Here is a 114,125-nt window from a genome sequence, read left to right as displayed (position 1 = left end):
AACTTGCAAACTAGATTCGTCTTGCAAGTACACTTCGCAGACGCTGCTGTGCAAAAAAAACTGTGTACGGTTTCAATAAGATGGGAGTGTACACTTTAAAGTTTGCAAAAAGCGACCGAATGTATAATAGCAGAAAAGGATGTGTTGAGGCACAACAGTGTGATTATAAAATATTAAACCTGCATTCTCAGAATAAAATAATGTAATACCTTAGATTCTTTTCACGATTATAAACACTTTGAAAAATAAATCATCTGTTTCGGCGCTAAACTTCCACGGCGTGTGTAAACTCGAGGCATGTGTCTCCAGCCCCCCTTCCCGGCCTCCTCCTGCGTGAGAGATGGTGGTCGCTTGGCTTGGCGAGCGCTCGTTTTTCCTGGCTCACGGTCAGCGCACGGTCGGCGCACGCAAGTTCGGGTCGATGCGCCGCTCGCTCCGCGTCCTGGGCAAGTCCTTCCCGTTCATCGCAATGCTTGCCAGAGAGCCCTCCCCCCGGCGTCTCCTTGAACGGGTTTTGCCGACGAGCTTTCACCTGGCGGACGATCCGTCGACGGTGGAGATTGCGTCGAGTTGCGGAAGCGTTTGCGGGGTTCCTCTTCTGGAGTGTAAAAAAAAAAAAATCGAAATTCGTGGGCCGTGGTCGTGAGGAGCGGCCGTGGTCGTGAGGAGCGCCCGTGCCGGGAACCGATTGGCCGGTCCCCGCTCGTCGCCTGCACCGCAGCGCGTTTTTTTTGTTTCTCGCCGTGAATGGTGGGGGGGGAAAAAACAGAGCCGATCCTCCCCGACACCGGGGGGAGGAGAGAGGGTGGGGGGGGGGCTCACCCCTCGCTTCCGTTTGTAGCCGCACCGCCTGGGTCACTGTGCTGCTGGGAAAGATCACGAGGGGGGGGGGGGGGGCGGGAAACAACAGCAAGATGAGTGACCGCGACGCTAGAAACTGACGTTTGGCACAAATGTAGTTGAGGCTATGGTTATAGCTAGAAAAAAACTTAAAAATGATTTTATTCAAAGTTAGATCGCTCGTAATATTTCATTCAGAGGTTCACTGGTTGGTGTTTTACTCGTATGTCAGGGAGACAAGCCTCAAGTTCGAAATTGCTGTAGATCTCATGGCACGTGTGCAAGAACAATCATCTCTGTCAGTCGTGAGCCCAACAATTTGGCTCCCGTGGGATGCGATACTAATGCCAAAAGAAAATCCCACAACCAGTTGCTGGAATATATACTCGGAAAGTCTGTCGATGCGCAAGCGGTGTGCGTAGAGGTTCCTTCTCCAAGAAAAGTCGTATCGGCTGGGTCATGTAAGCCCGCATGCCTAATCACCTTCTGTTTGGCTGGATAAAAAGTGGGACAAAATAGGCATGACATTGGCTGTGGAAGAGATGGGCTGTAGAGGTAAAGTAGACTCCCTCCACCCCCCACCCCCCAATTGAGTGGTGCAAGTGGTGTAAAGATTGGCTTCTTTGCCAAGGACTTTGTCAAAGACCCAACGGAGCAGTTTGGTGGTAGCCGCCCTCCAACAATGGAAGTCAGCGGAGCGCAAGGCAACGTGCCAAAGTGCCAGGTAGCGAAAACGCGGCAAGCGGCCAGTGCCGGCGGTGCGCATCTTGCCTAGCCACCTAAATCGATTTCCGGATATGCTCGTTGTGTAATGAGGTGTCAACGTGCAACGTGAAGGATTTTGAAGGCAAGGTGACGCGCCGAAGGTCTATGTCTTTGCTACGTATGCTGGGTAAGCACACACGCACACGAACGCGCATTTTGCAATGCAAACGATGTTGAAAGGAGATCGTACCGAAAGGGCACGCTTTAAACTCTGCGGTAAGCGGAACTCGCCATTCTTTATCTGAAAAATAAAAGACGAAACGCGCAATTACAAACATTGCCCCGACAATTGCACAAAGATGAACCACCTTTTACAGAGCTCAACCCACAGAGGGGTACGCGGACAAGAGACTGAAGCGATGACAAGTGGCTGTGTTAGGGAGTCCATCGTCAGGATTTGACCGTGTTCGACTGCGAGTTGGGCACTCTGCCAATCCTCCACCGTCAAAGTCCACAGTTCACCTCCAAAACCGAGCTTCAAAGCCACTGAACCCAAGTGGGAAGGAGGCACGTGGTGGCATCAGGAGACGTGGGTGGGGAGGTGCGAGGAATTTTCTTGGTTTTCTTGGGGAGGTGGTATTGGGTGCCATAGGGTGGTGCCGGGAGGTGTGGGATGGTGAGGGGGGGCATCGGGGCCGCGTTAAGACACGGGTTGGACGTGGGGAGATGTGGTATGGCGAGGGGGTTCGTGTGGCATGATGGAGTGGCTGTGGGAGGCACTGGAAGAGATTGGGATGCGTAAAGTCACAAGGGGATGCACGGGGCAGCATGGGGAGGAAGAGGGATGGTGTGGAGAGATGTAGAGAGAGATCAGTTTAAACATGTAGGCTTTCGCAACCAATATCATCCATAAGAGGTTTTTTGGGTTAAATCACCCAACACAGCCAACTAAGTAAGGGTTGTCACGTAAACAATATTACAATTCATCACTAGTCCAACACACCGGTGTGCTGTACTAGTGACTAAATGGCACGTTCTGTTTACGTGACAACCCTTACTAGTTGGCTGTGTCGGGTGGTGGCGGGTTTTAACGACACTTTTATATATTTACGCGATCTAACCCAAAATAAACCCTTATGGATGTAGAAAGATGTCGAATTAAGTAGGGGGGAGGGGGGATATCTGTGGGAGGCGTGGCGAGGTGGAGAAAGGTGTGTGCAGCGGCCTACCCGCCGGGTGTTCTCCAGCACGCGGGGATCGGGGGAGCCGTAGTTGGGGGGGTTGGCGTACGGGTCGTAGCCCAGGCGGCTCAGCATGGGCGCGACGTGCGCCATGTCCCGCACCACATCCTCGGGGATGCGTCCCACCCACTGCGTGAGCGCCTCCAGGTTCACCGGCTTCACCACTTGGTCTGTGGACCTCTCCACCCTGACGCACGCACGCACGCACACACACACGCACGCACGTGAATCGTCAACGACTTTGCGGCAGAGGAGCGTCGCGGCCCCGTGCCGGGCGTTCCGTGCCGTGCGCGCCCTCACTTGGAGAGGGAGATGCCGCCGGCCTTGCCGACCATGTCCTCGTGCCGCAGCACCACGTCGTCCCACGGCACGTCCAGGAAGCGCAGCACGCGGCGCAGCACCGACTCGGGCTGCAGCACCAGCTGCTCGTAGTAGACGGGGAGGCAGCGCAGGGAGCCCACGGCCACGCACTGCGTGTACATGATCTGCACGCACGCGCACAAAACGCGTCCGCGCACGTGAACGCATGCCCATGCGAGCGAGCGTACCGCACATGTGCGCCATAGGGCTGAGATGATTGGTCGATGACGTCAATTCATCGAACGGGAATCGTGAGCGGGCTATGTTTTTTGCGGTCGATTACTCGGGTTCTCTTTAGAAATGGCAACCAGCCCGAAGACTTCTCAGATGCAGGAAACCCCCTAAAAAAAAAACCAGGGTTATGACATCACAAAGTCCTGCCCATAACCCCTCGTCCAGCGGCACACGTGGTAATGGAGGCGAGAGGTTTCGTTCCGGCAAACTGAGCAAACCGATTAGTCGAGCAATCAAACCGACAACGAGTAGCGCGATCCGCTGCTTACCAGCGGTCAATTACGATTGCTCCAAATCAATCGGACGGCCCAGCCGCGACGTGCATGCCGGAGTGTGCAGCACGCACACAATCGCACACAATCGCGCGCTCGCACACAAAAACAAGTGCACAGACGAGCAACGCGCACACGTGCGAACACCGCCCAAGTACGCAATGGACCAACGCACATGCACGAACATCTTCGTCATCGTCAAACCCAGTATCGAAACTCACGCTTATGGTGAACGCAAAGTGGGGGGGGGGGGGGGGGCGGAAGGGGCACTCCAGTGGGAAATTCACTCTTGACAGGCATTTGTGGGTTTAGCCACCCCATCAAACGGTCAGACGCTGCGATTGATCTGGAGTTCGCCGGAGGGCTATATCTCCTTAATTAAGCACCATCCTTCATCAGATCACAGGTTTTTTTTAATCCTTTATATTAAGTTCACTTGCTTGCTTGCGTGCTTGCTTGCTTGCTTACGACCGTGCAAATTTTTCAGTCGTTTTTTAACCCACTTCCCGTGATCCATTCGAGCTGACATTTTGCACACAGACTCGTTGTGCGTGACAATTAATTTTCGTGAAAAAAATTCCAAAATTTTACACTGTTTAGGGAAATTTTTTTAAATATTTAATTACCAATTGCTTAATGGTGGCAGACAATCATCTGACCCATAGGTGGCAGCCATCTCAAGCCAGAGAACGAGAGGACTCTAGCCGCCACGCATATAAAGGATTTATAGTGAAAAACTTTGTTTTTACGGGTTAACTTTTTTTACACCAAGTTTTCAGCCTACACAAACAACACAAACAACAATGTGCCTCGTCCCATACGTCTGATGGCCAGCTCTGTGTCAGTGCATTGCTTTATGGGACAACAACAACAAAACCTTTGTAAGAACAAACGAAAAAATTTAAACGGCCACCTCGTCACCTGTAATTGAGCACAGGCTCAAGGCGGTCATCACGGCTGAAATAGCTTAACAATGGACAATTGCCTGCAAGGTGGGTGCGTGCGCGCACGCGTGCGTGCGTGCGTGCGGGATTCACAAGACATTGATTTTAAATCAGGGCCAGGCCAGCAGGTAGGGGGGGGGGTCACTCTCTCTACACAGACACACAAGGGCACGGGCACACGAGAACATTAGGCATTCCGCACGCTCGCCCCGGCCACAGCGACACGGGCGATGCGGTGGGTGGGGTGGTGGGTGGGTGGGGGGGAAGGCTGCCGTTTAAAGACTATTTGGCTGCTATTAAATTTCCACGCAACGGCGGGCCACATCGTTGAGTTATCGTTTGTGGCCAGGTTCGCTTCTGAAAAAGAGGACCGTAGCTCAGTTGGGCCTTACACCTCCTAAATTAACATTTTATGTAAAATGTGGATGGCCAGGCGGTGAGCGAACGTTCTCCGGGGACACATTACATCTCCCCGCTCTTAATCAGCTCGAGCCAGCCCTGGCTTTTACACACGGGGGGGGGGGGGGGGGGGGGGGGAGCCGTTACACTCAGAGAGAGCCCAATGTCGTCGTCACAGCCGCGATGCTGAGATGCGGTGTGGGTGGTGTCCCTCTGTGAATGCCACGGAAGTGGAGCACGGGGGGGGCGGGGAAGTGGATGAGGCAGGACAGCAAGTAGGTTTCCTCACGTGGCCTCTCACACGCCGCGCCTCTGTGGGATTTTGAACGCCTCCCCCTCCTGAACGCCTCCTCATTCAGTATGCTGAATGAGGAATTGGCCATACATAGCAATGGGAGTTTAACACGTAGGCTTTCGCGACCAATATTATCCATAAGAGAGGTTTTTTTGGGTTAGATCGTGTAGATATAAATGTGTCGTTAAACCCGCACCCACCCGGCACAGGCAATTAGTAAGGTTCGTCACACACCGGTGTACTAGTTCAGCACACCGTGACATTTTGCCGCCAATAATCTTATCTTATACAACCAGCCTCATCGGGCGACAGCCAGAATTGTTTCGCTCTTAAATGCCATCTTCAGACTTCCGGAGTGCCATTCCTGGGACACATGAGGCGCGACCGCCACCGCGATCGGTGGACAGAGCGAGAGCCCGCGCGTTGTGTGCGTGCCGAGCACTCGCAAGGCGTCGCCGGGTACACATTTCTAGCGGCCAAGGAGGGCGCGACACGGACCTTTTGTATTCGTAGCGGCCCGTGGGCAAGGCGAGCGCGAAATCGTGTCCGAGCGGAGGTTCGCGCAGGCAGCTGTGAGCGTGCGGCTGCTGCGGCGGCCTCCCCACAACAAGCTCGCAGCCATAAAAAGCGTGCCACCCAGCGATGCCGTCGGGTCCGTTTTGCAGCATTGCTTGTAAACGCGATCGCCAAGGCTCACCTCGACACCGTGAGACAGCGGTGATACTTCGGCGTAACGCTGCCAAATTTGTCAAAATGGTGACCTTGACGAGTGCCCTACCTACCACGGGTGGGCAGGTGGGCGAGGCACGGGGATCGCGCTGTCGACGCGAAGCAATGCGAGGAATGTCGCAATTTTATAGCGCATCTACGTGCGACCTCAACACGTGGCCGAGAGAGGTTATGGCCAGAAGACAAAGGAGGAGAATGAGACCTTGTCATGAAGGTGGGAATGGAGATTAAATTGAATGGAGATCATTTAAAAATCGCCCATGCCTTTACTTCCAATGCGCAAACCGCAGAGCACGTCCCCGACGCGCAGCTTCAAGGGACAGTGCAGCCGAGTGCATGTGACGGAGCCAGCGATACGTTCAAGTGCTGATCCCTCAAGGGAGCCCTTGGAATTGAGCGGAGAGGCGGAGGCAGCCACGCAGACACCTGCCCCGCCACGATCGCACGCACGCCTCGCACGCACGCACGCACGCACGCACGCACGCACGCACGCACGCACGCGGCGTTTTAACGGGCAAGCTCTGTGCCGGGGTGGGGTTGGGTTGCGGTGGAGCGGCGGTTGGAACAGGGCGCTAAGAAACCTGGCAACTTCCAATTTGACGCCCGATTTCCTGTATGTGAACAATATTCGTTGCAAGTTGATATCGTAACCAATTCTGGGGCCTCCACAAGTCAACTCCGGCTTAAAAAAAAAAAAAGTACTTTGCGATGCGCGTACGCATCAGCACTGGGGAAACAAATGTGGTCGTGCGCGGTGCTGAACCAACCACCCGCTGCCAGGCGCTTGCTAAGAGCGCTTGCCCCAACAGTCCATACAGGGGTTCTTCGTCATTGTGTGTTGTGGGGGGGAGGGTGGGGCAGGGTGGGGCGGCACGGGGCGGCACACACCTCGATGGCGCGGCTCCACTTGGAGAGGCAGTCGCGGTAGCTGGAGAGGTCGAAGCCGGCGATGGTGACCTTGCGCGAGATCATCGAGTGCACGGAGGCCCGGCCGTCCCGCAGCATGAGCAGGAAGCGTGCGCGCGGGAACAGGCGCCCCAGGTAGACGAGCGACTTGAGCGCAAATGGGTCCTTGTTGCAGAGACGCTGCGCCGGCTCGCCGTGACCCGCGATTATCTGCGCGACACCACAGCAGCGATCGCACCGTCACCCCGCGGGGAGCATTTACCGCCGTTCCTTCATTCACCTCGGTCATCTCGCTTGTGCTTTGGGAAAGTGATTTAAATGAGGCCACGAAACAGAGGCGGATCTCGAAACTTACCATTGGGGGGTTTTGCGTGTGGTGCGGTGCCAGAAGTTCAAGCTTTTTAAAACGGGCCCAACAGGAATAGAAAAAAAACCACATTCACTGCATGTGTCTGTCCCTTAATTCAGCAGCATGCACGTGAACGAACGACATGCGAAGGTTTTGTGCTGTGATTCAGCTTGAAAAGGGGAAATTCACTTCTGAGCTGTCTCTCATCGGATAAAAATAAATTGCAGGTACCAATGGACTCAGAGCAATCCATGGGCTTTTTTTTCTTATTCAGAACAGGAGGAAGTTCAATCGGATCACGGTAGGAAAACACTGCTGGTGAATTCACAATTAAAAAAACGGCAATTACCAGTAAGAGCTAATAGACTGAGTGATTGATTTCTCTATCGATCGCTCGTTAGGGTAAATGCGGGGGAACAGCTGGCTGCTCTGACATTAAACGCAACATAAAGAGGCAAGAGGGGCCACACGAACGGGGTGGGGAGAGGGCTCCTGGCCCCCGTTTCGCTTACAGACTCGGCAGCTCCAAAAACCTGGGTTCAAGCCCCCCGGTTGGGCCACAGATAATTGGCTTTCGACACTCCAGCACAGTCCCCCACCCTCCCGACCCCTCTCGGCGGGGCTTGCCGCAGTGCAGCTGTCAATGTTTACAGGGGGGGCGACTCGTGCTACGCCGCTCCACATTCCGTAGGACACGGAGTGGTGCTCGTTCTCGTATCCATCTTTAAAGAGGAATGGCGAGAGGAGGACGGCGGACGGGCCAACGTTCGAACCAGGAGCTTGAACGCAAACGCCTCGCGAGGGTGAAACCGAGTTGCCCCCCACGGGCTCAAGGCTGTCACGCCGTCAAAAAAACAGAAGTAATGAATGCACTGAAGAAATACGGTGGCAGTTAATCAGGACCGACCGTTCCCGGGGTGGTGGGGGGGCCGGGCGGTGGGGTGGCGATGGGCTAACGTTGCCGTGAAATGGAGCAAAAGGGATGAGCAGTAGGGCATTTCAAAAATGCATCGGTTAAAATTGATCATTTCGCTTTGGGGTCTCGTTGCTCGGAATTTCTCTCCCCGTGTGCTTCTACTCTGCTCCTCTTCTCAAATCACATTCACTCGGCAGTACAGGTAGTCCTCGATTTACGAACGAACGCACTTACGAAAGCCTGCATTCACGAACCAGCTTCCATGAAATTGTTTTTTTTTTCACATTACCTTAAAACGCAAACTCTCGTTTGCAAATTGAACCGCGTCACTATTTTGTTTGGCCTCGTGCCGGGAGCGAGTGTTTGTGTGTGTGGGCATTTAAATTACACAGTAGATCACCGTGTTCTGACTTACGAACCCGTTCGGCTTACGAACGGGTCTCGGAAACTAATTGTGTCCGTAAGTCGAGGACTGCCTGTACTCAGATCTCGTTCCACTACTCCATCTGCCCTGCACCGGCAGCTCCACAGCTAAAGTTATAATTGCCCAAAACATCGAAGTCTCAGAAATCCCCACCGAAACTCTCAACTTGTGCATTCCCCCTCCTTTCCCTTAGAGCGTTTATTTCGGCCTTCCCATCTCTGCTCTTCAAGCCTCTATCTTCCTTCATCGGTCTTTCTTTCTTAATTGTCCACACCACTGCACCATATAACAGCACTGCTGATTGGCTGCAGCATTTATGTTTATTTCTCATGGCAGCGGCGTGAAGGTGGTGGTGAGTTGGGGGGGAGGTGGGGTGGTTAGGAGTTTGGGTGAGCGCTGCCGATTTTCGCGACAGTGCCGTGATGGAGGTGGCCATGGCAGTGGTGGCGTGCGGTTCGCTGGTCGTATTTCTTTGTAACGGTCTTGTGAAGGTATCGGTGCATCTCGCAACGGTGCTGCAGTGGTCGTGACGATGCGTACGTAAAACTTATTTCGCACCGCACGTAGCCAACCGCGCCAAAAAAAATCGGGAGGTGCGGCTCCTCCTCACCTGCAGGATGAACGCGCGCACCGCGTCGTCGAGCACCCGCTCCGTGACGCCGGCCTCGTCGAGCCGCACGCGCTCCCGCTCCGAGCGCGCCCACGCCTCGCGCATGGCCAGCAGGCGCGGAACGACGCGGGTCTCCTCCCCGCAGCGCACCGCCGGGTGCGCGTCCAGCATGGCGCGCATCAGCGTCGTGCCGCTGCGCGGGACGCCGCCCACAAACACCAGCTCCGCCTGCTCGTCCAGCTCCAGCAAAGGGCCGCCACCTAGCACGCGGCACGCGACATGCAGCACGTGGCACATGGCATGCGGCACGCGGCACGCGACACACGGACAACGGCGTCAACAGCAGTAACAACAGCGGCCATCACCGCGGCGTTCGCGCCAGCCTCGGAACGCTTTGATGACGCGTTTATAACAAGGGGTGCTAAGGGTCACACGGGTTAACCCGACCGAGATGATGGGCAGATGCACCACCTGTGCTCCCCACCACCTGTGCCAAGAGTGGCACTGTTGGCACAGAGACATCCCGACGTACGGATATGCAGCTAGACACAGACGCATGACACGCTCGCACAGATATGTACAAGAAAGGAAAAGAGCCACTGCTGAGGCTTATTAGCCATGAGGACAAGCGCTGCAACAGAGCATCTATGAAGGGCGGTGCGAGGCACGAGTGGGTGGTGTGGCCAGGATCACACCCGCCCACCTTTGTTTCCCCAGTGCTGATGTAAACACACCACACGAAGCCCAGGACCGGTTTCGACTCCAAGCTGGCCCGTCAGCGGGAATCGAACTCGGGTGAGTTGGGTTTGTAGTGCAGTGCGCTGACAACTACACTTACCGCTATCCACGCGAGTTCAATAAAAATTGGACACATTTCAACGTACAGTATAAATAATTTCAAGAACGTGTTCAAATTGGAAAAAATATATATATAAATGTATGCGTGTTGTGAGCGTGATCCGAGACATCTCTGGCTGATTCAGTTGGCTGCTATGATGAGGAAGTTCACGTGGGAGTCTAAATTCCTGCACTCAACATCGATTCATCTCGCGGGCTCCCTCGCGCCCTGTCGGTTCACTTTGCTTTGAGTAAGAGTCACGTGCTCGCTGTGCCCTGGGAGGAGAGTCTCTGTACTCATTAATTAGGCCCCAAATGTCACCGCACTTTCTTTTCCACAACTTTTAGCAATGATCGCAGAGCGGCACAGAAGCAAGGCCCGATGGCGCAGGGAAGCGAGCGAGTGTTCGAGGCGATGCGCGTTTCCTGCTAACGTGGCCAGAAATGAATTATAAAAAATACATTTTTTATTTTTATAATTCATTTATCAGGCAAAGCCCACCGATCTATTAGCGCTTTGTCATAGGCGCCCTGGCCACGCACGACAGCTTATTAAAGTGGCTTATCATGTGGGAATTTATAGGAATAGCCGAATAATCTAAGCGCACGTTTCTAAGTGGAGGGCAAATAAAAACCCAGAGGACCCCGATCAAAATCCACGCAACCATGGGGAGAACACGCAACCTCCAGATATGCCTGCGTCGTCAGGGTTGGGATGGAACCCTCGTGCTCCTACATAGCACGCGAGAAATAAGACCATCATCCAAGTGAGACGTTCTCATCTCCGTCAACCCATGGCACCTGGGTCTGTCCCGTGAACTCCTGAGGCCACTTCACGTGGCCTCAAAGTGCACCTAGCCTGGCACACCGAGTTATTCGCTCTTTTTCAGAGGCGACCTGGCCACGCATATGACAGCTCATTTAAGTGGCTTACCATCACGTGGGCATTTATATTCGCAGCCAAATAATCTAAAACGTGGTTTTTATAAATTGAGGAGGGAAAAACCGGAGAACAATCCTCGCGACCATGGGAGAGAGAACACGCAAATTCCAAATATACGGTTGATGTCAGGGTTTGGATTGAACCCACGATCTTCTGCGTGACAGGCGAGGGAGATAACATCTTGCCGTCACATCTGAGCAACGAGCCTTTCATCCTAGTGATCGAAACGAGTATGCACTGGGGGATCGTAACTTTGTACCCCTGACTTCCGATAACTCGGTGACACAAAACTAAGCATCAGCTGGAGTTTCAACAGAACTGCTTGTGCACATGGGTGTTGTTGAATGCATGTGTGCATGTATGTACCTGTTAGTGTATGTATCGGGAGCGGTAGTGTAGTGGTTAGCACGCTGCGCTACGAATCCGGTGAACCAAGTTCCATTCCTGCTCAGGGCCAACACCAGTGAAGATTATCTGAACTCGGTCCTGGGCCTCCCCTAGGTCGACTCAGCCTCAAATGAGTACCTGATACGGTGTGTTAACATCGCCACTGGGGAGACAAAGGCGGTCGGGCGTGGTGCTGGCCACCCACTCCCTCGTGTGCCGTTCCGGCCTTCATAGGTGCTCGATAACAGCCCTTACCCCAACAGTCTGTTGCAGGCTATACAGGGATCATCGTCTTTGTTAGTGTATGTACCTATTAACCTTTGTATATGTGTGCGTGCGTGCGTGCGTGCATTAAATTGTCCAAGGTTATAAAAACTTGGGGAAAGAGACGAGGAAAGGGGAATTCTAAAGTAGAGCAGTGCAAGACAGGAACAGGAAAGAGAAATGAGGTGAAGCAGTCTGGCAGACCGAGTCCTCATCACGAGTGGAAGAATCAACGAGTGAAGTTCGTGGCAACAGTAACCGTGGTGATAGCGAGAGAAGAGTGAGGAGGAGGTGACCGACCGCCACTGAAGCGAATCAGCGAGCACTGGATCATCAATCAACGTGGAGGGCTTTACATTGACTTCCACCAAGTACAGAGTGCAGTTATGACAACAGGTTCCGAGTCTGTGCTTTGTACAGCGTTAAAGAAGGTTTTGGCAACGCTTCCGGTAACCCAATGTCACAGGCGTGAGCGATCACGTGTCCGTTGCGTGGCAGTGGTTCCCAGCCAGAGGTCCGCAGACTGCCCATCGTTCGAAAGGCCTTGGGAGAAATTGTTCAACTCCTGCAGATATTACTCCGAAACTCCACCGTTTGTTTGCACAACCCGGCAGCATCGGCCAACTTGCTCGTGCGAGCCATTAACCTGCAAAAGTAATTTTTTTATGGATTTTGAATGAATAATTGACAGCACTTTAAGTAGTTTTGCATGTTTTTAAATGTTTTATCAGGGCACGGCGATACCATTTGTCTGCGGGTCTAGAAAAGGGAGAACACCAATGCTGTAGCGGCTTAGTGCAGGGAATGGCTCGTGTCAAACACCACAGAGGTTGCACAGGGATACAAGGCCGATTCAGGGCACCTCCAATTAGCACGGTCGGCTACGTACGGCGCGAAAGAAGTTCAACACACAGGGCACGGTCACCGAGAGCCAGCGGCGAAGAAGGGACCGCACACAACCACGCGTCCGTACCATTCGCGGACGCGGAGCGGTTGTGGGAGAGGCCTGGGGAGAGACGCACGGAGACGCGGGCCCGTGACCCCGAGTGGCACTCCAGCGACTGCTGCCCCACGTAGAGCACGGCGAACAGGCACGCCAGGCCCGACAGCACCAGCGCGGCCCGGCGGCCCGGCCACCGCATGGCGGCGCTCGCCACGCTCCGCGGGCCGCACGCCTCGCCGTGGGGTGGGGGCCCTCCACAGACCGCGAAGGCCTCACGGGCCGCACGAGACCCGTGCCATCGCGAGGCGGCTCCGGGTCACGGCGACGGCGGCCGGGGTCACTCGACAGCCAGGGGGACAGACCAAGCGGACCTGGGAAACAAAATCAACGTCGTCATCACCTTTAACTCCCACGGCCACACAAACGATACCTTTGGCACCTCCCATGACGTCCCATGCAAAATATTTCAGTTTGACGTTTTAACGTCTTAACACCCCCTGGTTTATTGGCAGAAAGGGTAAAACCTATTCTTATTTTTTGATACTGGCAAGGGAGGTCCCCATGATGATGTCGCTGCTCACCGAGCACTCAATGTCCTGATAGTGGCATTGTGTCTTTGTGCTTATTCTTTGGGTCTTTCGGTAAAGCCACGTCGATAGAAAAATAATACAAAAATATTATTAAAAAGAATAAAAATATTATTATTACAAATAATACAAATATTATTATTAAAAAGAATAAAATATTATTATTTAAAATATTATTTTTCTATCCACGAGGCTTTACCAAAAGACCCAAAGAATATGAATTCCTGCAGTCACGAAAGCTTTAAGTCAAGATATGTCTTTGTGCTGTTTGCCTTTTAGCGTCCTCTGTTGAGACGAGGCTCTAAAAAATGCCGTCTCTGGCGTGGACCAATCAGTTTCAAAGACAATGCATCATATACTGTCAGAAGCATGTCTTTTTTTGTTTGCATGTTCACCACGAGTATATGTGGTTGATGCATCAAGTACATGATTCCTTGCAAAAGGTTTCAGTTTGGTGCTTTAATATCTTTACACCTCCTGGTTTATTGCCATTCTTATATTTTGATACCTTTACCTTCTCGATGCTGTAGTTGTGGGCCCCCCACTGCATCCCCTAATAAAGACCCCTTCTCCGATGCCCCTCCCCCCCTCCACCCCCCACATTAGCAGCGTATCCCTCTTTATTGTACAGCATGTGGAACGTACACAGTGAAGTGACTAAATGCGACCCCATATCGAGCTGTATTGTATTTATAATGCACAACCCTCCGGTAAGCACGGTTGGCTACGTACGGTGCGAGAAATAAATTTAACATACGTACACACAACGCACGGCACGGCAACCTCAGAGGAACACGTTTGCAGAGTTACGTGCCAAGAAACCGGAAAACGCAATTTGCAAGCAACAAAACCGTGCCAAGTTACAAAACGTTAGTTGAAGCAATTATTAGAGATGACTGTAAAGCCGAAAGAACAAGAAAACGTTGTCCTATCAAAAACAGTTAAATTGGGTAAACCATTGCAATGTCCTCCCCCTGGCCAGGGCGACCCCATGAGCCAGAGGTCAAGTTCTGTGGGGTCGGCAAAACGAGCCAGAGGTCAAGTTCTGTGGGGTCGGCAAAACGAGCCAGAGGTCAAGTTCTGTGGGGTCGGCAAAACGAGCAAGAGGTCAAGTTCTGTCGGGTCGGCAAAACGAGCAAGAGGTCAAGTTCTGTGGGGTCAGCAAAACGAGCCAGAGGTCAAGTTCTGTGGGGTCGGCAAAACGAGCCAGAGGTCAAGTTCTGTGGGGTCGGCAAAACGAGCAAGAGGTCAAGTTCTGTGGGGTCAGCAAAACAAGCCAGAGGTCAAGTTCTGTGGGGTCAGCAAAACGAGCCAGAGGTCAAGTTCTGTGGGGTCAGCAAAACGAGCCAGAGGTCAAGTTCTGTGGGGTCGGCAAAACGAGCCAGAGGTCAAGTTCTGTGGGGTCAGCAAAATGAGTCAGAGGTCAAGTTCTGTCGGGTCAGCGAAACGAGTCAGAGGTCAAGTTCTGTCGGGTCAACGAAACAAGCCAGAGGTCAAGTTCTGTGGGGTCAGAGAAACCCATTTGAGGCAGCGAGGGAGTCCATCGTTTCCTTCTAAAGGGCTCCTGAGGCAACATTCGTGCTCGTTTCCAGATCTCGTCCAATACAAAGTCGCAAAAACTCACTGGGGAAATATTTCCACCGAATGAATGTGCCAAGCACCGTAATAGAATTAGAGAGTCAACAACTGCAGAATTGCATTTACGCGGGCACTTAATTTTAATCCATCGCAGCAGCGGTGAGGTTTACTCGCCGCGTAAAGCGATGATGCCCATTTGCGCCTCACCCCGACGGCTTTGGGAATTCAATGCGCATCGTCTATTGAGAGAGGAATTTACACAAAGCCTGCAGAGCCTCACTTTTGTTGGATCAAGGGCCCCTTTTACCATTGCTATCACACCGCATCATGCAGTGCTGCAGTCGTACCTTTTTGAAGCGACGGAATGCATCCATACTCTTTGGTTCTTCCGAAAGAACCAAGAGTATGGATCCCTTGCAGTCACGAAAACTTCAAATCTAGAAGGAATGCATCTACACCCCCCCCCCCCCCCGAGGTGTTTCACAGGCCCCTGCAGGCCGCAGTCTTTTGAGGACCCCCTAAATGATGGCCGCAGCAGTGTCTAAGAGTTCCAAAACCTTGGTTGGAGTCATGTTTAATTGCAGCGTAGGGCTACAAAGTGACCAGGAGATGGCAGTACGGCAAGTGGATACCCGACCCATCTGTAGAGACCTTTAAGTGTTATCCCCCACATATGCGTGGGTTTTCTCCGAGTGCTACCATTGCCTCCTACATGCATTGCCTTCTCCCCGACACCTCCAATAAGCAGGGTTGGCTACGTACGAAAGAAGTTCAACACACGTGCGTACAAGTGTGCTCCTTCAAAATAAGTGGCGAGCGGTTTCGATAATGCAGGCGCCGCCCGAGAGCCGTGAGGCTACGCGAAACCTCCCGGGACACATACAAGGCAGCGTAAAGCGTAGGCCTGGCCATAGTTGGAGGTCGACGCGTTACCTCGACACGAACGGTGGCAAAAACGGTCGGGGGACGGATTGAATCCCGTCCCGTCTCCCCCCAGCTCCGCCGCGTCTAGACGGTGCCATCGCGGGGGACACGCTCCACCGCCTGCTGCAATGCAGACGACGTTAAAACACCGACCGATATTTTAACTGCAAGAGCGTGCGCTCGCGAGGGTCGCGTCGCGCCTTTCATTTTGGGAGGTGGGGGGCGGTTGGGGTGGGGAAAGGTATGCGCACAAACAGCGCTCCGTTTACTAAACGTGAACACTAAATGTGCCCTTACTTGTACGCCTGGGTCGGTTACGAACCGCTGCTCAGGTTTAGCCGGCAAGAAAGGGTCGCAAGCCCCCCTAGCCCCCCCGTCGCACTCTCCCCCGCGCATGCGCTGCCATCGAGCGGCGATTAGTGCGGGACGAACGGCTGATTTTTAAAAAGCCAGCAGGCTTGGCAGGCACTGAAGCGGCAATTTGATGGTAGGATGGGGATGATTTCGTTTTGTTTGTATGCGTTTGGGCGATTTGTTTACCTTTCTTGTACTTTGCACTCCCATCATGTTTTTGCACTGTTTGTTGTTGTAACGTTTTTACCCGCCCCTAGCGAATAATCTGTGAGAAAGAGCTTTATAGCTCGTGGGATTCCTCCAGTGTAAATACATCTTCTGATTCTGAATTGGAGAACCTTCTATGCCCCGCGTAGCACCACTTCGCTGTCTCTAGAGCGCCGCGTCGGCACGCCGATGGCACCGTCTCCTGGCGCCTCTCCGTCGCCCGTAGGGAGGCACGGCCACAGGTGCAGTCAGCCACGTCTCACGATTCACGCCCCGCACCTGGACACAGGTATGCACACACGTACCCTTCCCCTCCTTGCTCACGTAACTACCCACTGGTCCAACCACCTACAAACAACCTACCTCTGTATGTATGATGTGGAACTTCTTTCGCATCGTACGTAGGTCAACCGTGTTAATATCGGAGACAACATATAGCTGCCCATCGACCAGCTTCTTATCTACAGAGCTAACTAGCGGTCTGCCTACCTATCTATCTCCAAATGCATCTCCCCATCCACATAGGTGCGTGCATACCCACCCACTCGCACATCACAATCCAACCACATTTACCTCGAAGCTCCCTCTGCAAATACCTGCCCCGCTCTCGTTGCTGCAATGTTTGATTCTTTTTCAACTCCAAAGCGACGTTATCAAAATAAACTGGTTAACCAAAGTACAAACGTTCATGTCTATCCCATCGCAGCAAAATCCATTTCGCCACTGCACAACGCCCAATTCAAAACTAATAAAACTCTCAATGTGATTGAAAAACAATTCTGATTTTAAACGGTTTAATTATTATAAATTGACTAAAATAGTGTTTGTACGCCTGCGTAGTCGGCCGCCTCCCTACAGTCATCTCCATTATTTAACGTTTCATTAAACACATAATGGGACGGAACAAAAGCAATTAGCGTGGAGGTGTCAGACGGCGGCGACGCTCTTGCCAGTGACGTGTTCACGTGGCTGCGATCAACGGAGCACAACAGGCTCCCCCCGTGTGAGGAGGCGCACCGAGGAATCACAACAACGAGTCCCACCGGAGAATAATACCAAAAAGTCACATGGAGGGCTGATCACACTGCGGCGTTGCATCCAGGAGTCGCACGGAGAGAGTCACGTGCAGGAGCCACGAGCAGCATCGTCCGGCACGCACACGCGCATCTCGTATTGTGTACGAGCTGCACACCTGGGCAAACCATTATATTTAGAATGCAGGCGATGCTCACCTCTATTGTAAAACACAAAGACGGGAGAAAGACAAAATAAGTAGAGCGCACGAATTGCTTATGAATATATTTATCTCCACACAGAGGAACCTACGGACACGCTTCTTCCACTCTTGTTTTGCCTCAATAGCGTATGAGCAAGCGGCGAAAGCTCACAAGCCGTCCGTCTCTCTTGCAACTCGTTCTCACCTCCCCTTGGCCCGGAGGGTTACCACCTGGTCCTGGTTTTCTCAGGATACCCTCCCTCTTTACGGGGTAGTTGTGTTTGTGGGAAATCCGCGAGTCTTCCCAATGGCGCTGGAAGTCCCGTCTTCTGTCGGTGGCGTAACTAACGTCTTCTCAAGACCGTGTCGGTTTCTCGCGCCGTAACGATCTCATCGTCGGATATTGGTCAGATAATATTCTTCCGAAGAAACGTCCCGGGATTTTTGTACCTCAGGGGTGGCAAACCCTGAACACGCGGAGCGAGCGTTGCACAAGGAGGAATCGATTCTCGGCGCATACGCTTGGAAGAATTGTCGTGTATTGGCGTGCGATTTTACGTTTAATTATTTTCAGGTCATCTCGGTGGCTTACTCACACTGGTTTTGGGAGGTATTACTACTGTAACAACATTTGTATAATGTTTCTCATGCACACACGAGTTGTATAGAGATGTGTACTATCGTTTCCTCCCACATGCAAAGATTTGCATCAAGGAAGCAGTTGAATATTTTGAAGCAGAAACCTCCTGCAAAGGAGTATTGAGACTCATTTCAGATGTTTCCATCTCAATAAAGAATCACCGTTGCAGAAATAATGTTTGGGTATCACATGGTAATACCGAACCACTTAGTTGATGAAAGTAGTTTTGATAAAGAATATATTTTTCCCCATTACCGGTAACTTCATAAAAAAAGATACAGTTACCACACATGTACAAATGTCTAGAGTAATAACCATGTCTACACTTTTAAACTGAAAAATGAAAAAAAAACTCCCAGGGTCACTCAAGCGGGTAGTACACCGGACTCAAGAGGGGCGTGCCGGTCTCAACGCAACCTCCCGGTGCGGCAGTTTTAAACAACCTGCGCAAGTTTCTCAAAGTACGGCTACGACCCGCCTCTCCAAAGACATCTGTCGATACAGCGTGGAAGAGTAGACCAAATACCCCTTTAGGAAGCTTTCCTCTAGCTCAGGGGTGGGGAACGTCCGGCCCGCGGGCCGTATAAGACCCCGCGAAATCATTTGGTGTGGCTCTGCCAAGGCAACCGCAGGCGGGACTCGAAATTCAATAAATCTAGGAACAAACCTGGAAAAGCAGTTGCGAGTAGCAACATCATCAATACCAGCTAACATCACACGCCTCGCCAAAGAGAAGCAGTTCCAGCCATCACATTAGGGGTGAGTTAATGAAATGTTTGACCAAATATACCAGGCAAATTTTTAAGTTGATAATTTTGTATGGCTCACGAATGATGTTATAAATATCCAAATGGCCCTTGGCAGAAATAAGTAATATTTAAAAGACTTCTTTAAAAACACGCTTTAATGAAATGTACTAGTAATGGCAGAACTCCACGACTCCATGAAGTGGCCCCGAGGCTTGCGATAGCGTAAGGGACCGTGGTCATTTACAGCCAACGTCAGTTGAGCGTGGACAATTAGACCCAAGTCGAAACATAACATATAAAAATGATTGCTTTAAAAATGATTTTATGATAGAATGTGGTATTGTCATCAGTATGACATAAGTATACCAAGTTTGCAGTCGATACCACATTGGGAAGTAGGGTTAAAATTGAGTTTACAAGATTTGAGGACTACAACAACGACAACAACAGAGTGAGTTAATAAAAAAGCGTGAAATAATAATAATTTAAAAAGTTGCCCGCCCTCTGCGTCTAGCTGATGCCCTTTCCTGCCAGCAGTGGCGTGACACGCGAGCGAGCGCAGCACTTGCAGGGCTGCACCTCTATCTGTCAACCGACACTTTGAGTCTTCTGCGCGTGCCAAATCAGCTGCATCCGTTGCCCACGAGTGTGGAGTAGTGTGGAGAAAGGGTCCAGGATCTGGTGATCTCGTATTGTATCGCTCGCTGCTCTCTGGAGAAATTTGGTCATGGTCGTGATGTCGCCCCACCACTACCCACTGTCCCCACCCACCACTGCACCATTACTGTGAACCCCCCACCACTACCACATCCGTAGTTCAAGCCTCGAGGAGAACCGGTGAGACTCACGGTTTTGTCTCAATGTTGAGTGCTTCACGGCCATCTAATGGAATTTCACGTTCCTTGCCGTTTCCCCGTTGGAAATATAATAAGACACGCACTCAGCCCTGTTCATTGCAGTGCTGGAGAGAACCTCGCAAACTCACGGCGACTTGTTCAAAACAAAAATACCCAATTACGCATATCGAGCAGAGCTTCAACCATGAACTTCCCTGTTGATTTAAGGAAATGAAAACATAGAATTAAATATGTACAGCAGCCAGCAAAAAATGTAATGCTGTAGATGTGGCCAGTCAGGCAATTCTCAAAACGGTTACTGGTTAAACCGGCTATTTGTTCAACAACTCGAAGTTAAAATTCAACAGGGGGTTGTGATAAGGACAGAAATATTCCGAATCCGTTCCCATCGTTATTGTGGTGCAAAAGTGTTTTTTTAGACGTGTGCGCATAAAATTGTTCGTACATTTATTGCAAAACTCGTGTATAAATCGTACGCAGTTAATTTTCGTCGATTCATCGAAGCAAGAATCAACCACCAGAGGGGTGATTGGAGCAGCCGATAGTCTGAGAGTGGTTTCGCTGCTCGCATGCAACCGGGGTTCCAGATAACAGCTTCTGAAGAACCACAAAACACACAACTATATACAGCTTCCTTCAAATACGCACGCAAGCGAAAGCCTGGGCATGTGGGCACAATGCAACCGCTAAACGTTCCGTACAGTTTTCGTTTTACGTGCACGAATACAGTGCAAATTACGCAGGTAAAATGTGATTAGGATTATTACACGGTTTCTTTTAACTCACTCCGTCTGTTGTCGTATCCTCAAAAAATCTTCTAACTCAATTTTTACCCACTTCCCAATGTGCTATCGACTGTAAACTTGGTATACTTATGTCATACTGATGACAAGACTATATTCTATCATAAAAAATAAAAGATATATTTGTAAAACATTTTACACGCTTTTTTATTTAACTCACTGTCTGTTGTATCCTCAAATCTTGTAACTCAATTTCAACCGTCTTCCCAATGTCGTATCGACTGCAAACTTGGTATGCTTATGTCATACTGATGACAATACTATACTCTATCATTGAAAATAAAAAATATTTATTTTAAAACAATCTTTTTTACGGCTCTAATTGTCGACGCTCAACTCACGTTGGCTGTAAATCACCACGGTCCCTGACGTTACGACAAGCCTCGGGGAGCCACGCCGAGGGGCGGGGGATGTGGAAGGAGGGGAGGGGCGATGGGGGAAGGGGGCAGGAGAAGGGGCAGCTCGGACAGTACATTTCATTAAAGCTTGTTTTTAAAAAAGTATTTTTAAATATTTTTTTGTCGTTGTTGTCGTATCCTCAAATCTTGTAACTACATTTGTACCCACTTCCCAATGTCGTATCGACTGCAAACTTGGTATGCTTATGTCATACTGATGACAATACTATATTCTATCATAAAAATGTAAATATATATTTTTTAACAATCTTTTGTTATATGTTATGTTTCGGGCTTGGGTCCAATTGTCCACGCTCAACTCACGTTGGCTGTAACTGGCCACGGTCCATGACGTTATGGCAAGCCTAGGGGCCACTTCCTGGAGTCGTGGAGTTCTTCCATTACTAGTACATTTCATAAAAGCGTGTTTTTAAAAAAGTTTTTTTTTAAACATTACTTATTCTTTTACTGAAATTGCCGACACCGGCGTGACTCGAGATGCGTGCGACTATGATGACAGCCGCAGGCGATAGGGCGATAACAATGCACATGCCGCACCCGTCACAGCGACGCAGTGCTAGTAACGCCACGGGGGCAGCAGTGGGGCAGCGACATCCTTTCTAGATTTGAAGCTTTCGTGACTGCAAGGATTCATACTCTCAGGTTTTTTCGGTAAAGTCACGTAGGTAAAAAAAATGAAATTAAAATTAATAAAAAAAAGGTAATAAAATGTTTTTTTCTCATTTCATTTTTTTACCTACGTGACTTTACCGAAAAAACTAAGAGCGACATCCTCCTCGTTGCACGCCCTCACACACATTCCTCTCTCTCACGACGGCGGCGAGCTTGCAAGGGTCGAGATGTCTCCCAACTGGGAAGCCATCGATCTCTCTGCCCCCCCCCCCCCCCCGAACTCATCACCTACAACCTCCCATCCTTCCCGGAGCCCTCCTGCCACCATCGGGGGGGTCTCCTGGTGCTTGAGAGGGCTCGCGTTTGGTGGCGGGGTGGTGGGGGGGGGAGGTCGACCTCGGCCTCAAATAAGAAACCTGGCGAGGTTTAAAGAAAACATCGCCACTGGGCGAGACAAAAGGCGGACGGACGGGCGTGGTCCCCCCCCCCTGCACCCCCTCGCGTGTCCTTGCCGGACTTCATGAGGGTGGCGACTCGCTAACGGCACGTGCCCCAAGCCCGTCTGTTAAGGGGCCGTCCATAAATGACGTCACGCGATTTTGGAAGATTTTTGACCCCCCCCCCTCGTCACAAAAAGTCAGACCCCCCCCCCTCAAATATGACGTTACAAAGCTCTGCCCCCCCCCCCCCCCGCAAAAAAAAAAAAATGCTTCAAATCGCTTTAAACTATTGTCATTGTAGTGCGTATTTAATGTGGCGCTGCATTCTGATGTTGGAGAAAACATTTACCAAAAAGTATAATTACTTAAGTAGAACGTGTTGTCTATATTCATTTAAAGTTGCGCATTTTGATGTGACGTCACATTTCTCACACCCCCCCCCCCCTCGTCACACATTGTCACAAATGTCTGACACCCCCCCCCCCCTAGGTGCGTGACGTCATTTATGGACGGCCCCTATGGCTACACGGGGGATCTTTGTCTTGGGGTCCTCACACAGGTTGAGCACGCGCTCAACGCTTAAGACTTCACATTAACCTACCTACTACTCTACCGTCTCAACAAAAATGGTTTGCGCCATTTACTTTGCAGGTTGGCACCACCACTATACCACAATGCTAGGGTAAAGGTGTCGCTATGCTGTATAGCGTTTAAAGTTTTTTGGGGATTTCTTGTTGTTGTAATATTTAGAAATGGATCAGCTTATCGATGCGCTGCTAAGCAATTATTGGGGCACGGTGATTAGCACCGCACTGCACCATGAAGCCGGCGGCTTTCACTTTGATTCCCGGACACCGCTATAACATCGGTGTGCATAGGGCTCCCCGCCATGTTGTAAAATAAAAGTTAAGTTTTTTTATCGGTGTATATGTTTAGTGATATGATCTTAATTTGAAGCTTTCTTGACTGCAGGAATCCATACGCATTGGTCATTTTGGTAAAGTCACGTGGGTAGAAAAATTAATTTCTACCTACGTGCCTTTAGTGATGTGCTGATGTTTCCTATACTTTGCACTCCCTGTCGCATCCTTTGTATTGTTGTTGTAACCATTCAGACCCCCCGTGCCCCTATCGGACATCTCCAGTAGAAATGCAGTATTCCGATCATGTTACTACTAGTCCAGCAACGCCGCCACCTTCAACTCGGTGTGCTCATCAAATGCTGCCACCGGAACACACGCCAAGAACCTGGGACATGTGGTGACCAAAGCGGTGAATAACATCTGACATCAGAGACACGTGATGGTGGGGGGGAGGGCGGGTGCCATTCACCCCCCCCCCCCCAACTCACTGCCACTCCGGGTGATTCGATAAAGCATCGTAAATTCTAGGTCACGGTTTCGTTGAAAACATTTTTTTACGGTTCACTACCGCAGTGACTTAGAAACCTTTAGAGGCTGAAGGGAGTCATATGAAGCTAGGATTTCCAGTGAGAGACCCAATACAGAAGATCCCCCCCGAGTTTGATCTTCCACGAAGTTCATGGTCCACCCTAAACCGCATCCCACAAACCATGGCAGTAAATGTGGATACCCGACGCACAAATGGCGAATAAAAAAAAAAACCTCTCCAGTCGTGCGCCAGAGGTCGCAATCGGGTACCCGATACCCGTACCCTACCCGATACCCGGCTACCAGCCGGGTACGGGTACCCGTTTGCGACCCTGGTGCGGCTGGGTACGGGTACGGGTAAGCCGTGAGTTACTGGTGAGTAACCATTTGTCACTCATTTCCCAACATCTTGTCTCTTCTCACAATTCAAGTTCCTAGAATCAACCCACCCGCGCCTGCAACATGGCTTCATCCCAGAGGTCGCAATCGGGTACCCGATACCCGTGCCCTACCCGATACCCGGCCGGGTACGGGTACGGCCGGGTACGGGTATCGGGTACCCGATTGCGACCCTGGTGCGGCCGGGTACGGGTACGGGTAAGAAATCAAAACCCGTTTGCGACCTCTGTCCTGCGCGCCTGTGGCCGTCCAGAACAGACCGCACAAACGTACAACGACGCAATGCCCCAGATCCACAAATCCGAAGGAGACACTACGGCGATGATACGCTCCCCGCTGTGCCGGACGCGGTTGTCTGGCTTGATAACCGCCTGAATGTGACATTGTAGTTGTTGCTCTGCATCTACAACAAGCAGCCATACGAAAGTAAGAAGTGAGGACTTAACTATAATCCTGGTTTTAACCAAATACAGTACTGTAGTATTGCCCTGGTCCCCGGTAAACTCGTCCGACTGTGGAAGCACAGAACCCAGAAGGCACTCTCACTCATCTTCCTTAACTTTCAACGCTTACAGGAGGAAGGCATTTTCCCTTCATGTGACCTTTTACACAGCGATTGTTTCGCGCACGATGCGATGCAGCGAGGTTATGGTTCCACCCCTAGAAGCCAGTGCCGGATTATCCTAGTAGCAAAAGTAGCTACATATGTAGTAGCTACATGTGTAGTAGCTACAAAGGTAGTAGCTACGGGCCCCGCACTTTCAAGGGCACCGCGCTAAATGCTTTCAAGCTATCAATTCCAGTTCAGTGATTCTGAACTTGCTCTATTACTATAGTACTATACCACCTTCAACTTTTATGAACTGGGTGTTTAAGGTTAGCGATTTGTCATATTATCTGACTGTATAGCAAACGAAAAAATACAATTGCTTTACTATGCAAGTAAAAAACGTGTGTTTTAATATTTGTGTGTTTTTTGTTTAATGTAGGACCCCTTTATAAACATATGCTACAGGGCCCGCACTAGCTTAATCCCGCACCGCTAGAAGCCATCGCCACGTGCCATGGGGTGCCCCTTCCCGCCGATGGCGCGCCTCCGATTAGCGCGGTTGGCTACGTGCGGAGCCAAAAGAAGTTCATCGTGCATACGTGCACACGGAGAGCAATGTTACCAGCTTTACAACTCATTCTTTGTGCAAGCACACGCTGTTCAGTGAGTAAACACCATTTGTGAAAAACCAATAGAACGCGTAAAAAAAAAATACACACGTCCGTTTAACAAAAATAAAACATATCCTGCTCATGGCCTTTCTTTAGTAATCTTATTTTAGTCTCATGCATTCGTAGATGCGGCGAACGAGATGGGAGGGAAAAAAGCTTACTCTCATCCAACCGCAGGCGGATGTGGCGAGCAGGACCACTGCTGCTGCCTACTGCTGCTGCAGAGCAACGCACACATCACAGTACACCCGGACCCCTCGCTCCGAGAAGTTTAAGTTGGTAATTGTTCCACGGATGATGGATCCTGTTCTTTTGCCAGCTGCCCGGCTATATTAGACGGCAGATCCGTGGCGCTGCGTACGCACGATGGTCCACAACCAAAAAGCGTCCGATATTGCAGAGAACGAGAACACCACGAGGCGATTAAGGTTAAAAATGCAGCGCAGCGTGAACTCCGTTTTACAGAATACAAGGTGGGTTACGTTCGAGACGCCCCCCCAGACCCAGTATACACACTCCTGTCGTAGTAATGTACCGTGGCGTGCAGACCTCAAACGAGGAATGAAATTATGTACGATTGTGCAACTTGGCACGATACACGAGTACTGTTCTCACCGATACAAGGCTTGTAGTGATGGACGCAAAGACGACGGTGTGTAGAGGCGAGTGCAGGTTTGTTACGTTGGGACGTTTCGGGTTTGCCTTATGCGCGCGTTCACGTCACTTAAATACGGGCCAAATAGCAAAACGGATTGTACCAGCGGCGGAGGGGGCACACGCTGGACTACAAATCCTGTTGAGGCAGATCCTTTGGGAAAAACCGAGGCATCATTTGAGATAAAGTGGCGAGAGGTGAAGCAAACCCTCTGCGGTCCATCGTTGGGTAACCGGAGCGAACGTGCCGTTGCTGGTGTAGGTCACTAAGTTTCCAAGACAATACGTATATTGTCAGTGCATGTTCACCACAAGTACGTGTGGTTAATGCAGACTTGATTCCTTGCAAAAGGTTTCTACTTGGTGTTAAGAGTACCGGCTCGGTTATTGTATGGGCAGTGGTGAATGCTACGATGGGCCGTGCATCTCGTACCGTTCAATCGCTGCCGTATGGGCTCTGGTAGGGCATGCCTCCTCTGCCGGGGATGAGCTCACGGTGGCTCCGTGTCAGGTCTACACAAGGAAAGGCGAGGGCACAGGGAGACACAAGAGTGAGCATAACAACGGTGCCATTAGCTCACCGCCTTTTATCAATGCAACGAACTTAGTTTCAACATCTCAAAATATGCAATGTCCTCGCTGGACCACCCAGGACTGCAAATCGGCCAAAACAAGAAAGAAACAAAAACACAGTCTTGGTGCCGGTGATACGCGTGTCAAAATTACGAGCTGGAAGTAACCCGTCGCGATCAAGCTGTCAACTTCTTGGTTCTTTCGGTAAAGTCACATAGAAGGGAAATAATAAAAATAAAACATAATAAAATAATTCTCACGACGTTTCGGCCACAACGCAAGCAGCCGTCGTGAGAATGATTTTATCATGTTTTATTTTTATTATTGTATTATTTCCCTTCTACGTGACTTTACCGAAAGAACCAAGAAGATGAATCCCTGCAGTCACGAAAGCTCTGTCAAGTTTGTTTAAACCGTCAAATCAAGCGCCACACGTTAGCGAGCAGCCGCAGCGACGGGGCCCATCGAAGAATCTCCCAGCGTGCCCGGTGATGACACGCGCAGCGAGCGGGGTCAGAGAGACCGGCGCAAGCGGCTCTCTCGCTCGGTCGGACAAAGAGGAGCGTGCTTGCCAGATGCCTCCGAAGATGCGTCCGGCGCGGCTGCTGCTGCTGCGCACGCGCCCCTGACGCCCGAGCGTGTGTGGACTTAAGAGAAGGGGAGAACAAATCAATCTCTCTCTGGCTTTGCCGCTTGCCAGGCTCTTCAACATTTCAGGGACGCCCTCGAAAACAAACACGGCGAGCCGCGGAGGACGCGGATGTTTACCCGTTACGTTCGGGCGCAGGTGGTGGCAGTAACCAAGACGTTTCGTGGCGGAGCACGGCACACAACAGGACCGGTGGAGAGGGCGGGGGGGGGGGAAGAGTAACTATGAGGAGAAGCGCCCGGACGTGAGCAGGACGCACGCCGCTGTGGCGAGTGAATGGAAACAGCGGCGAAGATGCAACAAGTATAACCCGTAAAAACAAAGTTTTTCACTCTAAATCCTTTATGTGCGTGGCGGCTAGAGTCCTCTCGTCCTCTGGCTTGAGATGGCTGCAATCTATGGGTCAGATGATTGTCTGCCAGTATTAAGCAATTGGTAATTAAATATTTAATTTGTTTTCCCTAAACAGTGTAACATTTTGGGAAAAAAATTTCACGAAAATTAATTGTCACACACAACGAGTCTGTGTGGAAAATGTCAGCTCGATTGGATCACGGGAAGTGGGTTAAAAAACGAGCGAAAGATTTGCACGGTCCTAAGCAAGCAAGCAAGCACGCGAACTTAATATAAAGGATTTAAAAAAGATCGCAGTCTGCATATAAATCACGTGGTAAACCTAGCCCGGCATACACCACGATATCCCACCACACTCACCTACATCACACTTTAACCTAGCCCAGCATACACCACACGCGTGTTTTCGGTTTAGTTTTGTTGTCCTTCCCGCCCGCACCTCCGATTAGCACGGCCGGTTACAAGCGGTGCGAAAGAAGTTCAACATACATCGGCACACACACACACGGCTACCGCGCCGGTCCCTTCTCTCGTGCCGTGACCCACACCTGCCCTTGGGCCCCACAGCTGCTCCGAAGCAGTCACTCGGCGGGGAGGCTGCGGTGCCGGACCGCAGGCTCTCGCCGCTGTTTGCCAACGTAAGCCGAGAACACGCACACACGCACGCACGCCGCCACGGTGCCGCTTTATCGCTGCCGTGTTTGCGGAAGAAGATTGAGCGGTGCTGCGGTCACTAAATCAGCGCCAGGTCAACCTGCAGAGGAAATTACAGGTGCGCAGGTGTGCAAGTAACCAGGGAACAGGCGCGTAGAATAACCGATTGGAGCGCTTCCCTTTTCTCCCTGTACGCATTAAATGGCTCCGTTTTCATGGAAGCATTGTCATGCCAAAGTGAAATTCGAAACAATTCATGCCATTGCTTTTTACGCGCAGAAATCTTTTTTTTTTCCTATACGGTAAAGTCTGCTCCAACGCGGATACTCTCACAACAGCAACGTTGATGAGAAACAAGGCTGTTTTGCAATGCGCTCGTCATACTTTTTCTACATTTACGTTTACCGGATATACATTTACAATCAAAACAAAGCCAACGTCAACTCGGAGACTTTTTACTTATCTACACGTGCTGACACATCAAATTTTGACTGATAAAGCTACCCCTCACCTGGCAGCTAGAAGACTTTTCACGAACGAATTCAACGTCAACGTACGACGGCGTTTCGCCCGAACTGCTCCGAGCTTGCGCCGGGTAGCGAACGCGGGGAAATAGTGCACCAGATTCCCAAAACCATACATGGATCTTCGTGTTGGCTGCAAAAAATCTACGCGTTAAATGATATGCACAGTACATCTTCTTCTGTTGTACGGATGACATTTTGCGTAGCAACCGTAATTCGATGTCGACATTTTAAATCCGGCCGATGGCTTCACAAGACGGCGAATTTGTTCAACGCGGTCCTCCCGACGACGAGTTGGCCAAATGGCTTATTGTGTTGGTGCCTCCCGCAGACACATGTTGGAGATTATTCTATCTTGCATGTACGGAGTAGGTGGCCGCACCTTTGGTGAGCTGTGCGGATGCAGTTCACAGCGGAGCCTCGTTTGCGTGGCAGGATAGGGCCCTAGGTGGTAGTTGAGAGGAATGGTCTTGGATCCGGTGTTTGTTAGATCGCAAGGCAGATTTCCCAGGTATTTTTCCACTGTAGTTCGATGTTTTCTGAGGTTCGATGAAGAGTGGCAGTGACGGTCTAAAAATACTTTCTTAATCTATTACTGCATTGTTACACAGGCAGTAATAATTTAGTAATTCAGTCAGGAATAATGTAATACATTCTGCCAAGTAAATGCCTGCCTCGGTATCAAAATACATTTGAAGGTTGGGAATGTTTAGCCGAACAGTGTTTGGAAGAAAAATAATGCAGTGGGAAGAAACCAGCATGCCCAGAGAAAACCTTTCCATGAAGAGATAACAAGTTCTGGTGCACAGCAGGTAACACACTTCCTGCAACAAATGTGACCATGTGTTCTGGCGTATTAGCGAAGCAGTTAACAACAACAAATCATCACAAAACAAACCTCGCCAAAACTATACGCACATTCACGAACAGAGTGTGAATGGCTGCATTTCAACACCAAACCTTGGCACCGCGTCCGAGTTATATTTGCCCATTCGGGGCTCCAAGTTTCCACGGCCCCCCCCCCACCACCACTTCATAAAACATCGTCCAGCCATGCTACGTCCCACATCCTTCCCTTTTTGTAACACCTGCATTATTCTCAGTGGCCTCGTTCTCCATCTCGTTCCAGCAGTGGTGAGATGTTAAACTACGTTGCCTGGTATGGCAGGAGGTCGTGGGTTCGATTCCGACCCTGACGTCTTTATATTCTGAGTTTGCATGTTCTCCCCGTAGTCGCATGAATTTTTCCCTGGGTCCACCAGTTCTTCCCTCCTGCGTTCAGAATCAACATCACGCGTTTAGAGTATTTGGTGTGCGATAAATTGCCACGTGAGAACTTTGTTGAGCTATCATTTGTGGCCAGGTTGCTTCTGAAAGGGAGTTATGTGGCTCAGGTGGGTCTTACCCTGTTAAAATAAAAACATCGGTTTATTTTTTTACATTTATTTTATTATTCGAAAACCCAAAAGCACAACGCAGACATCCGAGGGAGAAACACAGGCCACGAATTGTATAACAGTCCGGAGCAATAACCTGAGAGAGAGAGTCGTCACCGCACGCCGACAACAAAGATACGGTGAACGGAGACTGCTAACGAGGCAGCAATGATGCGGCCGGCAGCAGCAGTTGTTTCGTCTGAACAACATTTTTTCTAAACTTCACATTCACAGCCAACTCAAAAAAAAACCACGAGGACTCATTAAGAGCGGAGCTTGAAGGCCGGCTTTCAAGTTCACACGAAAGAAACGGAGATCTAACAGGAGAAACAAAGTGATGGCTGGCGTGGTGGTATTGACCGCGTGACGTCCTCTTGACCTTGATTACTGTACAGCGATAGTAAACAAACCGCCAACGCCATAAAAGCTGTGCCGACAGCCAGGGCATTGACTGCAGAGACGTCCAAACTAAAACATCAGCAACAAGGATTTCCTGGATAAAGTGAAGTAATATAAATAATAGTGTTATGCAAACATTAAAGCCTCGCTGGAGTTTCAAGACGTTTCCCCGGAGGATCCTGCGTAGGCACTACTCCATTCATGGGCATCTGGGTTCGTGTGGGAGCAAACTGGAGAATCCTGGGAAAACAGACTCCACAAAGGAGGGTGCGAAACTCAAGGATGCTGTCTACTGACCACCTCACAATCCCACACCTACGATGCCTGGCAAGTCAACGTGGTCACCCATTCAATCACTAAGTAAGCCGAACCCACGTTAGCTTCTGAGATCCGATGAAGTCAGGGCACAATTAGGGGTGATTGTGAGATTATTATTTTTTTTAAGCATAAAATAAATACGAAGAAAGCCTCGCGCGGAGTTGCGAATGCAGCATTGCGCCACAGTTGGCTGTCATGAGGCGACTTCCTTTTTCTGGTTTCTCTACTTCCCAATGGCAGGATGGCCGTGTCGTGCGAGGGCGAGCTTTACGCGAGCGAGCATGGGATAGCGTGGGCGAGATGTGCAAGTAAAGGCCCCAGCTTCGGGACATCCTGCGCTGGAGACAATGCTGTTGCGCAAGCTGGCGACCGAGAAGCGAAAGGCCAACTGCTGTGTCGGGAAGGAAGCTGCTGCGACCGGCACGTCCATCACTACTACGTCCACAACGAGACGCTCACCACCGCACCGATGGTGGCTTTTCGAGCCAAATGCCGGATCGGGGGCGGAGGGGGGAAACGGGAAAGCGTGCAACATGCACGCCAATTATATTCTGAAAAAAACGACTCGTTACATAATTATCAGAGTTATGTTCAGTCGTGGCGACGGCACGAAGGTGCACATTGTTGTCCGTCAGTCGAGTCGCCCTTGAAAAAGATTCCCAACTGGACATTGCTCAGCTTCGCGTATACCTCTATTAGTTGTTTGGGAAATGGTTCCCTTGACAGAGAGCAGTAAGCCAACACCGCAAGGACTCACAGACAAGACCGCACTTAATAAGCCCCATTACTGCTTCATACCCATGCCCCAGCACGCTTGCCACACCGCATCCATGCGAAATCTTTTTTGGGCTGCCATCGGCCGCGCCGTGTGGCGGCGGTGGCAAAGGGGCCTCCCGTGTCACCCATAATGCACCGCAGAGTTGCCGGTTACCATCACACGGGCACAAAATTAATGTACAAATAAAGAAACCCACGGAAGCTGCGCATGCAAAACTATCATTTAAAACGTTTTTGATTTTTCCCTCAACCTCTTTCCATCGGAAAGCGACGTCGGGGAAAGGAGCCTGGGGTTTTAAAACTGCAGCCATTAATTCTCGTCATTATACCGCCACAAAGTCCAAGTGCTCATTTCCTGCTCGTACAGCACCGAGCCAATGGAGAAACAGGATATTTACCGGGAGGATGCTGCTCTGGGGATGTTTGATGGATTCCCTGTGATGATTGTGCGCGTGGGGGTGAAAGGAGGTCGGAAAGGGAGAGTCCAGTGTCCCTGGCTAATCCAGGGTGGTCGCGATGTAGCCCACAGGCCGGAGCAGAGCCATCTCTCTCCCCCTGCCTTCCACAGTCTGCACCCAGTTTCCCCTACTCTGGTTTATGCCACAATCTTAGAACGTCCATAATATTAGGTTTTTTGGGTTAGATCGCGTAAATATAAACGTGTCGTCAGAACGGTTCCCTCCACTGCCGTGACCTCGAGACAACGCAACTGTTATTTGTTTTCTCCCGTTGCCTGCAAGCAGAGATGTGCACTGGAAACTATAACACTTGATCGTAAGTACATCGGGGTGCCATGGTGGCACAGTACTTGCGCGATGAATCCGGGGACCAGAGTTCGATTCCCGGACAAGGTCAACATCAGTGACGAGTGATATTCGAACCGGTCCGTGTGCTCTCCCTTCACAAACCCACATTGAACAGCGCGCTAAGGTATGGTCACAAAACCCCCATGCCTGACAAGGAGTCCATCCACCAGATGGACTGACAAAGGAGGTGAAAAACATTATTTTATTTTATATTCAACCCTGTTTTTGGCATTCAGCTCTTCGGTCGTTTAGCTGTCGTTCATTTCTATTGGTTATTACGACGCGAGCAAAGCAAACGTCGCGCACAACGAGAGCTCTGAATAATTCAAGATATCTATTTGAGGGGAGACCTTTTGGAAAACACGGCCGATTATTTATATCCTGGGCAGCTGTCAAAGCCGGACCGGAAATCAAAAATGGATTAAATAAAGGAGACGGGCGAGAGAGCGGGTTGGGACTGCTTTTGGAGAAGCCAAATTTGTGTTTGCAGATCAACTTCCCCGACACAGAATAGTTGCCAATCACAGCACAACAACAACAAGGACAACAACCGCCATTCACCACGAAGACAAAGATCCCCCCCCCGTGTAGCCTTAACAGACTGTTGGGGAAAGTGCTGTTAGCGAGCACCTATGAAGGCCGGCATGGCACACGAGGGAGTGGGTGGCCAGCACCACGCCCGGCCGCCTTGGTCTCCCCAGTGGCGATGTTTACCCACCGCACCAGGTACTCATTTGAGGCTTAGTCGACCTAGGGGAGGCTCAGGACCTGATTCAGATGTTCGTCACCGGTGTTGACCGTGAGCGGGAATTGAACCCAGGTCGCCGGGTTCGTAGTGCAGAGCACTAATCGCTGCACTACCACTGCCCACTCTATATGCTCGCACACACACACACCGCATGCACACATCTGTCCAGGTATCAGGTACACGTTCACCCCCTTCAAGAAACCCCCGGGGCGTGCGTTGTAGTTCATCAAGGAGCACATAAACCATCACGCATACGCCGGTCATCCTCGCAGCGGCTTTGTCTAGCCATCGGCCGTCTGGAATGCTCTTCCTTCCAATATTAGGAAGCCACTGGAGGCTATGCACTTTTAAAACTAGATTGAAAACGCAGTGCTTGAGAACTGCTTTTTGTGTTTAGTTAGTTGTCCTTCCGCCGCAACCTCCCGATTAGCACGGTTGGCTACGTACGGTATGAGAAAAGTTCAACGTACATGCCTACAGTTCATTGCGGGCACAATGGAAAAACAATCTTGCAGCCTAAACCCCAGCGCTTTAATAAAGCAGAAGGCCAAGTCGTCACGTCTCATCGCACTCTGCTGACAAACACTGCGCTTGCCAAGGAAGAGTAAAGTAGCTGTGAGCAGGTTTCTGGGGCTCTTACCCAACTGGAATCCTTAAACCGTGACGGCGGGAAAATAAAACTGTCCTTCAGCTGCCAAAGTGTGCGCACACTGGCCTTTGACATGAACTTTACGGACGCCACTCTTAGATATCGTCCACTCCACCTTTGTATGGACAGTTGGCACGAGTTTGCAGCAGCAGCAGACATTTATTCAGCCATGGAAGCATCGCCGAATACCGGGACTCATTCCGGGGCGGTCCCTGCATCGCCGAGACGGTTTGGCCAATTCCGTTCACGCACGTTTTCGCACGGGGGTCCACACTGGAGCACTCAGAGAGTGTACGCTTGCGGTTAAAACAGCAAAGTCTACACCAGGAATGGGGAACATTTTTTCTGCCAAGGGCCATTTGGATATTTATAACATCATTCGCGGGCCATACAAAATTATCAACTTAAAAATTAGCCTGTTATATTTGGTCAAACATTTAATTAACTCACCCCTAATGCGATGGCTGGAACTGCTTCTCTCTTTGGATGTGGCGTGCGGTGTTAGCCGATATTGATGATGCTGTTACTCGCAACAGCTTTTCCAGGTTTGCTCCTGGATTTATTGAATTTCAAGTCCCGCCTGCGGTTGCCTTGGCAGGGTCAGACCAAATGACTTCGCGGGCCTCATACGGCCCGCGGGACGGACATTCCCCACCCCTGGTCTACACGGACGCAGTGCACAACCCACTTGCTGCACTGCCATCACAGAGCCACACAATCCCACGGCTTTTTGGAGTATCACGAAAACCACTCGATTCACCCATCCCCTTCCCCTCCCTCCTTGCGCTGGATGACAGGTGTGCGCCACCAATGACAAAGATCCCCCATATAGCCATAACAGACTATTGGGGCAAGTGCTGCCAGCGAGCACCTATGAAGGCCGGCACAGCACACGAGGGGATGGGTGGCAAACACCACGCCCGGCCGCCTTTGGCCTCCCCAGTGGTGATGTTTTACGCACCACACCAGGTACTCATTTGAGGCCGAGTCGACCTAGGGGAAGCCCACGACCCGTTCAGATAATTGTCACTGGTGTTGGCCGTGAGCGGGGAATCCAACTCGTGTCGCCGGGTTCATAGCACAGCTCCCGTGTGCGCCACCACTCGTACACACACACGCCTGCCTAATCGCCAAACCCCAGCCGCGTGCTGCATGAATAACGAGCTGATGATGCACAATCAGCGGCGCTTTCAAGGCCTCAATTTACCGCGGCGGAAGAGCTGACGCTGCACCCAGCGGGGCGTCAAGGCGACGCAGGGATAACGGGAAGCTGTCCATGCAGTCACTGCCGACGACGACACGCCTGGACACTGGCCAGTCACAACAACGCGTGCGTCCTTCCACGCCGTGGTCCCTACTCATGAAGCAGAAAGAATTTGTGTGCGCCCCTTGTATGCGTGTATGTATGTTGAACTTCGTTCGCACTGTACGTAGCCAACCGTGCTAATCTGAGGTGCGGGGGAAGGACAAACTAAAAACGCATTAAGGAGTTCTAAAAGAAATGAGTTTTCAATCGAGATGATTTTAAAGTGCACAGAGGAAGGAAGAGCGTTCCAGGCGGCCGCAGAAGTGCATCTGAAAGCGCCGCGCGATGTGGTGACCGCCTTTGTTCGATGGGTTGGCCAAAAGCCGCTGCTTAAATTGGGCAGTTGAAAATCGCGTAGGGACAAGAAGCGAGCGGCAGATGAAAGTCGCAATGGGGCGCCGAAACGGAAACGCGCTCCCCCTCCACGAGGCCCTGAACTCCGCGCCCAGAACGGCGAGACGGAGGGAGAGGCCCCGGTGTGAATTTCGTCGGTGGAAGATCGTCCCCCCTCTGCACGCAGCTGGCCCTCTCGAACATACCGGGTTCACGTCTTTAATTAAAAAAACTGTTTATTAGTTAAGATTTCTAATCGGAACTCGAGAGACTAGGTTGGCACTGGCTGCTCCAAACAAGAGCTACAGCCAACATATTATCCCGCAACACACACACACACACACTAGCTTTCTAGGCTGTGTTAGCGAGAATGGTGATGGAATTTGAGCTGGACTACTCGAATTATATTTGCCCATAAGTATTTATAGAAACATGAAGAACGAGCAGAGAGGACATTAAAGTATCTTTGTTTCCAGCGCAGGTATTTGTGCGCAGACCGAAGCCACCGGGCTTACTACCCGTGAGAGCAAGGCGTTATTATCATCTTGGGCAGAAGACCAGGTTTTGAACTTGGGGGTTTTATCGGTGCCGGCTCGGTGCTGTCACAGGGAGTGGGGAACAGCACCCACCTGGCGAGCTCCAGGGTCACCGCACGCCGATCTTCTGCGGGAGTGTCCGCTTTAATGACCATCTTGACGGATAAAACTAAATTCTGAACAACGTTGTCCTGAAATGGCGCGAAGACTTGCGGCTGACAGTGGAACGCCAGCAGCTGTTAAGGCCAGGCCGAAAGGCAGAATTAAATTAAAAGCAACGTGATTACAGCGCTGGTGAGTAGTTTGAGGGATGAGGGCGATCGCGCCACCGACACCGCTGACAGATCAACCAGGGCACGTGGCGTTCCAGATATCTCCAAGCAGCTCGTTAGCATTTTGCTGCGCGCGTGTGTGTATGCACGCGTGTGTGCTTGGGAGCGGTAGCATAGCGGTTAGGGCGCTGTGCTACGAACACTCACGGCCAACACCCCTGACAATTATCTGAACCGGTCTGGACCACCCTTAGGTCGACTCGGCCTCAAATGAGTACCTGGTGCGGTGCGTAAACATCGCCACTGGGGAGACAAAGGTGGCCGGGCGTAGTGATGGCCACCCACCCCCCTCCGTGTACCGTGTCGGCCTTCATTTTAGGTGCTCGCTCACAGCACTTGCCCCAACAATCTGTTAAGGCTATACGGGGGATCTTTGTCTTTGTGCTCGTGGCAATCGAGGGAGAGGCTCGCATACAGAGGAAGAGGAAACTGTGGCCAACAAACGAGCGCTTCGGGGTAAACCAATTTACTGCCGCAATGCACACGGGCCAATGGGCACGGATTTAAATTAGAAATATTTTCCCCTTCCACTTTGTGCACCGGGACAATTTTTGCGACTGCCCAGCTTCCCGGCGGAGGAGAGAAACAGGGGGAGCCAGAGGGAGAGGAGATAACGACTGGGCTCGAAGGCCTTGACGACAGGAATCAATCCACTCGCCACCCCATTCACGCTGCCACGTGCCAGAGGCACGCAATTAGAAACGCGGGCATTAAGAGACAAGGGCGAGACCTTTCCGCCCATTACACACACTCTTGCCTTGGGACACGAGCAGAGATCCGTGTGGCGGGCACGCTGATAGCAAAGACATCAAGTAGATGGAGTCGAATTATCACGTAAATGGGCCGTGTAGAAACTGAACCCACAACAACGGTAACCTCAAAAACCCTTTACACTATCTCTCGTGTAAAACTGCCATATCCAGACAGCGTATACCCATACGCGATAATCTGAACGGACATGCAATTCGCAAATCCATTGCTGTTATCCCCAGCAGCTATGCAGTGTGTCCAGCTGTGGGTTTTAAACTTCCACAGCCCCATGTGACTATTGAGTACAACCAAGCGTAAATAATTAAAATTATTTTTTTGCCAGCATGAGCAATTATTCTGCTTTTTTTTTAAATACTAAAACAAAAGCATAGGAACTATCAAACAAGCCCCCAACATAACTGGGGTTTTTTTTTCAAAGACATTTAAATTACCACGATAATCTCAATGAATAATAATATTGTCATTGGTGCCATGTTATGAGCTGGAACTCGCACGGCGAGCAAGGCACCACCGCTATGTGCGAGATGAGTCCCGGTGTAAACGTGAGATCACAGAACGAGTTGTGAAGAGTCTCGGACCGATTCTCCTCCTTAGGAGGCCTCTGTAGGCATTTGCATAGCCATCAGAAATGCGCGCATTGTGAAATATGCAATTGTAGCAAATTTTTATACCGACTCACGATTCTTCAGTGGGTCGTAAATTCGACTAAACTCAATGAAAAAATGGGGCACACTGTATTTGCGGCAATAAAAAAAATCATAGGCCAAGTTAAAGGCGGCGATATTTATTACCCAGTCTCATGTGTTTAGACAAGAAACGGCTTCATACTTTACAGGGTTGTTATCAGCAAGTCCTGACCCTCACATACCCCGAAAACACCAAATTCGCGAATTGTTACGGAGGAAAAAAAGCCAGCCATGAACAGCGATGGCAGCGGTGCACAGCATCGATGCTGGGCATCAATATTGTGGAGACAGTTTGTGTATAAAATGTGTGTATAAAAAGTGTATAAATATTGTGTAATAACTTACGTCCGAATGCATTTTGTTTATACCGTTTAAGAACGGCGCAGCAGCCGCACGCACTGCTCAGGAGAAAATTTGGTTGTGCGCGCGCCGTGTGCAATAAAATAGCACACACACATGCATGTGTGTGTGCGCGTACATGCGCGTGCGGTAGTGTAGCGGGTAGTGTAGCGATTAGCGTGCCGCGCTGCAAACCCGGCGACCCGAGTTCCGATTCCCGCTCACGGCCAATACCGGTGACGATTATCTGAACAGGGTATGGTCGACTCAGCCTCAAATGAGTACCCAGTGTGGTGTGTAAACGTCGCCGCTAGGGAGACAAAGGCGACCAGGTGTGGCTTTGGCCACCCACCTCCCTCGTGAGCCGTGCCGGCCTTCATTAGGTGCTCGCTAACAGCACTTGCCCCAACAGTCTGTTAAGGCTATAGGGTGAATCTTTGTCTTTGAGGCTGGGGTGGGGCGGGAGAGCGTCACAGCAGTGCAGGATGCTCCCTTGACAGGCCGCCTTGCCCGCTTGTTTTGCCTGTGATGTGCTTTAACAATCGCCGTGGCTCTCACCTCGCACCGCTAAGCTCACTGCGCGCACTGGCAGCCTTTCCCGTCCGGAACGAATTCTGCGCACGTACAAAAAGCGAGTGAAAAATGGGGCATTTTTTTGGCGGAGGGAGATAAACACGATTTAAAATTCCACTCAAATTTCAAATGAGGAAAGGAACATTTAAAAAAAAAATGTATGTCGTAACTGAAAGGCGATTTTAATACATTAGGGGCCGTCCATAAATTACGTCATGCGATTTTGGACGATTTTTGACCCCCTCCCCCCCTAGTCACACGGCGTCACAAAAAGTCAGACCTCCCCCCCTCAAATATGACGTCACAAACCTCTGCCCCCCCCCCCCAAAACAAAATAAAACACGCTTCAAATCGCTTTAAACTGTCATTGTAGTGCGTATTTAATGTGGTGCTGCACTTTGATGTTGTAGAAAACATTTATCAAAAAGTCTAATTAAGTAGAACGTGTTGTCTATATTTTTTTAAAGTTGCGAGTTTTGATGTGACGTCACATTTCTCAAACTCCCCCCCCACCTTCATCACACCTCGTCACAAATGTCTGACCCCCCCCCCCCCCAAGGTGCGTGACGTCATTTATGGACGGCCCCTTATGTGCCTCGAAATGCGGTGGCCATGGAAACCGTGGCAACAAGTGAGCAGTTGGCATTGTGCAAAGTGCCCATTTGAGCCGCCTTTTGAAACTGGACTCTGAACCCTGCCCTTTGACCCCACCTCGTTTGACCCCACCCACAAAATTGAATTTTGCTAAACGTCACTTAATGCTAAACGTCACTCACGTAGAAGGGAAATAATAAAAGAATAAAAATAAAACATAAAAAATAAACATGTTTTATTGTTCTTATAAAAAGAAAACATAAAAAATAAACAAGTTTTATTGTTCTTATAAAAATAAAACATAAAAAAGGAAATTTTTATTATTATTTTATTATTTATCTTCTACGTGACTTTACCGAAAGAACCAAGAATATGAATCCCTGCAGTCACGAAAGCTTTAAATCGAAATTACGCCACACACACTCAGCGGTTTAATGCAAACGGCGAACGTGCAAAGTCTGCGGATTTTTTCAGAACGTCCTTTCTATAATCGAGTCACTGTTGTGCAAACAAAATAACACCGCATCCACCACCACAGGGCGAATTTTCGTTTATCCCCAACAAATTTCACGATAGCGGCGCATCGACGATTGTAACATTTCCCGCCGAGGGCACGGGGACCGGTGTTTTAATGACTGCAACAGAGATGTTCCAAATGTTCACGAGCGACGGCTCTCGATCATTCGGACGCGGTGGCTCTTTTGTTTGTACCGAGGAGGAGACAGAGAAAAGAAAAAACAATCCACTGTCGTGTTCTGAACAGCACAGATGACCCAAGATTTGTTTTCTGCATAAACAATGCACGCTCGTTGAACCTAAAACTTTTTAAAGCAGCGCTCAGAATGCAGTAATTTTAGCTGTGACGGTCCCACCTGATGACGGAGACTTGTGTTGCCTCCGAAACGTCGTGACTTATTATTTTATTTCTATTATTACTTTTAGTAATTTTATTTTTTACCTACGTGACTTTACCGAAAAAACCTAAGAGTATAGCGCTCAGAAACACCGAGCGCTGTTCTCGCGCACCGCCGCTGCTGCCCGTTGGTCTTCAGACGACGGGGAACCATCCCTTACCTGGGCTGATTCTGCAGGGTTTAAGACCAGGTCATCGGGAGGCGGCGGAGAAGGAATGAGGAATAAGGAATAAAGAAGTAGAAGGAAGAAGGAATGAGGGAGAAGAAGGGAGAAGAAGGAAAAGGAAAGAATGAAGAAGAACAACAACAACGGACTGTTGTGTTCTGAGCGCACAGTTGACGCGAGATGCGTCTGCTGCACACACTGCGCGCGCGTTGAACTGGATCGGTGTCCCAACGTCGGCCCACGTGAACCCGGCAGGAGGCGATGGTTCAGTGCCGTCTGACACGGCCATTAGCCTCCTTGGACTCGAGTGGCTCCATCCTCCCGGCCTGGGGCCGTGAACCCGGGGGGGGGGGTTTCACGGCATCGCTCATTAGGGGCCGTCCATAAATGACGTCACGCGATTTTGGACGATTTTTGACCCCCCCCCCCCGCTCGTCACACGGCGTCACAAAAAGTCAGACCCCCCCCCCCTCAAATATGACGTCACAAAGCTCTGCCCCCCTCCCCCCCCCAAAACCATATTTCCATTTTGAAAATAAAACATGCTTCAAATCGCTTTAAACTATTGTCATTGTCGTGCGTATTTAATGTGGCGCTGCACTCTGATGTTGTAGAAGTGTTGTTACAACAATTAGTGTTGTTATAACAATTCTATATTTATTTAAAGTTGCGCATTTTGACGTGACGTCACATTTGATCCCCCGTTGCGTGTACGTGCAACACGACGAAGGATTCTATTCTGCAAAAAAAAATCTAAATTGTTCTTCAAATAAATCAGAAATAGTGTTCGGTGGAAACGAAATACGTATATTTTCCAGTATTTCAACGGTCTCCCTTAAGTGGATTAGACTGGCTCTAATTGTTGATTATGGCAGAGGCACAGAGTGAGCCACTTACTCCCTCGCAGATCAACGACCGCGCTGGGTGAGCTGGACCCTTTGTGGGACGTTGGGCACGTGCCGGCGGTGGTGCTGCCGCTGACGGGAGAGCCAAGAAACAACGCAACCTCTCTGTGCATGTGGCAGCAGCGGGCACAGCTGCAACATCGCAGCTTGGTACAGAATTTGCTTTTAAATAATGGAGGTGGCCAGCTTGCGCCAAGGATCTGACACCGTTTCAGAGCACTCACCCGATACCAGGTGAGGTCCTAGATTTTGAGTCCAGGCAGCTGTTTTTCTCAAGCGCAGTGATTCAAATTGTACCAGCCTGGTCACCAAAGAACCCCAACAAAAGCCCCATCGTATTGAATTGAATTTTTCACTTAATTCAGCTCGATCCTACTCTGAAAATCAAACAACTTGACTTTGATCCACGTGTGATGAACACTCTTTACAGGGCACGGTGCCCTACTGCGTGGCGAATGACACCTGTTGCAGTGACGTCAGAAGTGGTTTTGTGACGTCATCTTCCAGGTCATTTTCTCTTGACACGAGGAGGTGCACCGCTCTCTCTCTCTCTCGCAGCCAGAGTTCCAAATGGAAAGTTGTCTCATGACATAAACGCAAACAGGGAAATGTTTGTGTACCGAGGCGAGATATTAAAAAAAAACTATCGTACATTTAATATAAGCAGCAAATGGCAAAGCTACTCAAGTAAACTATTTTTTATTTTACCAGGTAAGGCCCACTGAGCCATATAGCTCTTATTCAGAAGCGACCTGGCCACAAATGATAGCCCAATAAAGTGACTTATCATGCGGAAATGTATAGCAGCCAAATACTCAAAATGTACAAATGGGACCTTTTTGCCAGTATCATAGTTGTCTTTCCGACAGACCTGTTCTTCCCCTGAGGACGGCTGCTTGCGTTGTGGCCGAAACGTCGTGAGAATTGTATTTTATTATGTTTTATTTTTATTATTTTATTATTTCCCTTCTACGTGACTTTACCGAAAGAACCAAGAAGAAGAATAATAGGTTTTACCCATTCTGGAAATAAAACTGGTGTGTTAAGATGTTCAAACACCAAACAGAAACCTTTCGCAAGGAATCATGTCTGCATTAACTACACGTACTTGCGGTGAATATGCAAACAAAACATGCTCCGATAATATATGCATTGTCCTTGAAACTGATTGGCCTACACCAGAGACAACCTTCTTTAAGGGCCTAGTCCAGGGGTCGGCAACCAAAATAACAAGAAGAGCCATTTCTTTCCAATTCGGTACAAAATTCAGTATTTCAAGAGCCGCAATGCATCTGAGTACATACGTACTCATCGTCAAGAAGCAGCCCGTAAAGAGCCGCATGCGGCTCCGGAGCCGTAGGTTGCCGACCCCTGGCCTAGTCTCACCAGTGTCAGACGAGAGACCAACAGAGGCAACGCGACCCAAGCATTCAAAAGGAACAACCCCTCTTGAAAATAAGCATATTTAACTCATCCGAGGAAGGGCAGTAATTCAGGAGTGTATATACACACCCCTTGGGTAATACACTGTTGAGTGAAGGCCTCTCTGTGTCACAAGCCATGGGGAGCTGTTTGAACATACTTTCACCATTCTGGTCAGTGCAGTTGATGAAGTTGGGGGTGGGGGGGAAGGGGAGAGGGACCCAGGACCAATTCGGATATCACTCACCACTGATGTGAGCTGTGTCTGGTAGGTTGGCGATGGTTTAGTTTTATTTGTGTTGGGGTGATCTGTTTAACTCTTGGACTTTTGCACTCCTATTGTGTTTTTGTATTGTTTGTTGTTGTGACGTTCTTACCCGCCCCGACTGGACATCTGTGAAGAAAGAGCTTCATAGCTCATCGGATTCCTCCGATACAAGTACATATTCTGAATCGACGTGACCAGATTCATAGTGCAGTGGGTAAACGACGGTACCACCACCACTCTACCACCACCCTATCACCACCCTACCACCACCCCCCTACCACCACCCCCCTACCACCACCCCCCTACCACCACCACTCTACCACCACCGTTATCTTGACCATCGTTTCTTATCCACAACAACAATGCCACCGCACTCTCTTCTTATCTTGGTTAACCTCGCCAAGGTGACCCCGAGACTTATCCAATGTTCTTGAGTAGACGACATCTCCTCTATATCAGTCTGCCACCCCCCTCCCCCCCTTGTCTGCTGTGCTGACTAATCCCTGACCTGAGAGACCGCACTCTTAAGCATTACGCATTCCAGGAGGCACCACCGACACTATTTATAGTCCATCCAACTAAGTGGGTGTCCTGCTCTGATCTATCACGTGGCTACTTGGTCCAAAAATGCCGCCGTCCCGTTTGCTCCGAAGATCCCACAGCAAAGCGGGATGGAACCTCAGAGCGACGTCCGGCGATTTGCCCTCCGAATCCCAACAAATTTCCCCGAGTCCCTACACTCCCGCCGCCTGAGACCGACCGACAGGAGCAATAAATTGTGGGCCCTTAACCTAACCCACGTAGACATTTTACTTTTTACAGATATTGAATTGTCCATTAAATGTGGCCAATAAGCCTCGCGCGCGCTCGTTTAGCTCATGCGTCGCCGTTATTTGCGGCTTCAATCCGAAATATCGAAATGTCAACTTTCACCCCAGCTCCCGCTCCCCCCCCCGCCCCACACGCGATCACCATTCGTCTCAAGCGAGCGCAGTGCTCGGACGACCTTTATTTTATTTATTTCATTTCCTCCCCCTCGTGCATTTTTGCAGGGCGGAAGTCTCTCCCACATCCAACGCAGACACTTCCATTTCGCGCGCGCACTCGCGCTCCCTCCGCTGCTCAGGAGCAGGCTTCCAAAACCTTCCTTTCATCTTCTGCCCATCCCTGACCGTCTTCTTCGCTCTGAAGTGTCTTCAAATGCACAGCTCTGTACTTCATCTCCATTCTCTGCCCCATGGCCTCTTGCCCCCCCCCCCACCTCCCATAAAATTAAACCTCTATTTTTCCCCCACTGGGCCCCCATGATGCAGATGTCATACACTTTATACAGATTCTTCATGCACTGCGGCATTTCGATGCTGCACAAAGCCACGCTGTATTGCACTGCGTGCATGTCGTACACGTGCCACCACTTGCCAAGGCCGCAGAAGATAAATCCTGGGGGAAAGACTGGGGGAACCAGGCGGAGCGTGACAACAACAATCAGGCCGAGGAACAAGATAACTTAGGGTGCTCAAGAGGATGGGCCTTGCTGCCGTCCGTGTTGGAGGCTAACCGCCGGTGACCCCAGGGCCCAGAGTTCATGAACCCGGCCGGACTACTGTGATGTAGTCGTGGGAAAGGCAGCACGGGGTTCTCTTTCCACTATGTCCACTGCATCAGCTTGGAGTCTCAGATAAGGCACGTTTGGTGCGAATGCAATTGCATAGCGTAGCGGCATGGAGGCCACGTCAAACATCAACTGTGTTGGGGGAATCGGCCAGTTGTTCCGCGAACACCCGCAATTCCTAGAATTCCACCAAGCCAAATTTAATGAGGCAAATCCTGTCAGTACAGTTATGGGATAGCGATGGGGAGGCAGGGGGGAACCGAGTACATGGAATTTCACAAACTTCCGTCCAAGTCCAAACACCACTTGTTTTACATCAAACTTCCAGCCTGAATGAATTAATGGAAGTATTATTGTCTGCGCTCGTTTATAATTTAACATCTGAGGCTGTTTAGAGGTCTATGCCCTTAAAATTTTCCGTCAAAATAACTGCCAAAACCGAATATAGTTCGGCTCTGAGGAGCGCGAGCCTCCGCCGTGGCAAAACAATGTCCACGCCGCCGGGTGCGCGCGTTTCTCACCGCGGCAATTACCACCGAAGCCGCACGAGATCCCCAACCGAGCCCATCAACGCCCTCGCCCAGGGGACAGCTGGGATCCACGCAAGACGAACACACGTGCGTGCACGGCCGTGGCTTACAGAGGCGTTTGCAAGCGTACACATTTTTTAAATAAGGCCAGTCAAAAAAACTTCCACTTAACGAAATCGGGATGAGGGCTGTTAAAAATACATTCACGGTTGCATCTTCAATTAAAAGCCGTCGTCATTTACAACGCCCTTTAAACATCAAGGTCGGTAATACCGTAGAACCTGTTTTAATCTTGTTGTGGTGTTTACCTAATTATCTTCAGTTTATTTTCGTCCGCAATTTCCCCATGGGCAATTGACAAAAATCAAATTCGCCGAGAAAGAGAGAACGCCTTGCTTAGGCGGTGCGAAGCCTCTCCCAACTTCAATTGTTGCCACCACGAATAAAATTTCGATAATCTAAGCGGCCCCCCCTACCACTGCACGACACAGACCGGCTTCTTCGCGACTCGATACACCCCGCGCCGAACGTTGGATCGGCACGAAAGCTAAAGTACGCAACTCACACGGGCAAAACGTCGGCGACTACAAGCACGTGCTTCGCCTCCAAATCGCCGACAACATGAATCGTTGCGCTCAACTCTGAACCGAAGGCGATCTCGGCGACGTGGAGGAGCGATGCTCCGTCCGCTGCCAAGTCCTCGACTTCGCAGCGCGTAAAACGACAGCCGCACAGCCGGGCCACCGTGCGTGTCGAGCATCAGGTTGCGAAAGGTTTCTCACGGAACGGTCCACCCCACCCCCCCGCCCGCCCGCGCGTGTGGTCACAAGTGCTGGGCCCAGTGTCCCAACAGTGACAATGACGAGCCCCTGAAGGACAAGCTCAGCATCAGGGCCAGAGGTCGCAACCGGGTACCCAATACCCGGACCCCTACCCGATACCCGGCTACCCGTACCCGGCCAGATATGGGTACGGGTAGCCGTTTGCGACCCTGTTGCGGCCGGGTACGGGTAGGCCGTGAGTCACCGGTGAGTAACCGTTTGTCACTCATTTCGGGTAGGGTACGGGTACGGGTAGGGAACGGGTACCCGTACCCGGCCAGGTACGGCTACGGGTAACCATTTGCGACCCTGGTGCGGCCGGGTACGGGTATGGGTAAGGAATCAAAACCCGTTTGCGACCTCTGATCAGGGCTTGGACCCAGGCCCCTGGAGGTGCTGGCTCGGCGCCCTAGTCCAGAAGCCAGCTTCAAGAAGACACATTCCATTAGTGCCCATTTAGAGCACCTCCCTTCTAGCATAGTTCATTGTGCCCTGGCTCCTATCTGATATTGCCCGATGATGCTGGATGCAATTACCAGCGAAACGTCGTACTCAAATTGTAAATGTTGTGGCTTCAACACACCGGTGGGCTAAAGCAGTGAACTATTTGTCTTTTGTCAACGTGACACTTTTTTACGGATTGGCCGTGTCGGGTGGTGGAGGGTTACGACACATTTATAAATAACGCGATCTAAACCCAAAAACGTTGATTATGAATAACATTGGTCGCGAAAGCCTACGTGTTAAACTAACTTTTTATCGATTACATACCTTATTTTGACATCAGCTATCCTTTACCCACTGTTGGATGAAGGTATTTCCTATAAATATAAAACATGCGACCCAAAAAGAGTGACCAACGTGGAAGTTCAGAAAAAGGTTGCACTTAAAAGACCTGATGATCATGATGCAGGCAGGCGGCGGTGAGAGGGAAACCGGCACTATTTGGACACATTTAGGATGGACAACAACAGGAACATTAAAAGTGTTGTCGTCGATCAGGGAGATGGAAGGAACCGGAAAGAGAGGAAGAGCGAACAGAGAATGGCTTAATGACGACATCAGGGGCCGTCCACAAATGACTTCACGCGATTTTGGACGATTTTTTACCCCCCCCCCCCTCCCTCGGCACACGGCGTCACAAAGTCAGACCCCCCCTCAAATATGACGTCACAAAGCTCTGCCCCCTCCCCCCCCAAAACCATATTTCCATTTTGAAAATAAAACATGCTTCAAATCGCTTTAAACTATTGTCATTGTAGTACGTATTTAATGTGGCGCTGCACTCTGATGTTGTAGGAGTGTTGTTTTAACAATTAGTGTTGTTATAACAATTCTATATTTATTTAAAGTTGCGCATTTTGATGTGACGTCACATTTCTCAAACTCCCCCTCCCCTCTCGTCACACATCGTCACAAATGTCTGACCCCCCCCCCCCCAGGTGCGTGACGTCATTTATGGAGGGCCCCTCATCAGATTAGTGCCAGAAAGATGTAGCACCGCTTGAGCACATTGGCAAAAGACAGAGGAAAGTTAAAACAAATGACGAAATGTGGAGTGGACACCTAACGGAATATCTGCCCATAGATCATGATGATGATAAATATGAGACCGCATTTACATAGCGATTATTGTACCGTCAAGAAATGTTTAGGTGGCCAAAACCCCATTTAAATGAGGCCATGACACCACAAAGCACAACGGTCTAATTAAATTAGCGGCCGCCAATGGCTCAGCGTTCAGCAGACCGTGTCCCCTTCTGGGGCTCCCTAGAGCAGCGATGTGGCCTTGTGCGCTACGCCACAAAACACGGCGACCCGAGTTCGATTCCCGTTCAAGGCCAACGCCAGTGACGATTATATCTGAACCGGTCCCGGGCCTCTCCTAGATCAACTCGGCATCAAAAAGAGTACCTGATGCGGTGTGTAAACGTCGGCACTTGGGAGACAAAGGGCGTGATGCTGGTCCACCCACCCCCTTTGTGTGCAGTGCTGGCCTTCGTAGGTGCTCGCGAACAGCACTTTCTGCAAAAGTCTGTTAAGGCTATACGGGGAAGATCATTGTCTTTGCGCGTGTGCAATGGGGCTTGTGTGATCGGGCTTGTGCGTGGGCTTGTGCATGCGCTATGGGGGCTTCTGAGTGTGCGAAGGGGTTTGGACGCCGATAGCTATGCCGAGATGTTAACTACCTCTCCTCATATACAGGAGGTCGTGGGTTCGATACAGACCACTGACGCCTGTATATTTGGAGTTTGCTAATCTCTCTCCACGTGGTCACGTGGATTTTTTCCTCTGGTACCTCTGGTTTTTCCCCTCACACTTAGAAATGTGCATTTAGATTGAGCTGCTATAAATATCCACGTGATAAAGCCACTTCGTTGAGCTATAATTTGTGGCCAGGTCGCTTCTGAAAACTAATTATACCGCTCAGTGGGCCTTTACCTGGTAAAATAAAGAGAAAAAAAATTGGGATTTGTTGACCTTTCTTATACTTTGCACTCCTATCATGTTTTTGTATTGTTTTTATTATTTGGATCTTTGGGTAAAGTCACGTAGATAGGTTCAAAGAAAATAACAAAAAACTACGACGTTTCGATCGCAATACAAGCGATTCAAAGCTCAATCAAATTGTTATTTTCTTTGAACATATCTAAGACCCAAAGAATATGAATTCCTGCAGTCACGAAAGCTTCAAGTCAAGATTTGTATTGTTTGTTGTCGTCACTTTCTGACCCCGTGCTCCTACTACTGGACATCTGTGAAAAAAAAGAGATTCCAAGCTCAATCAAATTCCTGCGGTAGAAACACAGATTCTGATTCCGAGTATCTTTAAGCAACGGGCCCTATCGCTAGGCAGCCATGCCTGACCCCGCCAGCACACGTGCCGATTTCGATTCCTCTCCTTTAAGTGCGCTGTCCGAAGACAGGCGTGGAGGGGGCACAATGCTCTCCCAGTGCTTTTTAAATTTTATCCATGGGAATAGTAAAGCCGACAGTTGCATCTGGGTCATTTCTCAGCCTCTCGGCCAGCAATCACAAGGACATCCGCCGCACCTCGCGTCCCTGTCCGTGCCGAGGATGCACACCCACTGGGCCGTGCCTCACCACCGTTAAGGGAGATAAATGGCAGGAGAGAAAGTGGGTGGCTGCCCCCCACCACCTCCCTACCACCCCCCCCCCCCCCCCCCCCTCCGTTTCCATGATCACGAGAAACAGGCTCTATCAAACCGGGAATGGTCCAGTTCCCAGCCCGGGAAAACACAACCAGAATCAGATTGTTTATTTAAGTTGTTGGGAATACGATGAGCTATATATATATAAATTATCATATGTCCAGTACGGGGGGGGAAGGGCACGTGGTCAGAAAGTTACAACAATAAGCTATACAAAAAACACACGATAGGAGGTGCCAGGTATAAGAAAGGTTAGCACCACCAGAGAGAGGGCAGACCCCCTAGTGCCCTCCTTACTCCATGACCACCTCTCCCTCCTCCTTCCACTTTGCACTCTGCAGCCTGGTAGCAGGGATCAAGGAATTCGATGTCAAAAAGTTAGCATTCAGTAAAGTTCGTACACCACGCATATTCTGGAACAAGCGGGCTACTGCAGTTAGTTACTCCACTTAGGGCGGCCACAGTGACAGGATGTTAACTGCCTCGCCTGGTACACAGGAGGACGCGGGTTCGATCCAGACCCTGACGCCTGCTGTATATTTGTATTCTTGGTTCTTTCGGTAAAGTCACGTAGAAGGGAAATAATAAAATAATAATTAAACATAATAAAATTTAATTCTCACGACGTTTCGGCCACAATGCAAGCAGCCGTCCTCAGGTGAAGAACAGAGCTGTCGGAAAGACAGCGTCCGACAGCCCTGTTCTTCACCTGAGGACGGCTGCTTGCGTTGTGGCCGAAACGTCGTGAGAATTTTATTTTATTGTTTTATTTTTATTATTTCCCTTCTACGTGACTTTACCGAAAGAACCAAAAATATGAATCCCTGCAGTCACGAAAGCTTTAAATCAAAATGGATAAATGGATGTTTGTCTTTTGGGTTGAGCTCTCATTTAAAAAGACTTGCCCCCCCCCCCCCGTCCCAACCACCCCCCCTACGCAAGACTCATCACCTTGTCTCGGGAGTGCACGGGAGACCTTTCGCCAGCCAGCGAGCGAGCGAGCGCCGCTCCCACCTCCCTGCACAGAGGGGATTAGAGCCATGGGTCCCACTGCCTTCCACGTCTGTGACGCACACAACGCACACGCCTGTGATGCAAGCAGGCAAATACCGACCCCCCCCCCCTGCTGCATTATGCACCGCATGCTCATAACAAAAAGGGGGGGGTAGTGGGGTGGCATTGTTGTCTGCGCCGCCGCCGCCACCACTACGGAGAGCAGCACGGACAGCCTGGAATAGCGCTCTCCATGGGCGAGAAATACACGGCCCGTTTAACCAGCCTTATTACACTCCAGAGCCCGGGGCCACTTGCAGGACGCGGCGCATTTGGCAAGAGAATTTTCTAAAAAAAAGAAGCCGGTTTTGATAAATCGAACGCAATGCGCACGTTCAAGGCCGGCTACGCACCAAACGAACGCGTTCCATTTCCGAACCGCAGGGGGTTTTTGATTAGCGTCCCACCGTGGTTTGAAGTTCGTTAAGGAAAATGACATTGGGGCCCCCCTTTTTCTGACAGGACACGCGAGCGATGAGCATGCGCGCGTGCAGAGCCTGACAAGAGTGCGCGAGCGAGGGACGGGAGGAATTCGCGAAACGAGGCTCTGTGCTGTATGCAACAGGCCGCAAGGTAGTGGGGTGGGGTGGGTGTAATCGCGGTGCAAGTGGGGAGCTAACCGAGCTATTAACCGGGCAAAAAACACTTGAGTTTGCTTTCCCAGCCAGGGCCAAAATCAATGGCAAGTGATATCCCAACTGGTCTTGGGCTCCCCCTCTCCTTCCCCTCGCCAACCCGCATTGACGAAACGCGGTGAAGTATGGTCAAACATTCCCAATGACCAAAAAGGTGTGTGAACACCTTCATCTTCGAGAAATGGTTGGTTTGACGTTCGTGTATCAAAGAGACGACGCTCAATTGCGCCGTCTTCTGTTTGACGCTCTTGAATTAGTAGTTTTTTTCTCGCCAGGAGCCACTCATGAGGCTTCTTCATCATTTCCAATGTTGGGTTTCACCCCCCACCCCCTTCAGGGATATTTCTGGGTCTATTCTTGACAACAGTAATACTGCTGTAGCATCTACGATGGCTTTTCCTAAAAGTTTGGAGCTTGATTACGGCCTAGAGCAATGTGGAAGGAGATGATGATGGCATGCGCACGCATGCGTGTACAGGGGATTAGGTAACAAGAGACAAACCCCATTGAAATGGACTACAATGAACACCAGAAGCCGCCCAATTAGAGCACCAATTTTTCTTACCCTGGCTGAAGAAAAATTTCCATTGTGGATTTTGGGGTGGGACGCAAACACACTTACCAACACCAATACCCGCCACTCGCCACTAAGCGATGGTGACGGTCACCACGGCGCCTGTGCTAGGCCAGGTGCACTTTGAGGCTAATCACGTGAAGTGTCGAAGGCTCGCTGACGGAAGGTCACGGGACAGACCCAGGCGGTGCCGTGGGTTGGCCGACCGAGGTGACTGGCAGATGCACACCAGCTGTACCCCCCTCCCCCCCCCACAACTGGGCTGACACACTTGGGCAGGCTCTCACACACACAGGATCACCCGTCGCCCGCCGTGCAGCAGACAGAATGAGACTGCGCCTGACAGCATCGGCAGGGCGAGCGCAAAAAAACTGTACAAGCCAGTTGAGTGGGCCCGCCAGCATCCCGACCACCAGGCTGTCCAGCCACTCAACATCGTGATCACTCGTACATTTTAGCATTTGGCGAGAGAGCTCCTCATGACAGTTGAACGCGTTTGAGCTACCGGTGGAAATTACACATTCCTATGGCTGGTCCACCCATAAAGACAACCACCGCTTGTCGTCTTCTCGAAAAGTGCCGCTCGTTTTTTTTGGGAGCAACTCCACGGGGGGAGATGGTACGACTCGGACCCCTTACCGGAATTTGAACTCCGCAACCTTTCAACTGCGAGTGGAGTGTTCTAACCACACTGCTGCCTGGCCGCATTGAACGGAACACGACCACCGATTTACCGTCCCGTCACAACAAAAACCCACACGTGACCTTGCCGGCCCCAACCGAGTGTGCAACACACCTCCAATATAAACACCGGCGATCAGGTCATCAGGGTCCCCAGAAAATCTTCCACCGAGGATAGGGATGGCCACGTTCTGGCTTCATGTGCAAGACGCACGCCAATTTCCCCGCCGACTGCTTTTGGAGGTCACCAGAGCTCCCGGCAGTCCTAGTGACAGAGGCAGAGATGGTGGCTGAGGCCCGTCAAGCGTGCGGAGTGCACGCGTGCGTGCGTACCTTGACACTTTGCCCTCGGATATATATTTTTTTCTGCTTCGACGGGGACGAGGCAGCTCTCCGCAATTGTCGTTGTTTTCTGTCGGCGCGAATAACTGCATGGAATTGAGACGCGCGCTACCAGGGAGCAGTACGCACGGGTGGACGCGTGCCCGCACCAAAAATGACGTGTGGCCATGCTGATGTCCGTTAAGTAAAAGACTCGCGCGCCCCTAACCGCCAACTCATCACGATGCCTCGTGCTGCTTCCCCCCCATCACTGGCCTGCACCTCTGATTGGCTCGGTTGGCTATATAGGGTGCGAAATAAGTTCAACATTTTTCGATTTAAAGCTTTCGTGACTGCAGGGATTCATCTTCTTGGTTCTTTCGGTAAAGTCACGTAGAAGGGAAATAATAAAATAAAATATTGAAAATAAAACATAATAAAATACAATTCTCACGATGGTTCAACATTCACATATACTTGCGGTACTTCCTGAAGAAGTACCGCAATGGATTATTTAATCCATCTGAGCAGTTCTTTCAGTGCTACCCCCCCCCCCCCCCCGCAACTCTCCCCCATGTGTGTGTGGGATGTCTCCACACACTATGGTTTCCTACCACATGGCCAACACTCAAATTAATTGCCCAATCGTTTGAATGCAAGACCCTCGTGAAATTGAGTCCCCGAGACTTGGTGAAGCTTTCTTCTCATCATCAACAGCACAATAATCATCGCCTTCACCATCACCACCTCTGATCTAGATCGTCCAACACAGTAGCATTTGGCTACTCTGAATTTCCACACAATAAGCCACTTAGGTGAGCCATCATTTGTGGCCAGGTTGCTTCTGAAGAAGAGCAATATAGCTCAGTGAGCCTTACATGGTAATTTTTTTTTTATAGTTTACTGAATGAGTCATTGATTTACACAGGAAAACCTCAATACTCTTTTTCCAGCAGGGTCTTGCACTGGGAAGTTTGGCCGATTCCAAATCGGGTGACGTTTTGCGTTTGGGAGAAAACTCAAATACCTGGAGAAAATCCATGCATAGGCAAGGAACAATACTCAATACGTCCACACGCAGAGATTAACAACCCATGTGTGTGTCCTGCTATCTCCCGGCCACAATCGCAGACCCTACACAGAACCAAGACAAAAAAAGACTGAGGCCGCAAGCCTGGCAGGTGACTAATCACTGAAACGAACCTAAACAACTCGAGCATCAGTCAGAGACATCTCGATACGTGCCGCGAGAGCGAGAAGGCTCTACTGCAAGGCCGACGTGCAGCAAATGTCGGGTGAAAAGATTAAATGAAGCTCAAATTCTGTGCGGAACAATCAGCGGGAGAAAAAAAAGCAGCGCAGAACATGCGCAAGAAACGTAACATTGCTCAGCATCACCCAGCCACGTTCAAGAGACGCTGCGAGGGGCGGACAGAAATCCCGGGGGCTCGCGCCTCTGCGTTCGCGTGCACGCCGGCTTAACGGGCCCCCGGGGGGGGTCACATTATTCACGCGCGGCGAGGGTTCAACTCCATTTACACCAGAATGCACAGAGTTCCCCCCCTTGTGCCGTGACACACGACGAAACGTCCTTTTCGATTCGCGGCGAAGCGTTCCTCGTCAATCCACCGTTGGGCGAAGGCTTCACCCCCCCAACCCCCCTCCCAACCGTGTCAGCCACGCTGAGAGAAGACCGATAAAATGCTTCGCGACTTCTTGGCTCACCACCCACGGACATTGGGGTGCCGCCCTGTAGAAGCGGAGGGTTTGATTTGTCGTGAAAATTTAAGTGTGTGTACATCGCGGTGAATGCAGAGGCCACCAGTGGCTGGGGGCTGGGGGGTGGGGGGGTTCTCCACCATTCCTTACTGGATTATGTCACGACTAAAAAAACCTGCCAGGGTGCCTGAAGAAAATCGACATATATTATTACACACACCCACACACGAGCAATAAAAACAGAAAATCTGCCGTACAGAAAAGAGCCGATACCTACTTGCTGTACTGCGTCACAAGAACGGCACACTTGTCGCCTTTCTACCACGCAATCCTTTAACCCCCCCAAGGTAAGGCCATGCTCCGCTGTTCGAGTGCGAAACGGAATAACTCGACGAACAAAGCGAGTAAATGCGACAGCGAACAAACAGCATTCCAGTTGGGCAAGTGCAGCCCTCGAAGCGTACGCGGCGATATTAAAGATTGTAATGTTTTGTAAGCATGCCTGCAGTGTGGCGAGGGTCATTAAGGGAAGACGGACTCGATCTACTTCACAGGGAAATCAATGCTTCCCTCCACCTACATTACTCAAGCACTGCGTGTCGACACATCCGCACGCACGCAACAATAGGCGCCATTCGCTACCTAACTGGCGGTGACATCACCATAGCGTGCTCGTGCCAAGCTAGGTGCAACTTGAAGCCACGTGAAGTGTCGCAGGCTCGTTCGCTGGCAGGTCACGGGACAGACCCAGGTGTTATGGGTTCACCCGCTGAGATGATTGGTAGACACACACACACAAAGACAAAGATCCCCCGAGTAGCCTTTAACAAACTGTTGGGGCAAGTACTGTTAGCGAGCACCTATGAAGGCTGGAACGGTATAGGAGGGGGTGGGTGGCTGGCACCACGCCCGACCACCTTTGTCTCCCCAGTAGTGATGCTTACACACTGCACCAGGTACTCATTTGAGGCTGAATCGACTGTGAGGAGGCCCAGGACCGGTTCAAATAATCCCCACTGATGTCGGCTGTGAGCGGGAATCGAACTGGGGACGCCGGGTTCATAGCGCAGCGTGCCAACCCCAACACTACCACTTCCCACAACACACACACATGCACCACCACACACAAACACACACACAGGCACACCACTACCCACACACACCACCATGTCCACATGCAAGGACACACACACACACAAACACATCAATTCACTCACGCAAAAACACACATGCGCACCGACACATACATGCGAGCGCACACTGCTGCCTGTAAGTGGTCACGGGGCATTAACTGAGAGCTTAATAACACTTGTACATTACTTGCAGGGCAGCTGTGAGACCTGGGGGTCAGCGGGTTCCTTTAGCTCGGTGGTGATAGTTCGACTCCCCCGCGCTCTCGTGCTGGAAATATCCACGAGGCATTTAAAAGCGCGTGTCATGGAAAGTGGGATCCTCAAGCAGCCCAAGCCGACGTTAAGCAAAATAACAGTCTGTCACGTGCTTGCGTCACAGGCGAAAAACGCCAAATTTAAACATGTGCAACAATTGAAGGAAATCAAACGACAACAAAACTCACAAGGACCTTGCGACGTTGGCTGTGCCCACAAAAAAGCTACCCGCTGCATTAATTTTCCCCTCTGGGAGTGGGGTGGGGGGTCCCCATCTGCGACTCAAACGAGCGTTCACCTCTTTCCCATGCTGCAGGTAAAAGTGGCGCAGATGTTTTTGCTGTGGCGTCGGAATTTGCTTTGACAATAATCACTGCCTCTCCCAGGCGTCTCTCCCGCCGTGTGAAAGAGACGTGCCTCTTTGGCCCTTACGCCTCCTCATCATAAGTGTAAATTATTTGCTGTACGGTCCCTTCTCCTATAAACACGGTCGCCGTTGCGTTCCTGAAGCACATCACGTTATGGACAAATCACGTTATAATATAGGGTAAAGCACAGTCCGCGATAACACGTGAGATGCGTACGCAGGCTGAGCAAAGACTGAGGTGCGTGGGTAGCATCTAGAAGCATCCAGCAGCATCCCGCCTCGTGAGAAACTACGCCGACGTAGTTCTGTTCGCTCAAACCGCGGTATATCCAATTCGCATCCGCGTTATAAAAATGTCTTCCCTAATACATGCATAGGGTCATATCCAATTCGCGTTACGAAAACACGCAGCGTTACAGGACAACAGACTGTATTCACAACTTAAATATAAATGGTCATCCAAGGAATACATAGTGCCGGGTTTTTTGTTTGTTATGGGACTTAAAAACACAAACGCGGGAACGTGCAGAAATATGAAACGTAGGGAGAATGGCAGAAGGGTGCCCTGTCGTGAGTAACAATCGATTCGCCAACCCACCAAGTGAATCGACACGTTTCCAGGGCCCACGAACAATGCAGCAATAACATAACATAAAAATTGGTGGGGGGGGGGGGGGGTCATACTTTGCCAAACGAAATCACAGTCATTTGCCATTTGCCAACCCTATGATACATCACGCTTTGTGAATCGGCATTTACGTGTCCAAAACAAGCGCGTGGAGAGTTCACTTGCTGTGCCCGAATGGGCTTTTTACACATCCTTCGAGCTGTGGATCTCCGCGACTACCTGCCATGGAGATGTTGTGTAGCACCATCGTTCCAGCGTTGGGCCTACGCCTTCCTCTCACAGTTACAAAAAAAATATACAAAAGCACGCGAACGGTTTTAATCACCGACTTGCGAGGCAGTCGGCGCATATTTGGAGTGTGCCACTCTCCCGCCGCCCGGGAGTAGACGTTACGCTGGCAGTTTCCGCACATCATTTAATTAAAACGCCTTGCGGACAAATACTGCGCCGTGAATAGTCTCCCGAGGCTTGTGATAGGAGAATGTTGTCCAGGAGCAGCTCAGGCACAATATTCTCATGCGAAAGGCATATGGCCATTACTGGTAATCATGCGCACCCATGCCCTAATGCGATAGGTAAATCCACATCACACGGGGACACTGCATTAATTCTCGCACACACACACCTCTACACTGCACTACGGACGCATAAATCACACACACACACACATCTCTACTGGACGAACACAACATCAACCACCGTTCAACAGCAAGTGGCCGTGACGTCAACTCGGTGCTTGTGCCAGGCTAAGTACGCCTTGAGGCCACGTGAAGTGCCAAAAGCTAATGGACTACAAAGATAACCCCTTCATAGCCGGAGTAGACTTTTGGGGCAAACGCTGTGAGCGAGCACCGAAGAAAACCCGCACGGTCCAAGCGGGAGAGGGTGGCCAGCACCACGTCCGACCGCCTTTGTCTCCCCAATGGCAATGTTTGGGTTTGGAAGCCCATGGGCTTGTAATTGCCAACGCACCGTTCCATTATTGGTGCATGCACTCATCTTCCGTCCAAGCAAGATTATCTGCTGGGCTATGTCGTGGTAGAACAGCAAACGTGAGCCTACGTCCTTGGCACCAGGACCTACTGTGGAGAGCTGTAAGCCACTCTCTAGTACCATCAACAATAAATTGCAGCGCCACCACAATTTGTCACCCTTAAGGGGGAAGAATGGTGATCCGATCTACGACCCACGGGGAACAGGTCTGCAGATTTTGCTGAGCAACTCTGTTTTATATGGGGGAGGGGTGGGGGTTGGGGTGTGGGGAACCCCTCGGCCATAACAATACTGGATAGGTGGGCCAGTGTTCTTCGTCGCAAGGCCTGTGGGCCACTGGCAGCCTCTGGTGGCCTTTAATGCGGGCCCCGACAATACACAAACGTGAAAACACCCCCCCCCCCCCACCGCTCGCCCCCCCACACCATCAACGCGCTATCAAACCCCAAATGGCTTGAAATTGTGTGGCGGCCCTCACACCGATGATGTCTTAGCGGCGAAAGTAGTAAAGAACACTGGCGTAAGGTCACTTGACCCTACGACAGGAAGTAGATGGCCCCCCTTCCACCATTGTGAGTGGCTGGCTGTTTGCCATCTGCCGAGGAGCTGCAAAAAGGCGATCCAGAGCCCGAGAACTCTACGTGTGTACTGTGCGTTGAACCTATTTTGCCAACCGTGCTGATCGGGAGTAAAGGGCAGGATGGCGATGCACTCCAAAATGAATCGCCGAGGCGGAGAAGCGCTTTGCGTGCGAGGCAGGTCTCATCTCTTCATTGGCTACCACATACCTGTCAACCCCTTATCAGTGCCCTGCCTTATTACAGACTAGTACAGACCATATTGGTCACGCCGTGCCCTTGTAAATCTCAACGTTCATCCTACAAATTCCCATCACAAGGGAGAAACACAAAAAATCGACAATCACCACTAGTACACTCAGCCACACACCCTCATACCTGTCAACCCCTTATCAGTGCTTATCTTATTACAGACCAGTACAGAGCTTATTGGTCACCCCGTGCCCTTATAAATATCAACGTTCATCCTATAAAGTCCCATCACAAGGGAGAAACACAAACAAAAACTTTTTTTTGCCCGAATTGAAAAGACTCTACGGCGGTATGGACCCGAAACTCAATTTTCCTGTACTAGAATACGGGTAAACAGTATGGGTCGACAGGTATGGTACCAGTCAATTTCCGAGTGGATTTTGAGATACTGCTATTCACCTATACGGCTTTAAAAAGGGCTCACCACCCCACGTAACTTTCAGAAACGAATACATTTACACATTCCATCAAGGTCCTTAAGATCTTCGGATCTACAACTGCTCAGCACTCCCAGGTCTGTAGGTTGCGCTCTTTCTGTGATCGGGCTTTTTGTTAGCGTGGCAGCCAACCTATGGAACGCCTTGCCACTTGAAATCTGGGCAATCGGAGTCGGTCGATATATTTAAGTCTGCTTTGACAAACCATCTCTTTAAAGTGGCCTTCATTTTTTAAATCCTTTATATTAAGTTCACTTGCTTGCTTGCGCGCTTACGACCGTGAAAATCTTTCGGTCGTTTTTTAACCCACTTCCCGTGATCCAATCGAGCTGACATTTTGCACACAGACTCGTTATGCGTGACAATTTATTTTCGTGAAAATTTTTTCCCAAAATTTTCTACATTTTAGGAATTTTTTTTTATATTTAATTACCAATTGCTTAATGGTGGCAGGCAATCATCTGACCCATAGGTTGCAGCCATCTCAAGCCAGAGGACGAGAGTACTCTAGCCGCCATGCATATAAAGGATGTATAGTGAAAAACTTTGTTTTTACGGGTTCATTTTTTAGCTTGGTCGGTTGCCCCTGGTTCTGTTTTTGTTTCATACTGCTAATGCATTGCACATTTGGGAATCCGAGGATGGAATGCACAACTATACATCTGAATTATTGTTATTATTTTTATGCGACAGAATTTCTCGGGACATCTTCTGCGGGATTAGAATGGCATCCTGCCCTAGTGGTTGCCCCGGTTTTTTCTCCCCCTTTACAGAGGAGGGGCAGGGGCGAGAATGCAATCGATTGTAATACCATCATTGTGAAACCGAAAAGTCTTGGCGAGGATTGTTCAACATCGTCTTGCCAGGAACGATGAAGAATCAGCCTTGACAGCTTCCACCCCCCTCCAATGTGGTTTCGGGGCGGTGAGATCCTTCACAGACACCAAGTATTCTACGTCCAGCCTGCTACAGCAGCGTAGAGAATTTTCCACGGTGCACTGAAGCATACACGCAGATATTATAATGTATACACACCGAATACACACACACAGAGAGAGGCATTGACAATGACACACACAACATGCGCACACGTACACATTGCATGCACACACACACACAGACCTAACAGACTGTTTGGGGCAAGTGCTGTTAGCGAGTAGCACCTATGAAGGCCGGCACGGCGCACAGAGGGGGTGGGTGGCCAGCACCACCCCCGGCCGCCTTTGTCTCCCCAGTGGCGATGTTCAGATAATCGTCACCTGGTGGCACCGTAATAAAACAGACGCACGCGCAGCACAGCGCTGAATATAAACTCACAATGCGTCACATCACGGCAAGAATGTGCACACACCATATACACACACACACCGTATACACACCATATACACACAGTGCAGTGTGTACACACCATATACACAGTATGTACACACCATATACACAGTGCGTACACACTATACACACACGCAGTGCGTACATACCACATACGCAGTGCGTACATACACACGCAGTGCGTACACACCACATACACACGCAGTGCGTACACACCATATACACACGCAGTGCGTACACACCATATACACACGCAGTGCGTACACACCATATACACACGCAGTGCGTACACACCACATACACACGCAGTGCGTACACACCACATACACACGCAGTGCGTACACACCACATACACACGCAGTGCGTACACACCACATACACACGCAGTGCCTACACACCACATACACACGCAGTGCCTACACACCACATACACACGCAGTGCCTACACACCACATACACACGCAGTGCCTACACACCACATACACACGCAGTGCCTACACACCACATACACGCAGTGCCTACACACCACATACACGCAGTGCGTACACACCACATACACACAGTGCGTACACACCACATACACACAGTGCGTACACACCACATACACACAGTGCGTACACACCACATACACACAGTGCGTACACACCACATACACACAGTGCGTACACACCACATACACACAGTGCGTACACACCACATACACACACAGTGCGTACACACCACATACACACACAGTGCGTACACACCACATACACACACAGTGCGTACACACCACATACACACACAGTGCGTACACACCACATACACACACAGTGCGTACACACCACATACACACACAGTGCGTACACACCACATACACACACAGTGCGTACACACCACATACACACACAGTGCGTACACACCACATACACACACAGTGCGTACACACCACATACACACACAGTGCGTACACACCACATACACACACAGTGCGTACACACCACATACACACACAGTGCGTACACACCACATACACACACAGTGCGTACACACCACATACACACACAGTGCGTACACACCACATACACACACAGTGCGTACACACCACATACACACACAGTGCGTACACACCACATACACACACAGTGCGTACACACCACATACACACACAGTGCGTACACACCACATACACACACAGTGCGTACACACCACATACACACACAGTGCGTACACACCACATACACACACCATATACACACAGTGCGTACACACCATATACACACAGTGCAATGCACCACGTGTCGTGTACACACATACAATGTATACGACACACACAGAGTCGTATGTGCAGTATACATTAGAAGTACACGCAGCGTAAAGTGCACGCATTGCATTCGCAACACACACACTTGTTACAGCACAGTACCGGTTATTTGTGCGTATAGAGAGTACTACCATTGTTGTTGTTGTTGTACAAGCAACGTGTGTGGGTGTACATTGTGTGGGTGACACGTGCACGCCGTGTACTGTAAGTACAGTCATACAGTGGCGCGCACACATGCCACGTGTGTCACACCACATACAGATGGCACACACGTGTGTGACACACACGTGTGTCACACACACACGTGTCACACCACACACACACACACACGTGTGTCACACGTGTCACACCACACACACACACCACACGTGTCACACCACACACGTGTCACACCACACACACACACACACGTGTCACACCAAACACACACACACACGTGTCACACCAAACACACACACACACGTGTCACACCAAACACACACACGTGTCACACCACACACACACACACGTGTGTCACACGTGTCACACCACACACACACACGTGTCACACCAAACACACACACGTGTCACACCACACACACACACGTGTGTCACACGTGTCACACCACACACACACACCACACGTGTCACACCACACACGTGTCACACCACACACACACACACACGTGTCACACCACACACACACACACGTGTCACACCAAACACACACACACACGTGTCACACCAAACACACACACGTGTCACACCACACACACACACACCACACACACACACACGTGTCACACCACACACACACACACGTGTCACACCACACACACACACACGTCACACCACACACACACACGTGTCACACCACACACACACACGTGTCACACCACACACACACACACGTGTCACGCCACACACACGTGTGCTACACCATAAAAAAGACAAAGATCCCCTGTATAGCCTTGACAGACTGTAGGGGCAAGTGCTGTTAGCGAGCAGCACCTATGAATACCACACCACACGCACACCAACACAAGTATCCACCAACACACACACAACTACAGTACTGATAGCCCCTTTACTCACAACTACGGCGTTAGTACACAGCCTGTGTGTAGTGTGTTAGTGTGTGTAGTGTTAGTATAGTGTGTGTAGTGTTAGTATAGTGTGTGTAGTGTGTGTACATCGTGTAGTGTGTTAGTACATGTGTAGTGTTAGTGTGTGTACATCGTGTAGAGTGTTAGTACATTGTGTAGTGTGTTAGTACATCGTGTAGAGTGTTAGTACATTGTGTAGTGTGTTAGTACAGTGTGTAGAGTGTTAGTACATTGTGTAGTGTTAGTGTGTGTAGTGTGTGTACAGGGTGTAGAGTGTTAGTACATGTGTAGTGTATGTGTAGCGTCAGTACACCGTGTAGTGTTAGAATATTGTATAGTGTGTGTAGTGTTAGTACAACGTGTTAGTACATGTGTATAGTGTGTTGTTGGAGTGTGTGTGTTGTTATTGGTGTGGTGTTGGTGTGTGTGTTAGTGGTGGTGGTGTGTGTGTGTTGTTGGTGGTGTGGCCTCAAGGTGCACCTAGCCTGGCACAAGCGTCGTGGTGACGTCACCGCCACTTCGTGGCGAATGGCGGTTGTTGTTGGTGTGTGTTGTTGGTGGCGTGTGTTGTTGTTGTTGGTGGTGTGTGTGTTGTTGGTGTGTGTGTTGTTGGTGTGTGTGTGTTGTTGGTGTGTGTGTGTTGTTGGTGTGTGTGTGTTGTTGGTGTGTGTGTGTTGTTGGTGGCGTGTGTGTTGTTGGTGGCGTGTGTGTTGTTGGTGTGTGTGTTGTTGGTGTGTGTGTGTTGTTGGTGTGTGTGTTGTTGTTGGTGTGTGTGTGTTGTTGTTGGTGTGTGTTGTTGGTGGTGGTGTGTGTTGTTGTTGTGTGTGTTATTGGTGGTGTGTGTGTTGTTGTTGGTGTGTGTGTTGTTGGTGGTGTGTGTTGTTGGTGTGTGTGTGTTGTTGGTGTGTGTGTTGTTGGTGTGTGTGTGTTGTTGGTGGCGTGTGTTGTGTTGTTGGTGTGTGTGTGTTGTTGGTTGTGTTGTTGTTGGTGTGTGTGTGTTGTTGTTGGTGTGTGTTGTTGGTGTTGTTGGCGCGTGTGTTGTTGGTGGTGGTGTGTGTTGTTGTTGTGTGTGTTATTGGTGGTGTGTGTGTTGTTGTTGGTGTGTGTGTTGTTGGTGGTGTGTGTGTTGTTGGTGGTGTGTATGTTGTTGGTGTGTCTGTGTTGTTGTTGGTGTGTATGTTGTTGGTGTGTCTGTGTTGTTGGCGCGTGTGTTGTTGGTGTGTCTGTGTTGTTGTTGTTGGTGTGTGTTGTTGGTGTGTGTTGTTGTTGGTGTGTGTGTTGTTGTTGGTGTGTGTTGTTGGCGCGTGTGTTGTTGTGGTGTGTGTTGTTGGCGCGTGTGTTGTTGTGGTGTGTGTTGTTGGTGGTGTGTGTGTTGTTGTTGGTGTGTATGTTGGTGGGTGTGTGTGTTGTTGGTGGTGTGTGTGTTGTTGTTGGTGTGTATGTTGTTGGTGTGTTGTTGTTGGCGCGTGTGTATGTTGTTGGTGTGTGTGTTGTTGGTGGTGTGTGTTGTTGTTGGTGTGTATGTTGTTGGTGTGTTGTTGTTGGCGCGTGTGTATGTTGTTGGTGTGTGTGTTGTTGGTGGGTGTGTGTTGTTGGTGGGTGTGTGTGTTGTTGGTGTGTTGTTGTTGTGTGTGTGTTGTTGTTGGTGTGTTGTTGTTGTTGGTGTGTGTGTTGTTGTTGTTGGTGTGTATGTTGTAGTTGTTGGTGTGTGTAAACACACGCGGCTAGGCACGGGGGTAGCTGTCGAGGCGAGGAGACTTACCAGACGCTGCCGTGGCAGCGCGGACGAGGATGTTCGCTCGCTGTTCCGTTGAGCACGACGGGGAAAAATAATGTGTGACGACCCGCAGACGCCGCACATTTATACTCTCTCACACACACAGAGACACACACAGACACACACCGGCACAGACACGCAGACACACACCGGCACGCACCGGCACACGCACACACGTGCGCGGAGAACAACGCAGACGAGCCGGGGAGATGGGGGGTGGGGGGGGTTGGGCTGTACAAGCCCCGCCCCCTCGTTGCCCCTCCCCCCCGCGCGTCCCCCGCACCCCTCGTCACCCCCCCCTCGTCTCACCCCCCCTCGTCCCCCCCCTCTCCCCCTCGTCCCCCCCCCCTCGTCCCCCCCCCCTCGTCCCCCCCCCCTCGTCCCCCCCTCGTCCCCTCCCCCTCGTCCCCCCCTCGTCCCCCCCCCCTCGTCCCCCCCTTCTCCCCCCCCTCTCCCCCTCGTCTCACCCCCCCTCGTCCCCCCTCTCCCCCCCTCGTCCCCCCCCCCTCGTCCCCCCCTCGTCCCCCCCCCCTCGTCCCCCCCTCGTCCCCCCCTCGTCCCCCCCCTCGTCCCCCCCTCGTCCCCCCCCTCGTCCCCCCCTCGTCCCCTCCCCCTCGTCCCCCCGTCTCGCCCCGCCCCCCCTCGTCCCCCCCCTCCCTCTCGTCCCCTCCCCCTCGTCCCCCCTCGTCGCCCCGCCCTCCCTCGCCCCCCCCTCGTCCCCCCACCTCCTCGCCCCCCCGTCCCCCCCGTCCCCCCTCATCCCCTCGCCCCCCCGCTCCCCCTCGCCCCCCGGTCCCCGCCCTCTCATCCCCCCCACCACGCTTCGTCGCATACGCAGTTGTATAGAAGCAATGTGAGTTTGTGATGGGTGCAATGCATAGGCCAGCAGCAATACCCCCTCGCGTATATATTTTCCTCTCCGACGCACAATTAAATACACATTTTTTAAAACTTTTTTTTCCACAATTCATCGGGGTCCCGCGGAATTTCCTGGTGGGCGAAATTTTACCAGCCACTGGTAACTCCTCTGCGTTGGTGAAACTTCCAGACGTTTAGCACAGGAGGATGCTCTCTCTTAAAATATGGATCCGAGTTCGACGCTAACACTGCCTAAAGTGCATTACACACGACTCAATCAGCGTCGTTGTGCAGAATACACGAATAACAATTAGCAGACCAGATGTCACGTTTGTATAAATGGCTCCCCAACGTTAACATAAAATTCTTATTTTTACCCACGGCCGTCCCGGGTGAGCGTAATTTCGGCAGCATCATTGATTCGCCAACAAGCAAACTATTATGTTCAACACATCTCTTTGAAGATGATGTGTTGAATGTAATACACAATGCAGTGTTTGTGGCAAATTTTTGTTCTTTGGAATGCTCTAGACTCTAGAGCCTCGTGAGGTTGATATTCTGTTTGTCTTGTACAAGTCAAGAACTAAGACTACGTTTGTTGTGATGTGCACGACTGTGCCATATTTTCTGCTGATAATTGAGGATGTAATAAATCCGTTTATTAAATGTCGAAAATCGAACATCTATATCTATAAATATTCAAACGTCGCAACAATGATGCCATACTCATCGCTTTTTATAGGCTGTAGGTGTGTTTGCGTTTGGACGCTATGTAAATTATAGCCACGTGTGAAATGCGGTCGTTCCATTTTGCAAAAGCTAAACAATATATATGTTGCGTAATACAGTACGAACGTGAAACGTGGACTGATCCAGTGGCATCTCACTTATCCACAATGCAGTGTTTACAGGTAGGTAGGCAACATCCAGGAAAATACAATAACTTATTTTATCCACAAATTGTGGAGTTATTTTCCTCTACCTGCGAATTAGGTTTTCGCCGCAACCACTTTCGTTTGGTTTTCCTTATCCGTGATTTTCTACGGATAATGGGAACCTTTGGCACATGGATAAATGGGAATGTTCTCAGAGAGATTCTGACCCACGGATGATAGGAGTGACGCCAGTCACGGATAACGAGTTTTGGGACAATCGTTTTTTTTGCTTTCGTGTTCTTGTCTGGATAATGGGGAGAGGAACGTACTTGTAGGTAAATTCTCGTCGAGTGAAGCCCACGGATAACTGAATTATCAGAATTCAATTGTCGCAACCCCCAATATTACATCGTTATCATAGCTTTCGTATGCGCAATGGAATGAATTTACCGGTCCACCTCCTATAGGAAGGTCCACGAATGATTCTGGAGCACGGACAATGGGAAGAGTATGAAGGAGGACAGTAAGATGAGTTTCGATGGAAGCAAAAGCTAAACCATCTTTTTGAAATTCAATGTTAGTTGCTTTCCATTGCATTTATATTTATTCCACCAGGTATAACATGCACCTCTGGCCTATTCTCTCAAAGGAACATCATCTGCACAAAACTCACTGCTCTTGATCAGGATCGCCATTATATTGGAATTCAGGTGCCGTTTTCAAGGTTGATTCAACCTCGGATGATTTTCATATGTACCTATTGTTACAAGCGTCGGTGAACACATTGTACAGGAGAACCCAGCAATAGAGATTTGTATTAGCTACAATATTTAAATTTGGGCATTCTAATTTTCTCTTCTTTACCAAAGTCAAACTTTGCTTTAGCAGTGATCTTTTTCGGCAACGATTATATCTCCCAAAACGCTTTAACCAACCTTGCCAACATTTTTTTTCGTGGTGACACAGCAACGTAACACCAGGCTCAGAGGGCTTCTCAAGATTCCAGAGTGAAAAGGTTCCAAAGTTACGGTCGGGGACATTCTCAATGACTTCCACAGGGCAAAGGGCACAGGAGAAATGGTTTGGGTGAGTGACATTTTAAAAATGCCCTTTGACATTTACTGGTCTTTTTATCATGTGCAATTGTGAACAATAGCCATATGAGACAGTACATATAATCAGCATGATTATTAGTTCACTGCAGCTCAAAAACTCAGTCCTACAGGGCGTGTGGTGAAGCTAGGAGATGTCCATGTTGTGAGCTCGCCATTTGAAAGCACGAAGACCAGAATCAGTGAGTTCGTTGACAATGTGTTCAGGGAGGTAGTTCTATATAGTTGGTACACCAATACATGCTACTCAAACCACAGGAATAACTCTCTTCTTATTTTTCAGCCTTTAATTGTAATTTGTCCAGTCACCTTTTGCTCAATTATCGCGTACCAAATGTTGGAAACGCGTGTGATGTAGATTTAAAATGTTGAGTGATTCTCAAAGTGCCAGGGCGATCTACTGCCACTGTAGTTTAACAAAGCTCACAAGTGCTGCCTCCACACCGTCACGCGCGCGCAGCACGGATATCCACAATTATGCTGCAAGTCTCGTACTTTATCACACGGAGCCACGCGTCACAGTGAAGGCTATTAGGATTCTGGGCTGCACTACCGTCGCAGGGCAGCGCCAAAGCGTGCGTCTGATGCGAGTGCGAGCAGGACACGGAGCCATCAGCTGTGAGAGCCGGACAATATTTGACCACCACCACGATAGTCCAAAACCTTACGCAGCTTTTTAACATTGCCGGCCACTTAATGACAAATTAATGTTGTCATCCTTTCAGCCGTTTTTAAACGCAACTGCTGGATGAAGGTATGAAGACCTCCCCAAGCCGTGCATCGGTCACGGGGGTTGTTTGGTCAGTACATGGTGGTGAAGGGGAACAGCCCAGAGCAGAGGTCGCAAACGGGTTTTGATTCCTTACCCGTACCCGTACCCGGCCGCACCAGGGTCGCAAATGGGTACCCGTACCTGGCCGGGTACGGGTACCCGTTCCCTACCCGTACCTTACCCGAAATGAGTGACAAACGGTTACTCACCAGTGACTCACGGCCTACCCGTACCCGTACCCGGCCGGGTACCGGTAGCTGGATATCGGGTAGGGCAGTGGCGGCTCCTGCAAAATCTCTCAGGGGGGGGCAAATGTCTGGATGATTGATAAGGATAAGGTCCACCCATGCAATGGATAAATTAACAGCTTAAGCATGTAAAGGCAACTTCACTTCTTTAATATTAATGAAAAATAAAGTGACTCTTACAATACATCCTGTTTGTTTCTATACTCTCTATTAAAAGAAACCACTCAAGTTTATTTTATTAAAGATTCCACTAGGTGGCCACAAATTATATTGTTGGATGAAACGTGCTTACGCATGATGAAGTAAGCACGTATGATGACGTAAGCACGTTAGGGCAAGCCTTCCCGGAAGCCATAGAGAATGCATTGCAGCGCCCCCCGGTCGAAAAAAAACATCTTTGAATGTAAGTCTATGGGGCCACTCGGGGCGATTCTCAGCCTGAGTGAAATCGCCCAAAAAGAGGCGGTACTCCACAGAACGTGACATGACGCTGATTAGACTATATCCAGAGGCACAGTGACGGCTCGCGTGACTCTGTGGTTGAATGACATTGGTGGTGCGTCGCCCAATCGCCCTAATGAAGAAACCGCCCCTGGGGTAGGGTACGGGTATCGGGTACCCGGTTGCGACCTCTGGCCCAGAACCAGTTCATGCGTCACTCACCACTGAAGTTAATCACCTCGCCTGGTACACGAGAGGTCATGGGTTCGATCCCGACCCTGAAGTCTGTATATTTGGAGTTTGCGTGTCGCTCCCCCCGTGGTCGCGTAGATTTCTCCGGGTCCTCCGGTTTTTCCCTCCAGATTTATAAACACGCGTTTAGGGTATTTGGCTGCAATACATTTCCACGTGATAAGCCACTTCGTTGAGCCTATCATTTGTGATAGTCAGGTCGCTTCTGGAAAATAGCTATATATCTCTCTGTGGGCTTTACCTAGTCAAATAAAAACAACCGTTTAAATAGTGTTCGTGATGTTACCCGTGGTTGAGAATCAAATTGAGGTTGTTGGGTTCATAGTCCAAGGCACTAACCACTACACCAACGCTCCATGTCATTAAAATATAAACAAAATAACAAGCCGTCTCTTCAGTCAACCACGGCATTGTTAAAGGTAAGCTACTTCATCTCCCTAAGTTCTAGCAAGGTTCAATTCTCAAATAATCAGGTTTACAAATATCCCTAGTTTTTGTTGAGGATCTTGGAAAAGTGCTATTTAGAGGGCATTTCGTGAGACGTGCATGAATATGAGAGGGTGGTGTGGCCTGCACCATGCATGCCCCAACTGTCTGTGTGTCCCCAGTTTTCGCTTTGGCTCACCGTACCAGATACTTATATTAGGCTGTGTCAATCTGTGTAAGACGTTGGGTATATTCAGATACTCATTCCCGCTGGTGTTCTTCACAACCAGGTATCAAGCATGAGTCGCCTGAGATCATGCAGCAGAAAGTGAACCATTGCAACACCACTCACCACCCGCAACTACAACAGCCGCCGCCATTCGCCACTGTGCTTGTACCAGGCCAGGTACACTCCGAGGCCAGGTGAAGTGTCGAAGGCCACTTCAAGTGTGGGTTGACTGAGATGCACCAGCTGTGCCCCCCACTATGCCAACTTGTTCAATTTTAGCCACCCGCCGCTCCGCCCGTTGTTGTGAGCGTCGCTCCTCTGCCCTCCGTTGTTGTTGGAGGGCGACTGCCTCCAACCGTCCAGTAGCGTCCTTCACGGGAACTCGTCCATAGAGGCCGATCTTGCCACCGTTTACCATCTACGCACACAGGCCCATATACTTACTTTCACCTTCCACAATGCTGTCAGCCATAACATTTTAGGAAAAGCCATCATATGTACGATCGCAATATTACAAGTGTCAAGAACCGACCAAAATATCCCCGAGGAAGAAAAAAACTAATTGGAAAAGATGAAAAAGCTTCAAGAGTGCCTCCTCTGGTGAGAAAACTACAAATTCAAGAGCATCAAACAGAAGACGGAGCAATTAGGCGTAATCTCGTTGATACGTGAACATCAACCGTTTGCATGAATATGTTTGAGCACGAAAAAAGTTTTGGAACTTTAAATTAAAATGAAAGTGGTGGCATTATTAAGTTGTTAATCAAATGACTTCTGCGAAAGAGTGCTGAAGTGGAGCGGGAAACCCAGCGCCTCGGTTTAAATTAGTGAAAACGAAAGGCGCTGCTGAAATCCCGCGTGTGTTATGGCTGGGGAACCGGGTGTCTCATTGCGTCTAATTCTGGTGAATAAATTAGGATGTCCACTCTTTCAACTGTATCTGTCATGTTTCACACCAGCATCGGCCGAATTCGAAGTCTCTCATTCCTTTTGACGTGAACACAAATTTCCACGTGGGCAGTGAAGATTGATCAAGTGCACTTAAATATTCTAGTGGAAGTTAGCCGTTTTTAAAACGCCTGTACACTGTTAACGTCAATTGCAATAAAGCCTGTGAATAAGATGATACAAAAGTATATTCATAAACTATTGGACCAGGGGAGTTTGATTTTTAATTCTGACAACAACTTTGTCCAGAGAAATGCCATCCCAAAGATGCACATTTTGATATGAAAATATTAACGGAGCGCTGAGCACGCGATGTTTGTGCCAACGCAATCGAGTCAGCACCAATGCAGGTCTGGATTTGAAGCTTGCCTTCAGGCGCCCCCATGATTAAGCCACATTGCCAAGTTTCAGCGAGGTTGATGGTGTCGCTGCACCTTGGAACCAACAAACGGCGAGCGGAATCCCTCTTAGTCGTGGCCAGCACATCTCTTGCGCCTATTATCCGCAAGCTCGGATCGAACCACGCTTCTGTAACCCACAGATTTGCCCTTCCTACAATCTACAATTTAGTGGATTAGAGAAAGAGCAGAGGTGCTAAACGTATACACCATTATCTGCTTGTGGGGCTTCTACATGAGGGGTGGTGATGGCGATGACATTTTATTGATGATGATGGTGACAATGATGATTGTTTTTTTACCCTTCTATCTGGCAACAAAACTGACACCTTTTTTACAAGGAGTCATGTTTGCATAGACCACAATACCTGCAGTCATAATGCAAACAAAAAACATAAATCTGATAATGTATGCACTGTCCTTGAAGTTGATTGGTCCACACCCGAGACAGCTTTCCTTAGAGCCTAGTCTCACATGGGTTGGACCATGAGGTTCCAAAGGTGTGATGGTGACAATGTTTGAAGACATCGATGATGATGTCATCATCTTCACCGTCACCTTCCCAACTTGGCAGACTGAAGGGGATCAACAATATTCTTGAACCTCCACACCAACAATCTACAATCCTCGCAGAGGTGGGAATACATACTGTTTGTTCACTGTTCAAATTAAATCTGCGATACGCAAAATGTAGGCCAGCTATAGATTCATCTTCTTGGTTCTTTCGGTAAAGTCACGTAGAAGGGAAGTAATAAAATAATAAAAATAAAATAATTCTCACGACGTTTAGGCCACAACGCAAGCAGCCGTCCTCAGGTGAAGACCAGGTCTGTCGAGGCGATAGCGTCTGAATGAAACAGCACCATGCTTGGAGCATATATTTAAGCTGGGTTGGAAGGGGGGGGGGAAAGGGCGCCTTGACAAAATAATTTGCATATCAAGAGGAATTTAGCATATTTATGGGAAATGCAGGTATGTGAATAGCACTACTTATGCCCGTGCATTATGCAGGATTAGCAGCATCAAAGCTATAGATTGTTGCAGTTTGGTACGTTACGTAAAAGTTATATTTAAAAATACTTTTTTTTAAACACGCTTTAATGAAATGCACTAGTAATGGCAGAACTCCACGACTCCAGGAAGTGGCCCCGAAGCTTGCCACAACGTAAGGGACAGTGGTGAGTTACAGCCAACGTCAGTTGAGCGTGGACAATTCGACCCGTAAAAATGATCGTAAAAATAATATACATTTTTTATTTTAAATGATAGAATATAGTATTGTCGTCAGTATGATACACGTATACCAAGTTTGCAGTCGATACGACATTGGGAAGTGGGTTAAAATTGAGTTACAAGATTTGAGGATACGACAACAGACATAGTGAAATAAAAGCGTGTAAAATGTTTAAAAATATGTTTTTTTTTATTTTGTATGATAGAATATAGTCTTGGCATCAGTATGACATAAGTATATCAAGTTTTCAGTCGGTAGCACATTGGGAAGTGGGTTAAAATAAAGTTATAATATTTGAGAAAACGACAGACAGAGTGAAATAAAAGCGTGTAAATGTTTAAAAATATGTTTTTTTATTTTTTATGATAGAATATAGTCGTGTCATCAGTATGACATAAGTATACCAAGTTTGCAGTCGAAAGCACATTGGGAAGTGGGTAAAAATTGAGTTACAATTTTTTTTGAGGACACAACAACAGATAGAGTGAGTTAAATAAAAGCGGGTAAAATAGTAATAAAAACAACAGCACCGCTCGGTGATGCCACTGCGCCTTCACACGGAAGACGCAGATTTATTTCCTTCCCAATGCACTCGAATTGTACCATTTGTGCCGTATTGTGAGACGAAGAATCCGTTCAGAAATCTCATCGAGCAGCACAGCATGCCTTTGTCATCAGATAATTTATGCAGACGTTTGTTCTTCACAAACAATATGAAAAATCCGTCATGTAGCATTTGCATCCTACACAGCTCTAATATTACAGGTCGTCCCCGACTTACGACGGTCCGACTTACGATATTTTCGACTTACGATATTTTCGACTTACGGTGGGGTCGTCGTAACGCATCTCCGTCGTAAGTCGGGGACTACCTGTATATTGTCGCGTGGCTATCAAGGCAATATATTTTACTTTCGCAGTGGAAATTTAGCTAAATGAAGTGCAAAATCTAATTTAATGCCGTGTCTTTTTTTTGTCTAGTAATTGGTAACTTGACTGAGACTATTAGACTTGAGAATCCAATTTAATCAAAGGTGGCTAAAATCCATATTCCAAATCCATATTCCAACCCAGGATTTCACCTGTCCAGGTGTGACCCGGTCAGTCTGGGAATTATGACGTGTTCGGGTAGCAGGTACTGTTATTGATTTGTAACACGATCCGGTGGTAGGTATTGTGTTGAACCATAAATGACGTCACGCACCTAGGGAGGGGTCAGACATTTGTGACGATGTGTGACGAGAGGGGGAGGGGGGGTGAGAAATGTGACGTCACATCAAAATGCGCAACTTTAAATAAATATAGACAACACCTTCTACTTAATTAAATATACTTTTTAATCAATGTTTTCTCCTACAACATCAGAGTGCAGCGGCACATTAAATACGCACTACAATGACAATAATTTAAAGCGATTTGAAGCATGTTTTTTTTGGGGGGGGGGGCAGAGCTTTGTGACGTCATATTTGAGGGGTTCTGACTTTTTGTGACGCCGCGTGACAAAGAGGGGGGGGGGGTCAAAAATCGTCCAAAATAGCGTGACGTCATTTATGGACGGCCCCTTGACAAACCCAGGCTGACTAAGAAATACGTCTAGTGCCAGCTACACACCACACGGTGATCTGTGATATTTTATTATTTCCATTCTACGTGACTTTACCGAAAGAACCAAGAAGATGAATCCCTGCAGTTGCGAAAGCTTTAAATGGAAAAATTATTTCACACCGTACGTAGTCAACCGTGCTAATCGGAGGTGCCGGTGGAAGGAATTGTTGCAAAGAATAATGGTCCACCTCTCAAACGTCCCAATTTCGCGAACGGACACCAAAACGTTGGAGCGTGACTCGCAGGTGCGGAACCTGGCTTAAGAGTTCCTCAGAAGGCTTAAAGAGTTCGAGTCTGGAGAGTTAGCGTGCCACAAATGACTCTGGTACCTCATGACTCTGTGATTATCACGGTTGGCTACGTACGGTGTGAAAGAAGTTATAATATCCATACATTACTTGGAATTCACTGCAGTTTGAAAAGTGGATAATGGGCTCCACCTGTTGAAAGTTAGTGCCAAAACATGGCGAGAAGTGGAGCGGAACAAGTTGCGCAAAAATTTTGCACCGGTGGAACTGTCCACAAGACAAGACATCAATTAATGATCTTGGTTCTTTCGGTAAAGTCACGTAGAAGGGAAGTAATAAAATAATAAAAATAAAACATAATAAAATACAATTCTCACGACGTTTCGGCCACAACGCAAGCAGCCGTCCTCAGGTGAAGACCAGGTCTGTCGGGGAGACAGCGACTTTACCGAAAGAACCAAGAAGATGAATCCCTGCAGTCACGAAAGCTTTAAATCGAAATCAATTCATGATTTGAGTGGAAAGTGATAGCATCCCGCCGCTGACACAAAATGTAGTGCCGTCCCACATAATGATGAGTCGATCTTGTGGCGACCTCACAGCTCTCTCTCTAATTTACTCCTAGATTAGCTCTTGTTAAAAGCAAGATTTGTAATGAAATATCTTCTCCATTTTAGCCCTGGCCTCGACGAAAGACAGCCCAGCTCGATATTCTACTGTGCTGCACATTTTGTGGGGGCACTGCATAGATTCTGAGAATCTCCAAGGATTTCCCGAAATTTTGATTGAAAGCTTTCGTGACTGCAGGGATTCATCTTCTTGGTTCTTTCGGTAAAGTCACATAGAAGGGAAGTAATAAAATAATAAAAATAATAAAAATAAAACATAATAAAATTATTCTCACGACGTTTCGGCCACAACGCAAGCAGCCGTCCTCAGGTGAAAACCAGGTCCGTCGAGGCGACAGACTATTATGTTTTATTTTTATTATTTTTATTATTTTATTACTTCCCTTCTACGTGACTTTACCGAAAGAACCAAGAAGATGATTTCCCGAAAGTCTCGTTCTGTTGGACACACTGTTGGTATTCTTGGGTTTTTTCGGTAAAGTCACGTAGGAAGCTTGTATTGCCTCCGAAACGTCGCGATTTATTTATTTATTTTACTTTTATTAATTTTTATTTTTTACCTACGTGACTTTACCGAAAAAACCCAAGAATATGAATTCTTGCAGTCACGAAAGCTTCAAATCTAGAATTAACACTGTTGGTACTAAAGCACCGTCATCTGGAATCATGCAAGCAACCATAATTACCGCAAGTGGTTCTGTGTTGCTCTGAACCGAGGGTGGATCAACAGAGATATATTCTCTGCAAATTATTTTGACTTCTTCTTCCACGGGGCATATTTTCCACGTGAAAAAGATCAACCGAAAAAAAGGGAGAAATATTATGGCAATTAAAGTGTACACAATTAATGCAACGATTCTAAGCCGGGAAGCACAGACACTTTCAATACATCAATATTCAGCATGGTGTTTAGGATATATTTTGGTTTTAATATGTCCTTGTCGCATGCATTGTGAATAATGAAATGACTTCATCAGATACCATAAGAATGGTTGCAGGAAATTCATGAGGTACAGACAGACAACTGCTTTCATTCTGATGGAATCAGTTTTCTTTCATGTTTTAAATGCAGATCGTTTGACAAGCAGAATGTATACTGTGCGACAAATAATTCTGCATCATCAGTCTAATCTGCATCTTCTGTCAGGATAGATGTTACAAAAACATATTTTGTTATAGATTCATACTTTTTGAAAAAGAGTTTTATAGATCATCGGATTCCTCCAGTATAAATAACTATTCTGATTCTAATTCATTAATGCGTGTGATTTATGTAACATAGAATAAAACCTTTAAAACCTTTTAAAACAGTCTGTCTCAGCAGCAGATCATGCTTTCCCATCTGATGGCGGACGCTTGTGTTGCGCCCGAAACGTCGTGATTTATTTTATTTTATACCTACGTGACTTTACCGAAAGAACCAAAGAGTATGGATTCCTACAATCACAAAAGCTTCAAATCAACTATAACCTATTTTTAAAGCGCCTTTCATTTTGAGGTATCTCAAAGCGCTGTATGTTAATTTCAAACTAAGTTCACAAGTGTTGATAATCTAAGCGAAAGATAAACCTGCTCATAACGATACCAGTGACTCCTCTTGAAACTCCAATAAATTGAAGAGCTATGATGAAAGTGAATAATAACTGATAATTGTTTTTTTACCCTTTTATCTGGCAACAAAACGGACACCTTTTTACAAGGAGTCATGTTTGCATAGACCACAATACCTGCAGTCGTAATGTAAACAAAAAACATAACTCTGATAATATATGCACTGTCCTTGAAGTTGATTGGTCCACACCCGAGACAGCTTTCCTTAGAGCCTAGTCTCACATGGTGTTGGACCAGATGACGCCAAAAGGCGCACAACTCAAAAACAATGCACCATCAGAGTAAGAGAGCTCGGGGTAAGCATTTACATCATTGGAACTTCATTTGCCAGAAGAAAAAATATGATAATTGTTTTTTTACCCTTTTGTTTGGCAACAAAACGGACACCTTTTTACAAAGAGTCATGTTTGCATAGACCACAATACCTGCAGTCGTAATGTAAACAAAAAACATAACTCTGATAATATGTGCACTGTCCTTGAAGTTGATTGTTCCATATCCGAGACAGCTTTCCTTAGAGCCTAGTCTCACATGGTGTTGGACCAGATGACGCCAAAAGGCGCACAACTCAAAAACAATGCCCCATCAGAGTATGAGAGCTCGGGGTAAGCATTTTAAAAAAAGACGCGATTTAAAAAATGAAATAGACTCCGAATCCCTAATGGACCACATGTCAGAAAACGGCGTTTAGGGCAGCACTCTATTACAAAATACATTTTAAAACTATTAACATTAATATTGTTGATTAAGGGCAGATGCTGAAACCAATGATTGTCCCATTACTGCCACATATTCTCCATCACTCACCATTAACTCAATAGATGTTTAAAAAAAACAGCTCGGGCCTTGGCATTTTCCATGCCAACATTAGAGGCCTTTAAGCTAAATTTGAATAATTCAAAATTGAAGATGTATTAACATTACTCTTCAGTAACCTGGGTAAATGCCAGTACACTATTCCTCGACTTGTCAAAAGCCTTTGATACTGTGGACCATGATATTTGACTTGGTCAACTAACTAACTAACATTTTCTGACAGTACAATAAAATTAATATCACGTGACGATGGTAGTTTAGAACACTCAAGTCCTGAGACCGAGGCCAGCACAGACCAAGGTGAAGGACAGGACCTGAGAAAATATCCTTGAGTTGGTGTCCGGGGTCCAAGACTGGGTCCAGTGGTTTTGCATCATAGTACTTATTCTTGGTTCTTTCGGTAAAGTCACGTAGAAGGGAAATAATAAAATAATACAAATAAAACATAATAAAAGACTATTCTCACGACGTTTCGGCCACAATGCAAGCAGCCGTCCGTTGCGTTGTGGCCAAAAGGTCGTGAGAATTGTATTTTATTATGTTTTATTTGTATTATTTTATTATTTCCCTTCTACGTGACTTTACCGAAAGAACCAAGAAGATTAATCCCTGCAGTCACGAAAGCTTTAAATTGAAATCATAGTACTTATGAGTGATATTCCCAAACCCATTGGGCTATGAAGCGGCTCGATGACATCCCACAAATGGGCTTTGTGAACTCTTTTGTGTGGACCTTGCGGTGTGTTAAGTCTTCAAATATGTTTTCTCTGAGAACTGGGTTCCTGCCAAAGGGGCCGTCCATAAATGACGTCACGCGATTTTGGACGATTTCTGACCCCCCCCTCCGTCGTCACGCGGCGTCACAAAAAGTCAGACCCCCCCCTCAAATATGACGTCACAAAGCTCTACCCCCCCCCAAACCATATTTCTATTTTGAAAATAAAACATGCTTCAAATCGCTTTAAACTATTGGCATTGTAGTGCGTATTTAATGTGCCGCTGCACTCTGATGTTGTAGGAGAAAACATTTTGTTTAAAAATCGATTTAATTAAGTAGAACGTGTTGTCTATATTTATTTAAAGTTGCACATTTTGATGTGACGTCACATTTCTCACCCCCCCCCCCCCTCTCGTCACAAATGTCTGACCCCCCCAGGGGCGTGACGTCATTTATAGACGTCCCCAAATCGAAAATATTCCTGAATGAATTTGACCAAAACATATTAGAAGCCTCCTGCAAAAAAAAAATTGCCTTGAAAACCCATTGAGAAATTTTACTGGATAAATAAAACAGTTACGTGAAATTAATACACTGAAATTCCTATTCGATTTGATATGGGGGGGGGGGGTGGTACTCTGAGAAGATTATATTACCCGTGTTTAGTCACACATTTCACAACTTATATCTGCGCGGTTTCTCGCCTAACAAGAAGCCCTTCTGTGAGATCCAGTGGTGGGCCGTGACATTGCCACTCGGCGGGGCTTCTGTGAGTGACCTCTGAAAATGTGGTGTTCTCATTAAAAATAAAAACCTCGTCGTGTTCTTGTCCTTCCCGTGAAAGTGATACAACTGTATTATCTACCAAACGGTAGGCATTTATAAACAATACGAAACAAAACAACAACGCACTCAAAACTTCCCCTATGACCCTCAAATCCACGCTACACAACCACTTTGACACTGCCAAAAGCCGGGAGCTGCTACATTTGCACACTCTTAGTGCTTTCGGTAAAGTCACGTAGGCAAAAAATTAAATAAAAATTAATAAAAATAAAACAATAAAAAACAAAAAATCACGACGTTTCGGAGGCAACACAAGTCTCCGTCATCAGGTGGGAACGTCAAATCTGGCTGTGACGGTCCCACCTGATGACGGAGACTTGTGTTGCCTCCGAAACGTCGTGATTTTTAGTTTTTATTTGTTTTATTTTTATTAATTTTTATTTAATTTTTTACCTACGTGACTTTACCGAAAGAACTAAAAGTATGAATCCTTGCAGTCACGAAAGCTTCAAATCTAGAATACATTTGCACAGTCCACCCTAGCACTGTGACACAGTCTCATTACAGCCACGGGCGCATTTTTCACCGCCCTAAATTGGTCTCAAACGACGTGGCTAAAATGCGAATCTAATCGCCATGAACGAAGGGGGAAAATCTCTCACTCGGACACTTTCACAGCCACCTCGAGACCTCCCCGAGGCACAAATCAAGAGACTGTGGTGTTGCAACGATTTATAATGTGAACAACTTCAAACGTTATCTTCATTAGGCAATTCACGTTGAAATAATCATTATATTCTATTTTTTTAAACGCAACAAAACAATCGATAGAAAAGTATTTTTTTTATTAGAAAAATAATTTCTCATCTCCAGCTGCTTGGTGGGGTGGCACCCCAACGCCCCTAGTGGACGAACCGCGCCTGGTGAGATCGCTTCTGAGTGACACGGACGTTGCAGACAGCTCAGATAATACTGGCAGGAACCTCCTGGTTACACCAGCCCACAGGGGATTATTGTGTCCGTCGTGCAGGGAGGGGCTGCGTGGGGAGGGAGGGGCTGGGTGGGGAGGGGTGGGGCTGGGTGGGGAGGGGCTGGTCACCCCGTGGTGCCCTTATAAAACTCAACGTTTAACCTACTCACGCCGGCTTGTGCCCGCCCTCACAGTCGGCCATATTTGCGGAATACGCCACGCCGCCATTGACCCTGGCCATTGACCGAGCAACCCAACGTTCCTACCAGCTCCCTCCGCAGGAATGTGTTAGGAATGTTCGGCACAATATCGTAAAGAACGAAGAACGTCGGTGAGAGCAAGTTGGGTGGATCACATGGGGTGCCACAGATAGTGGGGCGACGAACTGATGAGGCGTTTCACTGAAATCCCCTGCGTTGCATGTGGATGTCTCTCGCCTGTCACATCGGCCCATCCAGTATCATTTGGCCGCACAGTATTGTAAACCCAGTTGTTTTGGGTGCGCAAGCCTCCACCATCGCCAGCAATGGCAATAATTCCAAAAATCATGCCAAGTCAAAAAGCCAATGCGCCTCCGAGCTCAAATGAGCTTTGAGCAGTGCTTTGTCCTTATTCAGTGATGGAAATTCCACATTCCCATTGTGGGCGATAGTTTCGCCACGTAACAACTGCCGGTTGACCTTTCACCAAGGGATGTCGTAGCCTTGGGCTGTGAGGTGGCACGTACGCTTTCGCGACCAATATAGTTAATAACAAAGGTGGTTTGTGTTAGATGGCGTAGGGTATACATTCTGGCAAAATCGCCCGATGATGCTGGATGTAATTACCAGCGAAATGTCAGGGTACTCAAATTGTAAATGTAGTGGATTTACTCTCCAACACACCGACGGGCTGAAGTAGTAACTAATTGGCACGTTTTGTTTAAGGGACAAACCTTACTGGTTGGCTGTGTCAGGTGGTGGTGGTAGGTTAATGTCACATTATACTCGTGCGATCTAACCAAATGTTTAGATTATTCAATGTGCTGAATGTTTAGTCTTATCCCCTCTGCACACTGGGTTTCTCTAGGTACTCGGTTTGCCTTTGACATGCCACTGATTCACGAACCTGGCCTCACATCCCAATTCAGGGCCCTATGCAAAGCGGCTTGAGACTTGGCGAGGCTCTGCCGGGTAAATAAAGGGCATATTATATTTCTGTGTTGTAAAAATTATTTAAATACTGCCCCCTTTTTTTAACACTCCGGATGGGCAGAATTCGAGGCTGGAGCATTGCAACTGCATTAGGTCATGTGATCCAATGTGCCACACATGTTCAAAAACACAACGCGTAGCTTCTGTCGAAACTGTACAGTACTGGAATGCCAAAATAATGTGTTCTCATTCGACCGCATTTTAACCTAGTTTAACGGAAATAAGATGTTTAAAAGGCACACTGCAGGAACTAAAACCACGAGCGCATGCATTCCCCCCCCCCACCCAGAATAAAACGTGTGTACAAGGGCAGCCTCTGACTGGTGTAGAATTCAACGGGTCTCATCAGCAGGCCACGTTTTTGCCTGTTAACCAATTAGCCGGGTGGCCTCATGATGTGGCAGGTGATGTCCACAAAGAGAAACGTGGTGAAACGATTCCGTAAAAAAATTACACATTTACCAGAGCATCCATCGTGCAATGCTGTAACTCCTGGATCCTCACGATTTATGGACGACTGCTGCCCATTAGCGTCACGACATTGATTAACGGGGCTATACGCACTGCTGACGAGCCTCAATGCCGACGAGTCTGCCGGCTGGATTTCTTTTTTTTTTAACTGGCGACGAGTCGGATGTAGTGATCAGAGACAATTTGTATTCATACTGGAGGAATTCGATGAGCTATAAAGCTCTTTTTTCACAGATGTCCAGTCGGTGCGGGTAAAAACTTTACAACAACAAATAGTACAAAAACATAATAGGAGCGTAAAATACTAAAAAGATAAAAAAAATCTGCCAAACACATACAAATTAAACTAAACCATCCCCGTCATCTTCTTGGTTCTTTCGGTAAAGTCACGTAGAAGGGAAATAATAAAATAATAAAAATTTAACATAATCTAATAATTCTCATGACGTTTTGGCCACAACGCAAGCAGCCGTCCCCAGGTGAGGACGGCTGCCTGAGGACGGCTGCTTGTGTTGTGGCCGAAACGTCGTGAGAATTATTTTATTATGTTTAATTTGTATTATTTTATTATTTCCCTTCTACGTGACTTTACCAAAAGAAGCAAGAAGATGAATCCCTGCAGTCACGAAAGCTTTAAATCTAAATCATCCCCGTCATACCAGGCAAAGCCCACTGAGACATCACTTTCTTTTTCATTAAGCGACCTGGCCACAGACGATTGCTCAACAAAGTGGCCCATCATTTTTGGGCATTTTATAGCACATAAACGAATCAAAATAATCAGAGGTGGCGTGGAAGGGGCCGAGAGCTGTCGGAGGGAGGGATGAGGACGGGGATTTGCTGGAAGGGAGAGAAGTTCGCTGGCGGTGTGTGTGTGGAAGAGCTCAAAGTGAGGTCGTACCATGCGACTTTTTTCACGTGCTCGACTGCGCACTTTGTACAACCAACCCGAACTTTGCTCGTGGGCAAGAGTCCGAGCTTGCCTGAGTTGGAGATAGTGGGCACCTGAGCTGGCTGGCTGTGGCTGTGCGTGCTGGCTGTACATTGCCGTGCGGCTATGCGGTAAGCAGAGTTAGACTGATGGCATTAATATAACTTGTCTTGTGGTTGTTGTTGTTTGACTTGCATCCCACTGGGATTTTTGCACACAGCGTTGGTGTACACGGTGTTTTTTCTGCAATATTTTGCTGTCTTTTCTTGGATTTTCTGTTTGCACTTAGTCACATATTCACTTTAAGATGTTTTTTGTTCATGTTTTTGTTTTTTTGTTTGTTGCGATTGCACCCGATTCAAGAGCCGAATGGCTCACATGGCTATACCAAATAAATGAACTTGAACTTGATTTGTACGTGCAATGGCTAAGCTGTGCCAAAAGTTGGCTCGGATGGCCGTGTGATTTTGAAGCTTGGGTCGCCTATGTGGGTGTGTGGCTGTGTGCGTTCGCAGACTGTGTTTGCAGATGTGTCCGTGTGAAGCGGTGATGTGATGCTTCACAAGGCTATGGGTATGGATAGATGTGTGTGTGTGTGATGGGGGAGCGGTAGTGTAGCGCTTGCGCTACGAACCCGGCGACCCGAGTTCCAATTCCCGAACCGGTCCTGGGCCTCCCCTAGGTCGGCTCGGTCTCCAATGAGTACCAAAGGCGGCCGGGCATGGTGCTGGCCACCCACCCCCTCGTGTGCCGTGCCGGCCTTCATAGGTGCTCGCTAACAGCACTTGCCCCAACAGTCTGTAAAGGCTACACGTGGGGAGGATCTTTGTTTTTGTGGTGGTGAATGTGCTTTTAAGTATGCGTATTTAGGATTTTGTTTCATAACTGGCTGTCATTGGGAATGCCTGCAGAAGCCTGTTTCAGAAGGCTGTGCTTGCTGGGGGTGGCTGTCTGCCAACTGGCTGCCACATCCATGTCATCATTTGGCCGAGAAGCTTCCCTTTGTTTTCGCCCACACTGCGCTCAAGTCATTACATGCGTGATTGAGGCTGCGCTGTCAAAGCTGCCCGTGTCGTGGGTGACTTTGGGAGGCTGTGGCTGCTGTCCGTGATGGCTGTGTGTGAGTGTGGTGATACTGTGAGGGCTGGCTGTGTTTGTGAGTGTGGTAATACTGTCACAGGGATGGCTGTGTGTGAGAGAGGCAATACTGTCACAGGGCTGGCTGTGTGAGTGTGGCAATGCTGTCAGGGCTGGCTGTGTGAGTGTGGTAATACTGTCTCAGGGATGGCTGTGTGTGAGAGAGGCAATACTGTCACAGGGCTGGCTGTGTGAGTGAGGCAATGCTGTCAGGGCTGGCTGTGTGAGTGTGGTAATACTGTGAGGGCTGGCTGTGTTTGTGGTAATACTGTCAGGGCTGGATGTGTGTGAGTGTGGCAATACTGTCAGGGCTGTGTGTGAGTGTGGCAATACTGTCAGGGATGGCTGTGTTTGTGGTAATACTGTCAGGGCTGGCTGTGTGTGAGTGAGTGAGGCAATACTGTCAGGGCTGTGTGTGAGTGAGGCAATACTGTCAGGGCTGGCTATGTGAGTGTGGTAATACTGTGAGGGCTGGCTGTGTTTGTGGTAATACTGTCAGGGCTGGATGTGTGTGAGTGTGGCAATACTGTCAGGGCTGTGTGTGAGTGTGGCAATACTGTCAGGGATGGCTGTGTTTGTGGTAATACTGTCAGGGCTGGCTGTGCGTGAGTGAGTGAGGCAATACTGTCAGGACTGTGTGAGTGAGTGTGGCAATACTGTCAGGGATGGCTGTGTTTGTGGTAATACTGTCAGGGCTGGCTGTGTGTGAGTGAGGCAGTACTGTCAGGGCTGGCTGGCTGTGACCCGGGTTCGATTTCTGCTGACGGGCAGTACCAGTGACGTCTATCTGAGCCTCCCCTAGGTCGACTCAGCCTCAAATGAGTACGGTGTGTAAACATTGCCACTCGGGAGACGAAGGCGGCTGGGCACGGTGCTGGCCACCCACCCCCTCGTGTGTGTTGTGTCGGTCTTAATAGGTGCTCGCTGACAACTCGTGTGTATGGATAGTTATTTATTGCAAGGATTGTGTGTTATCTTGGCCGTGGTCTGGGACTGTTAAGTTGTTTTTGCTGCCTTGCCCAATCTTGATAAAAATCGGACTCATATACCATGAGACCTCCTTTGCCAGTACCAAAATATGATAATAGGGTTTTCCCCTTTTTTTGGACTCTCATATTTTAATTATTGTGTATTTATATTTAGTGGCTTGCTTACATTTGTCGCTACTTTGCACTCCCATCTTCTTCTTTGTTGTTGTTGTTGGATTGTTTGCTGTTGTTGGAACTTGCTGACCCCCGCCCCATACGGAACATCTGTGGGAACAAACAAAAAAGTAATTTTGGTCTAAATCTGATTGTGAATATTGTTAAGGCTATACGGGGAGAGTAAACCAGGAATTGCAACAACCGGCATCATCAGGCGACCGACAGAGTTGCGGATACATCTTCTTAAATACGGCAGAGAGAGAGAGAGAGGGGGACGATGTTTGTGTTTGATGGATGTAAGGCTGGCAGGGGAGAGGGCATAGCTGTCAACCCAGTGCCGGACTAAGCTAGTGCAGAGCCTATAGCATATGTTAGAAAGGGGCCCTAATTATAACAAAACACATAAATATGAAAACACACATTTTTCACTTGCATAGTAAGGTATATATATTTTTATTTGCTATACAGCCACATAATACGACACATCGCTATCCTTAAACACCCAGTCGTTCATAAAAGTTGAAGGCGGTATAGTACTATAGTAATAGAGCAAGTGCAGAATCACTGAACCGGAATTGACAGCTTGAAAGCATTTAGCGTGGGGCCCTTGAAAGTGCAGGGCCGGTAGCTTCGACATATGTAGCTACTACACATGTAGCTCCTACACATGTAGCTACTACATATGTAGCTCCTACACATGTAGCTACTACAGATGTAGTACTACATATGTAGTAGCTTCTACAGATGTAGCTACTACACGTGTAGCTACTACATAGGTACTACTACACATGTAGCTACTACACATGTAGCTTCTACACATGTAGCTACTACACATGTAGCTTCTACACATGTAGCTAGTAGCTACTACACATGTAGCTACTTTTGCTACTAGGGTAATCCGGCACTGTGTCAACCCATAGGGTTTAACCCCGTATTCTTGTACAGGGTCAATTGAGTTTTTCAGGTCCATACGGCGTCAATATCGGGCAACAACTAAAACACCCCGTTTTTTCGTCTATTTGTTTGTGTTTCTCTCCTTGTGGTGGGACTTTGTAGGACGTACTTTGAGATATATGATTGTTGTGTGTGGAGGGGGGCAGTGTGTGGGGGCAGTGTGTGGGGGGCAGTGTGTGGGGGCAGTGTGTGGGGGGGGGCAGTGTGTGGGGGGGGGGGCAGTGTGTGTGGGAGGGGCAGTGTGTGTGTGGGGGGGGGGCAGTGTGTGGGGGGGGGGCAGTGTGTGTGGGGGGGGGGCAGTGTGTGGGGGGGGGGCAGTGTGTGGGGGGGGGCAGTGTGTGTGTGGGGGGCAGTGTGTGGGGGGGGGCAGTGTGTGGGGGCAGTGTGTGGGGGGGGGGGGCAGTGTGTGGGGGGGGGGGGGCAGTGTGTGTGTGTGGGGGGGCAGTGTGTGTGTGTGGGGGGGGCAGTGTGTGTGTGGGGGGGGGGCAGTGTGTGTGTGGGGGGGGGGGCAGTGTGTGGGAGGGGGGGCAGTGTGTGGGGGGGGCAGTGTGTGTGTGGGGGGCAGTGTGTGGGGGGGCAGTGTGGGGGGGGCAGTGTGTGGGGGGGGGGCAGTGTGTGTGGGTGGGCAGTGTGTGGGGGGGGGCAGTGTGTGTGTGTGGGGGGGGCAGTGTGTGTGGGGGTGGCAGTGTGTGTGTGGGGGGGGCAGTGTGTGGGGGGGGCAGTGTGTGTGTGGGGGGCAGTGTGTGGGGGGGGGGCAGTGTGGTGGGGGCAGTGTGGGGGGGGGCAGTGTGGGGGGGGGGGCAGTGTGTGTGGGGGGGCAGTGTGTGTGTGTGGGGGGCAATGTGTGTGTGGGGTGGCAGTGTGTGTGTGGGGGGCAGTGGTGTGGGGGGGGCAGTGTGGGGGGGCAGTGTGGGGGGGGGCAGTGTGTGTGTGGGGGGGGGCAGTGTGTGTGTGTGGGGGGCAGTGTGTGGGGGGGGGGCAGTGTGTGTGTGGGGGGGGGGCAGTGTGTGTGGGGTGGGGGGGGCAGTGTGTGTGTGTGGGGGGGGGGGGGCAGTGTGGTTGTGGGGTGGGGGGGGGCAGTGTGTGTGGGGTGGGGGGGCAGTGTGTCCCCGGGGGGGGGGGGGCAGTGTGTGTGTGTGGGGGGGGGGGCAGTGTGTGTGTATGTGGGGGGGGCAGTGTGTGTGTGTGGGGGGGGGGGGGGGGGTGCAGTATGTGTGTGGGGGGGCAGTGTGTGGGGGGGGCAGTGTGTGGTGTGTGGGGGGGGGGGGCAGTGTGTGTGTGTGGGGGGGGGTGCAGTGTGTGTGTGTGGGTGGGGGGGCAGTTGTGTGTGTGTGTGGGGGGGGGTGCAGTGTGTGTGTGTGGGGGGGTGGGGTGGTGCAGTGTGTGTGTGTTGGGGGGCAGTGTGTGGGGGGGGGCAGTGTGTGTGTGTGGGGGGGGGTGCAGTGTGTGTGTGGGGGGGGGGCAGTGTGTGGGGGGGTGGCAGTGTGTGTGTGTGGGGGGGGGCAGTGTGTGTGGGGGGTGGCAGTGTGTGTGTGGGGGGCAGTGTGTGGGGGCAGTGTGTGGGGGCAGTGTGGGGGGGGGGCAGTGTGTGGGGGGGGCAGTGTGTGTGGGGGGGCAGTGTGTGTGTGTGGGGGGGCAATGTGTGTGTGGGGGGGCAGTGTGTGTGTGGGGGGCAGTGTGGGGGGGGGCCAGTGTGGGGGGGGGGCAGTGTGGGGGGGGCAGTGTGTGTGTGGGGGGGCAGTGTGTGTGTGTGGGGGCAGTGTGTGGGGGGGGGGCAGTGTGTGTGTGTGTGGGGGGGGGCAAGTGTGTGTGGGGTGGGCAGTGTGTGTGTGTGGGGGGGGGGCCAGTGTGTGTGGGGTGGGGGGACAGTGTGTACCCGGGGGGGGGGGCAGTGTGTGTGTGTGGGGGGGGGCAGTGTTGTGTGTATGTGGTGGGGGCAGTGTGTGTGTGTGGGGGGGGGTGCATGTGTGTGTGTGCGGGGGCAGTGTGTGGGGGGGGGGCAGTGTGTGTGTGTGGGGGGGGGGCAGTGTGTGTGTGTGGGGGGGGGGGTGCAGTGTGTGTGTGTGGGGGGGGGGGCAGTGTGTGTGTGTGGGGTGGGGGGTGCAGTGTGTGTGTGTGGGGGGGGGGGGGTGCAAGTGTGTGTGTGGGGGGGGGCAGTGTGTGGGGGGGGGCAGTGTGTGTGTGTGGGGGGGGGGTGCAGTGTGTGTGGGGTGGGGGGGCAGTGTGTCCCGGGGGGGGGGGGCAGTGTGTGTGTGTGGGGGGGGCAGTGTGTGTGTATGTGGGGGGGGGCAGTGTGTGTGTGTGGGGGGGGGGGGGCAGTGTGTGTGTGTGGGGGGGGGGCAGTGTGTGTGTGTGGGGGGGGGTGCAGTGTGTGTGTGTGTGGGGGGGGGGTGCAGTGTGTGTGTGTGTGGGGGGCAGGGAGGGAGCAGGGAGCCCTCCGTGACACTGGCGATGATTCCGCGTTGCACAAACTTCGTGAGGGTTGGCGGGCGTGCTGTGCGTGGCCGTGATGTGATGTGTCTGCTGGCTGTGAGGGGGGCTGGGAGGAAGGGAGGGGGGCTGGGAGGAAGAGAGAAGAGGCTGGGAGGGGGGCTGGGAGGGGCTAGGAGAGGGGGCTAGTGAGTGAAGAGGAGGAGGAGGAGGCTGCGAGGCTGGAGCCATGGAGCTCGGGAGAGAAGAGCGAGAGACGCCGCGTGGCGGACACAGCCAGGTGACTAAACACGTGGCCCTCCCGGGTGCACCTAGCCTGGCACGCGGGCGACGTTGGCTTCAGGGCACCACTTTTCGTGGGGCAAATGTCGTCGTGGCTCGTGTACAGTGCTGCCTATGTTGTATGCACGTGTCAACTGTACGCGCGTGTGTTTGTATTTATGTACAATGTGTGTATGTGTGTACGTGTGTGTACGTGTGTGTAAGTACAGTACACAATGTGTGTGTGTGTGTACAACATAGACGTGCGCATACGCTGCACCGAATCCGCATGTAAGTACGGGACACGTTTGTGTAACGTGATGCACGTTTCATATGCGCTGTGTACAGAGCAGTTCTTGTGTTGAGTGTTGTGTGTGCGGTGTGTGTGTGTATACAGTGTACACACACTGCCTCTGTGTGCACTGCCTGTGTGTACACACTACCTCTGTGTGTACACTGTGTGTATACTGTGTGTGTGTACACACTGCCTGTGTGTGTGTATACACTGTGTGTATACACTGTGTGTGTGTACACACTGCCTGTGTGTGTATACACTGTGTGTGTACACACTGCCTGTGTGTGTATACACTGTGTGTGTACACACTGCCTGTGTGTGTACACACTGTGTGTGTGTATACACTGTGTGTGTATACACTGTGTGTGTGTACACACTGCCTGTGTGTGTATACACTGTGTGTGTACACACTGCCTGTGTGTGTACACACTGTGTGTGTGTATACACTGTGTGTGTACACACTGTGTGTGTGTATACACTGTGTGTGTATACACTGTGTGTGTGTACACACTGCCTGTGTGTGTAGACACTGTGTGTACACACTGTGTGTGTATACACTGTGTGTGTGTACACACTGCCTGTGTGTGTGTACACACTGTGTGTGTGTACACACACACTGCCTGTGTGTGTACACACTGCCTGTGTGTGTAGACACTGTGTGTACACACTGTGTGTGTACGTACACACTGTGTGTGTGTTGTGTTGTCTAATTTGCACGCGTGTATTGAACGCGGCGCACTGTACGGGTTTGCAACATGGTACAGTGCGTTACTGTGTATCCACGCAGGCGTTCACGTCGCAGTGACAATCATTGCGATGATTACAATCAGTAGGTTCATGCACACGTGTGTGTGTGCACGTGTAACGATACAGTAGGTTCATGCACACGTGTGTGTGTGCACGTGTAACGATACAGTAGGTTCATGCACACGTGTGTGTGTGCACGTGTGACGATACAGTAGGTTCATGTACACGGTGTGTGTGTGCACGTGTGACGATACAGTAGGTTCATGTACACGTGTGTGTGTGCACGTGTGACGATACAGTAGGTTCATGCATACGTGTGTGTGCAGTGTGTGTAGTGTTTGTATTACGTGTCTATTAGTGTGTGTTTAATGTGTGTGCAGTGTGTACATGCGTAAGTATGTTAATTTGTGTGTAGTGTTTGTATGAAGTGTGTGTTAGCGTGTGTTTAATGTGTGTGCATGAGTGTGTGTGCATTATTTGTGATAAGCGTGTGTTCGTTTGTGTGTAGTGTTTGCAGTACGTGTACATTCGTGTGTGTTTAATGTGTGTTCATGAGTGTGGTGCAGTGTTTGACATAAGTGTGTTAATTTGTGTGTTGTTTTTGTAAAGTGTGTGTTAGTGTGTGTGTTTAGTATGCGTAGGTGCAGTGATGGTGTTATGTGTGTGCTCATTTGTGTGTAGTTTTTGTAACAAGAGTGTTTATTAGTATGTGTGTTTCGTGTGTTTGATGTGTGTACATGAATGTGTGTGCAGTGATTGTAATAAGTGTGTTCATTACTGTGTGAAGTGTTTGTGTATTGTTTGTGTGTGATAAGCGTGTACATGATGCTTGTGTGTTTTTTTGTGATGTCTGAGTTTTATGTGTATACAGTATCTTATACTATTGTATATATGTTTACATACATGTATTGCTACTCTCTAGCATGTCATATGCATTGTGCGCATTACAGCAAACATGAGAATGATGTGTGGGTTCATACATGTCTTGTGTATGTCTTCAATAAGTTAGGTGTCTGTATGCAACGTATCTGACAATGTTTACACTTGCTATTGTGTGTTTGGGTCATTACATGATTGAGGTCACAGTATTTCATTTCCGTGTAAGCATTTAGTAAACAATTCCGGCCACGTTTTCTCTCTTTTTAAATCCTTTATATTAAGTTCGCTTGCTTGCGTGCTTGCTTACGACCGTGCAAATCTTTCGGTCGTTTTTTAACCCACTTCCCGTGATCCAATCGAGCTGACATTTTGCACACAGACTCGTTGTGCGAGACAATTAATGTTCGTGAAAAAAATTTTCTCCAAAATTTTACACTTTTTAGGGAAAACAAATAAAATATTTAATTACCAATTGCTTAATGGTGGCAGACAATCATCTGACCCATAGGTGGCAGCCATCTCAAGCCAGAGGACGGGAGGACTTTAGCCGCCACGCATATAAAGGATTTATAGTGAAAAACTTTGTTTTTACGGGTTACACTTATTCTATACCAAGGGTGCAGGATTTCCCTTCCTCATCTGAAAGATGATTTGATGGCTTTTCTCTACGGACATGAAGTTCTTCCAATAATTTAACGATTATCGATCTCATCAGGGGTCCAGTGGTTCCATCTCTCGCACACTTCTCAAAGGTGACCATTTGTGGACTACCAATCATCAAGCCCTCGCCTTTGCCGCCTGCATGCCTCCGAATTGATGTCTTATCAATTATCAGTTGAACACCACGTGGGATTTCGCAACCTATATCCATAATATAGAGGCTTTTTTTGGGTTAGATCGAGTGAATATAAATGTTTCGTTAAACCCGACAGCCAATTAGTAAGGTTTTTCACAAAAACCAATATACACTGCCAAGCTTGGTGGCGTTCATTCGGACGCTGTCTTTCCGACAGCCCTGTTCTTCACCTGAGGACGGCTGCTTGCGTTGTGGCCGAAACGTCGTGAGAATTGTATTTTGTTATGTTTTATTTTTATTATTTTATTATTTCCCTTCTACGTGACTTTACCGAAAGAACCAAGACCAGGTCGCTTGTGTCTAAATGTGGAGAGAAAAACCGGAGGACCCGGAGGAGAAAAAAAATCCACGCCACAGAGACACTTGCAAACTCCGACCTCCTGTATACCAGGCGAGGTTGTTATGGGGCCGTCCATAAATGACGTCACGTACCTAGGGGTGGGGTGGGGGGGGTCAGACATTTGTGACGATGTGTGATGAGGGGGGGGGGATGTTTGAGAAATTTGACGTCACATCAAAATTCGCAACTTTAAATAAATATAGACAACACGTTCTACTTAATGAAATAGACTTTTTAATAAATGTTTTCTCCTACAACATCAGAGTGCAGCGGCACATTAAATACGCACTACAATGACAATAGTTTAAAGAGATTTGAAGCAATGCTTTATTTTGGGGGGGGGCGGGACAGAGCTTTGTGACGTCATATTTGAGGGGGGGGGTCTGACTTTTGTGACGCCGTGTGACGAGGGGGGGGGGGTCAAAAATCGTCCAAAATCGCGTGACGTCATTTATGGACGGCCCCTAACATCTCTCCCCTTCACGAAGCCGTACAGACTATTGTGGTAGATCTACGGTCAAAACGACCCCACGACAGACAAGGCCATGGGGAGGCCATCAAAAAAGCAGTGCATTGACAAAGCGATGTTGAATATTCAAACCGCATATAATCAATTATTCTGTCGTATATTTACTTGAACGTGCACTTGCGCAGCCAATTGTAAAACTGCTGTACGCATGAGCCTTACCATTCTGGCGAATTGCCCGATGATGCTGGATGCAATTACCAGCGAAACGTCGTACTACTCAAAAATTGTAAATGTTGTGCTTTCACGCTTCAACACACCGGTGGGCTAAAGCAGTGAACTATTTGTCTTTTGTCAACGTGACACTTTATTTACTGATTGGCCGTGTCGGGTGGTGGAGGGTTACGACACATTTATAAATAACGCGATCTAACCCAAAAACGTTGATTATGAACAAGTGAAGAACAAGTGCAGAATCGGAACAATAACAGCATTGAGTTTGAACACATTTCACATGCCCTTGCTGCATTACGACGAATGAGGTGGCCTTCATACCTTCATACCTCAGTGCTCAATGCACATGACTGGCGGTCAGTGTGCTCACGACTAAACAATTTAGCGTGCCGTTCACGGCATTTTCTGCTTGAATTACCAAAGTATGCATGTGTAACCCACGCACCTCCGATTAGCACGGGTTGGCTACGTAGGGTGTGAAAGAAGTTCAACACACAAGACCCCCCCCCCCCCCACCATATAGCTTTGCCAGACTGTAGGAGCAAGTGCTGTTCGAGAGCACCTATGAAGGCCAGCACAGCACACGAAGGGGATGGGTGGCCAGCACCACGCCCGGCTGCGTTTGTCTTCCCAGTGGTGATGTTGACACACCGCACGAGGTACTCATTTTCAGTTCAGTTTTCAGTTTCATTTATTTGGTACGGCACTGTGAGCCATTCGGCTCTTGAATCGGGTGCACCCGCAACAAACAAAAACATTAACAAGAAAACATCTTAATTTGACTATGTGACTATGTGCAAACAGAAAATCCAAGAAAAGACATTTGACGCTGAGTCGACCTAGGGGAGGCCCGGGAATGGTTCAAATAATCGTCACTGGCGTTGGCCGTGAGCGGTAATCGAGCTCGGGTCGCCGGATTTGTACACTGCTACCACTACCGCTCTCCACATGCATTGTGTCCCGTCCTTCTGGCTGTGATCTTCGCTGAGAAAGACAGGGGTGGTGGTTCTTGCTGTCAAATCAAAATGTGAACGTGTTCCAATAACACCGCGCGTCGTTTTCTCGCTTCGACTCTGATGTCTCCGATGTTGCAGCACGCCGCACTCACACATCCGCCACCCCACACAGGGAGTTCTCCAGGAGATGACGATGATGGTGAGGCCCGATGGTGCTTGTTTTATTTGCCCCATGAAAAGGAGATGTAACGTGATGACACTGGGTGTCATCACGGCCCGGTAGATGCTGCACTCCTATTCACTCGCAACATCTCAGTGCTCCACGTGGCTCCCTTTATGTGTAACGATGCGAACACATCATTGGAACCTCATTTGCCAGAATAAAAAATATGATAATTGTTGTTTTTACCCTTTTATCTGGCAACAAAACTGACACCTTTTTTTACAAGGAGTCATGTTTGCATAGACCACAATACCTGCAGTCGTAATGCAAATAAAAAACATAACTCTGATAATGTATGCACTGTCCTTGAAGTTGATTGGTCCACAGCCGAGGCAGCTTTCCTTAGTGCCTAGTCTCATATGGTGTTGGACCAGATGACGCCAAAAGGCGTACAACTCAAAGACAATGCACCATCAGAGTATGAGAGCTCGGGGTAAGATGCTAACACAACATTAAACAATTACCATATATATAAAAAAAACACGACCCATCAATGTCATCCTGAATTATTCATATCCATAATTATCAATATATTCAGTCATTCTGAATTGTTCATGATAAATTATGAGGTTAAGTGTCACCTACGAGTCACCATTAATAACTAATCGTGCTTTATTCACAAGACTCAACCATCAAATAATACATCTTTACCAATCGCCTTACCATCACCTATATTAACTATCATTTGCATTGTTACTGTAGCAGCAAAACATTCACGTGACTAAGAAAAAAAACAATATTGTTTTTACAACAGTATAAACATCGTGCATCGCTCGGCCAGAAATCGGGCTTGGCCATGTCACCGACCAACTTAGTGTCAATGTCCATTTTCTTGGGTCTTTCGGTAAAGTCACGTAGAAGGGAAATAAATTAATAAAAATAAAACATAATAAAATAATTCTCACGACGTTTCGGCCACAACGCAAGCAGCCGTCCTCAGGTGAAGAACAGGTCTTGTCAGACTCTGTCTTCTCGACAGACTTGTTCTTCACCTGAGGACGGCCGCTTGCGTTGTGGCCGAAACGTCGTGAGAATTATTTTATTATGTTTTTTTATTTTATTACTATTTTATTATTTCCCTTCTACGTGACTTTACCGAAAGAACCAAGAAGATGAATCCCTGCAGTCACGAAAGCTTTAAATCGAAATGTCAATGTCCAATCTGCACTTTTTTACATTAAACAGAGGTCCGACGCCTATCCACACGTGATATTAATTCAGGGCCACAATGTGGTCCACTCAGGTCCACGGTCGATTCGCTCCGAAGTCGGGCTCGGCAATGTGCACCATTAACTGGGCCGGACCTCAGGCTGGGCCATCCATTCATTTAGCAGCGTGCATCACTCAATATTATTTGACCGATGTTACCATTACAACAGGAATTATTGGAATATTATACCTAAACAGAAATGTGATCGCAGTGGGTGCTTCATTATGGCAATATAGCAATTTAACTTGCACCACTTTCCATGTGTTTTTACATGTGTTTAGCAGTGTCACTGGAGCAGAACGCCTGTATTTTCTCACGCCCATGTCTCAGACAGCCCGAAGCTAGACATGTGTCTGCAGTCTAAGAGCTTTGTGCAATGTACAGTATCTTTAATTCGTAGCGTCTTTCCAATGTCTGCCAGAGTTAAAGGCCACATTCCAAATGATTTACTACTTCTACTTGATTTCAACTATATTACACTTGATAACGGTCTATTGTTTATTGTAGAGATAACCAAGAAATCTATAACTCGGCAGGCTCTAAACTCTGTAAAGGAAATTAAATTTGGTCACAGCTTCCATAGAGTGCAGGATTTGCTGCCAAGTTTGGTTTCCAATTGATCATAAAATAAAGGGGAAAAAACCCCCAAAGACGATGCTGAAAAACAGTCACCGCAAAGCGTGTAAAAATATTTAATTATTAGAAAATGTTTCCATCAATCCCAGGTTTCCCCTGGAATTAACTTTCAGAGGAAACATTGCCTTTGAAATGAATTTCTCTGAATATACCACGTGTCATTGCCATTTTGCTTCGGGGACCTTGGCATGTCGGCCACCAAAATCGTATTCCAGCTGATCTCAGCAACTGTTTCCATGTGATTTCGTGTGTTTCCATGTGTTTCTAAGTGATTCCATGTGATTTCGTGTGTTTCCATGTGTTGCCATGTGAGTCCATGTGATTTCATGTGATTTCGTGTGTTTCCATGTGTTTCCCACTCAACTGTGGGCAGCATTCGCCTACTTTGTAATAGACTTCCAGAGCAGAATGGCACCAGCTTTGTGTGGGTGTCAGTGTTTGTGTGTTGCAAATTCTATTGCTGTACAAGTCATGTAATTTCAAAGTTTCTATAAGTGTTTCTATATGTTGAATATCTTTCGCACCGCACGTAGCCAACTGTGCTAATCGGAGGTGCGGGGGAAGGACAACAAACGAAACACAAACATCGGTTGTAAAGAAATTAGTTTCCAATCTAGTTTTAAAAGTGTACAGCTCCAGTGGCTTCCTAATATCGGTAGGAAGAGCATTGCAGATGGCCGCAAAAGCGCATCTGAAAGCACGTGATGCAGTGACCATATCTGTTCGATGGTTAGCCAAAAGCTGCTACTGCTGCTGCGAGAATGACCAGAGTTTGTGTGATCGTTTATGCTCCTTGACGAGATCTGCAAGGTGTTGTGGTTCATTTGGGGCAAGCACTTTGGGTGCTACCATACACCGCATTATAAAAAAAATACCCATTATTGAATTCAATTGTGACCCCCCCAACTTGTAACATGTGACCACATTGCTTGGGGGATTCATTGTTAATCTCCAGTATTCATCCTCACATCAGTGTCCTCTCTATAAAATGGGCATGACACATATGCTGGCTAAAGTGAAACTTCTGAATTATAAGTCTGTGTGTGTTTTCTCTAACGGCTGAGACCATTAGCCTGGCTGCGTGGAAGAATTTAGGAGGAAATGACTTTCATTTTTTAACTCGGCAATCGCCGGATGCAGGAATGGCAGCTGGTTCATTCCTCTGACATGCAGCAGACCGCCGTGGTAAGGCGAGAGGAGAAACCCTGGCACACAGTGCTCTTGTGATGACTTGCCATGTGCCGGCGCTATAGAAATTGTCGTTATTGTTATCGACATGATTGCGGATATAGTGCACACTTTGCGTGTTTGTGGACCGCTTCCCTCGTTGGCACACACGGCACACGTAACTGCCGTGGCTTCGATTTAAAGCTTTCGTGACTGCAGGGATTCATCTTCTTGGTTCTTTCGGTAAAGTCACGTAGAAGGGAAATAATAAAACAATACAAATTAAACATAATAAAATACAATTCTCACGACCTGTTCTTCACCTGAGGACGGCTGCTTGCGTTGTGGCCGAAACGTCGAGAGAATTGTATTTTATTATGTTTTATTTTTATTATTTTATTATTTCCCTTCTACGTTACTTTACCGAAAGAACCAAGAAGATGCCGTGGCTTCCTTTGCGAGCGTGCAGCGCACCCGGCCACATCTACGAGTTTATGTCCGCAAGACACGCATTGCAGAGAAAGAGAGTTTCTGGGTTCCACTCTGGATTGGGGTGGCTAAAGTGTTGTCCAGGTTTCTTAATCAGACGTAGCGTATGTGTTCCTGGCAATAAAAATGGTACGCCGCAATATTGTATCAATTGTTACATTGCTAGTGGTGGGTTAAAGTGTGGGTCCCTGTACCACTGCGTGGAGGGATTGGCTAAGTGTCCTCACTTGGGGTGACGGCAACAGCGCTTGCATCGGAGATATGCCTTTGTAAATAACAACCAAACACGGACAGTGAGCGACTCGTGTCTTCATGATGGATTACAGGTTTTTGCGAAAGATAACCGTTCTCAACCGGCTCATCGTCCGGTATTGAGGTGAACAATAAGATGTGGCGGCTTTACTCGTACAACTTAGAATAGTTTTATTGTGCCAAACTCAGGACATTGTGTCACTGCAGTGTAGGTCCTCATTACCTCACGACGCTTGTTGGAACCAAACCGTTGACCCGGTGGTTGCCCTGGGCTGGAAATCCGCTGCGTGGGAAGGGGGAGCACGGGGATTCCGCCTTCCTTCAAATAGCCTAAGCTGCCGAATCTCCTGACACAGGCCGAGTGACGGAACAAGCGGTGTTTGCTGAAGTAAGTTTGGGACTTAGCAGAGAAGAAGGGATGCCCTTGCCCAATCCGCTTGTCTCTTTCCTATTGCCGTTTACTGTAATTAAAAAAGCACCCGGGCTAAGCCTGCACATTGCAATTTGCCAGCGACGGACAGAGAGACTGCTTCGCTCCTCATCAGCAGGAACTGCTGTGGCTGGGAGGCCCTGAGGCTTTTGGGCAGAGGTCGCAAACGGGTTTTGATTCCTTACCCGTACCCGGCCGCACCAGGGTCGCAAACAGGTACCCGTACCCGGCCGGTACCTGATTGCGACCTCTAGGATGAAGCCATGTTGCAGGCGCGGGTGGGTTGATTCTAGGAACTTGAATTGTGAGAAGAGACAAGACGTTGGGAAATGAGTGACAAACGGTTACTCACCAGTGACTCACAGTCTACCCGTACCCGTACCGGGCCGCACCAGGGTCGCAAACGGGTACCCGTACCCGGCCGGGTACGGGTAGCCGGGTATCGGGTAGGGTACGGGTATCGGGTACCCGGTTGCGACCTCTGATCTGCTGTGGCTGGGAGGCCCTGTGGCTTTTGGGGGAGAATGGTGACATCGCTGTGCTCTTGTCGTCCTGACCTCTCGCTCTGTGCAGCTGCTTAAATGGCGACTGCATTTTGGTGGCGCGAACCACTCAAAGGCTGTCCCGTAGGAATGTAACGGTTCACCCCCAGCGATTTGTCACTGCTCGTGGCCGTGATTCAACTATCTGCGCGGAGCTTCCTGGTATTATTTCCCTTTGTATGCGTGGGCTTTCCTCGGTACTAGGCCTCGGCAAGGTAAGGTAATTGTACCCTTTTTACCGGGTAAAAGGGTAAAGGTGTCGACATGCCAAGGGGTAAGGGTAAAGGGTAGGGTAAAAAGTAGGCTCGTTGCTTTTGACCTTTTACCTTACCTGCTAAAGGGTAAAAGGTAGGGTAGAGTGATTGTATTGTGGTAAGGTAAAAGGTAGGGTAAAGGTAGGCCCGTTGTTTTTACACTTTTACCTTACCTTGCCAAGGCCTACTCGGTACCCCAGTTTCATTATTCCGGTTTCCTCCTGCAAAGCTCATTGATGCCATTGGCGACATTTCCCAATACAGGACCCTCCCTTAACAAGAGTCTTCATGCTCATTGGTTCTTTCGGTAAAGTCACGTAGGTATAAAATAAAATAGATCACGACGTTTCGGGCGCAACACAAGCGTCCGTCATCAGCTTTCTCACCTGATGACGGACGCTTGTGTTGCGCCCGAAACGTCGTGATCTATTTTATTTTCTACCTACGTGACTTTACCGAAAGAACCAAAGAGTATGGATTCCTGCAGTCACGAAAGCTTAAAATCAAGAGTCATCATGTTCAGTGAGGCTATGCTGGATAATTAGAGAACATTCGTCTAATTACCTTCTCTTATAAAAATTGTGGAACTCTGATGACCCTGTCACGTTAACTCGCTGACAAAAGGGGCGCGGGGGCACATCGCTTCGGCAATGGGCCCCGTTGCTGGTGATGGAAACATCGGCATGGTTTTGCCACAATCAGATTTAAGTGAACTTTCGTTCCCACGTTCAGGTCCTTTGACTGCGAGCCCTTCACAGTTCTTGCGATGAGCGCACTTCTGGCGGCGGCGGCGGCGGCGGCGCCACTCGACACACCCCGACAGGCGAGCGCCGTGAGCTAACGTCGGCCGCGCTACCGCCGCTGCAGATGTGTGCCGCTCAGGCGGCCGAGGCGGCAGCGGCGGCGTGGGCAGGCGCCGCGACCGTCTTCCCCGAGGTGGTGCAGCTGAACGTGGGTGGCACGCACTTCGCCACGCTGCTGTCGACGCTGCGCAGCTGCGAGGGCTCCATGCTGGCCGCCATGTTCAGCGGGCGCCACCGCCTGCCCCGAGACCACGTGGGACGCTTCTTCATTGACCGCGACCCCGCATACTTTGGGTGAGCTCAACGGGAGGGACGGACGAACGGACGGGCTGAGCAGCACATCTTCTTGGTTCTTTCGGTAAAGTCACGTAGAAGGGAAATAATAAAATAATAAAAATAAAACATTAAATAATTCTCACGACGTTTTGGCCACAACGCAAGCAGCCGTCCTCAGGTGAAGAACAGGTCTGTCGGGAAAACAGCGTCTGAATGAGTCACGAAAGCTTTAAATTGAGCAGCATATCGAGATAAATATGATGTGGCCCTGTTTGACGAGATGTCTCGAAGCGCTTGGCATCACGTCTCATGTCAAACATTTTAAAGGACACCCCCAGTAACAAGGCAACCTCAGCACCCGGTCTAAAAATGGGCATTATTCTGATCGTATGGGGGGCGATGATTTTCTATGTATGTATGTACGTTGGACTTCTTTCGCACCGTACATAGCCAACCGTGCTAATCACAGGTAAGGCAACACCTCGTAAAAATAAGGTGTGATCGTAGTAAGGTGTGCGGGTGTGACTGCACGTGTAGAGCGGCCACATAGACAGTCGCCACTGACTATCCCACCCAGCTGTGCCTGTGCTCCCCGGTCGCCCCCCCCACCCCCCACAGTGACATCCTCAACTTCCTGCGCAGCGGCGAGGTCCCATGCCACGAGCGCGCACGCGGCGTGCACCGCGAGGCCCACTACTTCGGCCTGCAGCCTCTACTCGCCTGCCTCGAGACGCTGCAGCCCCTGGCAGGCGAGCGTGTGCGCCAGGCCTTCCTTGATCTTCTACCATACTACAACGGTGAGCCTTTCCGCAGCGGTGAGCCTTGCCGCAGCGGTGAGCCTCACCTCGGAGCCCGAGAAACTCCTCTCCTACTGGGCACGAAGTGAATCTCCTGTTGAAATCAATTACACTGACTCAAGTTACATGCAGAGAATCGTGCAGCAAATATCAATTTCAATATTTACAACTTGTGCAAGTTATGATCACTGCACTATGAACCTGACGATCCGAGTTAGATTCCTGGCCACGACTAACATCAGTGATGAGTGATGTCAGAACTGGTCCTGGTCCCTTCCCCTCTTCACCAACATTCACCGACCAGTGTGGCGAAGTATGGTCGACGAAGTAACAGTACAGCAGCAAGTTGTTGACTAATGTATGGATTATGTTAAGCGTTATACCCTTGCGTGCGTGAGGTTTTCTCCAGGTACACTGGTTGCCTGAAACAAGCAAATTATATTGCAATAAGTTTAACACGTAGGCTTTCGCGACCAATATTATTCATAATCAACGTTTTTGGGTTAGATCGCGTTATTTATAAATGTGTCGTAACCCTCCACCACCCGACACGGCCAATCAGCAAAAAAGTGTCACGTTAACAAAAGACAAATAGTTCACTGCTTTAGCCCACCGGTGTGTTGAAGCGTGAAACGACAACATTTACAAATGATGACGTCACCCTGCTGCTGCTCTATTTAAGACCGGGAGCAAGAGCAGAGCCTCACCATTCTGGCGAATTGCCCGATGATGCTGGATGCAATTACCAGCGAAACGTCGTACTCAAAAATTTAAATGTTGTGGTTTCACGCTTCAACACACCTGTGGGCTAAAGCAGTGAACTATTTGTCGTTTGTCAACGTGACACTTTTTTGCTGATTGGCCGTGTCGGGTGGTGGAGGGTTACGACACATTTATAAATAACGCGATCTAACCCAAAAACGTTTATTATGAATATATTGCAATAAATTGTCCAAACGTCTGCTTTGTAAACAACCCAGGACATTTTGCAAGAAAAAGGCATCAGTTACTTGTGGAAAGAATGAAGAAGTAGAGCAGCAGCTAATGCAACATATCGGCAATGACTCTACAGAACTACAGTAATGCCAGAATATCCCAGCGAAGATCCCGAGATTACCCTTGGCTTTGCGGGACCTCAAAGATCCTTGAATTATCCTCATAGACCAAGGGCCAAGTGCGTTGTGGGAGCTCACATTCAGAGCCAGGGGCAGAACCGCGGCAAATGCATTCCCCTGACTGTCGCCCTCCCGATAGCACGCTCAAGCGATGCGGTTGCGGTGAGGTGCCAGTATGAATGTAATTGTGTTTTAAATCGAGCGATAACATTTAACCCGTACAACACCACCGTATCGGGATGTTAGCGAGGCAGCGACGTCGCGACATTACGGGGTCACGTGATGCTCGCAGCAGTTACCATGGTGGACGTTGCTAAGGGAACGTGGAAACTGTTGCCATGGAAACACGCTTTACATGAGAACACCATTTAAACATAAGCGGCGATTTTAAGCCAAACTGAAGGAACGTATCGATAATCCCAAGGGTAGCGGGCGAAAATCCAAAGCCACTTAGGATGGCTGCCTTTTCAAATTTTACTTTTGATTTGTGACAGGAGACTCGTACCAGACACCCATCACCGGATGCAGTTTTTCTGGCTCATGTGCGTACAGCAATCCGCCTTGAGGCTAACGAAGTCTCTGTAGGAAGCAATACAGCAACTCGGTGTTATTCTCTCACATGAAGGAAATCAATCCGGTTCTGTGTAACCAATTTAAAACATGCGAAACATTGCATGTAAATCACCTGGAGGGGGTATTTTAAATTAGTAAAACAAAATTCAGTGAGGTGAAAATGGTTCAGTTAAGCTGATTTAGTTTGGCTCTCCTCTTCAAACTGGAGAGCCAATTTCCTGCCCATGCTGAAGTTCAGGCTCATCACCTACCTTGCACTTCTCGCCTGCCTGCCACTCTCTTCTGTCTACGAAGTATCTTCACATAGAATTCCCTCTCGCTGGATTCAGAGGTTTTCCGAAATGCGTGTGTTCTGATTTTTACGCAGCGTGTTGAGTGGTGGCGAGATGTTATCTCTTTCGCCTGGTATACAGGAGGTCGTGGGTTCGATCCCAACCCTTGATGCCTGCTGTATATTTGGAGTTTGCATGTTCTCTCTGCTCGCGTGGATTTTTTTCTGGTTCCTCCAGTTATTATCCCTCCACATTTAGAATCAACATGCGTTTAAGAGTATTTGGCTGCTATACATTTCCACATGACAAGCCACTTCGTTGAGCTATCATTTGTGGCCAGGTCGCTTCTGAAAAAGAGCTATATCGCTCAGTGGGCCTTACCTGGTCAAATAAAGAAAGTAGTTGCATCGATCCTATTTGAACCCGAGTTGTATTTTAATTGCATTGCAAGCAGAGACAACGCACGCCTCGTACAGCACAGTTAAGCGGAGACTCGGACGCCACCCTCCCTTGCAGAGAACCTGGAGCGCATGATCACGGTGTCGCGCGAGCGCGCCGCCCAGCGCAGGGCGCGCTTCGCCAAGCTGCGCGTCTGCGTCTACAAGGAGGAGCTGCCGGCCACGCCGTACGAACGACCCCTCTTTGGGGGGCGGCTGGCGCTCGAAAGGCCCCCGATGGCTCTCAACCTCGAGGGCGCGGCGATGGCACAGGGTCCCGGGGCCGGGGCGGACGTCGGCTCGGCCGGCCGCGCCGCCTTCCGCCACTCGTGCGACGTGGACGTGACGTTTGGGCCGTGGCAGGCCGTGGCGGACGTGTACGACCTCCTGCACTGCGTGGTGAGCGACCTGGCGGCTCGCGGCATCTCCGCCGAGCACCAGTGCATCGGTGTGTGCGACAAGCACCTGGTGAGCCACTACTACTGCAAGAGGCCCGTCTACGAGTTCAAGATCCTGTGGTGGTGACCCTCGGTAGGGGGCGGCAAGGGGTGGGGGGACCCGCCTGCGCGTCCTCTCTCCGGCTGTGGCGTGAGCCCCGTGCCGGCGTGTGTGACGCCGGTCCTCGGTGGGTGTCGCGGGTGGATGCCGCTTTACCCTGCGTTGTGAAGAGTCGATGCCAAACGATCTGATCTTTCAAGCAGGGAGAAATATTGTGCCCTTTATTTTTGTTCGCGTATTGTAATTATATATTGAATGATGTCTCTGTTTACCCAGAAAAGCCTCACTCAGTCTCAATGAGGGTCCTGCTTTTGGAATGTTAGACCGATGCCTTTTACTAAGTGTACATAGAGTAATTTTGCACGAGGGAGAGAACCCACGCACGTAACAATGGGATGACGTGCACACGGATAAACCTGTACGAAATCTACTCGCTGTACTGCCTCATATGGGTATAACCCTATTCCCCTGTAGGTGGGTGTCTCACACAGCCTTCATCTCTGTGCGATCCACCGATGCGGCTAGATGCATGCAGCACCTAAGCATCCAAGCTGAGAAAACTTGGGAGGGAGGGAGGGGAAGGTGGAGGCTGGGATCATGGCACGGCTTCTGGCAGGGGCCGTATGAAATGACCAGACAAAGCTGACGAATCCTGATTGAGTGTCACGTTGTGTAACGTGCTGTACCGGAGGTCGGCAACCAGCGGCTCAGGAGCCAGGTACGGCTCTTCAAGGATCGCTCCGTGACGTTATTTATTCAGGACCACCGTCTTGTGTTCACGTGTATTGCGGCTCTTGAAATTTTCAAGGGCCGATTTGAAAAAAAAAGGCTCTTGTTATTTTGGTTGCCGACCCCTGTGCAATGCGCTCGGTCGCCTCGTATTCCCTTGGAGCAGCTGCCAGTCTAAATATTTGTTTTCGAGCTTCGTAAGCCGTGTTGGGTTGACGTAGCTCGGAGTGAAGTCACGGCAGCGATGTCAGTGCCACGGCCTGATGTTGCTCAGGACTCAAACAGGTTACATAAGATGCGTGGTCACAAGGTGTTGAAAGAAGAAAGTTAAAGTTAGCGCAGACTGACTGCTCCATTTTTTTTCAAATTACCATTAGCAACAGCTCACTGCTGTAACATTGTGTGATTCTTATTTAAAGATGTGACTTCACAGTAAGCCAAACGTTACATTGATTAGACTTTTTTGAGTGTTTATTTCTCAGAATCTTTTTTTACGACCCATTATGTAACATCTTTTATCACAACTTCCCCAAATTTGTAAGAGTACAAAGCCTTGTTGTTAGCCGTCTCCACGCTGCGCAAAATCATCACGCGTCAGGCAGTTCCAGTTTAGTGCTGTACGGTAACTACTGGAGTGTTGGGTTCTGCGTTCCAGCATCGGATTGATTTATAGCGGTGATTTTTTTCCTTTTTTATGTAAATAACATAAGCTGTAAGTGGCCTAAACCTACTAAGAGATTTTGTTAATAAACACAGATATACCGGGGTACTCCAACCCTAAATCAACGTGGCATTTTGAGGACCCACACTACTAGCCAGAATCAGCGCTGTTTAGGATCCGAGATCCGACAAGATATGGCACATTCAGGGTGATTTAGTCATTGGCAAATGTGCTCCCTGGCTGCACGTTGCTTGCTTCATTGGCCACTCGCGGTGCTACTGTGTGTGTTGGAATACAATTACGCATTCAACAGAGCAGCTTCAGTAGAGATGAAGACCCCTTCTCAAAAACAACCAAATACCCACACCAAACGCAGGGACTGCCACGTGGTGGTGACACAATCGCTGTGAATGTGCCAGGCTAGGTCCACTTGGAGGCCATGTGGAGATGCGATAACTGGCAAGCGGTCTTGAGACAAATTCAGCTGTTGTTAGTTAACGGACCACAGTAACTGGCAGATGCACCACCTGTACTCTCCACTCTAACAAGTCACTGTGATTTAGCCACTTTTTCCTCTTTGTTCTGAGCATTGCCTCTGTGCCTCCTGTTCTAGCTGGAGGGTGGCTTTTTGGCAGCTGCCCAGTATCTTCTTTCACAAGCTTCCTCCACTCCTTCAGAGAGGCCGATCCTGGTACCTCTGGCACCAGAACGATGTTTCCTCTGGAAGTAGTAGCGGATATTTTTTTACGAGACAGTCAACAAAGGTTTTTCGAGCAAGGCTCTCGGGAACTTTGCATGCATTTATTGTACGGCGATTCGCACTATCACAGGCTGAATTATTTTCGTTTAAATTTTCTTCTCGCGTTTGTTACCAATAATTTTATTGAGTTCAGTGTTTATGTAACGTTTATGGAATGAGTAGACCTTCAATTCTTGGTTCTTTCGGTAAAGTCACGTAGAAGGGAAACAATAAAATAATAAGAATATAAAACAATACAATTCTCACGACGTTTCGACTGCAACACAAGCACTCATCATCAGGTGTGAAAAACACAGCAAGAAAAAAAAACGCCACTTTTTAAAATTTTCTTGCTGTGTTTTTCATACCTGATGATGATTGCTTGTGTTGCAGTCGAAACGTCGTGATAATTTTATTGTTTTATATTTTTATTATTTTATTGTTTTTCTTCTACGTGACTTTACCGAAAGAACCAAGAATATGAATCCCTGCAGTCACGAAAGCTTTAAATCAAAATTTGAGTCGACCTTGTTGAGATTTTGGTTGTGGGTCCGTATCGATCAAGGCAGTGTCACCTCATGGCACACACTGGCAGGGCACATTCAAAATCTTTGGCCACTCACGGCTGCATAAAACCCTCGATAATTATTGAATTCACTGTAACTCTGGCACGCAAAGCGTGAAGATACTTTGCAATCCCTCCATCGCACTTCAACTAATTAGCATTCAAACTAATTCCCTGCCTGTGTGCACACTTAATTGAGTCCTGCGGATTTATGCCTGGCTCACCGACGTGCTTGCCCAAAAAGAAGCATTTCACCGACTCAATTGTAATCATCGAGTTTTATTTTTTATTGCACCGCTTTTCATATTTTTTTTTATTGCGAGCAAGCAACGTACCTCTTTTAAACAAAAAATGTAACAGTTTGACTGGAACCGTCGAGGCCCATGCGGCCAGCTTTCTTGCGTGTTGGGCGCTGTGTGAAACGTTTACGATGGGGGGGGGGGGGGGGGGGGAAGTGCATAATGTAAAGTACAACGCTCAACTTTGTTAAGCTGTGCTGTTTTAAGCCGTTTTATAAGCTCGTTGCAAATCCTGCACTGCACATTGTGCAAAATTGTTTAAATGTTAAAAGCAGTTTTCTAATTTGCATTACGTTAATGTATCATGTGTATCTTGTAAATGTGTAATGTGTGTATGGAGCAGTGGGATGGTACGTTGCCACACTGCCCTACAATCCCAGTAACCTGAGTTGAATTCGTGGGCCATGGCCATTACTAGCAATCGGTACCAGTGTCTGATGTGGAAATCCCCAAGATTCACTCAGCCTAATACGAGTACTTGGCATGGTGTGCCGACACTAGGACTGGGGAAAACAACATCTTTATCAGTCTTTATTTATCCTGGAGAAATCCAAAACAAAGGCGGATGGTGCATTGTACTGGCCCCACAGCGTCTCGTGTGTAGGTTGGCCTTAATAGGTTCTTACCAACAGCGCACAGTCTAAGCGGGATTGTGCAGTGTCACAGAATGTCTTAATGACTCCATGCGTGTGTAGCTACCAACGTAGAAGACCCATGAAGTGGGCACGAATGCAGTGGTGGAACTTCGTGACGTTAGCATGCATCGCTGTCCGTCACGCAGCGGCCATGTACAAGAGCCCGTGCTGATGACAGGCAATAAGGCGGCACCTGCGTTCGTGAGGTGCCATTCAGCAGGTGCTGTGCTCGCCAGGCCTGTGGCAGTTCTGCTTAACGCTGCACGGCTGTGACTCCCAGCCTGCAGCAGTGTGCACCTTAATACACACGGATAGGGGCTGTTCTCCACTCACCCAGGCATAGCAACGAGCAGCTACTTTGCGATATGCTCTCGATATGTATATTCCAAAGTAAAGGGACATTGAGGTACTATATATATGCTAAACTATTTGAAGCTATTTTTCTATTTTATCGGGTAAGGTCCACTGAGCTATGTTAACTCTTTTTCAGAAGTGACCTGGCCACAAATGATAGCTCAACGAAGTGGCTTACCACGTGGAAATTTATAGCAGCCAAATACTCTTGAACGCATGTTGATTCTAAATTTGGAGGGATAATAACTGGAGGACACGGGGAAAAATCCACGCAGCCACGGGGAGAACATGCAAACTAGAAATATACAAGCATCAGGGTCGGCATCGAACCCATATATATAGCTGCAGATATATAGCTGTAGCTGCTCTCGCCAATGTTCTACAAATATTGGGGCAATAATATGTACGGTCAGCACGTTGCAGACAATTGTGAGGTCGACATGTTGCCCAGTCTATTATTCTTAATTATAATTTTTGGCATTAGTTTGTGTGTGTTCATACATACTGAAAACGAGATATTACATTGTGAAGCATTGTTCAACATGACATTGTTATGAGTGCACGTGAAAACCCATTTGTCTTTCCGTCTCTCTGCCCTCATGAAGAGCACATCGAAGTGAGGTGCGTGCTGATTACCCGCCCCGTATTTTAAAGAATTTGTCGTGATCTGGGGGTCACGATTCGATTCAAGAATTCTCATTTTTATTCTTAGGTTTTTTCGGTAGAGTCACGTAGGTAAAACATCAAAATTAATAAAAATAAAATGAAGATCACGACGTTTCGGAGGCAACACAAGACTTGTGTTGCCTCCGAAACGTCGTGATCTTTATTTTATTTTTATTAATTTTGATGTTTTACCTACGTGACTTTACCGAAAAAACCTAAGAATATGAATCATTGCAGTCACGAAAGCTTCAAATCTAGAATCAAGAATTCTCCCGTCATGTGCCCAGCTCCATGGTCGGCTCTCAGCATGCACCACTCATCCTCGCGCACACGGTGTCCCACATTGTCCTGTGTTATCCCCATCTTATTCTGTACCATTGAAAACACGAATTCACATCATCAAAGCATTCACTTTTAGCTGTTGTCCAGAGGGTCAGTATGCATCACAGTTATTCATTCTCATGATAAGAGATAACCCTCCAGCGCATTCTGTGTGACATTATTTTCACGATCGGTACTTGTACCAGCCGAGGTCATAGCCTCTAATATACACAAAATAGGCAAACCAAACACAACCCGAGATTATCTGCGCTGGAAACGACAGTGGAGGGAATCCCCATGGATTGAAAGTTATATCACGAGGGTACACTGGCGCTCCTAAAAGTGACTTTAAATGATTTCTTTCTCATCAACAGAGGTTCAAACGCACGTCGTTTGTGCGATACACAGCCTGGGCAATTCGGGGGTTTAGCAGTTCATCCATTAATCCACAAAAATCAGTTCGCATGCTCAGGATACATCAATTCATGCTGCGAGGATAAATTATTTTTCCTATGTTGTATGCAATACGTCGATTTGACCCCTTGCAGTCACTTGAGGTGCGACAGTGTGCCAATAAGATTTGAGTCTTGCCTTTCAATGCAAAATCGTGACAACTTATGGAATTGCAGGGGTGTGCAGCTAGAAAATAGATGTTTTGCTTTGGGTTGCATTTTCCTCTAAGACGTGGCACTTGATTGATTCAGCCATGCCAGTCCCCTGGTGCCAGATAAAACAAAAATATCACACCTGCTTGATCTGCATATAAAAGCGGCCTCGAAATTGACTTCCTCAACACCCTGAAACAAAACTTCATGCCACCACTCGTCCTAAAGCGGTGGCTTTGCGTTAAACAGCGTTGCATATTTTTGCGTTCCAGTGCACCACTGTTTACATTGCTGCGATTCATAAATCTGACGAGTTGTAATTCTGCCATGTGGAGTGTGAGGATGAATGGGCACTCTGTCTCCCTTCTCCATGTGCTGGGGTTTTCTAACTCGTGTGGAAACCGGCCCAGACGTGCGACCCATCCTGAAAGAGCAAGTTTAAAGCACACTGCCGCAATGCCCCACACACACACACACACCTCCCTTGCACTGGCGTCTCTGGCGAATGATTTAAGCAGCAGCGGCAGAAGAGATATTCTGGTTATTTGAAGCTGGTGAGAGCAAGGGTGAGCTGGGGTCTCAAGCAATAAGTAAATATATTTTTTTATACTTCCACACCTTCGGTAAGTGTACGTGCGCATGCAAGCAGCACGTGCATCAGATGTAAGCTCGTGTGGGCTTTGGGGACAAGGGAATCAGTGTTTGCATTTTTTTCCCTAAAATGTTCAGAGCTTCATATGCAGTTGTATTAATCAATGATTTGATGGTGCATGTTCTATATATATTAAAAAAATTCACTTTGTTCAACCAAGCATTTTTCTCACGAAACGTTGTTGTGTTTGATAATGACTATGATAATCACATGCTGCCACCAAGATGTAACGATAAATAGATCGTCGATTGAAATCACTTCTTACACTCGTGATATATGCATCAAATTGTGCAAGCTGTCAACCTGTTCTTTACGATGTATGCAAATTGTGTGCAAATCTTGTGCTATTCATTTAGGCGAATGGAGCAAACAAAACTCTTTTCAAAGAGGGAGAATATGGATAAGACTGTATAAACGAGACAAAATGTATTCTCGAATAGAATTGTAATGGTTAATGGAAGCGCTAAGGTGGGGGTGATGGAGAAATCTATAAGAGTTGTCTCTGCCGAACATGATAAATGGACCAGTAGTTCAGTTGCTCAGAGCAAAACACATAAATAACCACCTGAATACTGTGCAAAGGAGTTTGATTAAATGCAACTGTGGGGTAATTCAGGAGACCCAAAGAGAAACACATTGAGAAAATTGGTTCTGAAATCATTACAATCACAAACCAAGTAGCCTTTTGAAAAGGACTGGACAGAAAGGTTATGGGAAACCATTTGGGAGACACATAACAGAACCATAAAAAATAGGCGATGGAGAAACAGAATTGTAGCTTAACAAGAACATGGCCATTGACCCCAGCATTGTAAGCCTGCCATTCAGCAAGTGGTTTGAAAATGGCTAATAAGCACAATAGTTCACCATTCCTTGTGTGCACTGCATCGTGAATGTCCTGTGTGCAGTGTGACTGCCACCGGGATGTGTCGTGTTGGCTGTGTTAGAGGCATCCATTAAAGCACAGTGAGTTTGTCCGACTTGCTATGGTGAGCATGGTGGTTGCCTTTTAATGATATCGACAACTGCGGCTTGCTCAGGGGCATTGGAGGGGCGCGTGAACTATTCAGATATTGACGGATGAGACGTAGCATTTGGTTTAGGCAGCCCAAACCCTGCCACCGTTATTTTCAGTCACGCTTTTCACGCAACTTTTAATACAGTATGTGTAAAGTTTGTGCTGATCATTTCAGCACCTTGGACAGTTTTACGAAACAGTTTTGGAGCAATTTGTGCTCGACCTTTGCAAGTCCGAGCACACATTTCTTTTGAGGCTGAAAATAAATGCATGGCTGAGGTTCAACAGACGCGCGCACTGCTTTAGTTCGCAAAATATTCCAGCATATTTTTTTGCGGCATTTATCTCTCTACCGTCGCCAACACGCCGAGTTTTAATCTTGTAGGAGATCACGGCCTTTCATTGGAATGTGTTAGATATCTGAGTGCGAGTTGAGCATAAATCAGATCACATCACTTCTCCACTCAAAGGGTTTCTTACATGGCCATCTCACGTAAGTTTAGTTTATTATGCCCGTTTCTAGTACCATATGTTATAGTGCTGCTATTTTTGGTGTATGTACTCAATAGACCAGGTGAAAAAATGAGCTCAAAAGAATGTTAATAGTTGTATTATTTAACTATTGCATTTGCAATTTTGTGTATTTGTTCAAATAAGAGATAATTTACTTTCATTTTGAAAAATGTTTTCACGATGAATGCCTGTTCATAGTTTACTTGGGTAATTATTACAAATAATTATGGACAGTTGTGTGTGCTTGGTCATGTTTTTCCAAAGGCGTTCGTTCATGAGTGGCCGACGTAGGGCATTATACTTTTTGTATTCACGTGTATCTCATGTTGACTGCTACGGCCAAACCATTGGGCCCACGGCTGCATTGAACACATTCACAGCAAGACAATTCGTTGGAGGCGTAAAAATACATCGATTCATTGCTATCGATTCTGTGTAAGAATGTTTTATTTCGATTTGTATATGTTGTATGTAATAATTTTATGTAAGCTATACAGCCACTAGTGGCCGCTAAATGAACCACATTGGAATAAAAAGATTCCTCAACCGAATCGCGACTGAAAAGTAACAGTTCTCTGATCACCGGAGGTGCATCGTTACACCTTTTGAATATACATTCTGTAATTCCAGTGTTATTTTCATTGCAATGATTCACTTTGTTTTAAGAAATCAAGAGCAAACATGTGTTTGTGCAAGCATAACATGTGGCTCGCTTATCCGATGTTTTTCGTTAAGAGCATTTGGATAAAAGTGTGTGGAAACACCTCCAAATAGCATAGCACACTGTGATGGATACTTTAATGCAACGCTCGGGTTTTATAAGCAGTACAGTAAACACAATATAGAAGGATCATCGGTGTTGTGGCAAAATGCAATCGCATATACTCGTATAATTTGAGCTTAACGCGTAAGGGTGAAACAAGTGCGACTCGGTCATTGACCTCACTCCGAATCACGTGAGACGTTTATCAATCATCAGGCGCGTGTGGCATGTAACAACTTAAGTTTTGCGGGGAGGCAAATTGTTGAACTCCGAAAGATGTTACTCGGGTTTGGGAAATCTTGTCCGAGATCATTGTAAGGTTGTGCAACTTCCAATCACTGTTCATATGTTTCGTATGCACTTAAGTGTTTGTGTGCGTTTGAGTTTCGTTAAATAGCTGTTGGACAGCAGAGATCTAATGGAATGATTTAACATTCAAATAAAAAAAGTGAATTGTGTTAACCTGCCTCCGATACCCATCAAAGTTTGTTTTCAGTGTGGTGGAAATATCTCTGGGCTTGGGTCCAGGCTTAACACGGTGGAATCCCAATTCCTACCCGAAAATTTTCGGATGAACGTCAACTTAGGCGGAGTCGATATAATCAGCTCGTGTGCAGGTTGCCAGGTGTTATCTTCTTGGTTCTTTCGGTAAAGTCACGTAGAAGGGAAGTAATAAAATAATAAAAATTAAACAATATTATATAATTTTATTATGTTTTATTTTTTTTATTTTATTACTTCCCTTCTACGTGACTTTACCGAAAGAACCAAGAAGATGAATCCCTGCAGTCACGAAAGCTTTAAATAGAAATTTTATTATGTTTTATTTTTATTATTTTATTACTTCCCTTCTACGTGATGACTTTACCGAAAGAACCAAGAAGATGAATCCCTGCAGTCACGAAAGCTTTAAATCGAAATTTATGCCAGGTGTTATGTTGGCAGATGCTTTGGGCACAGCAGCCTTCATCCAGCGGTGTATTGAACATGGCTGGGTGGCTAAAGCGCAGCAAGTTGGCACAGTAGGGGGCACAGGTGGTGCATCAGCCACTCATCTCGGTCATCTCGGTCAGTCGACCCGTGGCACCTGCAGGGTCTGCCCCGTGACTTCCTGCTGCCCGGCAGGCGTTCGACCCTTCACGTGGACTCAAGGTGCACCTAGCCTGGCACAGGCGTCGTGATGACATCACCGCCAATAAGTGACGATTGGCGGTTGTTGGTGGGGGGGTGATGGTGGGGGGTGGTGGGGGGGTGATGATGGTGGGGGGTGGGGGTGGTGGGGGGGGGGGGGGTGATGGTGGTTGGTGGGGGGGTGATGGTGGGGGGATGAGAGGGGTGTTGGCAAAATCACGAGCCGGTGATGGTGGGGGGGGGTGATGGTGGGGAGTGGTGGGGGGGGGTGATGGTGGCGGGGGGGCTGATGGTGGGGGGGGAGTGATGGGGGGGTGAGGTTGAGAGGGGTGTTGGCAAAATCACGAGCCGGTGATGGTGGGGGGGGGGGTGATGGTGGGGGGTGGTGGGGGGGGATGATGGTGGCGGGGGGAGTGATGGTGGGGGGGGGGGTGAGAGGGGTGTTGGCAAAATCACGAGCCGGTGATGGTGGGGGGGGGTGATGGTGGGGGGGGGTGATGGTGGCGGGGGGGTGATTGTGGGGGGGGGAGTGATGGGGGGGAGTGATGGGGGGTGAGGGTGAGAGGGGTGTTGGCAAAATCACGAGCCGGTGATGGTGGGGGGGGGGGGGTGATGGTGGGGGGGGGGGGGTGATGGGGGAGGTGATGGTGGGGGGTGGCGGGGGGGGGGGGGGTGATGGTGGGGGGGTGATGGTGGGGGGGGGGTGAGAGGGGTGTTGGCAAAATCACGAGCCGGTGATGGTGGGGGGGTGATGGTGGGGGGTGGTGGGGGGGTGATGATGGTGGGGGGTGGGGGTGGTGGGGGGGGGTGATGGTGGTGGGGGGGGTGATGGTGGGGGGATGAGAGGGGTGTTGGCAAAATCACGAGCCGGTGATGGTGGGGGGGGGGGGGTGATGGTGGGGGGGGTGATGGTGGCGGGGGGGGTGATGGTTGCGGGGGGAGTGATAGTGGGGGAGGGGGTGGGGGTGAGAGGGGTGTTGGCAAAATCACGAGCCGGTGATGGTGGGGGGGGGTGATGGTGGGGGGTGGTGGGGGTGGATGATGGTGGGGGGGGTGATGATGGCGGGGGGGTGATTGTGGGGGGGGAGTGATGGGGGGGAGTGATGGGGGGGTGAGGGTGAGAGGGGTGTTGGCAAAATCACGAGCCGGTGATGGTGGGGGGGGGGTGATGGTGGGGGGGGGGTGATGGGGGAGGTGATGGTGGGGGGTGGCGGGGGGGGTGATGGTGGGGGGGTGATGGTGGGGGGGGGTGAGAGGGGTGTTGGCAAAATCACGAGCCGGTGATGGTGGGGGGGTGATGGTGGGGGGGGGGGGGTGATGGTGGCGGGGGGGGGGGTGATGGCGGGGGGGGTGATGGTGGGGGGGGTGATGGTGGGGGGGGGGGGTGCTGGCAAAATCACGAGCCGGTGATGGTGGGGGGGGTTATGGTGGGGGGTGGGGGGGGGTGATGGTGGGGGGGGTGATGGTGGCGGGGGGAGGTGATGGTGGGGGGGGGGTGAAAGGGGTGTTGGAAAAATCACGAGCCGGTGATGGTGGGGGGGGTTATGGTGGGGGGTGGGGTGATGGTGGGGGGGGGTGAGAGGGGTGTTGGAAAAATCACGAGCCGGTGATGGTGGGGGGGGTGATGGTGGGGGGGGAGTGATGGTGGGGGGAGGTGAGAGGGGTGTTGACAAAATCACGAGCCGGTGATGGTGGGGGGGGGTGATGGTGGGGGTGGTGGGGGGGGGGTGATGGTGGGGTGGGTGATGGTGGGGGGGGTGATGGTGGGGGGGTGATGGTGGGGGGGGATGATGGTGGGGGGGGGGTGATGGTGGGGTGGGTGATGGTGGGGGGGGTGATGGCGGGGTGGGTGATGGTGGGGGGGTGATGGTGGGGGGGGGGATGATGGTGGGGGGGGGGTGAGAGGGGTGTTGACAAAATCACGCGCCGGTGATGGTGGGGGGGGGGGTGATGGTGGGGGGTGGTGGGGGGGGGGTGATGGTGGGGTGGGTGATGGTGGGGGGGGTGATAGTGGGGGGGTGATGGTGGGGGGGGATGATGGTGGGGGGGGTGATGGTGGGGTGGGTGATGGTGGGGCGGGTGATGGTGGGGG

At 49.1% G+C, this 114,125-nt stretch overlaps 2 protein-coding genes across 10 annotated transcripts; one reads left to right on the top strand and one right to left on the bottom strand.

Moving 5' to 3' along the window:
* Nucleotides 1-709: 709 nt before the first annotated feature.
* Nucleotides 710-64,130, bottom strand: TPST1 (tyrosylprotein sulfotransferase 1). 8 transcript variants are annotated; one of them, XM_061562044.1, is made up of 12 exons: nucleotides 63,923-64,130; nucleotides 38,398-38,453; nucleotides 26,083-26,162; nucleotides 17,305-17,432; nucleotides 16,380-16,527; nucleotides 12,629-12,969; nucleotides 9,225-9,484; nucleotides 6,908-7,135; nucleotides 3,087-3,271; nucleotides 2,775-2,973; nucleotides 1,796-1,846; nucleotides 710-866 (listed from the first exon to the last, which is right to left on the bottom strand). In XM_061562044.1, exons 6-12 carry the CDS (start codon nucleotides 12,795-12,797, stop codon nucleotides 819-821), a joined length of 1,140 nt encoding a protein of 379 aa, XP_061418028.1. In that variant the 5' UTR covers nucleotides 12,798-12,969; nucleotides 16,380-16,527; nucleotides 17,305-17,432; nucleotides 26,083-26,162; nucleotides 38,398-38,453; nucleotides 63,923-64,130; the 3' UTR covers nucleotides 710-818. The 8 variants fall into 8 exon arrangements, with proteins under 8 accessions (XP_061418028.1, XP_061418025.1, XP_061418024.1 ...); XM_061562041.1 differs by lacking the exon at nucleotides 38,398-38,453 and adding an exon at nucleotides 15,697-15,810 and having other exon boundaries at nucleotides 17,305-17,440; XM_061562040.1 differs by lacking the exon at nucleotides 38,398-38,453 and having other exon boundaries at nucleotides 17,305-17,440.
* Nucleotides 64,131-87,576: 23,446 nt separating this feature from the next.
* On the top strand, nucleotides 87,577-102,917 carry KCTD7 (potassium channel tetramerization domain containing 7). Of its 2 annotated transcripts, none has more exons than XM_061561643.1 (4): nucleotides 87,577-87,654; nucleotides 98,344-98,708; nucleotides 99,309-99,487; nucleotides 101,964-102,917. In XM_061561643.1, the coding sequence occupies exons 2-4, from the start codon at nucleotides 98,479-98,481 to the stop codon at nucleotides 102,407-102,409; spliced, it is 855 nt and encodes a 284-aa protein (XP_061417627.1). In that variant the 5' UTR covers nucleotides 87,577-87,654; nucleotides 98,344-98,478; the 3' UTR covers nucleotides 102,410-102,917. The 2 variants fall into 2 exon arrangements, with proteins under 2 accessions (XP_061417627.1, XP_061417626.1); XM_061561642.1 differs by having other exon boundaries at nucleotides 87,578-87,654; nucleotides 98,479-98,708.
* The last annotated feature ends 11,208 nt before the right edge of the window (nucleotides 102,918-114,125 follow it).

This window comes from Lethenteron reissneri, chromosome 28, assembly GCF_015708825.2.
Source record: "Lethenteron reissneri isolate LAM-NWPU_2019-01 chromosome 28, ASM1570882v1, whole genome shotgun sequence".
In the NCBI taxonomy this organism is placed as follows: domain Eukaryota; kingdom Metazoa; phylum Chordata; class Hyperoartia; order Petromyzontiformes; family Petromyzontidae; genus Lethenteron; species Lethenteron reissneri.
This window is presented reverse-complemented; position numbering and strand designations above follow the sequence as displayed.

Excerpts from the sequence above, each read along its gene's own strand:
- TPST1 (XM_061562044.1), bottom strand. The coding sequence starts at position 12,797 with ATGCGGTGGCCGGGCCGCCGGGCCGCGCTGGTGCTGTCGGGCCTGGCG. Across the intron at positions 3,272-6,907 it reads AGTGGAGCCGCGCCATCGAG|ATCATGTACACGCAGTGCGT; the intron begins GTGTGTGCCGCC and ends GCGTGCGTGCAG. Across the intron at positions 2,974-3,086 it reads GGCGGCATCTCCCTCTCCAA|GGTGGAGAGGTCCACAGACC; the intron begins GTGAGGGCGCGC and ends TGCGTGCGTCAG.
- KCTD7 (XM_061561642.1), top strand. The coding sequence starts at position 87,604 with ATGGAGCTCGGGAGAGAAGAGCGAGAGACGCCGCGTGGCGGACACAGC. Across the intron at positions 98,709-99,308 it reads CGCGACCCCGCATACTTTGG|TGACATCCTCAACTTCCTGC; the intron begins GTGAGCTCAACG and ends CACCCCCCACAG. Across the intron at positions 99,488-101,963 it reads TCTTCTACCATACTACAACG|AGAACCTGGAGCGCATGATC; the intron begins GTGAGCCTTTCC and ends CCTCCCTTGCAG.